The 144,179-nt window shown below is 35.3% G+C and overlaps 13 protein-coding genes and 2 long non-coding RNA genes across 25 annotated transcripts; 7 read left to right on the forward strand and 8 right to left on the reverse strand.

Moving 5' to 3' along the window:
- Window positions 1-17,459: 17,459 nt before the first annotated feature.
- Window positions 17,460-19,658, reverse strand: LOC109179395 (thioredoxin H4-1-like). The gene is made up of 5 exons (XM_019328890.1): window positions 19,632-19,658; window positions 19,112-19,196; window positions 18,548-18,676; window positions 18,333-18,455; window positions 17,460-17,622 (listed from the first exon to the last, which is right to left on the reverse strand). The coding sequence occupies exons 2-5, from the start codon at window positions 19,130-19,132 to the stop codon at window positions 17,476-17,478; spliced, it is 420 nt and encodes a 139-aa protein (XP_019184435.1). The 5' UTR covers window positions 19,133-19,196; window positions 19,632-19,658; the 3' UTR covers window positions 17,460-17,475.
- A 3,361-nt stretch (window positions 19,659-23,019) lies between these two features.
- On the reverse strand, window positions 23,020-26,593 carry LOC109179392 (probable inactive receptor kinase At5g58300). Its single transcript, XM_019328887.1, has 3 exons — window positions 26,330-26,593; window positions 24,811-26,102; window positions 23,020-23,844 (listed from the first exon to the last, which is right to left on the reverse strand). The coding sequence occupies exons 2-3, from the start codon at window positions 26,063-26,065 to the stop codon at window positions 23,213-23,215; spliced, it is 1,887 nt and encodes a 628-aa protein (XP_019184432.1). The 5' UTR covers window positions 26,066-26,102; window positions 26,330-26,593; the 3' UTR covers window positions 23,020-23,212.
- Window positions 26,594-30,310: 3,717 nt separating this feature from the next.
- Window positions 30,311-33,627, reverse strand: LOC109179394 (autophagy-related protein 18c-like). The gene is made up of 5 exons (XM_019328889.1): window positions 33,423-33,627; window positions 31,819-32,626; window positions 31,276-31,537; window positions 30,858-30,981; window positions 30,311-30,673 (listed from the first exon to the last, which is right to left on the reverse strand). Exons 2-5 carry the CDS (start codon window positions 32,596-32,598, stop codon window positions 30,580-30,582), a joined length of 1,260 nt encoding a protein of 419 aa, XP_019184434.1. The 5' UTR covers window positions 32,599-32,626; window positions 33,423-33,627; the 3' UTR covers window positions 30,311-30,579.
- A 4,507-nt stretch (window positions 33,628-38,134) lies between these two features.
- On the reverse strand, window positions 38,135-42,396 carry LOC109179329. The gene is made up of 5 exons (XM_019328834.1): window positions 42,215-42,396; window positions 41,203-42,128; window positions 40,379-41,107; window positions 38,443-39,795; window positions 38,135-38,250 (listed from the first exon to the last, which is right to left on the reverse strand). The coding sequence occupies exons 1-5, from the start codon at window positions 42,394-42,396 to the stop codon at window positions 38,135-38,137; spliced, it is 3,306 nt and encodes a 1,101-aa protein (XP_019184379.1).
- Window positions 42,397-44,360: 1,964 nt separating this feature from the next.
- On the forward strand, window positions 44,361-48,321 carry LOC109179412. Of its 5 annotated transcripts, none has more exons than XR_002053895.1 (7): window positions 44,361-44,614; window positions 45,466-45,639; window positions 45,791-46,098; window positions 46,224-46,311; window positions 47,832-47,943; window positions 48,044-48,127; window positions 48,249-48,321. It is a non-coding gene; the product is annotated as an uncharacterized LOC109179412 (long non-coding RNA). The 5 variants fall into 5 exon arrangements; XR_002053893.1 differs by having other exon boundaries at window positions 47,848-47,943; XR_002053897.1 differs by having other exon boundaries at window positions 47,848-47,919.
- Window positions 48,322-48,578: 257 nt separating this feature from the next.
- LOC109179413 lies at window positions 48,579-50,428 on the forward strand. Its single transcript, XR_002053898.1, has 2 exons — window positions 48,579-48,670; window positions 50,070-50,428. It is a non-coding gene; the product is annotated as an uncharacterized LOC109179413 (long non-coding RNA).
- A 5,904-nt stretch (window positions 50,429-56,332) lies between these two features.
- On the forward strand, window positions 56,333-60,206 carry LOC109179411. The gene is made up of 8 exons (XM_019328906.1): window positions 56,333-56,970; window positions 57,632-57,779; window positions 57,918-58,068; window positions 58,159-58,284; window positions 58,384-58,464; window positions 58,849-59,041; window positions 59,126-59,396; window positions 59,560-60,206. Exons 1-8 carry the CDS (start codon window positions 56,773-56,775, stop codon window positions 59,820-59,822), a joined length of 1,431 nt encoding a protein of 476 aa, XP_019184451.1. The 5' UTR covers window positions 56,333-56,772; the 3' UTR covers window positions 59,823-60,206.
- Window positions 60,207-65,229: 5,023 nt separating this feature from the next.
- LOC109179410 (proteoglycan 4-like) lies at window positions 65,230-70,719 on the forward strand. Of its 6 annotated transcripts, XM_019328905.1 has the most exons (10): window positions 65,230-65,482; window positions 66,088-66,239; window positions 66,816-67,001; window positions 67,085-67,196; window positions 67,280-67,314; window positions 67,388-67,531; window positions 68,100-68,932; window positions 68,999-70,171; window positions 70,246-70,311; window positions 70,440-70,719. In XM_019328905.1, the coding sequence occupies exons 2-10, from the start codon at window positions 66,196-66,198 to the stop codon at window positions 70,505-70,507; spliced, it is 2,661 nt and encodes an 886-aa protein (XP_019184450.1). In that variant the 5' UTR covers window positions 65,230-65,482; window positions 66,088-66,195; the 3' UTR covers window positions 70,508-70,719. The 6 variants fall into 6 exon arrangements, with proteins under 6 accessions (XP_019184450.1, XP_019184445.1, XP_019184449.1 ...); XM_019328900.1 differs by having other exon boundaries at window positions 68,100-70,171; XM_019328904.1 differs by having other exon boundaries at window positions 68,100-70,171; window positions 70,467-70,719.
- A 1,333-nt stretch (window positions 70,720-72,052) lies between these two features.
- LOC109179396 (pentatricopeptide repeat-containing protein At1g02060, chloroplastic) lies at window positions 72,053-77,086 on the reverse strand. Of its 2 annotated transcripts, XM_019328892.1 has the most exons (4): window positions 76,797-77,086; window positions 74,217-76,760; window positions 73,405-73,579; window positions 72,053-72,966 (listed from the first exon to the last, which is right to left on the reverse strand). In XM_019328892.1, the coding sequence occupies exons 1-2, from the start codon at window positions 76,956-76,958 to the stop codon at window positions 74,664-74,666; spliced, it is 2,259 nt and encodes a 752-aa protein (XP_019184437.1). In that variant the 5' UTR covers window positions 76,959-77,086; the 3' UTR covers window positions 72,053-72,966; window positions 73,405-73,579; window positions 74,217-74,663. The 2 variants fall into 2 exon arrangements, with proteins under 2 accessions (XP_019184437.1, XP_019184436.1); XM_019328891.1 differs by having other exon boundaries at window positions 74,217-77,086.
- Window positions 72,497-74,640, forward strand: LOC109179330 (cell division cycle 20.5, cofactor of APC complex-like). Its single transcript, XM_019328835.1, has 7 exons — window positions 72,497-72,620; window positions 72,717-72,908; window positions 73,294-73,566; window positions 73,646-73,748; window positions 73,830-74,146; window positions 74,247-74,411; window positions 74,497-74,640. Exons 1-7 carry the CDS (start codon window positions 72,516-72,518, stop codon window positions 74,638-74,640), a joined length of 1,299 nt encoding a protein of 432 aa, XP_019184380.1. The 5' UTR covers window positions 72,497-72,515.
- Window positions 77,087-77,748: 662 nt separating the features above from the next.
- LOC109179331 (zinc finger BED domain-containing protein RICESLEEPER 2-like) lies at window positions 77,749-79,733 on the reverse strand. The gene is made up of 5 exons (XM_019328836.1): window positions 79,254-79,733; window positions 78,466-79,159; window positions 78,326-78,376; window positions 77,963-78,020; window positions 77,749-77,785 (listed from the first exon to the last, which is right to left on the reverse strand). Exons 1-5 carry the CDS (start codon window positions 79,731-79,733, stop codon window positions 77,749-77,751), a joined length of 1,320 nt encoding a protein of 439 aa, XP_019184381.1.
- Window positions 79,734-87,002: 7,269 nt separating this feature from the next.
- LOC109179399 (ATP synthase subunit delta', mitochondrial) lies at window positions 87,003-89,820 on the forward strand. The gene is made up of 2 exons (XM_019328895.1): window positions 87,003-87,373; window positions 89,246-89,820. The coding sequence occupies exons 1-2, from the start codon at window positions 87,116-87,118 to the stop codon at window positions 89,588-89,590; spliced, it is 603 nt and encodes a 200-aa protein (XP_019184440.1). The 5' UTR covers window positions 87,003-87,115; the 3' UTR covers window positions 89,591-89,820.
- Window positions 89,821-101,273: 11,453 nt separating this feature from the next.
- LOC109179398 (superoxide dismutase [Fe], chloroplastic-like) lies at window positions 101,274-104,932 on the reverse strand. Its single transcript, XM_019328894.1, has 9 exons — window positions 104,742-104,932; window positions 104,595-104,641; window positions 104,447-104,485; window positions 102,618-102,806; window positions 102,366-102,537; window positions 102,145-102,245; window positions 102,022-102,048; window positions 101,886-101,909; window positions 101,274-101,766 (listed from the first exon to the last, which is right to left on the reverse strand). Exons 2-9 carry the CDS (start codon window positions 104,598-104,600, stop codon window positions 101,656-101,658), a joined length of 669 nt encoding a protein of 222 aa, XP_019184439.1. The 5' UTR covers window positions 104,601-104,641; window positions 104,742-104,932; the 3' UTR covers window positions 101,274-101,655.
- Window positions 104,933-119,804: 14,872 nt separating this feature from the next.
- On the reverse strand, window positions 119,805-122,281 carry LOC109179397 (superoxide dismutase [Fe], chloroplastic-like). Its single transcript, XM_019328893.1, has 9 exons — window positions 122,104-122,281; window positions 121,971-122,017; window positions 121,698-121,769; window positions 121,063-121,251; window positions 120,811-120,982; window positions 120,587-120,705; window positions 120,449-120,475; window positions 120,320-120,343; window positions 119,805-120,200 (listed from the first exon to the last, which is right to left on the reverse strand). Exons 1-9 carry the CDS (start codon window positions 122,159-122,161, stop codon window positions 119,985-119,987), a joined length of 924 nt encoding a protein of 307 aa, XP_019184438.1. The 5' UTR covers window positions 122,162-122,281; the 3' UTR covers window positions 119,805-119,984.
- A 4,622-nt stretch (window positions 122,282-126,903) lies between these two features.
- On the forward strand, window positions 126,904-128,136 carry LOC109179332 (pollen-specific leucine-rich repeat extensin-like protein 1). Its single transcript, XM_019328837.1, has 2 exons — window positions 126,904-127,530; window positions 127,639-128,136. The coding sequence occupies exons 1-2, from the start codon at window positions 126,904-126,906 to the stop codon at window positions 128,134-128,136; spliced, it is 1,125 nt and encodes a 374-aa protein (XP_019184382.1).
- The last annotated feature ends 16,043 nt before the right edge of the window (window positions 128,137-144,179 follow it).

Raw genomic sequence — 144,179 nt, forward strand, 5'->3', positions numbered from 1 at the left:
CATCATGTGTAGTTCGAGTATTATGTATGTCTTCCATTTGCTACTTGTTTAATGACAGTGCACACAAAATTTGCAGACTGTTGCGGAAATTTATGCCGAGAAGTCAGATGCGTTAGCCGTTGCATTGGAGGATATGGTTGCTTTCATTAAGCAGCACAATGATCACCCCAGCCGGAATGATGGTTTGTCTAGGGTCGTAGTGGAGGCTTGGAAATTGATACGGTTTTATTGGTGGTGTTGTGCATGGTGGTGTACACATTAGGAGCAGCACAATGATCACCCCAGATCGATTTGGATGCTCTCTTGAGGTGCCTCCCGTGGATGCTAGAGTGGCAGGTTCGCTGAGTGATGATGAGATGTGGTCCAACCCGGAGACCTTCAATGTGGTAGATGCGGTTGTTATTGCCGCACAGCAACAGAAAGCAGCCGAAGCAGTTCCCGCTTCCACCTCAGTTGTAGACCAACAGCAACCCAATATTCGGGTTGTAGATGCTGGAACTGTGGAGGGACAAACTGTGGAGGTGGATGCGGGTGCACCCCGGGATGGCGGTTCTACTGTTGCTAGTCCCGATGCTGTAAGTAAAGTAGTACGTAGGCGCAGAAAGGCCAGGTGTTTTTAGTCTGTATGTTGTGGTTTTTGGATGTACCCTTTTTGGTGTATCTAGCTCGTAGGGTTATTTTTTTGCTTTTGCAGTTCTTGATGACACGCAATGATGTGCGTGTATGTTAAGCAGGCTGTAAGTATGTATATGTTGTTATGCACTAGTTGGTATCCTAGTGCAGGGAGTCATGATACTGTATGTATCAGTATGGAGTTTGCTATGATGTTTCTCATTGATTGTTATTTAGATGGGTATGCACTTTATAATTACATGTGTTTGTGTCTGTGATGGTGTTTGTGTGACTGTTTATTTTCATTCCTTAGGGTGTTGCAGATATTCCTTCATTCAGTCTTGGGTTGACTCAGGTTGTATCTTCGGTTGGTGTTGGGTTGACCCAGGATCTACCCACCCAATGTTGGGAGGAGGTTGATGCGATTGTTCGTGCATATGACGCACGAACACCGAACGTCATGCGTGTGGGCTATTCATCCGCCCCATCTGTTGCAGTAAGTATGCTTGTGTAGTCTCCGCTCAATATCCGACATGGGAAAATTTGCGTCCATTAATACGATTTGGTTCATGCGTGTAAACAATAGTATTGCATATTATGCTCAGACTTCGTGGTATGTGCATATAATAGTTGTGGGCATATTATGCACAGACTACTTGCATACTGGTGTGCATATTATGCATAGACTTCGTGGTCTGTGCGTTGCACTACTGTGCGTGTGCGACGGGTATGTGAGTTTCATATCTTTTTTGAATTCCGGGTGTAGGTTGGTGGGCCTTTCAATAGAGGTAATGCTCCTCGCTCTACTAGCTCTCTAGACCATGATGTACAGGGTCGGGCAAGTCTTAAACGGGGTCGCCAGGATGTTGCTAACGTTGATGCTGCTCCCTTTGTTACTCCATCTCAAGTATATTGTTCCCTTGCTCTATAATTTTACCCATGTAACAAAGCTTTTATTCTTTCCCATGTTTTTTACAGCGGGTTGGGTTTGTTTTGTTTTGTTATGTAGCGACTACTGCCATTAGTGCCTCAAGCTAGCCCGATAACAAATCCACCTCAGTGTCTAGCACCATCCAAGCACTCACGCCAGATGGTTAATAATGTACGCGCGTTGAGAACGCTTGACTTGAATTCATATGAACATCGGACACGTGCGCGCGCTTGACACATGCATCCTGTGCCACAACCTGATGCCCAAGCGGTTTATGATTGGGTTGCTGCCTCCAGACAGTCTGATATGTATATCCATGCTTTTCCTGCTGAATTTGTTTGCTACGTTATTCGTGTTTTGGTGTCTTATTGTTTATTTTTTGTTTATGTAGGGATGAGGAGTTGTTTCGTTATGGGGGTCGTTCTGCATGCAGGGCAGAATTTATCTCTCTGTTGGACGGTAATGAGGTGTTGGTATGTATATTCTATGTCTGGACATGTGTATTGACTGTTAAGGAAAGGATGAAGGTCGTTGGCTCACCGTCCAGATTCTTCGCCTCACCGACGACTATGGTTTCGATCTATTCCTCATTAGTATGTCTTATTTTACATTCGTTATTTATTATTCTTTCTTATTTCGTGATTATGTTGTAGTTGTTCACCGTGGTTGATATTTCGGCGTCACGCGCACGACGGTTGCAGTGGTTTACCGACAGTATGGAGGAGTTGGACTTGTCTTCGTATACCGCATGGGATCAAATTGACATGGTTAGTGTCTCCTCTATGATGTTAGATATAATGTGGAGATCTCATCACTCATTTGTTTAACTCTGGTTTTATTTATCCTTTATTGTAGTTCCTTTTTCCTATTCTTCAAAAAGGTCACTACTATCTTATTGTAGTGGATATCAGACGCATGCGGTTTGACTTTATTGATAATTCATCGGCTGGTGATTTGTCGCTAGCCAAATATGGGCATGTCCCCACGGTGCTGGTATGTTGGTAGACTACATTTCATTTTCGTTTGTTGCTCTTGGGTTACAATTTAAGGATGTAGCTCTGTATGTGCATCACCGGTTTAATTAATTCCATTTTTGTAGCATGATTTGTTGTCCGTGTTCTTCGAGGATGTGGGGGTAACCGAGTTATTTTTTATGGTCTCACGGTTCATTCCTCGTAGGGTCCGACTACCATGGCGTGATGCAACGAACAAAATTGATTGTGGCGTGTTTGCGATGCGTCACATGGAATGTTATGTTGGCCATTCATACGCATCATGGAAGTGTGGGCTCCGTAGGGGTGATGCGCGTGCGTTGTTGGGTTTACGTGTTCGTTTCGTCTATGATATGTTGATGTTTCAAAGCAACACTCATCGCCTCTCCAATGTCGGATGTGTTACGCGTTCCGGTGTGGCGGCTTGCACCAGGCCCTAAGTTTATAGCCGAAATGGGACACTAGGTGTTTCTTCCCATTAAAACTGTTTTTTGTGTGATTGTTTTTTGCTCCTAGATGTTTGTTTGGTTTACGGTTTACAATGTCAACATTCCCAACTTCTAGATGTTTCCTGTTTTTCTATTATACGGCGTGGTTGCTTTTTATTTCCACCTTCGTGTTTTAAAACAGCTTGTGCAATAATGGTATTCGGGGGGTAAGTGATACAAAGCAGATGTCTGTATCTAGAACTCAATTAATTTACACACGTATCTAGTACTCAATTAATTTTTTGGTCATCTATTTTTATTTAAACCTTCCTGCTCATGATTCGCTTGGTGCACACACCAACCAAACAACAGACACGCATCACCCAAACAACAGAAACACACCAACCAAACAACAAACACGCATCACCCAAAATATAAATAATTGTGCCGATTAGCAACTAAACCACACCCTATCTTGCAAACGGTAAAACACTGCTACGCACAAACCACCACACCTAACAAGGCAAACCCCCAAAAATCGCATCAACTCAAAAACAGTGGTGCACCCACCTAAAAAAGAAGAAAAAATAACAAAACAAGCAGTGGCAATTCCCCAAGGAACTTAAGGGATGTTATGGAGTAATCATGAGAAAGAAAATAGTTTGTTCACGTGAAGGTTATAAGTAAATGAAGGCGCACCGACCCAACCACAAAAACGCACCAAACCTAAATGAAGAAGACAGGAAAATATAATTAATAGTGCCAATTATCAACTAAACCACACCCTAACTTGCAAACGGTAATACACGCGGACCTAACCGGCGCGTGCAGTGCACAGACACCCCCCTTCAAAACCCAATTTCGGATTAAGCGAGATGCAATGTCATTGTACACATTAAGTGTATTTTACGATGTCCAAGACGAGATATGTGGCAGGTATATATATATATATATATATATATATATATATATATATATATATATATACATATATGTATATGTGTGTGTATATATATACACACACACACACATATATATATATACAAGCAACACATACTAGAATTATGTGCAAAAGACTATGCTATTATAAGTCAATCAAAAGAGAATACAAGTAGATATTTGGAGACCAATTGTAAATGGTTTCAAAGTTGGAAATAGCATAGTCTGAATGCATTTCAAAATGCTTACTACCAACTATTATAAGTTAAACTGTTTTTTTTTTTCATCATGTGAATGTACTTCAAAATGCTTACTACCTACTGAAACATTTTTTCTCCTGTAAACAATTTTTTATCATTAAAACTAATAAGGTAGTATGGATTATGAATACAATGCAGGAACTCTGAAGAGATGGAAAGCATACAGTAACCTTTACATTTGGAACAAACTAGTGGCAGAATGATTCAATTACTTTAAAATGAACTTTTTAATGTTGCAAAAGAACTTTTTTTGTCCCCCCCCCTCCCCTTTTTTTTAAAAAATAAAAGAACAATGAACAAAGTTGGTTTTAATGTGATATGATTACTACACATAAATGCCCCAGTGGCATTTTTTTTTTCTGGTGTCAAATAATCATATGTATATTTTGATTATGAATATTTGTTGGACCTGTTTTCAAATAGATTGACACTAGGTATGACCATGAAACAATTCCAATCTATTTGAAAACTGTAAATTTCAGCATACTTAATGCCCACATATGAAATTTTTAACTAAGTTAATATGTTAGAATTGTTAGAAAACAATCTTCTGTTCAGACAATGAATAGATTTACTTAAATAAATCAAGTATACATGTTGCCTGTTTTGAAAAATTCACAAACTTAAAGATTTAAATTCATTCTGGATTTTGACGAATTTAACAGTCTCCAAATTGCAGTCAAAATCCAGGCAAATGAAGAAACTGATCAGATATACAATAATGGGAAATGAACGGAAGCCTAGGGGTCAACACAGGGAAATAATTTCATATTTTTTAAGACAATTTTCACCACTCATAAAAATAGTATACATACAAAATTAAGAGAGATTAGTTGTATCGACAAAGTGAGATAGGCTTATCTTTTATGAATTAAGATAACAATTGTTCCATTATCTTCAATTCTGCCTGCAATCCAAAAGTCCATAAGACCGGCATGTCCTACATATATATATATATATATATATATATATATATATATATATATATATATATGAAGGTTCAAGTGCGGTAATGTTGTTAAGTGCAGCGGTGTGGTCAATTACAAGCCATTAGATTAGATCAATTCCTTTTTTTTAAAAAAAAAAAAAATTATTTTTAATTTTTATTATTTTTTAATAATTGAATAGGCAACCGATTATTAACTTGAAAAAAAAAAAAAAGTCAATTGAACAAATTTAGTTGGTAAGTGTGACTGATTAAATGTTAATTTAGTTCGTGGTAGAAATTGAGTAGTAGATAGACGTATTTGACACTTCTATCAATTTTTTAATATATATATTTTTTATTTAGTTATTTGAATTTCAATTTAGATATATGTCCAACTTAAATTTTGTCAAAGGTATGTACAAGCATTGGAAGAAGCAATGGATCAAATGAGACAGGAGAGAGCTGCGCTTAAAGATTGGAGTGGAAAATGAGGAAGGCGAATTGTTTTGTGGCTCTTATACTTAGGTTTAGGGACAGACATATGGGTTGGGCTTTAATCTCATGTTTGGTTGGACTTTATTTAAACTTTATATTAGGCCCAAAATATTTATATGTTTTGAGTTGGATCATACTATAAAATGGAAATAGGTTGGAAAACTTTATTATTATTATTAGTGATGTTACTATTGTATTATTTTTATTTTTATTTTTATTATTATTAGTATTAACCTGTACTGTATTATTCATATTAATAATATTATTAGTATATATTATTTGATATTTATACATTTCTGTTAATATTGTTTAGTTTATTCAAACTGTAATTAATGTTTTTAATATTATAAAATTTGTTAGAAAATCATAGTAATTGCAATAAACAAGAAGAAGAATTATACAGAGAATAGAGAGGGAAAAACCCAGGATCTTCTCATTCATCCGTCTTTCTTATACAAAGATATCTATCTGTACAAGGCAATAATAAGTGCATATAAATGGTAATAAGTATATCAGTTACAACTGTTACAAAATGAATAATAATGTCCACAATAATGTTTTCTTTATAACACTCCCCCTTGGACATTATTTGACATGATCTTGCCTCGTAAAAATTTGCTAGGAAAACCCTGTGGGAAAAACCTAGACAAAAGGGGTATAAATATATATTCAAATATATCCATGCCTCGTTAAAAACTTCACTAGGAAAACCACGTGGGAAAAAACCTAGTTGAAGAAAAGAGTACATGATATATGTAAAAACGTATATTGTATTGGTCGCCTCATTAAAAACCTTAACTTAAGAAAACCCTGTGGGAAAAACTTAGTTAAGGGAAAAAGAGTACAACCATAAGCCTTCAGGGCGCAAACTGCATAATCTTCAGGATTTTGGGGTTTGTCCATTTAAGCAATTATTTTGCAACTTTTCCCCATTGTCATTACTATATCATACTCATGCCTCGTTAAAAACCACACTAGAAAACCCAATGGGAGAAAACTAGTGAGGAAAAGTGTACATAATATTTATGTATTTGTGTGTTACAAATAGTGCGCAACTGTTAGTCTTTTACGACTTAATCTTCAGGATCTTACGTTCAATCTTCCGGATTGATTCAAGTAAATGTACTTCCCGTTGTGTTGCAAATAGTCCGCAACTGTTAGTCTTTTATGACTTAATCTTCAGGATTTTACGTTCAATCTTTTGGATTGATTCAAGTAAATGTACTTCCCGATGTGTTGCAAATAGTGCGCAACTGTTAGTCTTTTATGACTCAATCTTCAGGATTTTACGTTCAATCTTCCGGATTGATTCAAGTAAATGTACTTCCCGTCTCCCCCTGAAGATAACAATCTTCAAGTTCTACATTTATTTCAAAATCTGAAGAGATGGATTGGACAAATCTTCTGGATTGTCACTAGAGTAGTGTACAATAATCTTATGGCTCTTCTAGAGTTCATATAACATTTGTGCAACACAAGTGTTATTGTCCTCATTTTGAACATTTAGAGAAATTCATTGTATAACCAGTTTGGACTTGGCATTGCCGGGATCAAACAAAACAGCCAGTACCCAAGTAGCCAATTAAAACCGTATCATGGTTTCTTACATAAATGTCATGTCTTTGTATCTCGAAGATACCGGAGGATATGTTAATCATTATTCAAGTACTTCATTTGTAGGGGGAGCACTAAATTTTGCTAGCAATTCCTTATGGAACTTCTGGTTCTATAATGGTGCTCCATCGATAATGAAGTAAGGGACTTCGAGTCCAAAAAGGTTCCTTATCTGCTTCAAGAGATTATTAGGCAGTCTTTAGTTTGATAAAAACATGACATTTATGCATATAGACATGTGAAAAAGTATTTTTAGATGTAGGCTGACTGGCGTATATAAACAAAATTCTTCAAAGAAAAACTCGATCTTCAAGTCGAGATAATACTTATAGCTTTCACAAGCTTTTTATTTCAAAAGTCTCAGTCTTTAAACATGAACTGACATTATCAAGCTCTTTATATATTTCATTGATGTTTACACCATCAATCTTGACTGAGATAATAAATAATAAATAAGTTCATTATCAACCCTTTAGCGGGCACACAATGGTACATATTATTCCTTCAATGAGGATATTAACTCCATTCGCAACCCTTTAAAGAGTAAATAATGACACATAATAATACTTAAAAATCCTCATTTCGAGAATTATGAATCCATCAGGGATTTCTCAAGATAAATTTAACTGCATATCTAAATTTATTATTCTGCCAATTGTATTATGTAGCGGAACTTAATGCCATTTACCGTGGGAGAGTATATTTGATTAAAATCAATTAAGGGTCTCTGCGTGGACCCATATAATACAAACTCGCTTCATATTCTATCACCTCATTATTCTTATTTATCTTCCATGCACACACTCATTTGTAACCTTCAGGGTTAACGCTCAACGGTGTATTGTTATAAAGAGAATTATCCATTTTAGCGAGTCGAGCTATGCCTTAATTGCTCCTTTATACGTTAAATAGTCATGACACTTCCGGTGCCTAACTCTGGATCCAGATTATCATATAACGAGCAATTTGTAATGGCAATTGTGTTGTCGACAACTATAACCTTTTTGTAAAACTCCCATATTTGTAAAAGTAATGGAAATTTCTAAAACAACCAGATTCTAAACATTTCCCAAAGATATTTTGATCTGGTCGTTCCGCATCCCTAGTATTACGTTTGTTTGGTGAACCTATAAGTCTTACCAGGGTTTTTCATCATCTGGACGAACGTCTGCAGGACATAATTATTCAAGCTATTTCAAGAGTGACAATATTTCTTTACTAGATCTAGTATTATGATCCATATCTCTTTCACCGATAGATCACCTCCACTTCTAGTGTCAAGGAGTATCGATAGATATGTTTGGTCCAAGGATATAGGACCTAGTCACTTCTTTTATGATCATTATGATCGATAGATATATTTGGCAGATTATTTGCTAAAATCGCAAATAGATTATCTTTTGAACTTCCAGTTCAATCAAACTAGTACATGGATTTAAATAATGAAGATGTTTTTATTCTTATGAAATTTCTTGGCATTCCAAAAAGCTACGGAGTAATATATTATCTCCCCCTAATGCCGAGAAACAATCTTCATTAGAAATGCAGTCAACGTACCCAATTATATGTATTGATCCCCTATCATGGCCTTTCGGTATCTAATCAATAGACGGAGGTTTCTTTGGTAGCCCTTTTAGAGGTACGTTGTTGTGGTGATATAAAATAGACTGCGCAAATAAAATAACGCAGATAGGGAAATGTTACTTCTGAAACCACGTACTAGGTGAAAAAGGGGGTATAGCAATCCTTGAGGGATTGACTTGTGATATGTATTGAGTTAGACTTGGGTAAAAAGAACTTGACTCATAGTAACGTAATAGCAATCCTTCAGGGATTGGTGGATAGGTGGACCATTTTTGTCAAGAATTCATTGTCACGTTTCATCCTAAAGGGTGACTTAGAGAATTAAAGTCCTTAATCTACCTTCTGGGCAAATAAATATACAAAAAAATGAGGGCTATAAATTTAAATATCATATGCCCAAATCTCATGTCAAAGAGCTTCTATAGCAGAGACTAGCACTGTAAACATGTCATAGCCTTTCATTGTTATCACATGCAAGCTAAGGTTTAGCAACGACAGGTGCAACCTAACCATATTGAGAATTCATGCTATTTTCTCACTTATAAGTTGGGTGATGAATCTCAATAGCTATGGTCTATAGCAAATAATTAATTGCCAACAAGAAATAACAAAAGCTCTTATATGAGCCTAATAATCAAGAGATTATATGCTAAAAGTTGTCAATTAAAGAGAAGTATGCAACGGCATGTGATATAATTGTTCCTTATGTCTTGGACACCAAACTCTCAATTGAGTCATTCATGCACATCGATTAAATAAAGCGTATCATTTTTGGTACACAAAAGGCATGGCATGACATGACAAGAGATATTGTTATTAATTCATAAATTAGAAAAATGAGAGAAGTACCGTTCGTCGAAGAATAATGAGCACATATTCGCTGTCGCGCCCATTCATTCTTATTTCAGGGAGTCAAAAACAGTACTTTTCCAAGAAAGCTCTCATTTTATATCATAGTTTCATACAAGCATGAAAACATCACAAAATAGCAAGATATACAAGCTGAAAACGGCAAAAAAATTTTAGAATTTTGACCGGGATTGCAGAATTTTCTGGGGAAAACGGTAACACATTTTGACACAAAATTTTGCAGGTATGTAGTTCAGTAAGTCTAGAACATACATAAAAATTTTCATGTCAATCCAAGGTGTGGAAGTATTTTTTCCAAAATTTTTCCCAACATTGCTCCAGGCAGAAAAATAATTGGCAGCACACTGCCAAAACTTTACAAATTTTTCTGGAATAACCAAAGCATATTTTTAATAAAATATTTTCACAGAGATAAATATCACGGGTCTAGATTCTCCAGAAAAAATTTCATGCCAAAAGGAGTTCAAGAAGTATTTTTCACAAATTTAATTTTCAAATTGCGCCGGTCAGAATTTTCAACAGTGATTACTGTGTAAAAAAAATCACAATTTGTTTGCTTCAGGCAAACCAACATGATGTGAGTCAATTTTGACTTTTGTATATAGCATTAGAAATAGAAAATGCAAACTTCACTCATGAGTCATTAGTCACCGTAAAGATCAATCCACATTCAGGGTCTTCCAGACCTTATTAAAAAAAATAGCCCAATGACCAAACACTTAGCATAATTTTGTCATGTACTTTTACTAGAGTACAATGTGACAATCATAACTGATGGGCAAGATAACGAGTGACAGATAAATTAGTGCTTTTGGTTTACCTTCTGGGCAAAACTATATTAAAAAACAGCCTATAGCTTCATGTATAAGGTGTGAGATACATCTTAATATTCATGACACAACAAATAACCGACAATTGACATCATGTCAAATACATGTTCAACAAATAGCATATATTTGAAATTATAAAAATGAATACCTAGCCATGTGCCTTTGATATGCTGTGTTGGTAGCTCGTATCTCAATGAACTAGTAATTATTGTGTTTGATGCTAAAAATCTACTGCATCACCAATACCCTATGTTATTCACGAATCAGACTGGCAATATTTCAATTCAGCAATTCTTCTGTTCAGTAGAAGTCTCCTTAGCATTAATCACATTTGTATTCAAAAGTCGTGATTGTCCTGATGCTACAGCCCCGAGGGTGACCCTCTCCACCCACATGTAAAAGGTCGGTACTTTGCAATTGTTCATAATGAATTAAAGCATAATTGTTTTGGGCATTAACAGGCAATCTAGCATTATAAATAACATTTGAATAATCATTAGTTTAACTACCAAGATTGATGAGTCAAACCTCCAGTGAATTGCTATTCAATTGACGCGTTTTGCGAACAGGTCTAAACTGAGTACATCAGTTCTGAAATCTTCTAGGCTGGGATGTCTTCACCGCCAACCTTCAACTGGAACACATCAGGGAGCTTACTCCAAGTATGATTATTTGATGCAGATAGTTTTTTTTTTTTTTTTTTATCTATATTGTTGAAACAGTCTAGCTATCTGCTCAGAAGCATTAAAGTTACGAAATGCATTTATGTTGGCTTGCTTTTTTAGAGATCTAGAGGCTGAACCGGAAACAATTCGAATCCGCCTTGTTGGTTCACAGTTCTGAGATATCAAAGCAGCATTTCAAGTATGCTCAACTGAGCATGCAGTAATCAAGTATGCTCATATGTGGTAAGCTAATCACATTTAGGGTAATGGATTCATATTATACATGCATATATATTATATTTTCGAAGGCAGTACCAAAAATCCATATGTATATCACGCAAGAATTAAATATAGGTACTTAGCTTTTTAGTGCGTAGCCGGCCTGCGCTTAACGATTAGGTGCATGTACGAGTGATGAATCTGCATCCCATTAGCGCAGCTTTGTAATCTGATTGTCAATATCCATCTGCAGGCTTGTTCTAGACCAGAAACTCAAACTGGTTGTACTCATATTGCTCCATCACAAAAAAATTCTTTGGCTTCCCTTGACTTTCTGGGATGTCATAAAAGGAAAATCACAGCTCCTTCATTGCAGCCGTTTGGTGGCCTTAGATCGAGACCTTGATGAACGCCGGCGAGCTTCATAGAGGGCTCGTTTTGGTTTATCCTTCTGCCATGCTCTCTCTGTCCGCCGCAGATCAATTCCCTCCGCAACGGAGACATCATTGCTGATGAAAAGGTAATGGGACGAGTGAAATAGTATAGGGATCAAGGAGAAGACAGTTTTGATCAATCGTCTATGGAGAATCCATAGTTCTCTTCCTCTTGATTTGTTCGCGCGGGTTACACTGTCTCACCGGAGGCCATCTCAAGCCTCAACCTCAAAGGCCCTTCCGATCATTCATCCGGCGTTCGTAGACTCTCCTAGTTTTCGTCGGCGGATACTTTTCCGGCAATCCAGCCGGTTGATAAACGATCAGAGAACAGTGTTGGAGTCAGTGCAGCGCCCCGATCCTCAGAGGCTGGTCTGATCAGTGATCGGTTTCCAGCGAGTTCTTCGGAACACTGGCCGCCTCGCGAACTGTCGAGGAAATTCAGAATTGCTATATAATTGAACGCAACAAATTGTTGAACACAAATGAATCAAACTCAAGCCATAACAATTTCAACAAAAACTCAGGCCATAACATTTAGGATGTAGAGCAAAGCGCTGATAACGTGTTAGAAAATCATAGTAATTGCAATAAACAAGAAGAAGAATTATACAGAGAATAGAGAGGGAAAAACCCAGGATCTTCTCATTCATCCGTCTTTCTTATACAAAGATATCTATCTGTACAAGGCAATAATAAGTGCATATAAATGGTAATAAGTATATCAGTTACAACTGTTACAAAATGAATAATAATGTCCACAATAATGTTTTCTTTATAATTAATGTATAATTTTGAGGATTAATTCACAATGAATTTTGAGGATTAATGTTTAATTAATCATTTTATTAACACATGATCAACAATAAAATTATTTAAGTTTTATGCGGTGTATCTTACGGATGGGATGCTATAATTGATATAATATCATAATAATTTAAATTTGGGCAAAATTTGTATTGAGCAAGATTTTAATATTAGAATAGTAAACTTTATAACATGTTGGTTTGTTATTGAAGAATTTTGATGGCTCAACTAAAAACTACAAGAAACATAATAAGCAATTCTTTAATAATATTTGATTTTATAGTTTTTTTTTTTTTTTTTTTTGGAAAAATCAGGTGTAAATGGTTGGAGATGGTTTTAGGGTTAGGAGAAAACATTTTATATATGGTTTTATTAGGTTCGGGTTATAGGCTGCATTATTGGGTTAGTATTTGGACAGATTATTATTATTATTTTTAAAGAAAGAAATAAAGTTTGGATCTAAGAATTTATTATATTAAGTAGTATATTTGTTTATTAAATAATATAAAATAACGTAACATTTATATTGATTTGCTTTTTTATTTTGTAATTTCAAATACACACACACACACACACACACACCCACACACACACACACACACACACACACACATATATATATATATATATATATATATATATATATATATATATATATATATAATTTATTTTTATATTTATTGGTTAAGGTTTTTTTTTTTAAAAAAAAAAAACTCAATCATTTAATCATAAGCTGAAGCAATTACAAATAGAATCGATGAAACGGTATACCATTCCTTACAGTCAGATATAGAATGCTACGAAAAACTTGATTTGCAGACTGTTTCACAAATTTGAAGCTGGATTTGTTAGTATTTGTTAAGTTTTTGCTAACTTGAAAAATAATATGAATTAAATTCATATATTTTTATACTGTATTTAGTATTATTTTACAAACTTTCTTGAATGAAATTCATATAATTTTTATATTATATTTAGCATTTTTTATATCGCATGTGGGTTTGTTTTTGAGAAAGTCAGTCTTTAATCATGTTCAAATGTATATAGCAGTCTCAAGAGTAAGTAATCTAAGGGTATTAAACATTTTGATTTGTGAGGATAATGTACCATGCACCATCTGTGAGTACGACTGAAAATGTCGTATACAAAAAAGTTTTCAATAATGTGTAATGCAACTTCAATATTAATTGTTATTTAATAATTAAGTCATATAATATTATACTCTTCTTCTTCTTTTTTCACTACTGATACTCTTTGTACTACATCATAGGGCTATTTTGGCTCCAACATTGGATGTGGTAGATAACATTAATCAATACATGAATGATTATAATCAACTGAAGGTAGGACTTATTTGAGCTATGACTCTGTTTGTAAGTCCAATTCAAATGTAGATATGTTACCGGATTTGCACACCCTAGAATTCTTGAATGGTTTGCGATGCTTTGGCGGACCGAACCATGTTTTGACTTTGAAAGTGGGTTCACCTATTATGTTTTTGAGAAATATTGATCACACTCTAGAACTATGTAATGGTATGGGGTTCATTGTTACAAGATTGGCTGATCACGTGTTGGAAGCCTAGATCAAGTGTGGTACAAATGTAGGAACAAGAGTCTTAATTCCCAGAATGTCACTAATACCGTTAGATCCAAGAATACCTTTCAAATTCCAACGAAAACAGTTTTTTTCTCATGCTATCTTATGTTATGACAATAAACAAAAGCCAAGGAAAATGACAATAAATAAAAGGACAAACACTCTCAAAAGTGAGATTATTTTTTAAAAGGTCCGTCTTTAACCATTGCCAAATGTAGGTAGTTGTTTCGAGAGTTAGTAACCCAAGGGGTTTAAAAATTTTAATTTGTGGCGAAAATGTACAATGTCTAAGTACGACTAAAAATGTTGTGTAAGTCTTCAATAATGTGTAATAAAATTACAAAGTTTATCATTTCAAATTTATTACGTTTTAAAACTTTATATTTTTCCATCTTATTATATTATACTGTATATTCTATATACTATATATATAGTCGTGCATCGCACGGGTGCAATTACTAGTTATAATTAAAGAGTGTAATTTCATCTATTGATAAGGCTGGTAAGAATATGCATAATCTAGCCTTTGTCTATGATGAGAATTACCCGTCCCTGCCTGCCTCCTTTAATCTTTATTTTTGGCTCTCTGGTCTAATCCTCATGTGACCGCCACAAATACTTCTACCTTGGTTTTGTCTAGTCCTCGGGTGGCTCAGGTTAAATTGAGGATTGGAGATCGCCATTATAAGTTCAAGTTCCAGGATCCAACTATGAAGACTCTGAGAGAAAAAGGCATTGAAAACTCTTGAATTCAAGTATAAAGATCAAGATGGTGGGGTAGTGGTGGTAAATTCTGACACATACCTACTTTATTGCTCAGAGTACTTCAAATTGAACATCGCGCTTCAATCAATTTAGCCCTCTGTTGTAAATGAACGATTTATAGAAATTTATGATATCAGGTTTTCCCTTTTAGTATTTTTATGTATAGGTATGGTGTGTTTTCAGATCAAGCAAAGGACGAGATCTGTAACATTTGCTTAAAATCCACTTTATTGTTCCTTTCTACATTATAAATTGAGTTAATTCCAGCAAGGGTCCTCCGACTATTGTGATTTTCCAAAATTGGTCCTCGTCTTTTAATTTGGACGAAAAAGGCCCTTGACTATCACATTTGTTCCCGTATTGGTCCTTCTGTTAACCTTCCGTTTGTTAGGCGTTAGTGTAGGGGCTAAAATGGTCACCAACAGTTCAAACTGGATCCGGAACCGTGAACCGGCAGTCCAAAATCAAAACCAAATCGCGGTCATATATACTTATATGTGAGAATCAGAATAAATGTAAAAAAGAACATACACTATTTGTAATATTATAATTCTAATTTTAAGCTAATCTAGTAGTTGTTCCGATTCGAACTGCCGGTTCACGGTTCAGGATCCAGTGTTTTCGATTCATGATTTTAATAAATTGAAACCCAAATATTGGGTTCTGGATCTGAATCATAACCAGAAATTTTTGATTCGATTGCTATAGTTTCCAGTTCAGTGCCAACCAAACCGTGGTCATCCCTACATATAAACAATAATTTGTTAGATAAAGCCCGTATGGGTAGCTCAACTGGTCATAGAGGTGAAACTTTGGAAGAATGACCAGGGATCGAGTCTCACCAGCGGTAGTGTGGGAGCAACCTCTCAAAGTGAGGGTAGCCTCTGTGGTTCATGTTCAGTTGAGTCATCATGATTTACATCCTCCTAAATTCTCTGTCGGGCCGGGGGGGGGGGCCTAGGGGGGGGGGGGCCTTAGGGTTGGGGTTCTTCCTTTGGAAGAATAATTTGTTGGATAAAAAAATAAATAAAATGTTTACTTTAAGGGTAGAAATGTCACCAAGAAGTGGGCAAATTATTGTGTCGATCATGATCCACATAGTGTTGTATGAATCATAACAAAAAGTGCATTTTTTTAAAACCAAACTCAAGTTTCATTAAATCAAAGCTGAAATATAATGAGGCGGGACAACGTTCCAAACACCACCTAGGACAGATTCAGAATCAGTCACCCGTGCTAATAACACGTGTATGAGCTACATGATTCACTGACTTTAGAATATGGCGGATAGACACATCCCCAATATCCCTGGCAATATCAACACGTTGCCTGATAACCACACTAACATAGGACAAGCAAAGGTTCGAAGAATAAAAGCTATTACAGAAATTTAGACAATCCGTTTCAATAATAATCTGAATAATCCACGAGCCTTGATCCATGTTAAAGCTTCCTTTATAACTAATGCTTCGGCCAAGTAAGGATCTCGACCACAGGGTAAACGAGTTGCATAAGCTGCTACAAACTACAAAGGCACCAAGATGATCGCAAATAACCACACCATGTTCTCATGCATGTCCTCCTTGTTGCCACTGAAAAACCAGCTGCGTAAGATTCTCTCTTAGCATTGAAGGTGACCAAGTTTTATCATTCCGTAAGAAGTGCTATAATAAGGCCAATAACACAAATTATAGTGAATTATTTAAAGAATCATATCGTTAATTATATAGTTTCTTGAAGTGAAAGTTACTCTAGAGAACTTCTTATTGGTCTATAAAAATTAATGTGATTAAGAAGATCTTCGAGATTAATGAGCTAGCACGTCAAGGAGCGCGTTAAGTGTCTATATAAGGATCTTAGTCACTGACACAAATATCATGAAGTTTTGAATGTATTGTTACACTGCAAAAATTTGTTTCCTATGAAGTCTTCCTACTTTATTCCATTAAATTGTGACTTATGAACCCAACTACTTTCAACTTTATATGGGCAATTATAACAATTCATGCAAAGAGAATAATGAGATTTAATTTTGTATGAAAAAGAGAGTTCTATTGAATAAGAGAATATCCCCATACTCTTCCAAAGTTTTCTAATTTAATAACCCAACATTCTTGTACTGATCTTTATCCAAAATTAGTCCAAAACCAAAAAAAAAAAAAAAACAAAAAACAAAAAAACAAAAAACAAAAAAAAAAAAAAAAAACAAAACAAAACAAAACAAAAAAATCCCAAAACAAAAAAAAAATACAAAACAAAAAAAAAATACAGAACAAAAAAAAAAAGTATATATACCTTTGGCTCTAACTAATACAGTACAAAGTAAATTTGATTTGATTTCTTCTCAAAAAACATGCCAATTCTATAGAGAATACAAAAAGTAGGTAGTTAGACAACCATAAATTTGCCAAAACTACACATCCAAAAAGGTGACAAAAATCCAAAGATAGATTTTCAGAAAACTAGAAGTGATCGAGTATGTATGCTCTCAAATCTCAACCAATCAATCTTTGTGCTCTGCCGCAACTGCTTTTAACTTCTTTTGAAGCTCTTTCTCTTCATCACCAACCAGTGAGTCGTCCAGTTGTCTTCCATCTTTGAGGAAGAAGAAAGTGGGAGTGGCTTTTATATCCCATGATGAGCTAAACTCCTGCACCCAAAGTTTTCATACATACAATGTGATTAAGCTTTAGAAACGTGGTCCCTAGCGGGCGTACGTACACCAGGTAAATCCCGTCTTGTGACCGATTCAAACTAAAAAGACCAATAGACCTCTCTTGTTGGTCATAGAATTTGTAACACACTAGCATGGTGGCATGGTGGGGTTGGCCCGAATCGCGGTCCCCTCGTGTTCTAAGCAGGCCCTAATTGTAGGAGGCATCTTTAAGCGCGTACCATACTCAGAATAATCCCGATTCACACAGGGCCAACCCAATTAAGGGACAAATTAAAGTGCTGGCCAGATTGATTTATCCATACGAGAAGGGTTCGAACTCCCGACCTCTCTTAAGGGATAAGAGTGTACGGCCACTCACGTCAACCAAACTGGTTACGGTCCCTTTTGTTTACGTGTTAGAATAATCCCGGCCCCTTTTGGGTGTTGAGGGAAACCCAAAATCACTATTCGAGAGTGTGGGGCAATTAAATCTCGCTTTGTGACCCTAACCGATAAAGGACCAGCCTAGCTGCCTAGATTGTTCATTGCTGACGGGCTCAAACCAAAATGACTAATATGTCTCTCCAGTTAGAATTGAAGTCAAACTTGTAACCTTATGATTACAATCTGACCTACTTAACTAAAGTTGTTTCTGAATTTTTATTGAACTCGATCTTAAATAAGAGTTTAAGTTGCATGCTCACCCCTAGCTCATCAATGTCCACGGTTATGAACATGAACGAGGTGTGCTTATCAGCAAGTTGGCGATAAATTGGTGCTGCTTTTCTAGAATGGTTGCACCACGATGCACTGAAATTTACAATCACCTGCACGACCAATAATACAATATTGTGAGTAGAGCATGCTACGAAGTAGTCATTTTGATCCTTCAATTGTCTACAAAGTGCGGGGAACTTACTATCTTGTCATCTTTGTTAGACTCAGAAATCTTTTCGTCCCAGTCCTCTATGGTAGTCACGAGGTGGACATTTCCACCTCCAAGCTCTCCCGAACCACTTGTATGCTCCTCGTTGCCTTGTCCGCATAACTATACACAAATTAAGTGTTAAAACGGTACAAAATATTTATTCTCATCTATACTCTCGGTAAAAACTGATCAAACTCATCCCAATCTGGATAATCTTCATTTCTATTTTGGATTCATGACAAACAAGGTAAATCACAAGATATACTAGCCAAACCGACCTCTTCTTATTCGAATTCATCAAACTAATTGAGCTATACTCCTAAAAATATCCTATACAACACTTCTCGTATTCTAAATTATAATATCGTATTTTCTTTGTATAACATACTCCCTCTGTCTTATTTTGTATCTGATTCGATTAACGAGACTTAAAAGAAAAAAATTAATTTAACCAATAAACAATAAATTAAACAACACAAATAAAATAGGACATGATAAAGCATATATTTTGAAAGGTGATATAACAAAAGTACTATTTTATAATAGGCACCATACCCTAGCCCAGCACTGTCCCATGGAAAAGGATGGACTATGTTACCGAACCGGGCCCGGTGAAATAGGGTGCGCCAATGACCCCTACCTAAAATGTAAAATAAACAATAAAAGTTTCCATTATAATAGAATATAATCAGACAAAAAATGCAATTATATATATATATATATATATATATATATATATATATATATATATATATATAAGAGAGCTCATATGTGGTCATGTCATTAAGTGTGGCGGTGCATGTGGTCGTATTGGATCGTTGAATCAGGGTAATCTAACGGCAGTGGCTAATTACTGAGGTTTTGAGGTTTTAAGCGTGTTTTGGTAAGTAGGGGTGTTATGGTAATTACAGTGACCACTTATAGCGGTCGGGTTCCAGAAATACACCAACAATGTTGACAACATGCACCAATAGTGCAATAAAACACACCACAGTGAAACACACCAATGGTGTATTCCCGAACACTGTATGGTGTATTTATTCATATCTAATGGCGCGTTTTTGGTGATGCGTACCTAATTTGTGTATGTCTTTTGCTGTGCATTTCATAACATGGATGGTGTATATTTGTATAACAATTGGTGCGGCTGCATTGACCACACGAGAAGGCGTTGCCGCACCTGAACTTGGCACCAATGGGAATCTACAAATACACCAGAGTAAGGCTAATAATGCACCAATTACACAAATAAAACACACAACAATATGATTTTCCCTATTTCGATGCCTTATGACGAGTTTACCCTTGCAGTTCGCTGGGTAGGAGAACGTGCGCAAAAATACTAGAAGAATCTTGATTAATGTGATTCATTGGATCTATCTAATCTAATGGCATGTAATTGACCATATGACCACACCTAACAGCATGGCTGCACTTGATCTCCCATATATATATATATATATATATATATATATATATATATATATATATATATATATATATATAGTCTCATTCAGGTGCAAACCAGCCTTAAGGTGCGAACCCGGAAACTATTGAAAGATTGTACCGCAACTACTTGCACCGGGCACAATTGCACGGTAAAATTTTCTAGCTGGTATATTTGGGAGCCGTTGCGGTGCAAGGAGTAATTCGCATGTTAAGACCAATTCGCATTTGGACGCTAATATGTGTGTGCGTGTATGACAACACATGATCCATACACAAAAGCATTGCAATATATACAACACAAGTTATGAAAAACACATAATTATTAACTACTTTTTCGATCATTTAAGGAACGTATGTCAAAAGTGATCAAAAACATGTTTTCAATCATTTTGAATAGTCGAAAAATTACAAGATTTTTAGCAATGTATATACATAAACAACATGGGAATAATCCAAACCTAGAAACATGAAACCATGGAGATATTGGTGTCTGCATACAAGCTAGCATGGCGCCATGAATTCCATTATTCAACAAATTGGTGTAAAATTTGCATGCAATTCCATGAAAAGTATGAATGAATATAATTGAAGAATGTGGATGAGAATGGGAAACAAAAACCAGAAAACTTTTGGGGAAATTATGAAGATCGAGTTTGATTCCGTACCTTTCAATAGGGAAACCAAAAAAGGGTCAGAGGTGAGGAGAAAAAAGCATTCTGAAAAATGGCTCTGATTTAATCAATTTTAATTTGTTACAATTCCTCCGTATAATGTGATTATTGAAAATTTTATGTCATATTATTAAAAACAAAAATAAAATGTAAAATCATTAAATAACATCAAATGAATTTTTTGTCCAAATTTAGATAACCTGAACCAAACGCCCCCTAAATGAATTTTTTGTCCAAATTTAAATAACCCAAACCAAACGCCCCCTAAATGTTTTAACTATTTTTTGAACTCATTCAAAAAAAAAAAAAAAAAAAAAAAAAAAAAAAAAAAAAAAAAAAACTATTTTTTGAACTATCCTATTGTGTAGTGTATGTGCGACATAGTAAAAATTCTCATAAATAAAGCAAATTAAAGGGTATGGTTGGGGTTAATATTGATCACCAATTCACTTTTATAAATAATTATTACTAGTATTTTTTTATGCCCGTGCGCAAAAAAATAGGTGCCCAATATTAATACATTATATTAAAATTTTAAATTTATTTAAATTTTAGATATTTAAATTATTCTAAATAATAATAATAATAATAATGTAAATCATTTTTATAAATTTGATATTTATATTTTATGTAATAATTGACATATAACTCAAATATATAATGTTTATATATTATTAATAATGAATAAGATAAGAAAATATATGGTGGATGCATGTGCATGGTAACAATAGCGGAAAATATAACGGAGTTATAACGGTAGGGGTATGTTTGTTCAAAATATTTTAATGTACAACCTTTATAGCATAATGTACAAAAAAATGACATAAATCAGGGGTATAACTATCATTCACACATATTATGTTTTTTTTTTTGTTTTATTATAAAGAAGGGGATACCCTATATATAGGGTCTACTTACCTCAACCGAGGTTTGAACCCAACCTCCTACCTAGAGGAGCAACTCAATATCAGTAGACTACAAGCCACTTACCCTACTTATTATGTTTTTAAATTTAGATTATTCTACTTACAAAAATGACGCCACTATTTTTATTTCTAAGACGTACTAAACACAATATTGGCCCAGTTTGGTAAGATACTAATATAGCAATTATTATACCATGGATCAGGGTTCATATTGTATTGTGAATCCTGATACAAAAATTATGTACATTCAGTTAACAAATTTTGTACCTACAATTAACAGTTTCTGTACATGTAAACAAATAACTTGATAATTGCTGACACATAATATGATAGCTACATGTACAGAAACTATCAACTGCATGTACAGAATGTGTCAACTATAGATACAAAATCTGAAAGTTATTTTTGGACCAGGGTCTACAATGAAAGGTAGACCCTGGTCCATGGTATAATTTGCCGGTAACATAGTTAGTTTATCAGTCAATTTTTGCTTGTTTAACCACTATTAGCTGTTTGACTTGGTTAAACATTTAATATAGACCATGTTTGGTAACTAATTAGCTTATAAACCAATTTTGACTTGTTTGACCACTATTAGCTGTTTGACTTGGTTAAGCAGCCAATATGAGTGTTTGATTAATTAACTTTTTGTAACAACATTGCTTCAAAACGCTAAAATTCAAAAAGGTAATCAAAGTAACTTTTTCGATTAGCTTTTTGAAAAAGTCATTTTGTATGTATTCAGCTATCAACTAACAGTTAATTTACCAAACACTTTTCTACAATCAACTAATGCTATCAACTAGTTGAACTCACTAACTCAATCAACTAACAGGTATTTACCAAACACTCCCATAAGTGTTTGATTAATTAGTTTTTTGGAACAACTTATTGCTCCAAAACGTTAAAGTTAAAAACGTTGCTCAAATCAGTTTTTTCGATCAGCTTTTTGAGAAAGTCATTTTACATGTATTCATTTATCAGCTAACAGCTAATTTACCAAACATCTTTCTACAATAAGCTAATGCTATCAACTACTTAAACCCACTAACACAATCAACTAACAACTATTTACCAAACACATCCAGTACCTTTTTTGACATTGTAGAATTTTTTAAAAAAATTATTCATACTCGATGCTACCTAAATAAGAATAAGGGATATGATAGCATGACTATGTAACATCAAATGTAAAATTGGTTCTCTCTAAGGAATTACTAGTTTGGATTAGAGAGTTAAGTCTATGTAGGCTATGCCCGACTATACGGCAAGTTTTGGTTGGACAGTTAGTTAGGTAATTATAAGGCTTCAAGTTAGACTCCAACAAGAGTTATTTATTGATTTAGGTTTGTATACTTCTTGAGTCACAAGGCGGACTTTACCCAATAACTTTCAAGTAGGGGTTGCAGACTTTTTGGTAAATCAAAGGAAGAGAGAAATTTCTCATTTATGTCAGCTGATTGATCAAACAATCTACAAATGGCACAATAGGGAATTGCATAAAGATATGCAAACATGAAAGAACATCTAATGGAAACATTAAACAACATTATAATCTAAGGAAGCATTAAGGAAAGTGTGCAACTGGTCATTGCAGATTCATGGCAAATTCACTCAGGGGTGCCTCCATTGTTATCATCTGAGGATGGCTGTGGCTCTGTCTCTGTCTCTGCGGGCCCGCGAATTCCCTCGATAGCTCGAACAACCTCTGCCATCGTCGGCCGCATGTCGGGCGCCTTTGCAACGCACGACAGAGCGATCTGAAGCATCTGCACCATCTCCTCTTCGATGTTCTGATACTTCATCAGCTCGACGTCGAACACCTCGGCTGTCCACTCCTCCCGAACCACGGACCTCACCCACCTCGGCAGATCAACAACGTCGTCGTGCCCCGCCACTGGCACGGCCGACTTGCCCGTCAGCATCTCGAGGACCACCACCCCGAAGCTGTACACGTCTGACTTCTGTGTGACTCTCCTCGTTTCGACGAACACCTCGGGTGCCCGGTAGCCAGGGCGTCGCGGGCTGGTTGTAGCGGCATTGTTCATCAGAGGGCATAAGCCGATATCAGAAATGCAGCCATCCATGCTTGTTGTCAGAAGTACATTTGAGGATTTGATGTTGCCATGAGTGAACTTAGCTCCACCTTCTGAATGAACATGAGCAATACCCTTTGCTACTCCAATCGCAATCTTCAATCTTGATTCCCAATCCAGTTGATTTCGACCAGTACCCGGATTACCTGTTACAGTAAACTATGTTAGGATCAAACGCTTATCACTACGTCTAGTGTTGTAAAATTTGGCCTAGGTGGCCCTAGGTCGAGGCAATTTCATCCCAATTGTTATATCATGGACCAGGTTTTATATTGCATTGTGAACCCTAATACAAAAATTATGTACCTTCAGTAACACATCATATACCAACAAGTTAACCATCTGTACATGTAAAAAAAATAACTTATAATTGCTGACACATAATATGATAGCTATAGAGAAACTAACAACTGCTAGTACAAAAACTATAGATACACAATTTGAAGGTTATTTTTGGATCAGGGTTTACAATGCAAGGCAGACCCTGGTCAATGGTATAATTTGCCATTTCAGCCCAAGGTGGCTTTTAGTCCACCGGTACAGAAACTATAGATACATAATTTGAAGGTTATTTTTGGATCAGGGTCTACAATGCAAGGCAGACCCTGGTCAATGGTATAATTTGCCATTTCAGCCCAAGGTGGCTTTTAGTCTACCGACCGACTAGGCACCAAACTCGACCAAGTTGGCACCTAACTCAACCAAGTCAACACCCAACTGCTTGCTATTCCTCTTCTATCTTCCTCCAACCATGTACTCCATTAATAGTCTAACATATGTAGTTGACTATTTAGGGAGTTATAATAACCTAACAACTCACCGCCTTGAGTGCAAAAAGTGGAGACCCTATACTCAAATAACTCGGCCGCCTAGGCACCTGACCAGCAAAGGTGCAATTTTATTTCCTTATAGTTGCATAGCAGTCAACAAAAAGACAGGATGTTGGATTCGACTCTCCAAGCCACAGTCCAACAACATCATATAAGATTGGATCCAAAAACAAATCATCAATTGATTAGGTTGATGCATATAATGTAGTCCCGGTTCGATTAAAACCAAGAAAGATGGCTAATGAAATCAAGATTGAACTGGAGTTAAGGAAAGATGCATACTTTGCAAGGCTGCAGACAAGCTGCCAGCAGGCATGTAATCACAGACGAGAAGCTTCTCGTCCTTGGAGAAGTAATATGCCCGGGGTGGAACTACGTTAGGGTGCTGTGCAATCCTGCCTATGGTCTCCATATGTTGCTCGAATTCCCTCTTCCCGACGCACACTTCCCTCAGCCGTTTCACCACCACCATCATGGCCTCGTCCAAGACAGCCTTATAAGTTGTTCCATAGCTCCCCTTCCCGAGAACTTCAGCCGAAGCCCTCAGCAAGTCCTCCAGATCGAAGCTGTGAGAGCAGCCTTGAAAGAACACCAATTTGTTCTTCTCTGCATCTTGTACCCCGCTCCCAAAGTCCTCGGGCTTCTCACTCTTTCCACCATAACCAACTTTCTCCTTAACTTCCCCGCTGCCATCCGAGATTTTCCTCTTCAAGCAGAAGAAGACAATGACAAGTGCTAAAAGAAACAGCACCGAACAAGCCCCGACTGTGATTATAATGGTAGCTGCTATGCTAGGCTTTTTCGTCGAGCCAATGGATGTTTGTTTTTCAGGTATTGGGAGAGAAGATGGCGGGGGAGATTCCAAGCACTGAGCCAGAGGCTCCCCGCAGAGACGAGAGTTCCCCATAAATGAAGAAAGTGGGAATTTCTTGAGGGAATCTGGGATCGAGCCATTTAGCATGTTGTGACTCAAATTTAAGTTCTTTAGCCTCGAAGACTCGAGATCAGGAACCGCACCAGATAACAAGTTATATTGCAGGTTCAGAACAGATAATCGCGACAAATTCTTGATTGCAAGTGGAATTTCGCCAGTAAAAGAGTTAAAGGAAAGATTTAACACACCTAGCTGGGGAGAAAGCGAGGTGGGGATATTCCCAGTGAAGTTATTGTGCTGAAGGTAGACCGATTGGAGAGACGGGATGGAGAGGATATCAGAAGGAAGATTCCCATTCAAACGGTTGCCCCGAAGGCTTAGAACCCGAAGACCATCCAGCTTTCCAATAGTGTTGGGCGGGATAGAACCATAAAGACCAACACCAGGGAGATGGAGAGCTACAACTCTGGTCCCGTCTTTACTGCATTTGATGCCAGTCCAAGACCCGCAGATTGGGAGAGTAGAATTCCAGTTGAGCTTTCGTCGATGAGGAACAGATGCAGAAAACTCGAGCAAGGCCTTTCCATCGGAGTCAAGATCAGCAACAATCCCCGGAAGAAAGAAAACAGAAGCAACAGCTGCTAGTAAGAGATGAATTCTCATCGCGATTTTCTTAATGGCTGCTAGTAAGCGAGGCTGCCTGTTTTGACATTTTAAGATGAAAAAAGGCAATCAGTTTAAGCGCAAATATGGAGGAAGTGCAAAAGAGAACTGCAGAAAACAATGAAAATCCTTTAATTCTAAAAATGTTCTTTCGTTATAAACGAAAAATAGCCCTCCATTCTAATCAACCTTCACCAAACTGCTTATTCAAAAGCAAGGCTAAACACGTTTTGGAACTCTTTAAAGGCAGACGAGAAAACTCACCATATAATAATGCTCGAGAAATGGAGTCTGAGCAGCTATATATGGCGAGAATGCGAGACCTTATACATCATGCATCAATGATTGGACCGCCTTTTCTCTGCATATTTAAATTTTGCAGGCACAGTGAATCTTAGCAAAGAAGGCATGCTACACACAAAGGAGCTCATCAAAGCTAAAGAGTGCAAAAAAAAGGTGATCCATTTAAGAGAAAAGCCAAAGTTGGAGATAAAAAAGAATGCAGACCAGAAAGAGAAAAAGATTCACAATAAAGAAAAAGCAAAAGTTGGGCTGTATGTTTTGTTTGCCAGTGATAAATGATGGGTATGGAATTCAATGTTGAAAAGTGAAACTTAACAACATTTTTATTCTCAAATCTCCAGCATTAGGTGTCAACAACTTGTTTTAAAACAGTATTTAATTTTGTCTTGGGGGGTGGGTCATTTGACAATGTGGTTTTTCTAATCAATCATTGAACCCCATGATTGTATAACCATTCAAAACAAATTAGCATACCAAGTCCTTTCTAGGTTCAAGAAAATAGAGATTAATGGGAGGCAACCTCAACCAATTAAGTTGGTCATGTTTAGGTTGTTACTAGTTCGACTCTCGACGAGAGTGGTCTATCGGTCTTCTTGATTTGAGTCAGTCAACTATGGGCAACTTAGGCTGGTTTACTTCCTCGTGATCCTTGGTTAGCTAGGGTCACAAGGCAGGGGTTTATCCAAGGCATACCATCGGTTAGTGACTGCCGGTTTTGCTTGGTCACCCTTGCCTCAACCAAGTTGGTCATGTTTAGGTTGTTGACTAGTTCGATTCTCGACAAGAGTGGCATATCAGTCTTCTTGATTTGAGTCGGTCAACTATGGGCAACCTAGGCCGGTTTACTTCCCCGTGATCCTTGGTCAGCCAGGGTCACAAGGCAGAGTTTATTCAAGTCACACATCAGATAGTGACTGCAGATTTTGCTCGTCACCCAAAAAAAAATTAGAGATTATAGTGTTTTTTTCAACTTGTCTAGATTATACTGGCAGTGTAAAAGCAGATTAAAAAATTCAAGTAGCCCAAACTGACTTTACATTATAAAATGGAAAATTTGAACAATACAAGTTGAAAGGTGGATGAAAGGAGTGAAAACCTGTATTTACCACCATGGTGGTTCCAATTTGCATCTTAACTACTGTGAAGTAAAAAAGAAAGTACTAATCAACTGAACTAACCCTCACCTTACCAAATTTTGTGGGGCTGTAAAAAGAGAGAGCAGAACGAAACTGCCCAGCCATTGACAGGTAAAAATCCATACACAGTAAGTTTATTTATACATGTATGGTAAACAGTGTGTGTGTGTGTGTGTGAACAGAGCTAAAGAGAGACTTACAGATTAAAGGGCAGTGCAAAGATTGAATCTTGGGCAGAAAGCTTGAAATTCAACAAAGAAATTAAAGAAGCCTCACTGTGTATGTATGTATGTATATATGTATGTGCATATATATCTTGAAAACAGTTGTTGAGTTTAATGGCACTCTTCAGAGAAAAGATATTTTCTTGACTTCTTGAGGTGTCAATTATGAAATTTAGCTTATTTTGATATCACCCCTCATGAAAACACAAAACACAGATTTCTTTATTTTATATATATATATATATATATATATATATATATATATATATATATATATACTCCATATGTCTCATTTTATCTGCCATACTCACTATTCATTAGTCAAACCAACTATTTCTTCTTAGCTTATTTCTATTATCACTCTCTTATAATTTTAAAATTTGATTGTTTTTATGTTTAATAGTATTTTTTTTTTTTTTTGAGAAATTTAATAGTACTTTTAATATAGGTTCTAAATATATAAAATTTACATACTAATTCTAAATTTAATATTATAAAAAATAAATTGTAAACAACTCCCGTCAAACCTCGTTAACCAAACTCGACACATAAAACAAGACAGTGGAAATAAAATTCTGATAAAACTCTAATTAAGTTGATCAAATTGTTGACTGAGTACGATAAGATATTTTGCTGACCAGAATTATAAAGTGTAATTTTTTAATGCACATTTTCATATAGTGACTATATTACTCAACAAAGAATTTTAAGGGAAAAAAAAATCCATTTTTTTATTGTTTCATTTCTTTAGCGGCCATTTCGGCAACGGCATTGAGGATTTGAGGAGCGTTAAACACGTAGAGACAGTGACACAATACATAGTAATTAAACAATGTTCAATGCCATACAGCCTAGCTAATGTTTTATTCTAAATTTAGAAAAATTATATATGACACTGTTTGCCATTTTAGTCATTATTTCCTTTTTTTTAGAGCTTACTACATTGTACAAATATTTGGTACACGACGAAACAAAAATGTTTTTGTTTCTATTTTAATTCAGAGTACCAAGTGCATTACAACTAGCATATGTATCAGTACATATGTTTTTTTTCAACGTTACAAAAATCGCTAGGCGTTCTTCGGGCGTTCTTTTTTTAAATATTTTTAAAATTTTTTATTTATTTAAAATTTGATTTATAAATTATTTAATACTTTAATAGTTAATACTAAAATATTAAGTATTAACTTAAAAAACAACTAGAATTATAAATTGTATAAAGAATTAAAGATTTAAAGATTTAAAGAATTAAAACACAATTCCACAAAATCACAACTCACAAAGTATCAATATTAGCAAAATTGATTTTGATTTTTTTTACATTTTTTAGATTTGCGGCCAATTTGAACAATTTAGAACTATTTCGCTCAAAATGACGTCTTTTTAAGCAAAATAACTTATTTAAGAAAAAATGGAACAATAGCTAATCATCGGCCGCCTAGTCCCCCTTGACCTAGTCGGCGCCAAGGCCGCCTAGGTGGCCGACTGTATAAATCACCGATTTCGGTGATTTTCTAGGCGATAGGCCACCGCCTAGCGCCGCGATTTTTGTAACATTGTGTTTTTTTAGATAACAAAACAAAATATGATTTATAATTTAAGATATTATTTTTAAAAAATAAAATACATTATTTGTTTGCATTTATAATGATTGAGAATGAGTAATAATAAGATAATGATGTGTGATAAATGAATTGTTGTTAATTACACACATTCAAGTGATTCAAATAAACTATGTTGTTATGAGGGTGAAATAGTGATGAGTAAAGTTCTGGAGGGTCGAGTCTACTAATTTAACATTCTATCAACAAAATATGACGATGATTGTTACGCAAGTAAAAACAAAATAAAGTCATATTTTTACTATGCTGAACTTTTGAACTTTTGACGGACAGTGATACACAACTATGAAGTTAAAGACTTTCTTGTAATTTCAAGAATTTGCATTATTATTGCCTGCATTTTTATAACTTACATTTTCAACCTGTTTGTTAGAGGTAGTTAAGTGATCCCCATTGCTTGTTGATGTGGGAGCACCAGAGAGAAGATTATGGAGAAGAAAATCTTATCAGTTATCACTTCAATTTCAATAATACTGAAATCCATTTGCTTCATTTTTTTCAATTATGTATTGATACAGTAAGTTCTTCAAATTTCAACAAAATCTCAAAATGCAACAATCATTACAAAAAATAATTCCATGTATGAATTTGTAGCTAACATGTTATATGTCTTAAATCTATTAACTACAAGTACAAAATATATGAACTGCATAAACAAAATTTTTGAATCAAAATCTACAATGCAAGATGGACACTGATACATGATATAACTGTATGAAGGCAATATGGTACAGAATCTTCCAAATTAAGAATACTATTTTTTTTTTAATGCAAGAATACTATTTAATCTGTGCAACCTAAAAATATAATTTTTATTTTGTATAAAAAAAAATAGAAATACAAATCTATAATGTTTAACTCCTCCCCCGATCACAGCTGCAAGCCTGCAACCAAGTTGCCAGACTCGCATGCTAGATGATTACAGTATAACACCAAATGAAAGTCATTCTAATTTTATGATTAGTCAGAGATGAAGGCATGCACCCAAGTAACTATTTACATTTAAGAGGAATCGATATTTCAAGATTTCTTATAGAGAGAGTCTCACACCTACTACACACTTTGGATCTTTGAAAAACTGAAAGAATTATGTACACTTATTAAAGTATATATCAGCAGCCAATAACATCTGACCTTTTTTCCTTTTTCTACATCCAAAGTAATAGGCAATGATGTATATACAGAGGAAGGATATGATAAGCATATTTCCATATGACTGAAGTTGGGCACTATCTAGGTCTACTCTCTGTTTTCAGAAAGCAAACATATTCTTGCTGCACCATAGCCCCTCCATTCACAGGGTCAAAGCTACACCTGTAGAAACTAGTGACACAAAAGAAAGGAGATTAGAGGGCAAATATGATGAGAGTTTTTGACTGACAAAATTGTGGAATGAACAAAGTGAATATACAATTATACACACATAAAAAGCAAGTGTAGTGATTTTTGCGCCAAGTGTTGCGGATGTGTATATCTTAATGACAAATTAGAGAATAGTGCCTCATACCTCCCGTCCATGCCAGCGATAATAACAGTGTTCTGAGAACCAAATGCAGAGATGAATTGGGTACACTCTGGCAAGTGAAACTGAGCAAATGACCACTCCGAGCTAAAATACCTTGGTAAAACCCCTGTAAAAATGAGAATGCTTGATTAGAAGAAGTTGAAAATGAAGCATCAGCAATCAGCAGCATAACTAAGAATACATTCTCACGGGGGTAACCCCAGCCAAGATGGCAAGAGATCCACACTTGTAACCACATGGGAATCCTTACCCCCTTGGTTTGAGCCAGTCAGCTATGGGTAACCTAGGCTGGTTTACTTCCTTGTGGGCCTTTGCAAGCTAGGGCCACAAAGCGGGGTTTACCTACACCCGAAAGGGTTGTGGGGTTTCCCTCGTCATCCAAAAAAGAATACATTCTCACCTCTCATGAAAGACAATGATGAGCCAGGGTTGGCACCGGTGCTCGGAGAAATAAGAGCATCAAGTGCAGTTGATGAATGCTGTTGATACAACAGCGCTTGATTTCCAACAGTGCTGCTATCAGTTGCAACATCCTCCCCAACAATTCGCACTCTTAGGCTGTATACATGAATAGTACCTTTGTCACTAGAAACCGACAACCACTGAACATTTGGTGACAGTGCTATACTGTAGATATCGGCTTTGTCTACACCTCTGCGTACCTATCAGGAAGTGAATGTAGTAGAATCAGCATGCTGTAAAGAAGTATCCGTAATAACATGTTAAAATACACCTCTTGAAGCAATGAAGCAATGGACAGGTTAAGTTCAAAGGAGAAGGTACAACTGCAAAACATCTAAAGCTATTTTTAAGCAGGAGACCTTGTTAAGGCAATTTCATCATGAAAATTATTCCTTGAAATCCTAAAGGGTATATTACAATTTTTAGCATATGCCTTCATATAATCATGTTACCAGTTTAACATATTGAGGGAAGAAAGTACCTCTTGCAACTGAGTCCCATCCATTGTATTGAAAATTCTTATCAAAGTGCCCTTGGTGCTAGCCGTGGCAAGAAGAAGCCCATCCATTGTCAAGGTTAAGCATGCTACCTGAGAATCATGAGCCTTGATTAATTTTGTCATGTTCAGGCCAAAATGCTCAACACGAACTTGTCCTCGTCGAAGGCCTGGACAAGCCAATACTGATGTATTTGAGTAGTGTGACAGGCAGCAAAGCCCCCTAGGATTCTCAAAAGTCTCTATCTGATGAAGAAGTTTTAGATCCATAAAATTGTAGACATATATCTTGTACTCAAGAACAACAACAACGCGATCCCGTCGTAGTTTCACAGCACGAACCTCAGACCTAAACGAAAACTCACCAATGCACCTGCTTTGATGATCATCCCAAATAATAACTTTGTTTGGAGGATATTGAGAATTGGTTCTAGCACCAACGAGTGCTAAAATATTGCAACGGAATAGCATTTCAACAATCCCAAAGCCTCCACTTTTGATATCACGTCTGAAAGTCTCCTTGAAGGGATCACAGTTATATATACGAAAACCTCGACTTGTGCCAGCAGCAAAGCAACTGTAATCCTGGTTCCATGATACAGAATGCAACTCAGTTTCATCAGTGTCACTAGACTCTGATTGAGTATTGCCAAAAGGTCCAGGAGCCGCACTCATTGAATCTTCATATGCACCAAAGCCAGCTGGGGGAATTATCCCTCGAGACGTTGACAAAGTTGAACTCGTTGGAGAAGACAGAGTAGACATTTAGAATGCCACCAGAAGATATAGAAATCTAGAGGGTCAACATTTGAAAATGTTAAACATGCAAAAGTAATGGATGAACCATCCACATAATACTTTGAAGACATTTTGACCAAGGCTGCTCCATATCATTACAATGTATTAGCAAAACAAGGAGAATAGAACCCAGAATTATGCCCTAAACAACATGAGTAGATGACAGTGTTTCATAAAAGAAAAAAGTATATATCCATTCATGGAAAACATTAATGAGCAATGATTTTTCAAGCTCAAAATTGTTATCAATTTCACTACTGTTAATATCGGCATTACACAAACGCATTAACTACTTAGCAGACTCATCATGTTAAAGAAATCTTCACCCATCATCATAACATTACAATCCAAACTAGTGAGATTTAAATGATCAGCATGGTTTAAGCCATTAATCAAGTCTCAACTTAGGAGCAATTAAGCAGTTCAACTGACTCTTCTAGAAGCATAATATACAACATAAACTTTGAAAAACTAGGCTAGATAATCAATCAAGAAACGAAGAACTGAGCAATAATTTCATCAATGAGATAATACATCTCTAATCATCCACAACGACCGCTCTCTCATTCTTCGCGTTAGACTACTCACTTAACGTCGAATATTGAATTCCCACCAATAATGTTGTAATCAACAGCATCAGGCGCACAAACTAACCAGGAAATACACTCACGATTTCGAAATTGAAATAAAGAAACCCTAATTGAAATGAACAGCCTGTCTGGCCGAGTATATACGAATTTGCGCAGAATACATAGGCTCGTTCATGTCAAAACGTATTTGAGTTGGTTTACCTTGAACAGCTGAAGTTGAAGGTCCGCGATGGGACTGAGATTTCACAGTGAATAGTCGTCGCCAGATCTCTGCGACGATGATCGGTTGAAACGAAGAGCGAATGCGAAGCCTTCTAGGAGAGAGAGAGTACCCGAATTGGAGGGAGGGATGCGAGGTCTTTCCGTCTCTGATTGTGGACACGTTTGAGGAATGATTATAATCCGACGGCGTGTGATTATTCAGCGGTACATTAATACATATTTCGTTACGTAAATGATAATTTCCGGTTTTTATCCCTTAATTATTGCATCACTTTTATATTTGAATTTGAATAATTTTCACTCACTATTATACATTATTATACATAAATAAATAAATCAAATTTGATATTTGAGTATTAAAATGTTCTAATTAGATATATAATTATGTTATTTATATCACATTTAGTCATATATCATCTAATTTCCTTGTCAACTATTTTCAGAATTGCTTATTCCAAAAGAAGCAAATGCAGTGTTCTCCCATAAGTGTTCCTTCAGGAAGAAGCAAATGTAGTACTCCTTCTGAAAAAAACAATCTTACAATAATTAACTAAAAATTATACAACATGACAAAATGTGATACAAATTACATAGTTATGTATATGATTAGAAAATTTTAATAATCAATAACAAAATGTGATTATGTATAATATCAAATGACAAAAAGGTGAAATTTTCCCTTTGAATTTGAAGCATTGTACTTGGACTATGGATATGACTCACTGTTAAGGTGAAGCTATATTATTTTTAATGGAGTGAATTATATTATCTCATTTTGTATGTTCCGCTTACTATTTATTGGTCAAATTAATTTTTTCTTCGTTATTTATTTTCTTTAGTAAATTTTAATTATTCTTAATCTGATTTTTGTGTTTAATAGTACTTTCAATGTAGTTTTTAAATATATAAATTTCGTTTGGGAAGAATATATAAATTTTATGTACGGTAGTTTTTCACGCGCATTGCGCGATTGGAATAATATCCCATGTTTATTTTCAAATAAGTACTTTAAAATATATCAAAGCAAAATTATATTGCAGAAAATTTATTAAAAACAACTCAGCGAGTGAATATTCACTTATTAATTCTGATTATAGAGTTCTTTAATTGTGAATATATAGTTATGAAATTGTGAATATAGAGTTTTGTAATTGTAAATATAGAGTTCAAAAATTATGAATAATCAGTTAAAAATTGTGAATATAGAGTTAAAAAATTGTGAATATTGAGTTCTGTAAGTTTGTATATTAAAATCTAAAATTGTGAATATAAAATTTTAAAATTGTGAATATAACCGTGTCCACGTCATAATTTGCTGCTCTTTACTTGGTAGGCCAAGGGGCAACATAGTTCGATATTAGGGCTAAATAATTAAATTTGAAAAAAAAATGGAGAAAATATGAGTATCAAAGCAATGGATTGATATAATTTGGCTTTCAACTCGTTGAATTTGACTTTTGACAAGTCAAATACATGCAGTATGCATTTCAGTAATTTTGCATGACAACTTCAAACATCTAAGTAGATTTTGACTCTCACTCGTAACTTCAAATTTTGACTTTGTGACCTTTACAAGAATTGTATCCTTTCAGTTGATTTTTCAATAATGTTGAAATTTTCTCAATTACACCTCCCTACATCGAGTTATAATCAAAATAGTAAGTAGAGAATATTATTTTGAACAAAAATATATATAATTTTGTAATATTTTGTTCTGCATTTGCATTGGCTTTCCAGCTTCAAAAGGACCATCTAAAACACATTAGAAGTCTTTTAAGACTTTTTTAAAAAAAATTTAAATGTAAGAAATTTAATAATTTAAACTCCAAAATAATTAAGAGAAGTAAAAAATCTATGAATACGCATAAAGTCTCAGTGTTTTTTGCCCATGACATTTTAAGACGACTTTTTTTATACTCTATGCTTTAATAGTTGGACCTTATTACATGAAATTTTTCATTTGCACTTCTGGTGGCAATATAAAATTCCTCATCTGCCCTTCTGATGCATCGTCCGTTCAAAATCCGGATGTGTCCGGCTTGTGAAGTACAAAGAGATTGTTAGCTTTTTACTGTAATCATGTGCTGATCTGACAACCCATCTCTTACCTATTGTACTTCTCTTTCTGACAACCCATGCTTGCATTTAATGTGAATGTTTCTTTTTTCACGCCATTGACCGTGTTCACTGCAATTTTTTTTTTTTTTTGAGAACATCTACACACATCCCTTTGTACTTATTTCAACTTTTTATCATTTTATGTCCGTTTCTTGACACTTTAGTTTTTTTTTTTTTTTTTTTTTTAGTTTTTAATTGAACTTTTTTATCCAATTTGTTAAATTTCCAATACATATTATTTTTAATTTTAAAGGGAAACATCCTAATTCAAGTGGGGATAAAAATGATAATCCCTAACAAGCATGAAGCAGGGGACGCTAACACAATATAATGTATCGTTCATATGCAAGATTTATGAAAATTCAAAAGTGACGAGTTCGAATGCTATTTGTTATCAGTGTAATTATATTCATTATGAAAAATGAAAAATGAAAAATACAATATTTCAAAGTACTCTAATTGCTTTTTAGGGTCATATAATGGTTGGAGTAAAATCCATATCTGCACAAATGTATTTTTCAAGACCTTAGCATGCCTCCCATATTTGATGCCTCTTCACCTGACATGGTATTTCGCTGCAGAATCATAATATATATCCGGTTGCTCCCTTACGTGGGACGTCTAAAGTTTGAGCCTCGATGTAGGCGTATATTGTGTATGTGGGTATCTCTTTCCTCTATAATTAAAAAAAAAAAAAAAGGGAAAATGACACTTTTTCCCCCTAAGTTATATATTTATAGCACTTTTTCCCCCTCAATTATTTATGTAAGCACATTAGCCCCCTCAATTATTTTAAAAGTGGTGATTTTCCCCCTAATATATTAAATTGACATTTCTACCCTTAAAGTAAACATTTTATTTATTTTACTTCTCCAACAAATTATTGTGTATATGTAGCGATTATCACGGTTCGGTTCGAACTGAACCAGACACTATAGCAATCGAATTAAAAGTTTTCGATTATAATTCATATCTAGAACTCAATATTTAGATTTCAATTTATTAAATTTAAGAATAAAAAAAATTGGATCATGAACTGTGAACCGGCGATTCCGGATCCGGTTCGCGATTTTGAACCGTCTTTATTTTAAAATAGTCTAAATTCAACAATAAATGTATTTTATTTTTTCAATTCGGAACATGAACCAACCATTCCAGTTCGCGATTTTAATAAACTCTAAATATCACATTTTGATTATAAATTGTATTTGGAATATTTTGGTTTGGTGCTATAGTATCTGTTTGGTTTGAACCAAATGATAGTAATAATTTGTTGGAGAAGAAAAATAAATGAAATATTTATTTTAAGGGTAAATATGTCCATTTAACATTTCAGGGGGAAAGAACCACTTAAATAATTCAGGGGGAAAAATGCTATAAGTATATAACTCAGGGGGAAAAATGTCATTTTTCCTAAAAAAAAATTATAATTGAGGTTTAAATGAATATATATATATATATATATATATATATATATATATATATATATATATATGCAAATCTCCTATACTAATAAGAGCCCAAGAGAGTTAGGCCTATAATGGGTAGAAAAAATGGCGGTCAAATTTTTTAATCAAATGAATGTCTCAGATTGATAGTTTTTAATTTTTCTTTGAGATTTCCTAATTTATCCCTAATGAATATGATTATCTGTTAACTTTTCCGTTAAATATTATCTTTTCCGCTAATTTCTGTTAGCTCACTTACTCATTGATTTCAATAAGAAAGGTTTTAGGTTCGAACCCCATCCCAATCAAAGTTGGCATAATTAGTACTCTATTTTACTCTTATTAAATTAAAAATTAAATAATAATTTAGTAGCTACAACAAAAAATAATACATATGCATTTCATTAATTTAGAATTATGTGTCTACAATGCATTTATTCAAAAAAAAAAAAAATTATTCACTATCAATAAATTAAATAAGAGAAATAATTTCATTAGTTATATTGTCTTTATTTTTCTCCAATGTAAAAATTCTTTACATTCAAATTCATCAATTGATTATATTCACTAGATTGCCTATTATCTTTTTTTTTTTTGCACTATTTTTTAATTAAATATCAAAGTTATAATACAAAATAATGCTATATTTATTTACCAAGTATTTTATTAATACCATGAAAAAATTTAAAAATTTTAAATTAATAAAGCCAAATCATATTAACTACTTGAGGGACTTGTTGACAAAGAGAGTATTCAAATCACACAACAAATTGAAGTGAGAAACTACCTCTCAATGTCCTTGTTTGACAATCAGCAGTTAGCGGTTAGCGTTAGCGGATTATATTAGCAGATTTGACCAGCGAATTATATCAACGGTTAGTAAAAAGATATTTGAAAAAATTAGCTGTTTAAATTAACATTTAAAATGACCTAAGGTATAATAATAATAATAACTAGTATTTGACCCGTGCGATGCACGGGATGTTATTTAAGTATTTTTAGTTGTGCGTGTTTTATGTTAAGATTTGTGTTATATATTGGGAAATACAATTTCGACACGTAATCAAATTGTGTCTTACTAATAGTTCAAAGATGTTGGCAATATAAAAACAATATATTACAAAATTACAAATTATTGAAAACTTCATGATATACAACATTAGTGGTTGATGTAGTAGTTGCACTTGAATCTTTTCCAATAAGTATTTTCAAACCGTCTGGATTATTAACGCGAGATGCAGCTACGTACAACTAACCATGTACAAAAACCGGTTTCTTTAGTATTAACCCTACATGTTTCAAGGTTTGGCCTTGACTTTTGTTTATTGTCATTGCATATGAAAGCATCAACGGGAATTGCCTTCGTTGGAACTTGAACGGCAATCTGGGATCCGAGGGTGACATTGACATTCGGGGTATTAACACTTTCGTACCTTTGTTGGGCCCAGTTAGAAGCTCGCCTTCAATAACATGGTCTGCTAACTTTGTGATTATCAACCGAGTTCCATTGCACAACCCAATAGAATGATCAATATTCCTCATTAGCATTACTGGTGATCCAATTTTCAAATTCAGTGTATGGTTTGGTAGACCCGACACACGGATGCTGTTTAGGAATTCCGGGGTGTGTACATCTCCAAGTATCCCATTATCACCGTCGGCTTTGCATACTGCGTCTGAACTATAGTAGAACCTACTTTCGGCATCATGCAGCTCAGTCATATATTCATTAACTGCATGGACAACGTCCAGCGTTGGTGCAAGTATAGCACGACCTATCAAATACTCTGGGTCAGTATTTCCAACTGCAAACATTGGAAATGTACTTTCAACAATTGCTTTAATGTCGTCGGTCCCGGGGGATACTAACATGTGGTTAGGTATTTGGACTTCTGCCATCCCGTCATTCCTGCCTCCAATCTTCCCATCTCCGATATTGGCAATCCAGTTAGCGAACTCTGTCAATGACTGCCTATTACCAGAACTGCTAGCCGAACTTAGCCGTAGGTTTTTCGTCAATCTCAAAACTTTGCAACTATCCCATAAATATGATGCATTTATAGCGGATGAAACAATGTCTTGACGTGAACCTTTTGGAACAACTGGGAGAATTTGCCGGAAATCTCCACCCAGTACCACGGTTTTACCACCAAACGTCTTCATCTCACTGTTACTGTCAGCAAAACGCAGTAAATCTCGCATGGTTCGATCTAACGCTTCAAAGCAATGTTTGTGCATCATTGGAGCTTCGTCCCAAATTATCAAACTCGTTTTTATCAACAATTCAGCCAAGTCGCCACCCTGTTTAATGTTACACGTAGAGTCCTCATTTATTGAAATAGGTATTGCAAATCTAGAGTGAGCTGTTCGGCCACCTGGTAACAACAAAGAAGCTATGCCACTTGATGCGACATTTAAAACGATCTGTCCTTTGGAACGAATTGAAGCAGACAATGCTCTCCATAAAAAAGTCTTTCTGGTACCACCATATCCATATACAAAAAATAATCCACCTTTATTGCTTTCAATATCTTGCGTAACAGTATTGAAAATGAGCCTTTGTTCTTCTGTTAGTTTGGAAAACATCATTTCAGAATCTGCCTTCAATTGTTCTGAATTGTAATTCAGTTCTTCAAACACCAGTCGATTTTGAAACAACCTTGTATTATCGGTACTTGGTGTGGGCATCGGAGGAAAATCATTTAAGGATTTGTTCTGTTGACCCAAAAGGTGTTCCAATTCCAATAATCCAAAGTTCTTTTTCTCCTCTACTGTTAAAACCAAATCTGTTACAATACCAAGACCAAAATTGTTATAATTTGTTGACTTAATAAACTTCCGGAATAGTATATTGTAAAGAAACATAAGAAAACTGACCTTGTTGTTTTAATAATCTTCTTTGCTGGTGCTGAGCATCTTCACAAAGATGTTCTCAAACTTGATTCCAAACATTTTCGGGTCTAATAATTGAGGATGATGTTAGTAAAACAACAAATAGCTTCCTCAATGAGTGTGCAGTTGACCAATAGCTTGCCTCATTTATAGCATCAACATACTCCTTATCGTCATCTAGCAGTCCATGCGCATAACATGCATCCCTAAACGTCAAGTACTCAACACCGTTAACTGTCCTGATATCCTTGAAACTTTTTGGACCACGTACTATGTTCAATAGACATCTCAAATAATAAATTTCTCCTGAAGCTGGAGGTACATAGAATATTCTACCAATTGAGGATCTATTTGACTTTCTTGGATGCCATTCACGGATGTCTTTTTTCCACACAAATTTGGTAGGCATCTCAATGTAAGTCAACAAACACGCTTCTTTGAAAGTCTGATTCGCTAAAAACCAACCATTAAACATACTTTGACCAACTGTTTCTCTATTTAGTACATTATCAATGCTATCATCGTCTTGGAAAACAACTGATTGACAATCAGGTAAGTGGAAGCTTAATCGCTCAACAGGGGGTGTCCTATACTGTATTTCAAAACTAAACAATCGCCAAGCTGCTTCACATGCAGATACATATCTGCAATCATAGTACATGTTTATCTCATCCACAATCTCATTACCCGCTTCGTCCATCGAAGTCTTATAGAACTCAGCAGTTACACGGTCATTGCCCTTGTTGACGTACTTGAAGAGATACTTGATTGACCGAGATTGGTTACACCACTCTACATTAATGTGAGCTTTGTATTTCAAAAGCAAGTACCTATTATGTGGTACAACATATCTATTATCCAACTCTATTCCATTCTTTTTTATTGTCTTCTTATCATCCCTTCTTCGGTACAACGGGTAACCATCTTGGTCAAAATGTGATGCATCAATGTATCTTTTTGGAAAATGCTTTGAACACTTCCCATTTGCCATGCACGGGGATTTAATTCTTGCAACACCGCATGGGCCGTGCAACATGAATTCTTCGACAGCTTGGTAATACTCAATGTCTGAATGCTTGTCGGGAATCTCGGCTGAAATGATCGTGTCCATAAAAGCCGGATCGGCAAAGTCGATGGTCGCTTGAAGGAACAATAATATATGCGCATGCGGCAGACCACGCTTTTGAAATTCAATCGTGTATATTACTGTCATAAAGGCAAAAATATTGTAAGATATAACCTTCATATAATAATATCTATTATTTTTAAAACTGCCAATTATATGCAATTGAAAGACGCACCTGCCTTTACACGACCAAATAGTTTCCCATTTTTTATTTCTTTGATTAAACAGTCTAGCTTAAGTTTGAAAACACGGCAGACAATGTCGGGACGATCTTCCGCTTTCAAGTTTCTTTTCTCCACGAATCGTTGTATCTCGGGCCATTTAGGATTACATGTAAATGTAATAAAAAGATTTGGATAACCTATGAATCTGCAAATTGCCATGGCGTCTTGATAGTTCTGTATCATGTATCTTGCTCCTCCGGTGAAACTTGATGGTAATATTATTCTTTTCCCTGTCGAGCTGGGTTGAACTTCACCGCGCGTAAGCGCATCAGACAGCCCTTTGTACGCCTCACACCTCAAAGCTTTTTGATTTGACCTAATATAGAGCAACCTCGAAGACTCGACCATAGTATACGCATCAACCAAGAATTGTTGGAATAACCTTTTAGCATACATTATTGTTGAGACCTCATTTGATCTTTCGTGGATACGGAACGCGAAGTACTCTCTTTGTGAAACACTCTTTCTGGCAAAATCTTGTTTTGTACCAAGTGTTGCAAAATGTATATCTTCTCGAAAACCATCCTCCCCGTATGGAAATAAGATTGGGTATTGCAATGGTAAATATGCCGGGTTTAATTCATTTATTCGTTTAAGCGCTCCAGACCTACACTCGACAACAATATCCCGTTGACCCATGTACGGGTCTATATCCCCAACAATCAGTGCAGCAACCTCGGAAGTAGTCGGTAACGCATAAGTCCTGGCATCTTTAGTCCTCTTCCCTATTAATCTCATTCTAATTTGCGTTTGAGGATTAGACTCCAGAAACGACTTGGCCATTCGGAATGACTTAACCAACACATTGTGTTCATCAAGCACTTGTTTAATGTCATTTACTACCTCACTATGCAATGCAGAACCATTGTTTTCGGCCCTAAACAAAGATGAATATATAATATAAGATTCTCTGAATTAACCAACTATTTGGAAAAGAAATTGCAGTACAACAAAAGAGTATACCTCAGAGAGTTTAATCGATTTTCTATCTCATTCTCTGTATCGTGAATGTATAATTGGGCAAACTTCGGTTGAATGCCATCTGAAGGTAATAAGCTTCCAATCCGATGAAAATTTTGACCATTTATACGGAATATAGGCGGCGATGTTCCGTTGTTAATAGTTCTGTCAATTTTCCCACCCATCGACGTAAAGCAAAACATACTGTTATATGACCTTATATTCTTTAAAAAACAATTGTTTTTGTCATGTGGCCTAAAGAATAAGTCATATAGCTTTTGAGGAGGCTTTGTCATAAATGGCAACTTTATTTTCCCATTGACGCAACACGCTGAGTATTTTGGACTTTCACGTGACTTTGATATGCTAGACCGTTCATTGTACCAAAACAATGAATTACAATGCTCGCAAAGATACTCTGGATCACCAAGATCAAAATAATAATCTAAAAAAAAAATATTAGTTACCATGATACTGTATTTTAGTGTAGTACATGTTTAATACCCTTTTATTGTAACACATTTCATATGAACTCACCAGTAATTGAGGGACTATTGTCATGTAAGGGTTCAACAACGTTTTGGAAATCTGTCAACAAATTCCGGTAATGCGGAATGGTTTCAATATCCGGCTCAACCGGGACTGGTCTTATATTGTTGTCACTTGTAAGGCAACAATTACTGTACATCCCTAAAAGAAAAGTATCCCATTATAATTACATTGATTAAATATTTATATAAGCATGTTAACTGCGTGACAACTACATATATAATATTAAATAATATGAATATATATTTATACCTATCTGCGACTCTGGTGATATATTTAAGTCGAAACCCAAATTTTGACGGTTAGATATAAGTGGATTGCCGGCGACAACATGGACTTGACCGCAAGTTGCTATAATAAAAAAGATATGTTAATAAGTATTAAATTTGTATATATATATATATATATATATATATATATATATAATATATATATATATATATATTAATTCATTACTAATCTTATTACAATATATTTGTTGAACTTCATACCAGTTGATATGTTGCTAAATGGCATCCTGCAACTCATTTCTTGCGGTGGTGTATTATGTATGATCATACGTAACGGAGATGAAATTGTGCATTCTAACAACATCGATTATTATTAATCATTAGAACATGTAAATGACACCAGGGTCCTAAATTCCAAAAAAAGGTATCATTGGATACTATTTTTATACCTAGTTCTGAGTCTGGGGTTTTATTTAAGTCGAATGAATGATTGTGGCGCTTGGTAATAGGTGCTCTTTCACGCTCATGGTCAAACCTTGCGGAATTTCCTTTAATTATATAAGAGTCGTACATAACACTTGTTAGAATGTTAATTATCACATTTTTTAAAATATGGTACAATAAAAATGTGTGTTTAGGTTCGTACTATTGGATATGTTGCTTAATGGTGTTCTGCTACCCGAATCTTGCAAAGGGGAATTAGGAATTGTTGTCCGAATTGCGCTTGAAGCTGTCAATTTCACATTAAAAACATGTTAGCAACAATTAATTATAATCTTGCACAATCGTATAGAACACTCTTACCATTTGTCACAATACTTAAAGGCGTACTTAACGAACTTTGGAAAACACCACGTAGGGGTGTACGATTGTGTGTATTGTTGCTGAATTCAACGGACGACATGTACGATTCATCACTGACCCCTCGATTTTCATTCTCTGTAAAAAAAAAACAATGATATAATTATATATTGTATATTTGGTATCACAATTTTTTTGATTCATACAGATTCCGAATTTACTCCTTAAATGATAGTTTGTAAAGGATGGATTTACTTTAAATGTCTAGAGTTTATAAACATTTGATGGACACAAATCGCAATAATAACAAATTAATATAATAACATACTATTATAAAAATTGCACTAATATTAAAAACCTAATAATATTTATAATTTATAATATTAATAATAACAATTAGAAAATCCACAATTTCTGGGCAGTGTTAACTATACTGCCTAATTAATATTAATATTAATTATAATAATAATAATAATATTCAGATTAATAATAATAATATTAATACAAACATACGGACACCACCACCGCACTACCGGTTCTAAGCACCCGCATTTCCACCAACATCACTACTCTCTCGGTCTCTCATTGCGTAGATGCACTCCCATTGCTCATGTTCTTCACTCTGGAGTTGTTTGAACAACATCTCCAGAAACTCTACCCGAAGACCATGCGAAATTAAAGATTTACCTGGGCTTTACGTTAATATCTCAGCGTTGATGTTGGTATCCTCTGTCAATTTTTGATTTCTACAAACCCCAGTCCGTGGGGATCTATACGATCTAGCGCAAACTACTACAAATTCTTAGATGAATTTCCTATTCCGGTAAGTTATCTACAATATCGCTCAGTTAATTCCATTTCTATGAAACAATTATGCACAATTAGAGTAGATACCGTGAAACCTAACTGTTGAGGCTTTGTTTAACTACTAAGTCCCATTAAAGTGTAGATATGATGAAATCCTTCATTGTTAATCGCATGCATCTGTAATCTGAGAAAAAAATGGATTTTAAACAAAGTATCTATCTATCTTGGGGGATTCGAAGTTTTAACCTGTATTTTTGTGTGTGTATTTTTTCTTTGAATTTGTTGTTTGCATATTTATTTTAAAAGATACTATAATATTTGTCAGGTGAATGTTGGGATGAAGAAAAAGTGGGTTTTGATTTCTAAACCTAATTCTTTTCAGCTTCCTTAATCGTTTTTAATATCTGTAGTATTGTTTACAAAAATCGTATAGTTTTTGTATAAACTAAGACAGAATAGTATAACTGCAAAAAGAGTGCTTAGATTTACCTTGGTTGTTGCTTGGATGCTTGCGCTTCGAACCAATGGTGGTTGAAGATGTAAGTTTCCTCATGTATTCTAGGGGAGATGAATTGCCAAGTTAGGGATTTCTGTAGATGTGGTTTTAACAGAGGTTTATAATATGTGGTTGTTAAATATATAGCTGCAACTTAGTCCATTAATATTTGCAGACAACCTTGGAAAATGTCAATTATAATTGCTTTTGGAATACTAAAAGGTTTTGATCAGATAGTTACTGTAATGTGCCATTAATATATTAGCTGATTGATATTCTTACTACTTGTTTTTCCCTACTAAACTGTATTTCTGAACTTTTTTTGGATTCGAATAATGAACCTTATTTATCTAATATATGTTGTTTTGCAGGTCACAATCACTGTAGAATCTTGGGATTAAGAGACTAAAATTTGGATGAAAATAAGTTGCTTGGAGTTTGATATCAAAAGCAACTCTTAACTGTATGAACCTCTGTTGAATAGAGCACAGAAAAAATAGATGTTGGATCTGTTTCTAGAACATAATGGGAATTGTACAAAAGAGGTTGCTACGCTTGTATCTAAGATAAGTTTTACATTTATAAAATTGGTTTAATCTAATTAGGCTTACTATGATTAGAATATTGTCTATCTATTCGTAAATAATCTGATGTTTATATGATTTGAATACAATTAATAAAATTCTACAATTGCAGGGAATGAAAGACATTCAGTACTACACTATAGGTGTTTTAGTATCGTATAAAAAAGAGGATGTAAAGAATATCATAGGAACGGTTAATACGCACAGCTGACAGATAAGTTTTTTTCGGGTTACCAATGTCTGATATTATGTTATTACCAACTTGCAGATCCTTTTGTGTGTTCATTCATTAGACACTGTTTATAAAGAGTTACCCAGCTAATTCTGTTTTTGGCAAATCCAGCTAATCGGTTACATCAACGTTACCAGCTAACATTAATTAAGGAAGCGTTGTAATATCAAAGTCTGTGAAATGAAAGGGTAATCCACTAATCAGCACCAAGTCCATAACTATCTTTCCAATATAAATCCATTTGTTAGAATTTGACTACTGATTTAGCAATCCATTGCTATTTTTAATCAACAACTTGTTTTTTAAAGTGCAGTTAGGATGGTATCAAGCAAATGTTGAATAAAGGGCCGGGAAGTTTTCATCAAAGGACTTTGAAGTGAGCTTAAAGATGACAGAGGCTGGTAAGTACATAATCAGAACTATTTATACGCAATTGGATTGCCAATTTATGTATTCATTAACAGAATAAGTTTAAGCCTTGCTTTAAACATCTTCTAATGACTTATATTTTACCAAACCTCTAAAGGTGTTGAGTAGCAACCAAGGATTGATAGTGATATGTTTTAATTCTACATTAAAATTTTCAACTTAGAGTACTAATTACTTTTGATGGTTTATATAGAATATTACAATGGTATAAGCTGTTTACATTATTAGTGGATTTAATTTTGGGTGACAATGAGAACTTGCTTGACATACTCTTTAATGTAGGTGAATTTATAATTTGGCATAGAAAATGTATGATTAGAATTATTAGTTGGAGCTTAGAATAGATCTTATAAAATCTCTAGTAACAAAAAAAATGACATTACATTAATCTACGATAAATAACATCCCGTTCACTTATTACATTAAAAAGTAGTCCTTCAAACATCCCTTTCAAGTAATTATTTCAATGGTGTGTTTGCTAGATGTTATCTTCATCTTCCTCCTCTTTTGTCTTATCTATGCCATATTCTTCATCTTGTTCTTCCGCGACAGCCATCTCTTCAGATATTTTTTCCACCATCTCTAAACTTGTTCCTTCGTTGTAGCATCTCTCACTGCCAAAAAAAATCTGCAAAAGGACTATAACAAATCCAGTACACATAACATGACCTAGTAACAAATTGTGAGCATTCATAAAAAACAATTATTTAGGAATATAATCCTAAATGATTGAAAGTTTCAGTCTAGCTGTTTGAGTGTAACCCAAAAACTGTCAACATAAAATCCATTGTGAAAAAAAAGAGACCAATAGAGCACATTGTCAATCATTAAAGTCATTACAAATCTGAGTCCTTCTCAATCTTGACCACACATTCCTTGGTTTTTTTTGAACTTTGAGTGCTTGAAAATTCATCGATTAGTGATCTCTTGACTGTTCCATTCTCAACACCATTCTCTGCATCCAGCCTCTGTGCAACAACTTGGAGTGGACTTTCAGCTTCATTTGCTTGGTCTGCTTCCTAAAAAATAAGAAGTTCAAAGTGTATGGACATACTCAATAGTAATAAATTCTACAGTAATTCGTACAAAATGTTACACTTGAACCCCAGGTATACCTCTAGATCCCATAGGTCCTCATCTGTCAGCTCCACCTCGAGCTTTGAACTGAGATCCCTATCCCTAACTCCTATTAGTTCGGGTGCATGCTTCTGTACAATCTTTTCATCAGTGATGATCCTCATAACAGGGAAAGCATTGAGATAATTCTGGAACTGTTCCTTGCGAACAGCAATTCTAAATAAGATATTCAGTCCAATGAGAGTCTCGAGCTCCTTAGGCAGCCCCTTCCTTCCCTACATCAAGAGTTAGTATAGATTTTAATTATACTATATACCATATAATGTTTAGTTTCTATTCATCTTGATGGAATATATAATTTTAAAACAAAACTTCTCTGTTTCAATAATCTTATAGTTTTGTATTTGTACCTTAGTATGGTTATCCTTCAGATCATCTGCGCTGATTCCAAGTAGATCGAGGCACTCCCGGTCCCATAGAAGGAAAGGAGCATTGCCATCCAAGTCCACAACCCTAACCTTAATTCTGTACCTGAGTGTCCCGTCACCCCAATTTCGATCACATGTACTACACCATAGCCACTTTCCTTTGAGTTTCAGTTTTTTGTTGCACCCCTTTGTTCTACAGGAAGCATAGTACCACTCTGGATCATCAATGAATACAATCCTAGCTGCCACCCAAAAATCGCCAAACTGCATCATATGAAAGAATGTTAGTCCACTTTAAAACATTAACCAAATCAGTATATGAGTACTTATTTTTTTAGTATCCAGGTGAAGACCATTTTGTCTATAACACTAATTAACCCATGAATATGTGTTTGATTGTGCAGGTATGTGGACAAAAACACAAGACCTGAAAGCAAATTAGTGGACTGCTCACTGGTGGAATATCAACAATTAGTGTTAATATTTATGCATTAAAGCTATAATGTTATAGACCACATTGTCTTACTATTATTCCATACAATTCTTATGGTAAAATACAGGTTAAAAAGCCAAGAAGATGGACCTAGTCTACAACTTTGAGCAGAACTGAAAGGCTGATTGAAATGAAAAGAGTCCACATAGGTATTGTTTTAAAATCCTAATTGAGTTAATATCACAACATAATACAGATTAGGTATACCCTAGGCAGTTTCTGACTATTGAATAAATTTCTAAGACAGGTATATATCCCAGGAAGTGGGATACAGTGTGCACCATGTCAGCAGAACTTCAAAAGGGACTGAAATCATATTCAGTGCATATAAAGGTATAACACAGCAGTATACAGTTGCTCACAACTCTATTATATTTCCATATGAATTATATTTTTAAGTGCATAATGCTATGATCTGTCAACCTTAGAAGGAATTGTATGGTAAAATAAAATGAATAGGATCTATGTTGGTTAAACCCAGTATTACCTCCTTATCCCTGTAAATGTCATTGATAGTACGAACTTCCATATCAGCTCCTAGGGAAACAGAATATGAGCTACATTCTTGAAAACTTGACTGGGAAATTATACTGCGCATGGGAGTCTGTTCTTGGCAAATACTGGAAAAACATAACCTAAAATGAGCAACAATAATAGTTGTAAAACTTCATGTAGAACAAAAAAATTTCAGGGTACCTTTTCCTGAACTCTTCAAATGGGGGAGATTCTTGGTTGAATAGCAGCTGTGTTACATCATAGGAGCTACAAATCTTTACATCACCACCTTTAAGAAGAACATTGTATATAGAGATTAGAAAAGCTTCTTGGTTAATAAGATAGTAGATAGTCGATAGAAGTTATACGATTTACTGTACTTACTTTTTAGGCACACCCTTGCCCTGCAAAACTGGATCAGGACCAACAGTGGTTCTTGTGTAGTAGAATTGTAGAATGCCTCAATCTTGCTCACATGCTCATCCCACAAAGTACACATTAGTTGTATTCCACTGAAAATGATTAGAAACATATTAGAAACAAAGCCAAGTGTAAAATATATTCAAAATCATAGGCATTGGATCACAGTATTACTCAGTATCTTCAATGGTGAAGTCAATAAGCCTGGAGTTCTTGCCATTGATTAGCTTATCCTGTGGGCAGTGTATTTCGATCACTCGACCAATGACATCTACAAAATAAATATTTAGAATATAGAATAGTATCCATAATAGAATATAATTAGAAACCACATATTGATAGAAAATACTGATTACCAAATAAGCTTTTCTCATCCAGGCCTTCGTTAGACTTGATCTCTCTGAAGGTCTTGAGCCGATACATTTTCATAGGAAACTTAACATGCTTTAAATCCTTAACAACAGTCTGATAGTTAAATTTGATCATGTACTTCTGTGGGCTAGTTTTGTAGGAGTAAAAATTTGTGATAACACAAAAATTTTTGATAGCACACACTGAACCTTCCACAAAACTGTTAAGGTACTTATCCACGTACTCTTTGGGTATATGAGCGTGCAAGAAGGACCCCTATGTATGTGTAAATAACAAAGAAAGGGACTATAAAATATGGGAATATGTAGAAAAATATGTACTGGGTCTAAATTTGTAGTAAAAAAACGAACCGTAGAATTGAAAAAACTGTATATCTAGATTTAAAGAATACATACCTCTTCATCATGGAAAACAACCTCTTTTGACCTAAACTTCGAAGTATCAGTTCTTTCAGGGATCTTATATGCTCGCACCACCCGAAGCTTAAGAGCCTGCCTGGTATTCATGGGAGATATCTGGCTAGCAAGAACAAACATTTTTTGCTATTCAAGAAGAATCAGAGAGGCTTTGTAGAGGGAGATTGTATTTTGTATTAATAGTTGTACATGCGTTGTATATATAAGGTCTGATGACCTTCGTTATTGATCGTAACCATCCTGATCAATAAATACCTAGAGAATAGGTATGGGTTAGTGGGCTCAATGTCCGATATGAACAATTGATTACCTTAAATACATTCTCTAATCCCATTGGATGAGAGAATGATTTGGGTAGATATATTGAAAAAATTAGGTTTCCTATATACATGGAGCTAGTATAGTGCGCAGTCGTTTGGTTTTCCGAAACAAAAATAATAAATTCATAGTGATTACCTTAAATACATTCTCTAATCCCATTGGATGGGAGAATGATTTGGGTAGATATATTGAACAAATTAGGTTTCCTATATACATGGAGCTAGTATACTGCGCAGTCCTTTGGTTTTCCGAAGCAAAAATAATAAATTCATAGTGTTTGCCCAAAACGGCGTCGTTCATGTTGGGCGGGAACTTTTTGCTCCTATTGTTTTGCTTTAATAATATATATATAGAGATAGAGATAATAATAATAATAATAATAATAATAATAATAATAATAATAATAATAATAATCCTATATATAATAAAGCTATATGGTCTTGTGAAAATTAAATGTTGATATTAATGATTAAATGTTGGTATTAACAACATTTAATTTTCACAAGACCATGTGGCTTTAAAAATCATGCATGCAACCCTAAAGTCAATAAGTTTGAAATTAATATATAGCATAGCTAGGCGGCCTAACATTTCAGATTATTGATGTGCATATTGAGGACTACGGAGACAAAGATGCGTTATTCGTGGATTCATCAGATACTATCCAACAACACTCTCCAACTTAATTGACGTGAAGTAGGCTTAGTAACATTAAGATTATATTCTCGAATTATTAGTTCTCATCTTTTATTGATTACACACTTAATTCGATAGTATTTGGAAGAAAAAATCAATGTTCGAACTAAGATTGTGATTTTGGTCTTTAAAGGTCAATTGTATGTTGCTACATCTAGAGTTAAAAATCTCAAAGGTCTAAAAATTTTGATCCGTAGTGACTCTAAAATTGTAATTCAACTACTATTGTAGTTTTCTAAGTTCTTGAAAAATTGTAATATTAAATACTATGTACTAAATTTTTAATATAGTTTAAGATTTGTAGTAATCACCCACCTTAAATATTATTTTAATTGTAAATATATTTATGTTCACACATAATAATTATTAAATAACAAAAATTTTATATATGCTCATATAGGGTATATTTTTATAACATATTTTCCGTGCATCGCACGGGACAAATACTAGTAATAATAATAATAATAATAATAATAATAATAATAATAATAATAATAATAATAATAATAATAATAATAATAATAATAATAATAATAATTGTTTTAATAATAATTACTTAAAAAATATAGATGTGTTTTGGGAAAATCATTTTCAAAAATGCTAAGTGAAAATATTGTAAATTGCAATGTTTGTATTTTCTGTGGTTTGGAACAAATTGTTGCTTCAAACTGTTGAATAACTAAAACACTTTCTTTAGCATTTTGATCTTTGGGTTACATCATATTTTCCAATCGTCCAATATCTTTGGGTTACATTATAATTAAAATGTTTAAATTTTTACTACATTCTAAATTCCTTAAATTAGAATTTCTTTATCCATAATAATTTATTCAACAAGGTTGAACTAAACGAACACTAAGCAAAACACCTAAAAGACGGGTACCGTTGATTCATTCATTGGTCTTGTATATATGTGCATTCATTAAATATATTAGAACCCTTTGCAACAAAAATAATTGGTTACTATTTAAAAAAAAAATTAATAACAATTATAATGAATCTCATATATTACATTGTATTCATATATACTATAAATTACATATTTAAATAAACAAATTATACATTAAATTACTTATGTTGAACTTCTCATATATAATCTTGTATTGATATACTTTCAAATATTTATTTAATTATAAACATTGGGTATAAAAAGTGACCGTCAAATTATTAAATCAAATGAATAGTTCAGGTTGTTCAGATTTTAATTTTTCCTAAAGGAGCAATCGGATACCATTGGACCACAAAGTCCTTGGTATTTGGTTTCAACCATACCCATACAATTATTTTATTGACAATTATAATCAATCTTGACTATATTATCTTGCATTTTGTAAACTTAGAATTACCAATTTAAATATGCAAATTCAACATTCAATTATCTATGCATGAACAATTCCAATATAATCTTGTCTTGATATACTTTAGAATACTTATTTAATAAAAATATTGGACATTATCACAATCGCGCAATGCGCGTAAAAAACTAGTTATATATTAAATAAATATGAAACTTTACCAATAAATTTGAACACAATAAATTTTTTTCTATACTTCATTATGCTTTAATATATAGAGAGATAAAGCTATAATAATAAAATATAATTTATAAAATATAAATACACATAATAACTTTAAAAAATATATGTATAAACATCTACCCACAGAATTAATGCATTCATCTTGTTTCTATTAAAATGCATTCACACTTTGGAGTAAAAATTTTGTGGCTAGATTTGCTAAAGATAAAGAAAAGATTATATATAATATAAAGATATATATATATATATATATATATATATATATATATAGTGAAAAGTTCCCGTGCGGTTGTGCGGTTATTAATGTGCGTGAGATTTGTACTCAATGTGCGTGAGTGTTGTGTCTAATGTGCCTGAGATTTGTACTTAATGTGCGTGAATGTGTAAAATGCAGCAGAAAATAAGCTTCTTCCACATCCCCAGCACTGCTTCCCAAAGTGAATAGTGTATTGCTCTGCTTTACTGATGTTTACAATGAAATAAAAGCTTCCCAAAGTCATGAATACACAAATTCTATCCTTATCAATGGTCTATGCAGACCAATCTTGGTGCGAGAATCTGGAACTTCTGTTGTTTGCTTCAATTTCATCATGTCAGATTTGTTTATTTATTTATTTATTAATTGATTTATTCTGCTATGGTGAAGGTGAGTATGGAGGACATAGAAAAACTAGTGGAAAGAAACAGAGAATTTTGATCTACTGGTGATTGGTCTGCAAGAAGTTCCTCGGATTAATATTACCAGATTGTTGAAAATTCTCTTATTAATCACGCACATTAAGCACAAATCTCACGCATATTAAGCACAATACTCTGGCACATTAAGTACAAAACTCACGCATATTAACATGATGCACATTAAGTACAAATCTCAAGCATATTGAGCATAACACTCACGCACATTAAGTATAAACCTCACGCACATTAATTCACCGCACAACCGCACGGGAAGCAACTAATGTACCTGATCCCTTCCATATATATATATATATATATATATATATATATATATATATATATATATATATATATATATATATATATATATACATCTACAATTCTAATAAGAGCCAATAATGTTAGGCCCTTAACTGGAACAAAAAAATGTCGGTCCTATTGTTTCTTAAAATGAATGGTTTATATTATTTTTATTTTAGTATTTTTTATTGATTTTCCTTATTTGCCTTCTATTATATTATTTTCTTCCCTTAAATAACCTAAATTCCGTTAACATAAACTTTAATAACGGAATATTCCGTTAAGTATTTATTATTTTAACTTACACATTAATTTCTATAAGAAAAGTCTTAGTTTCGAACCACATCCCAATTAGAGTTGGCATAATTGTTAAACATATACTACGAATATGTTAAAATATATTTAAAATATATATAATATAAAATTTAACATAAACTTTGTTCAAATAATTAGTCTGACTAAATACATAACATTCAAAGTTAAGCATAAAAGATTATAAATCAAGAACTTTAAAAATCATTTGATCAGAAAAAAACTTAATATTCTTTTGATTATTTAGATAAAAAAAAACTTAATATTTCAATTATACTTTTGCATTAATATTTTTTGTATGCATTTTTCAAAAAAAAAAAAATCAATGATTGCATTATTGTTGATGAAAAGTATATACGCCACTTTATTACTCTTATTAAACTAAATAAACTAGTAGCTACAACAAAAAATAATACATATGCATTTAATTAATTTAGAATTAGATGTCTATAATGCCTTTATTTTAAAAAAAATTATTCATTATAAAAAATTTAAAAATAGATATAATTTCATTAATTATACTATCTTTATTTTCTACCATTCAAAGATTCATTACCTTCAAATTTATCAATTTATTATATTCACTGCATTGTCTATTGTTTGTTTGTTTGTTTTTTTTTTTTTACATTATTTTGTAATTAAATATCAAAGTTATAATACAAAATACATTATATATATATATATATATATATATATATATATATATATTTATTTACCAAGTATTTTATACAAATATAATAAATATTAATATTTTGTTCAATACTTTCACATGATAACTTACGACACACATCTCACAATGCATGAAACATGTAGGGGAAAACTACCACTACCAAATATCGATTAGAAAATTCAATAAATATTATCTTGCATTTATATATTTTGAATTACCGATTTAAATAAACAAATTCAATATTTATTTACATATGTATGAACATCTCCGATATAATATTGCGTTGATATACTTTGAAATATTTATTTAAAAATAATCATTGAGCATTATCCCATTCGCGCAAAACGCGTAAAAAAAACTAGTATATATATATGCATTGGGAATTGGTAATGTAATAATAATGTCTTGAAGACATTAAATTTGTGTTGGAAATTGATTATGTAATAATAATGGTTACTTTTTTGAGTAAAAAAAATTGAACAACCAATTAAGTCAAAATATTATTTCACAAGCAATGAATTAAAAATATTTTCACTTTTCTTTTCACACTTTTGCATACAAGACTTCAAAACTATGTAAGTAGTATTGAGTGGTAAAATTTATTTTTTCATTTATTCAACAAATGCTTTTGTTTAAATGTATAGATGTATAGAAAATAGATAGATAAATAGGTTGTTTCATACTATCTATTTGTTTTAATCTTATCTATTACTCTATTAATTAGATATTCTAAATCGGTTCTTAGCTTAAATTATTTTGTGTGAACAAGTTAACACGATAATATTAACATGTTAAACAAGTTCTTAATATGTTTAACGAGTTAGTCTGTTAAAATACAAAACATAACTCGCACGAGTTTAGCTCAATGGTTTAGTGGGCAGTATTTGGGGTAAGAGGCCAAGGTTCGAATCACGCAGTGTGGGAATTATATCCAAAGTGGGCAGATTCCTTATGCGTACTGGCATTTGACCATGCCTACTAGCCCAGTGTGGGAATTATGTCCAAAGTGGGCAGATTCCTTGTGCGCACCGGCATTGAGTCACCGTGATTTACATGCTCTGGGCAGATTCCTTGTGCGCACCGGCATACTAGCCCAGTGTGGGAATTATGTCCAAAGTGGGGGCAGATTCCTTGTGCGCACCGGCATACTAGCCCAGTGTGGGAATTATGTCCAAAGTGGGCAGATTCCTTGTGCGCACCGGCATTTGGCCCTGCCTACTAGCCCATTGAGTCACCGTGATTTACATGCTCTGGGCAGATTCCTTGTGCGCACCGGCATTTGGCCCTGCCTACTAGCCCATTGAGTCACCGTGATTTACATGCTCTGGGCAGATTCCTTGTGCGCACTGGCATATGCTCTGTGGGGACTAGGACCCAGGAATACACCGGCATTTACATACTAGGAGATTCCTTGTGCGCACCGACACCGGCATTTACATGCTCTGGTGGGGACTAGGAGATTCCTTGTGCGCACCGACACCGGCATTTACATGCTCTGGTGGGGACTAGGAGATTCCTTGTGCGCACCGACATGCTCTGGTGGGGACTAGGACCCAATTTTTGTGTTCGATTCATTGTGTTATCATTACTCTTTGTATAAAACCCTAGCAACTACTAATCAAATATGCATACAATTTTATTTATACGAAAATCATGTCTCTACTCACGCGAGTATTCTATTTATACGGAGCATTATTCATTGTTATTTTACTAGAGTAGCATGAAAATGCAACGTTAAAATTGATTTTGAAATCAAATTTGATTTCAAAAATTTTCTTTGAATGTTACCCCAAATTGACATAAATACACCCTACGGTCCCTTTGTGTCGCCGGCCCCTCTTGCCCCTCGCGCGGCTCCTTCCTGTCTCCTCTGAAACACAGTTTCACTGCCTTTCAAATTCCTGGTTGATTACGTATCTATAGACTATACGGGGACAAATTGGCGTATACATTTGGAGAAATTGTTTCTTTTCCCTTTTCCGAAGGGTGGGCTAGAAAGCCCTAATTTTCCATATCTGGCTATTGGGATTTAGGGTTCTTGAGCACTTGGAAAACTATATAGAAGACGGGTTTTAGTGTTTTTAGTCTCCAGGGCCCGGGAAGGATAGTTTCGGAGCTGATAAGTGTATGCGCATGTCAAATTTTCTGCACTTGCAGGCGTGTTAGGGTGTAGATTCTGGGAATTTGGCGTGCAGGGCAGCTGTGGTGGATTTTGCGATGGACGGGAGGAGAATAACGGCGAGTCCGAGGCCGTGCAGCGGGCGGCGAGTGGTGGCTAAGAAGCGGCCGCGTAATGGCATGGATGGGTTCGTGAATAGCGTCAAGAAGCTTCAAAGGCGGGAGATCTCTTCGAAGCGTGACCGGGCTTTTAGTATGAGCGATGCCCAAGAGCGATTTCGGAACATTCGATTGCAGGTTCGCTTTATTATTTTCTCTTAAATTTTCAAATTCAGTTCATTTCCTTGCTCATCTGTTAAGGCCGGGACTGAATCTTTTGAGTGATAGTCAGATTAGACTGAGCTAAATAATGGGTTTAGCTTGATAAGGAGGAAATTATTAAAAAGAAGGGGTTTTTTTCCCCTTTAGATGACCTCAAATTTTAGTGGTGTTCCAGGAAACCCTTGTTTAAAGTATAGAGGTGTTCCAGAAAACTTTGAACAATATCCTGAGAAAGGACTGTGAATCTAAGGTGCATGAATAATCTTGAAATTGTTTTCATAGTTTCAGAGTTTGAAGAGAATCAATTGAACTTGACTATGAATGAGTAGATTTTACTGTTATGTGGATAAGCTTTCTTATTTTTATTTTATTTTTGTGTGGTGGGTGTAGGGCAAGATTTAAAGGGTGGGTTCAGTAAGTCGTCTGGTTCTGTTTGGATTTTCTTTCAAATGCTATGATACTTAGATATATATATTATTAGTTCCCTGTTCTTACTTAGGTGCATGCATCGTCACTGTTTTTGTATTGTATACATCATAGTATCTTACTACTACATTATGTTCCATAACAGACAGACCCATATACCCTTGTCGGTGGTAGTTTAATTCAATTCTTGTAAATTGTGTATGTGCTCCAGGAGGAATATGATACTCATGATCCTAAAGGACATTGTTCCATGGTACTTCCATTTCTGAAGAAAAGATCCAAGATTATTGAAATAGTTGCTGCACGTGATATTGTCTTTGCTCTTGCACATTCTGGTGTCTGTGCAGCATTTAGCCGTGGTAAGACAATGCTACTTGATCTTTGTTTAACGTTCCTGTTTCATTTTTCTTTAAATTCTTTTGGGCAAACATGTTTTCGGTTTTCCCAAATGTTTACACTGTATTGGGGCTTATATGCTTTTATTATTGTTGATGCAGAGACCAATAAGAGGATATGTTTTCTGAATGTCAGCCCGGATGAAGTGATACGGAGTTTGTTCTATAATAAAAACAATGATTCTCTCATCACTGTTTCAGTTTATGCTTCAGATAATTTTAGCTCTTTGAAGTGCCGGACCACGAGAATTGAGTATGCACTTTCATTTGTCATCGCTTAGTCGTATCACGTACATAGTATATTGTTCCTTTTACTGATATGTTGCATTCTTGAAAATGTTAGATACATAAGAAGAGGTAAACCGGATGCTGGATTTGCTCTTTTTGAGTCCGAGTCGTTAAAATGGCCTGGTTTTGTGGAGTTTGATGATGTAAATGGGAAAGTACTCACTTACTCTGCCCAGGATAGGTAGATGCTTAGTTAAAGAATCCCATCTATCTGCTACTTGAGACCTATATATACAAAATATACTTGGTTGCTTATTAGTTTAATTTTATATTTGATCAGCATATACAAGGTGTTTGACCTGAAGAATTATACGATGTTATACTCTATATCGGATAAAAATGTTGAAGAGATTAAAATCAGGTATGTAACTTTCAGTTCTCCAAGCATGTATATATAAATATTGTGTCTTTTTTTTTGTTAGACCACGAGGTGTCCTGAGTAGGCCCTAACTATAAGAGGTATCTTTAAGCCCGTACCATACTCGGACTAATCCCGGTTTGCACTTGGTCGGCCCAATTAAGGGGCAAAGTGCTGGCCAGATTGGTTTTTCCATAAGATAGGGGGTTCGAACTCCTGACCTCTCTTAAGGGATGAGAGTGCACGGCCACTCACGCCAACCAAACTGGTTGTTGTGTTGTATTTGTGAATCGGTCTTTAAGACGTCTATGTTACTGTTACATCCTAAGTTCACAACTGGTGGTGTTCTCGCCTATTTAATGTCCTATCTGTGCTTTTGAATAATAGTCCAGGAATTATGCTGTTGATATTTACCAAAGCTAGTGCCTATGTTCCCCTAAAGATTCTTTCTATTGAGGATGGGACTGTTCTCAAATCGTTCAACCATCTGCTTCATCGTAATAAGAAGGTCGACTTCATTGAACAGTTCAATGAAAAGCTACTTGTCAAGCAAGAAAACGAGAATCTTCAGATTCTTGACGTGAGTGATTTACTGCAATGCCCTTCCCCCCTTCCCCTCTCCAACCCACAAGTATTGTGAAAAACTAACAACTTTTAAATTTAGGTCCGCAATTCTGAACTGACGGAAGTCAGTAGGACCGAGTTCATGACACCATCGGCTTTCATATTTCTGTACGAGAACCAGCTATTCTTGACGTTCAGAAACAGAACAGTTGCCGTTTGGAACTTCCGTGGGGAGCTCGTAACTTCATTTGAGGATCACCTTTTGTGGCATCCAGACTGCAATACTAACAACATTTACATTACTAGTGACCAGGACCTAATCATCTCCTACTGCAAAGCTGATTCTGATGATCCTCTGTCAGAAGGAAATGGTAAGTTCGGGAAGACAGGCTGATTATTAGCACATATTTATTGACAACATTTAGGCATTTATGGAACATATCCTGAACAAAACAAGAATAGATTATGATCGTTCCTGTTGTCCCAGATTACTTTATCTTAGTTTCTAACATAGGTTTCTTTCTGTTTGAGCAGCTGGTTCTATCAATATCAGCAATATTTTGACGGGGAAATGCCTAGCCAAAATAAAAGCAACCAATGCTATTACCACAAGTAATTGCAATTGCAGTGCCGATTGTGGTGGCAGAAGTTGCAGATCTAAGCGAGTCCAAGTATCTAGAATTAGGAGCAGCGTAGCGGAAGCCCTGGATGATATCACAGCTCTCTACTACGATGAAGAGCGCAATGAGATCTATACCGGAAATAGGCTTGGACTGGTCCATGTGTGGTCTAACTAAAACTCGTTTCACCTCTGCTTTGACTGATGAATTCAAAATGCTTCCTTGTCACGAGAGGACATGTACCATTACACATTGAAACACCGAAGTGGAAGTGGCTACCCCCATATTTCGGCTTTCGGGTATACAAGACAAACGACCTATGTTTTCATTTGCATCATCTATATTTATATTTTAGGTTTATGTCTGTAGATAATTTGGTTTCTTGGGGGTATATGCCCCCTTCACTCCAAAATGAGACATAGATGATTTCTGGTGTTGTTAGATGTGTTGCTTCTGTAACTTTTAGTCTATGGACATTATTATGTGTAATGTGTTGTAGTGAAACTGAAATTTCAGTGTATTCAAATGGTTTTAAGCCTATAAAATTCATTTCTTGTGCCATGTTTATTGCTTTGCTCATGTTTTGGATCATTTAAAGCATTTATATATAATTATTATAATGGGTAGTAAGGTGGGTTGATGTTATGAGCTCTAAATTGGTGGGTGTGTTTGGTCAATTTTGTTAGACAATTACAATGACCTAACTAGTGTTATGCCACGTAATTACAACGACCTAACTAGTGTTATGCCTTGCAATTACAACGACCTAATTAGTGTTATGTCCTGCAATGTGGTAGTTCTGTTAGACAGTTACGATAACCTAACTAGTCCTACAATGTGGTAGGTAGTTCTGTTAGACAGCTATGACAATCTAACTAGTCTTACAATGTGGAAGGCTTAGTTAGGGATAGCTATGACAACCTAACTAGTCTTTCAGACAGCTACGACAACTTATTTAGAGACAGCTATGACAACCTAACTAGTCTTACAATGTGGAAGGTAGTTCTGTCAGACAGCTACGACAACTTAGTTAGAGACAGCTATGACAACCTAACTAGTCTTACAATGTGGAAGGTAGTTCTGTCAGACATTTACGACAACCTAGTTAGTTTTACAGTGTGGTAGGTATAAGTCAGACATCTACGACATCTTAGTTAGTCTTATAGTGTGGCATGTATAGGTTAGGCTAGTCCTATAACGTGACATACTAGCATCTACATGTTAATTTTGTCGATAGCTTCGATGACCTAGCTAGCCTAGTAGCCTTATAGAGTTATAGTGTGGTAGATGTAGGTCAATCTAATTTTGATCCACTTAATATAAGTGTGTTTAAATGAACAACATAAAAGATAATATTAATGGATGTCAAACGAATTTAAAAGGCAATTACTTAATATTTGTTAATCGTTATAGCTACGAGTTACGACATTTATTAATAGTACTAGTTTTTTACGCGCATTGCGCGATTGGGATAATGCCCAATGTTTTTTTTTTTTTTTTTTTTTTTTTTTTAAATAAGTACTTTAAAGTATTTTTTTTGAAAGGCAGAATTATATTGAAATTGTTCATTTTCAAAAAAATATTGAAATTGTTCATGCATAGATAATTGAAGGTTGAATTTGCGTTTTAAATAGGTAATTCTTCTCCCAAAGGTTGAGTCCTCAACTCCAAGGGCCCCCCAGACTCCGGCCCGACAGAGCATTGTGGGAAGTTGTAAATCACGGTGACTCAATGGTTCAGTAGACAGGGCCCCAGACTCCGGCCCGACAGAGCATTGTGGGAAGTTGTAAATCACGGTGACTCAATGGTTCAGTAGACAGGGCCAAATGCTGATACGCACAAGGAATCTGCCCACTTTGGACATAATTCTCGCACTGCCGCCGCCGAGGTTCAAACATTGGTCTCTTCTCCCAAATACTACCCACTAAACCATTGAGCTAAGCCCGTGCGGGTTAAGTTCGGGTAATTCTCAGTTTACAAATGCAAGATAATATAATCAAGATTGATTATAATTGTCAATAAAATAATTGTATATGTATAGTTAAAACCAAATACGGGACATAAGGGAGAACACATAAAAATTAGGGCATAAAATATTAAATATATACTAATATTGTTTGAGGAGATTCCGACATTAAGATTTGTGGTTAAGTTCTATTAATACTTTAATATTAGAATTAGATTAATGGTGTAGTTATAATTCTATATTAGACTTTAATATTAGAATTAGACTAACGGTGAATTAACGGAAAAGTTAAATGGATAATCATATAATTAAGGATAAATTAGAAAATCTTAAAAGAAAAAAATTATAACCTGAACAATATGAACCATTCATTTGATTTAATAATTTGGCGGTCATTTTTTTCTACCCAATGTTAATAATTAAATAAATTCGCTGGTCAAATCCGCTAGTATAATCCGCTAACTGCTGATTGTCAAACAAGGACATTGCGAGGTAGTTCTCACTTCAATTTGTTGTGTGATTTGAATACTCTCTTTGTCACAAAATCTCTCAAAGTAGTTAATATGGTTGACTTTATTAATTATATATTTTTTAATTTTTTCATGGTATTAATAAAATACTTGGTAAATAAATATATAACATTATTTTGTATTATAACTTTGATATTTAATTAGAAAAATAGTGCACAAAAAACATAATAGATAATGTAGTGAATATAATCAATTGATGAATTTGAATGTAAAAATTTTTACATTTGAGAAAAATAAAGACAATTTAACTAATGAAAATATTTCTTTTAATTAATTTATTGATAATTAATAATTTTTTTTCACTGAATAAAGACATTGTAAGGACAATGTAGCGAATATAATCAATTAATAAATTTGAATATAAAGAATTTTTATATTGAAGAAAAATAAAGACAATATAACTAATAAAATTATTTCTCTTATTTAATTTATTGATAATGAATAATTTTTTTTTTTTGAATAAAGGCATTGTGGACACATAATTCTAAATTAAAGAAATGCATATATATTATTTTTTGTTGTAACTACTAAATTATTATTTATATAATTTAATAAGAGTAAAATAGAGTACTAATTATGCCAACTTTGATTGGGATGAGGTTCGAACCTAAGACCTTTTTTTTTTTTTTATTGAAATCAATGAGTAAGTTAACGGTGAACTAACGGCAATTCTTAAAATTTTAACGGAATTAGTAACGGTGTGTGGGTATTTTAGGAAATTTAGTGTAAAATTTAAATCTGATCAATCTTTTAATCAATCTGAGCCATTCATTTGATTAAAATCTGTGACCGCCATTTTTTCTACCAATTATAGGCCTAACTCTATTGGGCTCTTATTAGTATATATATATATATATATATATATATATATATATATATAGTAGATAGTAGACATTTGTATAAAAGCCCTTGTTCAATTCAATGATGTAAATTGTGAACTAAGAATGCCTGGCACCAAGACATAACAGCTATTTGACACAATTTGAAGTCAAGAAAATAATAATTAATGTTTTGAAGAAATAGTCATTATCAACCTTAATTTTTTCAAAGACCAACTTTGAGTAATCTAATGTAGGATGTTAGCAAGTCATCAAAGTAATCAACGGCGTTCTTGTCGGTGAAGATGAGAGTGAGAGCATAGTTGTTGAATGTCAAGTCATTTTGAAACGAGAAACCTCGAATCAAGTTGGTTCGACATTTAATTTGATAACTGTAAGGTTTTACATTTTATTTTCTGTTGGAGTTATTTATTGATCTTCTTAGTTTGGGTTGATCAAAGTTATAAGGTGAGCTTTACTTAGAATACACCTGGGAGTAAATTATGCTGTGGAATCGTGTTCACCTTGCAAGGTGAACACAGTTCTAAAACTGTTCATTATTATGAATATATAGTTCAAAAGTTATGAACATATAATTCTATAATTATGAACATAGAGTTGTGAACTCTGTAATTATGAATATAGAGATTCAATAATTGTAAATATGAAGTTCAAAAATTATGAATATATAACTTTATATTATGAACATATAGTGCAGTAATTATGAACATAGATTTCTGTAATTGTGAATATAGAATTCAATAATTATGAATATGAAGTTCAAAAATTATGAATATATAGCTTTATAATTATGAATATATAGTTCAGTAATTATGAACATAGAACCATGTCCACCTTGCAAGGTGGACACGGTTCCACAACATAATGGGGTTGGAGTATCTTGTGGTCCTTTATCAACTAGGGTTACAAAGCGGGTTTCACCTAGAATGCACCTGAGTGCACCTTGTGATCATTTATCAGCTAGGATTATAAGACAGACTTCACCCAAATATATTTGAGCGCACCTCCAAATAGCGTTGTGAATTTTCTCGTAAACCAAAGTCATTTTCAAACCTTGAGGATATTTTCTTCAATTATTCATTGTCTCTTTCATACAAATTAATTTTCTTCTAATTTCAAGTAACACATTAATGTTACATTTTTCATTCTCTTTAATGTTTTTAATGAATTTGGTCCAAGACTCAATAATGAAGCTATGCAATTAATATTCGTGTAGCTGATTGATATTGAAGAGATTTAAGAAAGATGTTTAAAATCATAAATTGTTAGTTATTTCAAGAGTCTGACTTAAAATTTATATTTTAATTTTTCATTAGTTGATTTACGTTGGTTAAGATCGAAATGAATATTTTTTCTAATACTTACATGTGAAATTAATCAATATAACAAGATTATACATCTAATGGCTTACACGGGCTTAACTTAATGGTTCAGTAAACAGTATTTGAGAGAATAAACCAAGGTTCAACGACAGTAGTGTGGGGATTATGCACAAAGCGGGCAGATCTTGTGCCCAACGACATTTGACCATATCTGTTGAACCATTAAGTTATCGTGATTTACATCCACATAAATGCTCTATCGAGTCTTGGGGTTGAAGATTTAACCTTTTGAGAAAGGATTATACATCTAATGTGTCATTCTTTTTCTTAGTAAGGAAACTTGGAGCACCAACTTTATAAAATTGTTGAGGATGAAATAAAAATGTTGTAGTGTCACTTTCTTGATTTGTTTAGGGGACGTAGTACTCTGATGGCTGATGATAACTATTGAGAAGGACCACACAATTTAACTAAAGCTGAAAAAAAAGATTGCACATAAGGTATGGTCCTCAAGTTATAAGATAATAATGAATTGAGACGATCAGACAATTAATTTGACATTATAATATTTCAAGTTTGACTTTTTATGAGTTGTCTATTAACTTAATTGGATTGAACTAATTAACTATCGACAATTTAGATTAATTTATCTCTTTGTAGTTCTGTTATCGATTAAGATCAGAATGTTTGCTTCACATTGAGCTCACCCTTAAATAACGATAACGTGTTTTTCTGTAAATCAAGGATAATAACAAATTTAGCACTTAAATGAGAATCTTGTTGTTGTGTTAAAATTATTATTTTGAAAATCTGTATAATGCTGTTTAAAAAAAACAATTAAAATTTTGAAACCATAATAAAAAAGTGTTAGGTGCAATAATAAACTCATCATATCATATCTATCCTCTCATCCTCAGATTTCTCTCTCATGTTTTGTCCTTTTCTTCTCCTTCACACTCCAAAGGCCTAAGCTTTTCTCTGTGCTTTCCATCTTCAGGCTCCATAATAGGGAGCAATAACAAAATTTTATTAAATAAAAAAAAAAAAGGAAGAAAACAAAAATAGTAGAAAATAAAGAGAGAGAAAAAATGACACTTTTATTTTGGGGTTTTAGCTCCAAATTCCATTTGAATTCTCACCAAAGCCTCCCTCTCTGAGCTTTCTTCAGCTCCATTATTGAGTAAGCTCACCCTCTCTCAAACTTCTTGCAATGCTTTCTCACACACACACACACATATATATGTTGAATGTATCTGCATGTATTATCCAATACCCATATATTAGATCCAAGGAGTAGGAGGGGGGACTCATGGGTGATATAATTCTTGAAATTTTTTTGAATTTTGGTGATGGGTATGAACAGTTTAGGAAAACTGTGCTGTCTTTGTCGGTAGGCTTGGAGTCTTGTTGTTTTCTTGCAAAGTTTGGATTTTTTTTCTTTCTTAGGTTAGAATCCTGAATTTGGTGTTTTGTTTTGTTTTGTTTTCCTTTTTGTTGGCATGTTGCCCTGTTGGTAGTTGGATTTGTGGATCTTATTGCTGTTTGGTTGGTTGTTCATAGCCATTTTGAAGGCAGAGTGGTTCTTATCTTTATCTCCTGAAATTGGTAATTTCTTCCAACATGACAAAATCTTTTGAGGACCACAAGTTTTGATTAAGCACTTAAGCAGTGCTGTGATTTGATTAGCTTTAAATGATAATCTAATGTAGTTATGTAGCCATGTCCATCTTCACATGGTCTTCAATGAATGAAATTGCATGCCTGATCAGGTCTTCTTGAATGCAGTGAGATGAGATTTTGGGGGTGCTGCTAAGAGAGAGCTTAAGAATTCTCATTCTGTGATTGCACATTCAAAGTCTGCAGTTGTTAGGATTCTTGTATTGAGGGAACAGGATGGTGGACTATATCGAATTTCGGGTTTTTCCAAGCCAGAATAGGTAATGGTTGTCTTCTTAAACTCTTTCACTGATTCATCTAGTGGGATCCATCATGAATCTTGTTGGGCGGAGGCCTGAAGGGTCAAGTCTAGCATCAGGTGGCTAGGGGATTGTTGGGCAGAGACCTGAAGGACCAAGTACAGCACCAGGTGGTTAGGTGATTGTTAGGCGGAGGCTTGAAGGGCCAAGTCCAGCACAAGGTGGCTAGGGGGATTGCCGGGCGGAGGCCTGAAGGGCCAAGTCCATCACCAGGTGGCTAGGGGATTGTTGGCGGAGGTTTGAAGGGCCAAGTCCACCACCAGGTGGCTAGGGGAATTGTTGGGCGGACGCCTAAAAGGCAAGTCCAGTACCCTGCCTTTCGAAATGTGGCGCTAGCTGCTACGCAGGTATAAGGAAATAAAGTTGCGTCTTTGCCACTAGCTATAACTTTTGGCGTAGTGGTAAGCGTTTGATCCTAACAAATCTCTCAGAAGCAATTTTCAGTAAGTTCTTGAGTTCAGATGTATGCTGATTCTGGGCTTTGCTAGAATGAAATTTTTTTGTGTTCTTTTGAATCATGAGTGTTCATGTTGGTAGATATGAGGCTTGCATTTGTTACCACAACAAGATAGAGACTGTTGCTTCTGGAGTTCTGGAGCCACTGGCTATGCAGTCTCCCAAAATCAAAGCTTTATGCTCAAGAGGATCAGATGAAACCTTCAAACTTCAACCACCAGAGAATCTTGATGATGCTAAGTGGTTTACAAGATCTGCTTTAATGAGGTTTCTTTTACCCTCACTTTTTTTCATAACGCTGTTTGTGGGCGACGAATTGTTTCATAACACTGAATCCCTATTCTTGTCAGATTTGTTCATATTATCAGTTCATCAGAAGTTCAGGATAAGGTCAAGGCTATGGAAAATGAGATATCTCAGCTGGAAGAATCCTTAAAATTTCATGCTTCTATATATGAAAAGGTGATCCATTTTCCCCCTTCAAACTGATTTCCAGATTTTAGACAAAAGGAAGAGACTGAAATTTGAGTATGTTACCTTAACAGGCTGATGATACTTACGTCGCACCAGATTCTTCCAAGTATGTCTAAGAACTCGTTGGCTTTGATTACGGATACCTTGCTAGAATCTTCGGTAATCTTTATGATGAACAGGAACGAATTACTTCGGGCGATGGAGTTGAGACTCACAACATTAAGAGGAGAGTTGGAGAGTGCTTGGTACCAAGCTGCTGGTTCTTCTGAGGAAATTACTGCCATTCTGAAGTTCTGTCATCATTTTGGAGCTCTCGACTTGAGGTAAGTCTAGGCACGGTTAGGGGTCCCCGGGGGACATCTGGTAGATGTGTTTCAATATCAGTTTAAACTTTTAGTCGAGACAGAACGATGAATACGACTCTAATAGTTCTATCAGAGTTGACTTGAGGTAAGTCTAGGCACGGTTAGGGTCCCCGGGAGGCATGTGGTAGATGATGTTTCAGTATCAGTTTAAACTTTTAGTTGAGACAGAACGATGAATACAACTTGACTTGAGGTAAGTCTAGGCACGGTTAGGGTTCCCCGGGGGCATCTGGTAGATGATGTTTCAGTATCAGTTTAAACTTTTAGTTGAGACAGAACGATGAATACAACTTGACTTGAGGTAAATCTAGGCATGGTTAGGGTTCCCCCGGGGGTATCTGGTAGATGATGTTTCAGTATCAGTTTAAACTTTTAGTTGAGACAGAACGATGAATACAACTCGACTTGAGGTAAGTCTAGGCACGGTTAGGGTTCCCCGGGGGCATCTGGTAGACGATGTTTCAGTATCAGTTTAAACTTTTAGTTGAGATAGAACGATGAATACGTTCTTCTATCTTTGTGTCAGCAACTCCCTGCAGAAGGTTCTTGGGTTGAGCCAAGAGGACATGCCTGCAAATGTAGCAGATGTTAAGGATTCTGTCCCGGAAACCGGTCCAACACAATCAGAAACACCTGTTATATATGGTGCCTCTCCTGCAAAAGCTGCCCAGATTGAGAGGCAAAGCTCATCAGAAGGGGAGGAGTCTTCATGCATCAGTGAGGAGGATCAACCGTCAGTGGAACGAAGCCGGCCCCTAACGCGATCTGCCTCGCCACGACGGTCTGCTTCTCCAATGCGACGAATCCAGATAGGGCGGTCTGGCACCCGAAGGTCCACCGCTTTAACCATCAAGAGCTTGAGCTACTTCCCCGCCAGCAGAGAAAAGCTAGCCTTTCAAGAGAAAAGCGACGAGGAAGAATCCGAGCAAGCCTCGAGAATGAGTGTGCAGGACAGGATCAGTCTCTTCGAGGGCAAACAGAAAGCTCAAACCGAGAAGACGAAATCAGTAGTACTAAATGCTGCTCCTGTGATGGCTGCAAATAAAGCTGTTCTGAGAAGATGGAGTTCAGGGATAATGGGTGATTCTAACTCTTCTGATAATCCTCCTTCCATCGAGTCGGGACAAGAAATTCTGAGAGTCCTTCCCCCCGATTCGTGTACTAGTGGCCTTCCCCCCGAGAAACCTGATATGGAGGAAGATGATCTCCCGGTCCCGAGAGAAGAAGGTAACGAAATGGAAGCTGCATTAACCGAGAGGACTTGCCAGAACGACGAGGAGGTAAGCCCGCCTCAGATTGCCATAACGAACACCCAGCCTGCAGAAAGTGAAGGTCTTAATGATGGCAAAGACACAAGCTTTCCCAGTGAGCAGGCCGTTCGTCCTTCCAATCATCATTACAACCAAAAGAGGAACGAGCAGAAGCTTCGAGGTGAGACTGATAGAAAGCAAGTAGAGAGGAAAAATCCCAGAAGTAATCTTGATGAAGGAATAGCTGGAAATTCAAAGAAAACCCAAAGAACACTGAAGAATTCGCCTCAGTCTGCAAATCCAAAAACCGAAACTTCAAAACCGAGTGTTGTGAAGAAAGTTTCGAGTGCAAAAGCTTCACCTTTGCCTGCCACACGTAAATCATGGCCATCAACACCATCACCGAGAGCTACCGGGGCATCACAAGTTAAAACTCCATCACCGAGAGCGATTCCAGCCACCAGAAGATCAAAGCCGACACCATCAGTTCCTCAATCAAGCCAAAAACTCGAAAGATCACAACAGCCACACCCGACGTCTGTGAAAGCATCCCCAAGTGATACTAGGAAGAGTGTGAAAAGCTTGATAAGCCAACAAACAAAAACCAAAGTTAAGGCTAACGAGGTAACCAAGAAAAGCAGCATGGCTCCTCTCAAACCAAACGAACCAGCTAAGAAACCAAGGCCTTTTCTCCATAAGGACTCAAGGACTGGAGCCAAAGCAAAAAATTCTCCACCATTAGATCCTTTGAGGGACTCAGTGGATTCGGGTAGAGCTAAAGAGAACGAGATGGCTTCTGTTGTTTATGAACAGGTGCATCAACAAGAGGATACCAATCTTGAAACAGAAACACAGCTAAATAGCCCACAGAAACACGAAGAAACAGGAAGTTCTAATCCAGTTACTTCCAACAACGAAGTTGATTTCCAAAGTTCTGCAGTAAAAGACGAATCTGAAGATGAACCTAACATTTCCCCCGAAGCTTGGACAAAAATAGAAGAGCACGAAGATGAACAGATTCCATCCAATACGACTGCTAGCCAAAGTGAATCTCTCCCAACTGAACCCGAAAGTGCTGCAATTCCTCATCCCGAGAGTGATGTAGCCTGGGGGAATGAAGAGAATCCTCCTACAATGGTCTATCAAAAGGACGCGCCCAAAGGACTGAAAAAGCTTCTAAAGTTTGCTAGGAAGAGTAAAACCGATGCAAACACAACACGTTTGTCAAGCCAGTCTGTCATAGAGGAAACCATAGCTCTTAGTAAGAAGGACGGTGACAAGAAGGCCACATCTCATACAAAGAACTACGGGAATAAAAATGCTTTATCAAGTGAATCTCGGGTTTCTGGTATGCCCTTTACATTCCCTACATTTAAGTTTCGATTCTTGAATGCTGATAGTAGAAAGCAACAACATTTGCAGCTCAAGCAACTAAAGGCAAACTAGTTTCCCAAACCAAATCTCAGAAACTGCCAGAGGGCACAAAAGGTCACTGCTTATTTCTCCTTTACTCTTCTTTCCAAATATCGGTTTCCCTAAAACTCCAACCTTGTATATATACTGTATCCTAGGATGCATCTCTGTTTCTTTAATATTCTCAATGTTTTGCTTTTCAGCAACAAGATCATTTTTCTCTCTTTCAGCATTCAAGGGGACCAAGCAGAATGATCCACTGGTTCATTGACAACCAAGTTCAGAATGCTCGAGTGCTCGCTAAGGTGGTTGGGATGTTGGATAGTGTAGCGTGCAGTGTACATAGTGTGCTTCTATGTATTTAACATATCAACTTTGTAACCAAATATTTCATCCATGGAACAGTATTGTCTCTATATGTATCAAGAATTCAAGACAACCTTAGCCTTTTTGCTGCAGCAATATATCATTTGTCTATCAAAATATAGTCTTAGGTAGTCATTTCATAGAATTCAAGACAACAAATCATCTGCACTTGCCCTATCTAGCATTCTGTTTGTGTGTTAGATCATCTTCTCCAAATATGATTCAGATTGGAGTTGTTTACATGCTGGTTTGAGTCAAATGTTATTGCCAAAATAAGTACACCAAAATGTAGCTTTTAAAATCTTTGCTTTCTTTTCTTTTTATTTTATGCTTTTAAAAGGGAATACATATAGCCAAGCCTCGGTCGGGAACAACTTTTTCAAGAATGTTGTTGCATACAGGGACAATTCTAGCCAAGCTAGTTAAGTTGTTGACTTGGTAATTACAAAGTTATAAATTTAACTTCAACTTTTTAAAGAATGTTGTTGCATACGGGGACAACCCAAGCAAGTTAGTCAAGTTGTTGACTTGGTAATTACAAAGTTACAAATTTAGCTTTTAGCAGAAGCGGCTTATTAACTTTCTTGGTTTGAGCCGATTAACTATGGACAACTTAGGCTCGTTGTGGTCCTTTTTCCATTTGTCGTCTAGGGTCACAACATGGGATTTACCAGTCACTGATTTTCCTTGTCACTCAAAAAAAAAAAAAAAAAAAAAAAAGCAAAAACTTGTGTGAGACGGGTCAGGTCAAGATGAAAATGTAATACTTATACGCACATATGTTATACTTATATGCTAAAATGTAATACTAATCAAGAATAAAAAATTTATTACTTATAAGGGTAAATGTAATACTTTTATATTTCGATTTAAAAATATTACATTTTTCCTCAAAAATATTATATTTTCCCTAAGTAAGGGGTACGTGCCAACATTACTTATTATGAAAACTATAATACTTTTGATGGAAAATATAATATTTTTACATCAAAATACAAAAGTATTACATTTTTCTTATAAATAACAAAATTTTTTTTATTCATGATTAATATTACATTTGAGCATATAAGTATGACTCGACCTGACATGTCTCACGAATAAAGATTTGTGAGACGGTCTCACACAAGTATGTACAAATTATATCGTGCATCAGGGTGCACAATGCATTATGCGCTCTAAGAGTTTATGTGTATTATGTTAAGAGTTTATGTGTATTATATGAACAGTTCATGTGTATTATGTTAAGAGTTTATGTGTATTATGTTAGATTATGTGTATTATGTTAGAAATTTATGTATATTCTACTATACAATTATGTATATACGAACATCGGATTTTTGCATTGTGCGCCCTGGTGCACGATATAACAATTGACAAGTATGACCCAAAAAAGAATGTTGTTGCGTACATATATGTTTCACTTATATGCATACGTGGCAAATACTGGAAAGAAAAAAAAAGTGAACACAATCTTCTTCAATGACCTTAAGATAATCCAGTGTCTCCTTGGACAAGAGAGTCAAAATTTTCATCAAGAATTGTAATTTTAAAGATTTTGGCTCGAAATAAGCATCGAGTATAAGAGTGCAAGAAGCCGTGTCTTCATTCTTCTTTTTTTGAAAAGTTTCTTCATTCTTCTTCATCTTCTTCTTCTGCTCCTGTGAAGGCAATTGCTCTCTTTCTCAAAGAACATTTCAAGAATGGATCAGAAATCTCTTGAAAGACTGCAATCCCATTGGTACTATCCCACCCGTCTCCTCAGCACTCCCACAGAATACGATTTTCCTGTACTCAACACTCTCTTTCTCCATTTTCTTACACAGTTTGTCTGTTTGACATCAAAGTTCTTGCTTTTCTGATGATTTTTTTGGGGTCATGAATTGCCAAGTGCCAATGGGTTTTGATTTTCTTTGATGAAGGGAGACAGATTCATACCAAATCGAAGTCTAATGGATCTTGATCGAGCCCACACTCTGTTGACTAACCCATCAAAAGAACTGGGCAAATCAAAGTACAATGTGAGTATGTCTTTCTTGATTAGTTTGAATGAATGCTTTTGGTTTCTGCCCATTTCTGGAAATTGGGAATTATGGGTTTCCCCCTTTTGTATGAAGGGTGAATACAGAAGGAGACTGGAAGCAGCTTTGAAGTTGGATGAAGAAGGAAGGCCATTCAGAATGTTGGTGTTCAGGGGGAGTCCTAAGGGCAGCAGAAAATCAATTCGAGAAATTGATGAAATGCGTCGCAGTGATGAGGAAAGCTTTTCATGTACCGATGTCAATAAACAATCCCGAGCTTTCCCCAAGGTAAACATTCTTGCTGTTTTGCTATTCAGAATCATCTGAGGCTTCTGAGATGAGCAACCTGTTCAAAAATGTTAGTTTCAAGAATCAAAATCATGCCTGAAATTCTTAAGAATCAGCTGTAGCTACAAAAGGAATCTTGCCCCTAAAGGTTGAATCCCCACACCCCGGCCCGACAGAGAATTTGGGAATCAGCTGTAAATCACTCGGTGGCTCAGCAGACATGGCCAAATGCCGGTGCACAAATACTGCCTATTGAACTAGTGAGCTAAGCCCGTGAGGGCAGCTACAGAAGGAATATGTTTTCAGAAGATCTGGTGCGAGATGATAATATGAATGGTGTTTTATGGATTCTGTGATAATGATATGTATATGGTTGGATATGCAGAATGCGAGTAGGATTCTGGATGCACCCAACTTAAGGGATGATTACTATTTGAACATCATAGATTGGGGGAGAACAAATGTTCTTGCCGTGGCTTTGGGCTCAGTGACATACCTGTGGAATGCCACCAACCATGGAATTCAGCAGTTGGAAGAGGAAGAGGATAATCAAGACGATTATCCGAGCAGTATTGCATGGTCTACTGATGCAAAAACATTAGGAGTTGGATGCGCAAGCTCCAAGATTCAGCTTTGGGATGCCGAGACTTCAAAGATTGTAAGACCTATCTCTGAAAAAACATTATGAATATAAGAGAACCCTTCCACATAACCTTATTGGTGATTTTCTGAAACAGGTAAGATGCCTGAAAGGCCATGAGGGGAGGGTTGGATCTATAGCATGGAATGGTCATGTTCTAACATCAGGAAGCTACGACAGATCCATTATTCATCATGATGGTAATTGGTAAATGGTTTTCAACATCTTTTATTGCTTATGACAACAAATTAACTAACTTGTTTCACCTCTACTATTGGCAGTGAGAGTGAGCAACAGCTTGATATCTCTTCTAAAAGCACACACACGAGAAGTCTGTGGCTTGAAGTGGTCTGGAACGGGCAATTTTCTCGTGAGTGGTGGGAATGACAATCTTGTTTATATATGGGATACTTTCAAGATGAGCTCGAGGGATTATTTGCATAGATTCAATGATCATTCTGCAGCAGTGAAGGCCCTTGCATGGTGTCCATATAACTACGATGTGTTAGCTTCTGGAGGAGGGACGTTTGATGGGTGCATTAAGATGTGGAGCATTAGAAAGGGAGCATGCATTAGCAGCACTGAAACCAGAGCACAGGCAAGTTCTTGCATAAATATTTTCACCGTTAAAATATACAGATGAAGTAAAAAATAACTAAACTGTTTACCTTTCTCGAAAAACTTGGTGAGGTGACCAGATCTGTGGGTTGCAATGGAACAAGCATCATAAGGAGCTACTAAGCGGCCATGGCTTTGGAGAGAGGGGCGATGGAACAGGGAAGTTATGCTTATGGAGGTATCCTTCCATGTCCAAAATATGCGATTCATGGAATCATGCCTCGAGAGCTCTACATCTCTCACAGGTTTGTGTGTGTGTGTGTGTGACTATGTTCTTTTGAATGGAATGAGAACTATAGTCTGAAAATAACAAAGCGTATTACATTGCAGAGCCCTGATGGATTGACTGTGGTGTCAGCCGGAGCAGATGAAACTCTTCGCTTCTGGGAGATTTTTGGCCCGCCTCAAGCTGACAAGTCAAGGACGTCGGATTTCGATAATCTTCTATCTCTGAAGACATCACCAATACGATGATATGTAAATCTGCAAAAAACTTTTTACGTGATCCTTGGACCAATGTAATCCAAAGCTCCCTCGAGTCTCGGCATTCTCTTGGCAACAAATTCAGCTTCTTTAGACCTTCCTTCTACCTCAAGTCTAAGCCTTAAATCCTCTAAGCAGTTCAGAGGTAGTTCAATTTGTCTCTCCACTAATTCATAGTAAAGCTCAAATGCTTCTTGAGCTCTGCAGGCTTTACAGAGTGCAGACAGAACAGTGCTGCATATTTCTATACAAACGCTCTGAGAATTCTTTAGGCTAAACAGTAACAAGTCACGTGCTTCCGATAACTTTTTCCCCTGGGAAAGAAACACAATCAATTCTTGCATATTTACCAAATACCCATTATCATAAAGACACCCAAGAATCTCGAATGCCCTCTCCTTCAAACCCGCTTTGAAAAGTATCCTTACAGTATCTGTTGAGAGATTGATATTTTGTCTTATTTTTTTAACCAACATTAACACCACTAGGTCAGCACACTCGAGAGCGCAATTCTGTTTGACAAGCTCCGTAAGGATGCTATGGAAAACAAATGTTCTAGGAAGATGTGAGCTCTTCAGCATTCTCTCCAGAGTATCATAGGCAAGTCTGGGTTTGCCCTCTTGCAGCAGGCCCTCGAGCAGAGACTCATACGTCTCAAAATCAGGCACGAAATTTCTCCTCAACATCCAAACCAAGAGTTCATGTCCATCTTCAGACATGCCCTCGTTGCGATTTCCCATGATCAAAGTCTTGAAAGTCAAAGGATCTTGAACTCCCATTCTCATTAGCTGTCTAAAAACTTTCTCGGCCTTCTTTGTCTTCCCATTCTCGCACAAATATTTGAACATCGGGTTGTATGCTGCAACAACGGGCCTGCATCCAGCATCAGATAACAAAGTTCCTGTCTTGAATAACTCATCAAAGAACTTCTCGGCCATCTCAAAATCTCCTTTCTGGCATAAGCACCGTATCAAGATACTGTATGTAGCTGAATCGGGAGCAGCGTTTAGGATTGACATCTTCTCAAAAGCTTCTAACGCGGCCTTCAAATTCCCATCACTGCAATGCGTGTGGATCAATGTGTTGAATGTACATGTATCAGGAACAAATCTTCCATCCTCTCCAGCTCCCTTGAATAACTCCTTTACCTTATCAAACTTCCGAGCCTCAAGAAGCCCTTGTATAAGAGTGTTATAAGTAACGCTATTCGGTTCTGGGCCCCGATCAACCATCTCTTTGAAAACATTCAAAGCTTCTTCAACTTTTTGCTTCTCACAATACCCTCTGACCAACGTGGTGTATGTAACAACATTAGGACTCAAATCTGAGCCCTTTTTGAGCATACCTTTGACAACATTATGTGCAATTTCTACTTTCCCAGCCCTACACAACCCATCAACGATCGTATTATACGTGATCACATCAGGCTCACACTCATGCTTCTCCATTTCTTTAAAGAACCTAAACCCTTGATCCACCATAGAATTCATACAGCACCCTCTAATCAAAATATTAAAGGTATACAAATCGGGCTTCACACCAAATGTCTTGAGCATTTCATCAAACAGTTCATAGACCATACCAGTTCGACCCCTTTTCATCAAAATTGAGAACAAAGTATTGAATGTAACTACTGATGGGGAAATCCCAATTACCTTCATAGAGGTGAAAAGCTTCAATGATTCCTGAAAGAGCCCAGCTACGGCGTAATTCTTGATCAGGCTGTTAAAGAACCTGGCTTCGAGCGGCACCGCGCCATTAGACCTCTTGGGGATGGAGAAGAGGAAGTTCCGGGCGGTGTTGAGGTTCCTCTCGGTTCCGAGGAGCTCCAGCATGCGGAAATAGCATTGGGATGTGAGTGCGAAGCCTTTTTGCTCGGCCCAGACGAAGAATTTCAAGGCTTTCCGGGGAGTTTTGAGGAGGCGGATGGAGTGGATAACGGTGGTCTCGGAGAGAGAGGGGCCGGCGAGAGCGGAGAGAGAGGACTCGGTTTGAGGTGACCATGGCTGGAACTTAATGAGCTCAGCCAAGGCTAGAGCCTTCTTTCGAGAGCTCAATTTGGGCTTCGCAGCGTCAGGGAGTTTCGCGTCATTGTCGTCTGCGGCAGCGGCAGCGGCGGCGTTGGAAGGACCGGAAAAGAGCTGGGAGGCGGCGGCGGCGGTGGAAGGAGGGGAAAAGAGCTGGCTGAGAGTGGAAAGGCAATGTGAAAATGGGTGTTGGGCGTTTCTGCCATTGGCGTTTGGGTTGAAAAGCAGATGCCTTTGAAGATTGGGAATCATCGCCATATCCCCCGCAAATCTGCTATTCATCTTTTCTTGGAATGATACATCGACAGTGAAACCGCGACGAGAACGGAACCTCAATCACCCCTCTACTACGGAGTTTCATAAAAATGTCTTGTAAATTGTAAAGCTTGTTTCTTCATATTCTTTTTTTCTTTTTATTATCTAACTTTTCAATCATTCTTCTACTAAATATTGTGGCAAACCTTTTAAATATATATATATATATATATATATATATATATATATATATATATATATATATATATATATATATATTGTGGCAAATTATTACGTGAAGGTGAACCTGATTAAAAAACACATAATTTATATACTGAATGTTCACAATTCAAATTCTGAACATTCAGTTAGGCTTGTGCACGGGTCGGGTTCGGACGGTTCGGGTGTCGGACTAGTCCGCCCGATCGGATTTCGGTTTTCTAAAACAATATCCTATCCGACTTTTTTTTATACTATACTCCATTCGGGTTTAGTGGGTTCGGATTTCGGACGGTTCGGGTGTTAGTTCGGGTTTATTCGGATTTCATATTCAACAATTTTTTTTTAAAAAAAAAAACTAAGTAAAATTTCATATCATGGAATTCAAACTGTCAAACAGTCAAAGTACTTAGTTAGTTAGTTACAACTACTTAGTACTTACAAATGACAAAAATACAAAATGCTTTACAAAAATACAAAGTCATTGAATCATCAATCTGATGACAAAAAATAAAAAACATCAGCAATTGAGCATTCAGCAAACTGCACCAATCAACATCTTCCTGTGAACAAAAATACCATAATCATAATGTATTGTCTATTCAGCCTTCAGCAGTTCAGCTTTCATGATCTTCCTGTACAAGTTAAATATAACATATTAAATACTTTGGGGATTGGGGCTGTTGGGCAGAAAAATTTAACTATGGAAGGCTCAGATTGCTATGTTTTCATGTCAAAGTAAGATTGGGGGCAAATTGCTACTTTTAGTATTGGAATGCAATTATGCAAACCAAAACTAATGAGCAACATACCAACCCAAAACCATTTCAGACAATGGTGGAAGCATCATCATAGCCAAATCAGTAAAGACTAAAGAGAAATAACATACTGATTACTGAGCACTTGAGAATAAGGGACTAAGGTAGAGTGACTGTTATTACCAGATGAGAATCATGAGATGACATTCTCACATTCATATAGGCAGTAGGCTGATACTGCTGGGGTCATACACTCATACTTATCATAGGCAGCAACAAATCCAACAATTGAATTGTTAGTTAGTTACCAAGCCATTAATCCATAGGCAACAACAAATCCAACAAATCCAACAATTGAAAATAAAATCAAAATTAAGTGTAAATAAAACATTACAGAAATGGTAGGAAGGGGAAAACCAGCAGCACCAGATCCTGTGGTACCAAATCGACTTACTCCAGTAGCCAAGTCTGCAAAGTGCAAAGTGCAAAGTTAGAATTTGAATTTGAAATGCAAAGTTAAAGATTTAAAAACAGAATGAAACATTTAAAGAAATTACCTTGTTCAAGCTTTTCAACATCATCAATATTTTCCTCAACCTTAACTGGTTGATTTGGTAACCTCATCCAGTCTTGTGCACATACTAAGGCCTCCACAATTTTAGGAGTTAAAGAACTCCTAAATGCATCTAATACCCTCCCACTAGTGCTAAATGTACTTTCTGAGGCAACCGTGGAAATAGGAACTGCTAGGATATCCCTTGCCATTTTGGAGAGAGTAGGAAACCTCTCACTATTTAGCTTCCACCACCTAAGGATATCAAAGTCAGGAGTGTCCTCCACAATTTTTTCACTTAAATAAACCTGAAGTTCTGTTTCTTTATAGCTTCCACTAGCCTCAAATTTTTGCCTTTTTAGTTTGTTCTTTAACATATTTTGAGGTCTACCAATTGTGGCATGAGACTGGACAGGAGGCACATCTGGTTGGCTACCAGAAGATGAATCAGAAGATGATTGTTGCACATTGACAGAGTAGGTTGCTGCATAGTCACCAAACAATTCTACCATGGCAGCTTGGACATTCTCTAAACACTTCTTCCCATTCTCTTTACCATACAGTTCATCAAACTGGTATGGCATATATTCCAACTTATCTCTTGGGTCCAAGATATTTGCAAAGAAGATCAAGGAATTCATTTTTTCAGGATCTCCCCAATACTTTTCAAATTTACTTTTCATTTGGGATCCCATAACCTAAGAAAACAATGAATTAAATACAAACAGCCATACACAAATTCATAGATAATCAGATTAACCACTGAAAATGATAAAAATATAAAATCATTACCTCTGTAGCACTACCAGCAACAATCATGCTACTCAACATGCAACTCAAATCAGATATCTCACTGAAGAAACTGTTAGGGGTGACATATAGAGAACTAGAGATTCTAATTGTCATCTCATAAAACCCTTTCAACAGAACTACCAAGCATTCAACAGAAGTCCAGTCAAGAAAAGAAGGGACAGAATCACCCAGATCAGCAACAAATGAGGGCTCACTCAATGAATATGCATCAAACACAGCCTTGTATTGTATGGCAGTGCTAAGCATCATGTTGGTGTTGTTCCATCTTGTTGGAACATCTAGTTGTAAAGAACTTTTGGCTTCCACCCCAAGCAGTTCTGCAAGATCTCTGAATTTTTTGAGTCTTGTAGGTGAGTTCCTCATCCATCTAACAAAATCCCTCACCTTCTTAACAGAACTATCTGCAAACCTTAACCCATCCTGGACCACCAAGTTTAAAATGTGGGCTATGCACCTCATGTGAATGTACTTACTCCTAACAGTGGTTGCACCCCATGGCAACAATTTGGACTTAAAAAAAACTCATAGCAGTATCATTGGAAGAAGCATTATCAACAGTGACAGAAAAAACATCCCTAATCCCCCAGTCAATCAAACAACTCTCCAATGCCTTGGCTATATGCTCACCCTTGTGAGAAGAAATAGGGACAAAGGATATGATTTTCTTATTCAGCTTCCACTGATCATCTATGAAATGGGCTGTAATGCACATATAATTGATCCTCTGCACAGAGGTCCAGGTATCAGTAGTCAAACTGACCCTTTCAGTGTTAAGTCTAAACAGCTTCTTAAGGTTTAATCTTTCATCAAGGTAAATTTGGTAAATGTCCCTTGAAATTGTCCACCTAGAAGGTATACAAAATCTAGGGCAAGCAACCAAAATAAACCTTTTAAAACCTTGCCCCTCCACAAACCTAAATGGAAGCTCATCAATAATTATCATCTCACATAATGCCCTCCTAATGGCTTCCTGATTGAAAACCCAAGTCCCTAACTCCCCAACAACCCCTTTAGAACCCCCACCCCCTTGAGTATCAAATGTTGTCACAGCAGTGAAAGTAAGCAGTGACTGCCTAGTCTCCTTAGAATGTGGATTTTTTAGACAAGCCAACATATGATTTCTTAAAGAGATAGTACCATGCTTTTTACTCTCACAGTGATAGACTTTAGCACAGTATATACATTTCCCCTTTACTACTTTGTTTTCAGAATCATATATCTTTTCAAAATGTTCCCAGACCTTAGATCTAGACTCCACATTATTCCTCTTCTGTGCAGGAACAACAGGATTAACCTCAGGCTGCTGAGGAGCATTTGTCTCAGTGCCTTGGGTTACTCCTCCAGGCCCCTCCTCAGTTGAGGGTGGAAGTCTAGATTGAGTCATTTGAGTGGCACTTTCCATCTACAAAGATGGGTACCAGTTTTAACTTTTTAGTTTGTGTGAGTGTGACATAACACATTAACACTAAAACTACCACATAATAAACAATTAAACATACAAAGATATCCAGAATCAGACACAGTCACACAGTAGTTTGTGTCATCATTTTTCCAGATTTAACAATTAGCAATTAAGGGTCATACATCCATAAACTGATAGACATAATAACATATACAATTATACAAACAAATTCAGATTCAGGAACTCAGTCCAGATCATCATTATCTGGATTTGAGTTAAGGGTTTCCACCAATAAATGGAAATTCCCACACTGGAGATTTCACATTTTAGCCTTTAACTCGGATTGGTAGATTACAACTTTACATGGCATAAAATCCAGATTTTACAAAATCAACACTTAGAAATCAGTTTGTAAAAGGCTTCCACCAACAAATGGCATAATATATGAATATATCACCAAATATTCATCACAGATTCATTGTAGAAAAGACAGAACATAATACATCTCAGTATCTCACATAAATGAAGATATATAAAACTAGGGTTTTCGATTTCACACTGCTTTCTCAAAATATTCACCACATATCATCATAATAATATAATATAACACAAAGTCACAAACATTTTCTTAATATAAACTAGGGTTTACGATTTACTTGATTTCTCCAAAATAATCCCCGGAGAACAAGGGCTTCTAATCACCAGTTCACCACGGCTTCCACCACTTAGACTCCCAGAGACAGAGAGTAAGAGATTAGAGATTAGAGATTGCAACGCTTCGATTCTGAGAACCCTGAGATTAGACAATAGAGATTAAGAGATTAGAGATTTAGAGATTACAGATTAGAGAGTAAGACTGTAAGAGATTAGATATTAGAGAAATAGAGACTAAGATATTAGAGATTAAAATAGAGATTAAGAGATTAGAGATTTAGCTTACGGATTTGTCTCATCAGAGATGAGTCTTGAGAGAACTGAGAGTCTGAGATACTGAGACCACTGAGACTTTGAGAGAATGAGAGTCTGAGAGAGTTGAGAGTCTGAGAGAGTGAGACTGTGAGAGTCTGAGAGAGTGAGAGTCTGAGAGAGTTGAGAGGCGAGAGATGAGATCTCAGATCTCAAACCCTAGGTCAGCTGCGCAGATGAGATAATGAAGACTAAGTGGTGGAAGACATGTATATATACATTGATGGAACGACGCCGTTTAATACAAAGCCTTAGGGAACCCTAGGGTAGTTTGGGTATTCGGACGGGTCGGTTGGCAAAATTGGATACCCCACCCGAACCATCTAAACCGACGCCGTATTGCATAGCGGATCGGGTAAGGAGAGTCGGGTTCGGGTAATGCCGGGTTGGTCTCTCTCGGTCGTCGGGTCGGTCGGTTTGATCGGGTGGGTCGGGTTGTGCACATCCCTACATTCAGTATGTAAATTGTGAATATTTAATATATAATTTGTGTATTTTAGACTTGAAATTACCTTGCAATGTAGTCTCAAGTCCATTATATAATTGTTGAAATATTGTCTATTAAATATATTAATTTTCCAATCCTTATATCATGAATTAAGATTTATAGTTTGCATGTGTATGTAACTTATGAGTTTTCGTATATTGTATTATAAAATTCTGTACTTGAAATAAATTAGTAATTGTGTTTTATGTTATAAATTTCTGTATATTGTGTTGTGAAATTTTGTGTCGTGTGTTATGATTTTTTGTATTTGTTTTAGTAATTGTGTATGTTTTCAAAAATAAGTATAGGTGAAAGTATGTTTGTATCTGGTGCGAATGGCGCGCCCAGGAGAGAAATGCGAATAATTCATCCCGCGCCACATGTTCAGATTTAGGTGCACCTAGGTGAAAGTATGTGCACTTGATCAATGAATGTTAACAATGCAAAATTACATGCACTTATAGGTGAAAGTAGGTGCACCCAATCAATGAATGTTGACACGTGGCGTGCGCTGATTGGTTCGTATTTCACACCTGGGCGCCCATTCGCACGAGATCGCGCCCATATATATATATATATATATATATATATATATATATATATATATATATATATATATATATATATATATATATATCTGTGTGTGTGTGTGTGTGTGTGATTTTTTATATCTTGTGTTATAATATTTTGTATCGTACGAGTATAAATTTTGTACATCGTCATTTTAATTCAGTGTACATAATGCTATGTAAACTTTAATCTATGATATAAATTGTCCTAATTTTTGCAACTTCAAGTCTTCAATGATTTTTTGGACCTTATAAACTTGTGGTTTGTTAGTTTGTGCATTTCTAAACGCAAAATTAAACGTTGATTGAGCCATCACTTGAATTACCTTGCAAGACTATTCTATAATTTTATAATTGCATTAAACAAGTCTAATATCTGGTTTATATTCAACTATATTTATAGTTACTAGTATTTTTTATGCGCGATGCGCAAAAAATAGGTGCCCAACATTAATACATTATATTAAAATTTTAAATTTATTTATATTTTAGATATTTAAATTATTCTAAATAATAATAATAATAATGTAAATCATTTTTATAAATTTGATATTTATATTTATGAAATAATTAACATATAACTCAAATATTTAATGTGTATATCTACTATACTAATAAGAGCCCAAGAGAGTTAGGCCTATAATGGGTAGAAAAAATGGCGGTCAAATTTTTTAATCAAATGAATGACTCAGATTGATCAAATTTTATTTTTTCCTTAAGATTACCTAATTTATCCTTAATGAATGTAATTATCCGTTAACTTTTCCGTTAAATATTATCTTTTCCGTTAATTTCTGTTAGTTCACCGTTAACTTACTCATTGATTTCAATAACAAAGGTCTTAGGTTCGAACCCCATCCCAATCAAAGTTGGCATAATTAGTACTCTATTTTACTCTTATTATATTAATTAATAATTCAGTAGCTACAACAAAAAATAATACATATACATTTCTTTAATTTAGAATTATGTGTCTACAATGTCTTTATTCAAAAATAAAATATTCATTAACAATAAATTAAATAAGAGAAATAATTTCATTAGTTATATTGTCTTTATTTTCACAATATAAAAATTCTTTATACTAAAATTCATCAATTAATTATATTCGATACATTGTCCCTACAGTGTCTTTATTAAAAACAAATTATTCATTATCAATAAATTAATTAAGAGAAATAATTTCATTAGTTATATTGTCTTTATTTTTCTCCAATGTAAAAATTCTTTACATTCAAATTCATCAATTATTTATATTCAGTACATTGTCTATTATTTTTTTGTGCACTATTTTTTATTTAAATATCAAAGTTATAATACAAAATAATGCTATATATTTATTTACCAACTATTTTATTAATACCATGAAAAATTAAAAAATATATAATTAATAAAATCAATCATATTAACTACTTGAGGGATTTGTTGACAAAGAGAGTATTCAAATCACACAACAAATTAAAGTGAGAACTACCTCGCAATGTCCTTGTTTGATAATCAGCAGTTAGCGGATTTGACCAATGAATTATATCAAAGGTTGGTAAAAAGATATTTGAAAAAATTAACTGTTTAGATTAACATGTAAAATGACCTAAGGATAATAATAATAATAATAATAATAATAATAATAATAATAATAATAATAATAATAATAATAATAATAATAATTATAATTATAATAATATTATTATTATTATTATTATTATTATTAATTGTTATAAAAAATAATATATATATATATATATATATATATATATATATAATTAAGCCAATCATATTAACTACTTGGGGGATTCGTTGACAAAGGGGTATTCAAATCACACAATAAATTAAAGTGAGAACTACCTCGCAATGTCCTTGTTTGATAATCAACTGTTAGCGGATTTGACCAGTGAATTATATCAACGGTTGGTAAAAAGATATTTGAAAAAATTAACCGTTTAGATTAACATGTAAAATGACCTAAGGGTAATAATAATAATAATAATAATAATAATAATAATAATAATAATAATAATAATAATAATATTATTATTATTATTATTATTATTATTATTATTATTATTATTAATTATTATAAAAAAATAAAAAAAAAATATATAATTAAGCCAATCATATTAACTACTCGGGGGATTTATCGACAAAAAGAGTATTCAAATCACACAACAAATTGAAGTGAGAAACTATCTTACAATGTCATTGTTTGGCAATCAGCAGTTAGCTCTTCACTATTAGTATATATTTAATGTTTATGTCCTAATTTTTATTTGCTCTCCCTTATGTCCCGTATTTTGTTTCAACCATACACATACAATTATTTTATTGACAATTATAATCAATCTTGACTATATTATCTTGCATTTGTAAACTTAGAATTACCTATTTAAATACACAAATTCAACATTCAATTATCTATGCATGAATAGTTCCAATATAATCTTGTCTTGATATATTTTAAAGTACTTATTTTAAAAATTTTTTAAAAAAACATTATGCATTATCTCAATCGCGCAATGCGCGCAAAAAACTAGTATTATTATTAATGAAGAAGATAAGAAAATATATGGTGGATGCATGTGCATGGTAACAATAGTGGAAAAGATAACGGAAGTTATAACGGTAAGGGTATGTTTGTCCAAAATCTTTTAATGTACAATCTTTATAGCATAATGTACAAAAATACTTAACGGAAAAAACAGACATAAATCAGGGGGTATAACTTTCATTCACACTTATTATGTTTTTAGATTTTAGATATATATAGCTTTTTCCTCATAATTGTATGTAGGTCTTTTTTTTTTTTTTTTTTTTTTGAAAGTAGGTCTTTTTTAAAAAAATAAATAGATAGTGGTAAATTTTTCTCTCTATATGTAGCATATTTAATTTGGATCATCATATTTGAATCATTGAATGAACTTCCCAGTGAGTATTAATTTCATTTTTAGATTTTAGATATATATAGTTTTTTCCTCATAATTGTATGTAGGTCTTTTTTTTTTTTTTTTTTTTTGAAAGTAGGTCATTTTAAAAAAATAAATAGATAGTGGTAACTTTTTCTCTCTATATGTAGCATATTTAATTTGGATCATCATATTTGAATCATTGAATGAACTTCCCAGTGAGTATTAATTTCAAGGATGATTGGTATTGGAAGGGGATATTAGGGGGACAATATACTGTTAAGGATGACTATAAATGCCTGGGGGAGTTGATCAGCACCCCTGATGCAGTCTGGAATAACATTTCGAAGCTCCAGGTCCCTCCCAAATGGAGGATTTTTCTTTAGAAAGCCCTTTCTAATATTTTGCCAACTATTGCTAACTTGGTTAGAAGAAGAGTAGAGATTCCTAATATTTGCCCGGCTTGTGGTGTTTGTGAGGAGGATATTATGCATATTTTATGTACTTGTACTTATGCTAGACGTGTGTGGAATGTTTCACGTCTTCTTATCCCTAACGTTGATGGTTATGATTTTATGCAATGGGTGGAGGTTTGGTTGGGAAGCTCAGTAATATCTGCTGGGTTTCTAAAAGAACAGATATGTGGAATACTCTACGAAATTTGGAGAGCTCGAAATATGGCTGTTTGGGATTTTGTTCTATCGACCCCCTTGCATTTATGTCACGGTTTTCAGAGCACTTGGGCTGCTTGGGCATCGAGCAACACACCGGCTGCCTCCCCTATCCCAGCTGCCCCCATACCGCCAACTGCACCGGTATGCTCGGACTCGCTGCCGCCGGATGCGGCTCGCTGCTACACGGACGCCGGCTTCATTGGCGCGTCTCCGGTGTACGGTTTTTATGTGTGTAACAGAGAGGGCGGTTTTGTTGCGGTTGCTAACGGTCCTCTTGTATGTCCGTATGCTCCGCTCCTAGCTGAAGCCATGGCGATACGAGAAGCCCTATCATGGTTGCAAGAACACAATTACCACAACATTGTGATTTATTCGGATTGTGCGGTCCTTGTTTCTAGCTTTCACGAAGCGAGTTCCTATCGTTCGTACCTCGGTGTTATTTTAGATTCATGTTTGCGTTTATTTCGTTCTTTTCATTCATGTTCCATTAAATTTGTACGCAGAGATGCCAACACGGTAGCTCATGCCTTAGCTAAGCATGTTAGTGCGATTGATACTCGTAATGTCTGGAGGGATATTCTACCTCCCTTTGTTTCTTCTACAATTTAATGCAATTCGGTTTCCTTGACTTTCAAAAAAAAAAAAAAATCATTGAATGAACTGCAATGAGCTATTGGGCCGGGCCCATTATATTGGCAGGCCCATTTGATACAGTAAGAGTGCGGCAGCTGAGCAGAGAAGAGAAGAGCATAGATTCATAGAAACATCTCTCGCCCTCTCAATCTTCCTCTCTCTAAAAGCTCCGACAAATCGCAACCTTCATCGCCGCCGGTCTCCGCCGCCATGTTCAGGCACTCTTCTAGACTCCTAGGTCGCGCCGCCACAATGAGGTGGCGTCGCCCCTTCTCCACAGATCTGCCCGCCGAGCCTGCCGCGGATTCTACTTTCCTGGAGGCCTGGAAGAAAGTAATCCCCAACGTTGACCCGCCCAAGACCCCATCGGCGTACATGTCCCCTCGCCCCGCCACCCCATCCTCCATCCCCTCCAAGCTCACCGTCAATTTCGTCCTTCCTTATTCATCCGAACTCGCCGGCAAAGAGGTATATATATAGATATATGTGGGGCTTTCATTTCCCTTTAGTTTCCGGAGTATCGTATTTAGTCGTCTATGGACATTTTAGATTGGAGCTTTTTAGGTGTTAGTGAAATGCGGTTAAAGTTTATGGCCAAAAACATTTTTTTTAATGTAAAATTTGAGCGTAATATGTTTTAGGATATCTATATTTTTATAATGTATGTTCATTATTTTTGAGAACTCTGTTCATTTCTTTGTGTTGCTGCGGATTATATAAACAGATTAATATTTATGAAGTTTGAATTGTAAAGATTTGATCTTAACCCTAAAACCTAAACAATTAAAGAAAAAAGTAAAATTTGAGGGTAATATGTTTTAGGATATCTATATTTTTATACTGTATTTTCAATTTTTTTTTTTTCATTCTTTTTGAGAACTCTGATCATTTCTTTGTGTTGCTGCGGATTATATAAACAGATTAATATTTATGAAGTTTGAATTACCAAGATTTGATCTTGATCTTGGTCCTCAGATTCAGAGTTCATGGGCTTCATTGGAATACTGGTTCCCCTTATTAGAGACAGTTTTAAAACTGTTTTTTTTTTTTTAAATTGAAATACTTGAAATTAGTATAATTTATACTAGTAGTAATTTATTGGAGATTGAAAAAAGTGCTTTTGCTGGTCCTTTTTATCTTAATTGCATTGGTACCAAGGTATTCAACAACTCTTGTTGATCCTAAATATCCTTCTCTAATGTCTATAATAAAGTTGCTGATGCGGAGTCCTTGTTTCAGTTATGGATTTACTTCTTAAAGTATTTCAGGTAGATAAGTATCTGTAAATGCCTAGGATGTCTCGCTCAAGAGTTACTATATTTTTTATTTTTGACAAAACCATCTAAATGTGCATGGGTGAATATGCTAGGATTCTAGATTTCATGTAGCGTCATTATATATCAACTGGTGTTTAACACCCTGGAGAAACACTTTTGCTTTTGTGGATGACAAAGTTCATCATAAGTTTGGACTAAATTTGGAAGAGAGATTTTGTATCTGAAGTAGGTTTCTAGAGAAAAGACATTGCTTGTTAACATTTCTCCTTGGTCACAAATACTTCAACTAAGTTCCACTCATCGGAGGAAATGTGTTCTAGGACATCGGTTCTCCGAAGTTTATTCTCCTTGGTTGAATCGTTTGGTTAAGTTTCCTGCAGCAATCTCTAAAAATTCTTGTTATGATGGATCTCTTGTACTTCCTTCACTCACTAGCTCTTGATATTCTACTAAAAAAGATGGCTGTTTACCTCCTAATAGTTTCCTATCAAAGGGAAAATGTGTTTGTTTACTTTGTGCATAGATCTTTACTTATTCGGCCACACATATGGTAAGATATGCTACAGTTAAATAAAACTATAAGATCCCTAGTCACTATGTGATGCTGCATTTGTACGGGTTTGATTTAATTAAAGTAGGAGAGTGAAATCACCATAAGCTCAAGGCTGTTTCTTACTGTTACTGTGGCATCATCAACTAGCTTTCCTGTAGAGCCCTTGTGTTACCTATGCCGCACCGATTTATATGGATACGTTAGGCTGGTTTAGTTGGAAAATAAACTCGGTTACTATCAATTAAGTAAATATACATTGTTGCGGGTTCTGACTGTCCCTCGGCCATGATCTGTTTACGTGTGTCTATGTGTGTGCTTGAAAACAACATGATAGTCCTATTTTGATGGTGGATGGCAAAGGACACACCAGAAGGGCAATGGCTACTTGGCTAGAATTAAAAATAGGCTTTTACAATGAATGAAATAAATTGTATTCTGCTCAACCTATGCTGGGGGCCAAGGGGCCAAGGATTATTTGAATATGAAGAACTGATTCCTCCCCTTTTTCAGGTTGACATGGTCATAATCCCTGCAACTACAGGACAGATGGGTGTTCTACCTGGCCATGTGGCCACGATTGCTGAGCTGAAGCCTGGTGTCATGTCAGTTCACGAAGGTAATGACGTGAATAAATACTTTGTGAGTGGCGGCTTCGCTTTCATCCATGCAAATTCTTTCGCGGATATAATTGCTGTTGAAGCTGTGCCACTTGACCGATTTGATGCAAATCTTGTGCAAAAGGGCCTCGCTGAGTTCACACAGAAGCTAAACTCCGCTTCAACTGATATTGAGAAAGCCGAAGCCCAGATTGGTGTGGATGTACACAGCGCCCTTAACGCTGCTCTTACTGGTTAAGCTAGTGGCGATTCTCATGTCCACCTTAATTTTTTCTCGAAAGATTTCCTTTTGTACTCATCTTCATATGCTCGTCCCCGATGGATTATCTTTTGTACAACTATGCAGAACATTTCAGGCATGTTGCTTCACTTGAATAAATTTACAGGACTAGCTATGAACCATCTCATTTGTATTCCTGAACTGCAGTCGTGACAAGTACAGTTTCTAAATTGAAATAATTTTGTTTGTCAGACTGTGGCATCTTTTAGCACATTTGAACCTTTAAATTTGGTGAAACAGGCAAAAAAAAGCATTACATCTGTTATTGAAAGAGAACAAAAATTCATTCAGATTCAGCTTCAGAATCTGGCTTGTTAGTCCACCCTCTTCTTTTTCCTTACGCCTTCTTATCTCTTCTACTACTTCTCACGATACAATGTCCTGTGAAATTGAAATTCCCTTATTTTTTTGGAATTAGAATTCTATGCTCCCTTAGTATTTCAATTCCATAAATTTTAGGAATAAAAAATATAACTTTGAAACAAAATTACCCATATCTTGTTTAACCTAAAATTCAATTTCATGAATTTATAATGTGTCCCTTATTTATTTTATTTCTTTCGTTATGCAATAAGTGATGGATTGTGAGTATAGTGCATGGCATATTAGAATGTTTGGTGAATGGCAAATTAGTTAAATTGTAATAAAGAGAGTAGAAGTGGACCCGATGTGTGCCATGGGTGGGATCGCTCATGAAAATATTTTACATGCATTAGTATCGTGTGATTATGCAAGATCCATTTGGAGCCAATCTAACCTCCCACTCCCCAACATTGTGACAAATATTTTCCCTGAATAGTTTAGTGCACTATTAAATGTTCTAGTTATATAACATAACCAAGGGAATGTGACATTCCAGAACTCATATTCCCATGTTTGGTTCATATTATCTTAGGGAATATAAGATTCCCAAGGAATGTCACATTCCCTCCACATAGGATTTTGAAGGGAATGTGATTCCCTTCAATTTTTTAGGTTATGTAAGATAACCTTGGTTATGTTATATATATATATATATATATATATATATATATATGTAATTATATATTTTTTATTTTTATTATGTTATGTTAGCATATAAAATAATTTTTTTTCTTAAGTTCAAGATTTTAGTTAATATTTTAAAATCATGTAATTATATATGATACCATTATCTTATTTATTTATTTTAATTTTTAAATTTATTAAAATATATGAAAATATATTAAGGATATTATAGTGTGTATAAAAGATAACCCTAAACCAAACATGATTATATTACATACCCAATTTTAACCAAACACGGGAATCTAACATTCCCAGTAATCTAACATTCCCAGCAATCTAACATTCCCTAAGGTAATCTAACATTCCGTGAACCAAACGGCCCCTAATGGAATATTGTATGCACTTCTATTTTATATCATATATGGAGAGCAAGAAACAGAGCTGTGGGATGCCTATCTACCATTGCCAAAGAAGGTGCTTGTGGCAGCTATGGCCACTATGCAAGCATGGAACACGCTACACCACCGAACGCCCACACCAACCACAAGGGACCACCGCACGACCGATGGAGCCAGTCATGCTGTACAGCAGTTTGGCCCCCAAACGGTGGCCTCCGTTGTGGCCGAAGGCATGCAGCAACCGCCGCTGCCACGATCCGGCCACGCCGCGAAAACATCAACACCCAGGAGATGCTACATGGATGCAAGTTATCACCAGGATACCAGCTCAGCAGCGGTGGGGGCGGTACTACTAGATGCCGACAATCACTATGTCTCGGCTTTCAGCGCCCCACTACTGGATTGTTTTTCCCCACTCATGGCTGAGGCATACGCATGTAAAGGGGTTTTATCATGGTTAAGAGGACGTGGCGAAGATTCAATACAACTACATACTGACTGCCAGACGCTACAACGTTACCTATGCGCACCGAATACCCCGTCCAGGTCATATGTTGGATATGCTATCGATAGTTGCAGGAATTTTATGTCTACTTTAAGTTTTTGCTCAGTCAATTTTGTTCCTAGACTACAGAATTTATTAGCACATACTTTAGCTACTTTAGCTTTAAATTCGACTACAGCTATGTACTGGGACGATGTCCCACCAGATTCTGTTTCAGTTTATCTATAAATACAACCACATTGGTTGACCTTCAAAAAAAGTTAAATTGTAATAATAATAAATTGCGAATTACGTACATTAACAAATTGCAATCAAAATGCTAAAAATAATAACTCTTAAGTTAGAAGATTACGTTTATTTAATTTAAAATACTATTTTTCCTACTAATAATGCATTGTTTTTTTTTTTTTGTTGCTCAACCTATTCATTGCTAAGTTCTATTACATTTACTCTCAAATTTTACTCATATATTATCCTTTGAATTTTACTCACGAATATTAAGCATTTAAATCCCAAGAACCACTACAGAGTTGGCTTTGGCAATTGGCAATTGGGATGCAATTTCACAATTGGGGAAATACGAGTTGGCTTTGGCAATTGGCAATTGGGATGCAATTTCACAATTGGGGAAATACTAGTCTAAACTAGTATGGGATTAAATTGAAGAATATTAAGCATTTAAATCCCAAGAACTACTACAGTTCTACATAAAACACCAGAACACAATTCAAAAATGAGAACACCGTCTGCCGTTCTACATAAAACACCAGAACACAATTCAAAAATTAGATACATCTGCCGTTCTACATAAAACACCAGAACACAATTCAAAAATGAGATACATCTGCCGTTAATGAGATACATCTGCCGTTCTACATAAAACACCAGAACACAATTCAAAAATGAGATACATCTGCCGTTCTACATAAAACACCAGAACACAATTCAAAAATGAGATACATCTGTTCTACATAAAACACCAGAACACAATTCAAAAATGAGATACATGAGAAAAATGAGAACACCAGAAGAAAGTTCGACTAGATTATCTTTCTGACACTTTGCCAGAAGATAAGATAAGATCTCTGACAAAAGATACAAGAATTCAAAAATGAGATCGTCTCTTTTCAACGGGCAGATTCTCATTATCAGCTAGATCGTCTCTTTTCAACGGGCAGATTCTCATTATCAGCTATATAAGGATGAAGATATGAAGACTTGAAGAACATGGAAGAACAAGAAAACGAACTCACGAACAAAGAGCAGAGAGCAAAAGAGCTATATTTGAAAATCTTCAAGTGAGAAAAGAAAAAGAACTCAGAGAGCTTAGAAAGAAATATCTACAGAGTTCTAAAAATAGAGCTAAATATAGCATAAAAGTCAAGTGCTATACTTGATCAGTCAGAGAGAGAAAGACACTCAGATACAGAGCTATCAGGAGAAATCATTCAAGAGTGTTATATCTTCATCAACAAGAGACTTGCAGTACATTGAAGATCATCTACAGAGTCTCAGAAGTTGGAAGCAAGAAGAAAACTTGTTTTTGAACAAGTGATATTCATACGGGAGTGTAGGAAGGGAGGAAAGTAACACTGTGACATCCCGTAAATCTAAATGCTAATTGGGATTAATTAAGGAATTAATCATAGTCTTCCTTGGTAACTTCTTCCTAAAATCCTGAAATTTCATAGTCGAAGGACTAGAAATTGACTAGTCTTCTTGGTGTACCTTGTGCCTTGTGTGTTGTACCTCAATCCCTTATTCATCCAAACCTTAGTAAGGGTAACTTGGTCTTTTCACTAGTGAGAGGTGCTCATGTTGCCCTAGCATGACCTCTTGTCTTCATTCCATGCTAGCCAAAGTTCTAAAAACTCTCCAACCTCTCTCTAAAAGAATCCTAGCTTGCTCTCCAAGTCAAAAAGGGAACTTCCGAGCTTTGCATAGTCTTCCACCAAGATTTCAACTTTCCAACACTACAAGGCTAGGAATGGTAAGATCTTTCCTTCCCTACCTTTTCCTTACAAGATTCATCCATCTTTTCTCTAAATCTTTCTTCTACCTTGTGGGTTTTGGGAGTTTTTAGAAGATCTAGTGGTGGGTGAAGTGCTAGGTTGATCTAGAGGAGCTTTGGTCTTGCTTTGAGGTTGAAGAAGGTGTTCTTGGTCTACAAGAGGTAACCCATGCTACACAAAACCTATTTTCACTTGATAATAATGATTGTTGGCTTCTATGTGACATTCTTGATGTGTTTGAGTGATTGATGCATGATCTTGTGATAATGCATGTTTAGAGCTTGTATTTTAGGGTTCTTGGATGCTATTGTATGAGCTATTCATAGGTTCAAGTCATATCTTTGTTGTGTGGAAGATTTGGGGTCATTTGGACTTGAACTTGAACTTGGCCTAAAAAGTGATTTTTCGCGAATGCTGAATTTTGGACCTTGATGTACCCCGCGGGTACTACCACGGGTGGTGTAACACCCCGTGTTATGGCCTTCAATCCCTAATTATTTATTTAATTAATTCCGTTAATAATAATTAAAAAGGACTTAATTTGGTTAGGATTCCCTTTAATTAATTAATGTGGTCCACCATGGATCGTGGACCCTTGCCTAAAATAGAGTCTTAAGCCTATTAGGAATAGAGAGAGTAAACCTTTTACTAGTCAGATTCTAATTAGGAATCCTAGACTTATATATCTATTGAGAATAAAGAAAGTAGGCCTTTATTATTCAGATTATGATTAGGATTCCTGATTCTATAAATAGAGGATTAGAAAACATTTAGAACTCACACCACCCATAGTTATATTACACGAAAACACTCCCGGAAGATTCCCCCACCACCAAGCCTAGAGAGATCAATCGGATGGAAATCTTAGAGAAGAACCTTAGTAGCCAAGGATTCTGATTAAGGCTAAGAGGTAACCCATGTCTCAACAAAACCTATTTTCTTTGCTATAATCTTCTTCTTTGGCTTCTTCTCTATGCTTGTGTCTTGATAAATCTTTTATGATGATGATGATATGGTCTTGATAATTGATGAGATGATCTTATGTGTTGATCTTGATAATCTTGATGATTATAAGAGGATCTTGATAATTGTGTGATGTTCTTGATAAATCTTGATGTTCTTGATTTTAAAGATAAATAATGATTTTGATTATTTGAATATGATTAGAGCCCTAGGTTGAATTGGGAATTTCGTATTGTGATATTCTTGGTATATTTGGGTGGGATTTCGCATGTTCGGGTGTTATTTATGTTTAGAAGTCATGTTAGGATGTGTTCGATATGATTCTTGGTTTTGATCCATTATTTGACTACGTGGTGTCGTCGTTTATGTTTAAGAGTGTCTAAACATGGTTTCGGGTTCCGCAAAAGATCCCGGGACCCGAATATTGAAAAGGAGTCAGTGGGGGGTAGGGGACCCGCTACCTACCCGCTGCCCAAATTGGCGTCGCCGGCAACGGGCAGCCCCCCGCCGGCGGGTGGTCCTCCACCCGCCGGCCACCCGCTGGATTTTCCCCCACTTCGGTACGTTGGCTTCCCGGTTTGATGTTTTCCCGACCCTCGTGGCGTCCCAACGGACTCCGTTTATCGTGCTTGAGTCTAGTTTGATGTTTCGGGCACCGTTCGTAGGATAAAAGAGTCTTGTGTATTGTATGCTAGTTGAATTGGTACCCCGTAACCTAGGTGAAAGATGTATGAACCCCTTAGGACTATTCCTAGTATGTGGATGACCACGCATAGGTTTCATTATACGTTTTCTTGCCTCTCCCAATGTGTTAATATGGATTGCATGTGCTTGCTACGTGTTATATGTGCATGACTCCCCAATATTGGTTGCGGTCAAATTGGCTTTACATGGGCTGCAATCCACCGATTGAGCTCGTCAACGGTGTGTAGGGTTGTAGTCCACCAAAGGGCCACGGTCCACCGATTGAGCTCGTCAACGGTGTGTAGGGCCGTGGTCCGCCAACAGTTTTACAGGGGCTGCAGTCCACCGATTGAGCTCGTCAACGGTGTGTAGGGCTGCAGTCCACAAAAGGGCCACGACCCACCGATTGAGCTCGTCAACGGTGTGTAGGGTTGTGGTCCGCTGTTGAGCTCATCAACGGTTTAATGGACTACGGTTCATCGGTTGACTGCGGTCAACCCCTTCATGTTGCGTGGCCGTGTTAGCGCTATATGCGCTAACCCTCATGTATGCAGGGACGGAGCCAGGACGGAATAGTGCGGGGGGCCAACTATAATTGAAGTACTAAATCAAATACATTGATATCCCGTTAACATATATCAAAATAATCATTACATTACAAATTCAATAAAGTTTAGAATAAATCATTTATAATTGAATCTATATTAAATTATTTTGGAATATGCTTTTCAATGCACATTGCTTTGTACGGTTGAAAGAATGAAAACATTCACGCATGTTTTAAAAGACTATTGATTATTTCTTGAAAAACCATCTTCACAACATAACATAATAGCAATTGTTACATTATTATGCAATTTAAATTAAATACAAAATTTATCACACAACACAAATTTACATAATTAACCAAACAAATGCACCTTGATATCCATGATTTAGAATCAAACAAATCAATTATTTAAGATAAACAATAGAATATGAAACAAAAATTAACCAAACAAGTAGTTAGATACAAAAATTAACTTGAAAAATATGCATAGATTTTGTTAATGACAAATTATCTTATTATAATGTATATGCCGCATAGGTGCATGGTTCTAGAGAGAGAAACTAGTAAGTAGGTTAAATGAGGTTTAATTTGAATGTGAGTCAACAATATAGGGAATACATAATTCGAAATAGGAGAAAACTGAAAAAGTTGAGAAGATGAAGAAATTTATAACTTTACTTGTAAGATTAATTAAGTGGAGGGGGGCCAAATATTTTTAAAAAACAACAAAATTTTAAAATTCTATATAATATTTTTAAAAAATTTTTAATACATATATAATATTAAAAAAATTTGGGGTGGGGGAGGGGGCCAAGGCCCCCCTAAGTATACACTTGCCTCCATCCCTGCATGTATGGGCATGCGATTGGTCCCGTGGCGCCACCAAAGTGTGCCTATGTGATAAAGATATTGATTGAAAGATGATATGAATGACATGAAAGTAACCTGTGACCTTAGGATATATATATGTGATGATGTCTTTACATGCTTGATTATGACTGTTGAATGTGTTTGTCTCTACTTGTCGAGTCTATTCCTGGTTTTAAAACTAGAGTCTCCTAAGTATATATCTCCCTGCTTCAAAATGGTTTCCTATATATATATATATATATATATATATATATATATATATATATATATATATACCTATACTGTATTTAAACGCGTTGGAGTGGCTTACCAGCATTATTCGCTGAACAGATATATTTAGCTTTCATGCACAGATGAGTAGCTCCGGAACGCGCTAGATGACCGAGGCTAAGATAAATAGTTTTTCTTTCGGCCTGCGTGCCATGATGATGTATTGACATTGCTTTGAGGATTTCTAATATTTAGATAGTCTAGCCTGTGCATCTGAGTTCTCCAGCTCAGATGTGGCATAGCACCCCGACAATTATGTTTAGTTCATGCTCTGTTTGGGAATCAATAAGAGATTACCTTTATTATATAAGTTTTAAAAGTTTCGAAAATCTGGGGTGTTACAGGTGGAGCCCTACCCGTGGTTCCACCCGCGGGGAACATATATTTGGGTTGCGAGGATTTGTTCCCTGTGATCCTTTCTTCTTGGTATTTGATGTTTTGACCTCCAATTGTTGAATTATTGATCTTTTGTGAGTCTTCTTGATGTTTCGTATGTCTAGAACGATGAGTTAGGAATCCATGTTAGGATTTGGTGTCTTGAATCGTGCTTGTAGCCCAACCTTGTGATTCGTTGGACTAATATGAGTCTTGAAGGTTCGTTGGAACCATTTTGGTTTACCCGTTTAATATGCATGCTAGTCTTGGTGTCATTGATGCTAGTATGTGTTGTTTGTCCCTTTCTATTGAGGATTGGCAACTCGTGTTGCCAATCGTGTTGGTATTGGATTGAGGTCCATTGTTGTTGTGTATCGTTTCATGTCCTTTATTGAAACCCCTTGATTGAATCCCTTGATGTGATCCCGTGTGTATGATTATTCCTTGATTAAGCTATTGTTGAGCTTATCCCTTGTTGTACACACTTTGTGTGGAATCTATGTGTTGTTGTATCTCTAGATTCTGTGTGTATTAACTCTTGTTGAGATGATGGATTGATGTGATGAGATGATTGAGCTGGTAAAGTGGACAGTGTGGGGACTTATGTGTGAACGGACCGGTAGTGGGTTTAAAGCTCTGGATGGCCGTTTGGTTACTTGTGACTTGTGGGCAACATGGGAAACTTATCCCCGTTGCCAGAGATGGTAACTAACCCGTTGAGCTTGGAATCTCATTAGGGGGTGTATACACTTAAAGTTGCTAGCTCTGTTTTCATTGGGGTGCGGTCCTTGTCATTGCGATGACACTATGCATGTGATCCGGGTCATTGCAATGGAGCCATCCACACTGATCCACTATGAATCGAGCCGTGGTGCTGACTCCATGGTATGTGACTTGGTGTGATGGTGTCCTATGTGGACTTGGAACCATTGCTTAAGAACATGTCTATTGTGAATCCTTCGTTGTGTGTCGCATGCTGTACCTTGTTGTTGAGCTTGTTGCTTGTGGTTCTATTGTCTTGTTGAGTATGTTGGTCTTTGACCTTTGTTGTGAGTGATTGATGAGTCTAATAATGTTTCCTCTCCCGGCTTAAAATGATATATACTGTATTCCCAGCTTCAAACGCTTTTGATTATATCTATGTATATTATGATACTTAACACGTGTTGATGGGTTACCAGCATTATTCGCTGACCGGGTGTTATCCCTTATCTTTTACAGGTTGAGTAGCTTTGGAGTGTGCGCTAGTAGCCTGTAGATAGATTAGATTTCTTCCTTTATTAGTTGTTGAGGCCTGTGAGCCTAAGTAGTTGAACTATTAGACTGCTTAGTAGTTAGCGTTTGCCTGTGCACCTAATGTTGTGTAGGTGTGGCATAACATCTCCCGTACTTGTTTATGAGCTTCCGCTTTAATTTAATCTTAATGAGTAGACTTTATCTCTTCGTTAAGCTTTAAATTGGTTTTAAAAGATGTTGAAATTCGGGGGTGTTACAAACCCGGAGTTGTGAAATCCTGGATTGTCACACGGAGCTGTGAGATCCGAAGCAGCAGTGTCGGAGACACTGGACGTGATTAGTGCGGGCTTTGTGATCAAAGCACTAGATCACGGAAGAACATTTCTACCGGAGCGTAGAAGACTGGGGGAAAGTAACGCGGAGTCGTGAAATCCTGGGAAAGTAGCGCGGCGACGTGAAACCTGAAGCAGCAGTGTTGGTGGCACTGTGCGTGATTAGTGCGGGCTTGGTGATCAAAGCACTAGATCACGGAATTCATTGTATCTAGGAACCAAGAAGTGGTGGATATAGTGAATTGCTCTTGGAGATAAGAGCAAGTGGAGTAAGAGGATTACACCACCTCCAAACCACTATAATTGTCTTGTGTTCTTTACTGCTTTCTTTACTTACTGCTTCATTCTTGCTTCTCACGAGATATACTTGACACAATCTCTACACACACTTGATTTATTTATTTCCGCTGCGTACCAAACTCTAACAATCTAGTTAAAAGTTTTGGTTTCTCTGTGCCTTAGCAATTGTTGTGCTATGCGAAAAAGTTTAAAAGTTTATTCACCCTCCCCCCCCCCCCCCCCTCTCTAGACTTTTACCTTACCTCTTTTGGGACCAACAGTATGTAGCTTGTGCAGTCACCGTGAGTAGTGGCTGTGGCGGTAGCACCTGTACTTGTTGGATTGATGGCTTTAAGTTATTTAATTTAATCTTATTTAATTATCTTATTTAAGTATAGTATTTGAGATTTAGATATTAGAAAAGTGGGGTGTTACGCCACTGAACTCAATTGCTTCCTTGAATTCACGCATAAGCCACTGAGGTTGACGAACTGCACCTATTTTCTCCTCCGGAAGAAGGATATCGTTGAAATCCCCAATTAAAATCCAAGGTAGGGAAGAGGTAAGAGAGAGTTGCTTGAGGAGATTTCAAGACAGCTTCTGACGATATCTTTCTGGGTTACCATAAAAACCCGTAAAACGCCAGGTAGAGGAGAACGTACGCAACAGCTTTGACGGTGGCGTCGATGTGATTATTGGAAGAGTCAACAATGTTAATCTCTAAATCTTTTTTTTCAAATGAGAGCCAGGCCCCCACTAGCACCAACACTATCCACAGAGAATAAAAAGTCAAAGCCCAATTTTTTTCCTTATGCCTTCCATCTTGTCTGAGCCGAGCTTTGTTTCCATCAAGCTAAGAAAATTATGACAGGCCTGTTTGAGTGGACAACATCCACTAAGACTTGAACCATCGTAGGGTAACCAAACCCCCGACAGTTCCAAGATATAAAACTCATTGGTCTAAGTGGGTCTGCGATGCAGAGCCCGCCTTTAGCAAGTTTTTTGAAAGACTCGGTGGAGAACCAACATAGATCATATCCAAATCCTGGGCCTGTTCAACAATATCCAAGCCCTTCTTCTTCTTTCTGTGATCCGATCCAATAAGTGACTCAATATTGAGCCCATAAGCCAATGGGCTTTGCAAGTTGGGTTGAAAAGATGGTAAGTGATTTGCTAGAGTATGCCTGGTAACTAGGTCCAATGAGGATGAGTTAAAAGCCATTTGCCCCACGGTAATAAGAGCAACCCCAATAGGGGGTTGTGCACAGGTTTTGAGGGAAAAATGGCAAGGTGAAAGAGAGAGGAGAGAGGAGAGGGAGGGGATGGGGTTGTCCTGTAAAAATGGAGATTTTGCAGAGGGTGAGACCCACATGTGAAGATGGAGAGTTGTGCCTCACGTGCGTGAGGCGCAACTCTCGCGCCCACTGCACGCGCCCGCCTGGGCACATAATTCTAATTTTTTTTTTTTGTTTTGTTTTGTTTTGTTTTTTTAATTTTTAATTTTAATTTTTTTTTCTTTTTCCCCATCCTATTTTCTCTTTCCTAATCACACTTGTAAAATCTCATCAAAATCTTCACACTATTGAGGATGCCTTAAGCGAACCCACAAAGGTATGAGCTGGAATCATTGAATGCGCTTTGTCGCTGCCCATATTAATGTTGACAGACTCCTCATTAATGCCACCAGCTTTCTCATACCGACTAACATCGGACTGCATGGCTATATTATGAGGGTTACTCTATGAGTTCTGAACGTTGATTTCCTCATAAGGAATATCAGCATGGGTTGTGTTGTTGCCAGAGGTAAAGGTGGGTTTTTTTGTTTCCTCATTGATTTGCCAGCGAGGTAACTCTGAGAGCTTCCAACGTTGACCTGCGCTTGGCTGGGATCTTCGACCAGTTGCTCGGAGTTCCGGTCCATATAGTTCCTTGCGGGTATTTCCGAACTACCTTCAAAGAGCTTGTCACAATCTCTTTCGTTGTGCCCGGATCATGCCACAGATGAAACAATAGATAACTAACCTCTCGTACTTGAACTCTATGTAAAAAGGATCACCCGTCAGAGGTTTGACCTTCATTTTCCTCTTAAGAGGCTTTTCAATGTCTAATCGCACTCTTATACGCATAAAGCTTTTCCAGAGGCCATCCCGGTTGAATATTCATTTTCAACTTTAGGCACATTTTTTTTAAACAAACGAAAACGATTTTTATTCATATCATCAATCAGAACATTACAAACAACAAGAGGGGAAGAGACTCACTCCTTAAGTAGAAACAGACTCTCTAGCTGCTAACAAATGAACAGCCTTATTCACTGAACGTTTAATAAAAGATATACCAATCTGAGTAAACCTACTCATCAGATATATGACAAAAGCAAAGAAAAACCATAGTTTGAGACAAAGCCTTGCACAACCACCTTGGCATCAGATTCCAAAAAAAAAACAAAACAGAAAAAGCATTATATCTGTTACTGAAAGAGAACAAAAAATCATTCAGATTCAGCTTCAGAATTTTGTTTCACTTTCAGCATACACCTCACTAGGGTCAGTGCTTCTTTGTTCACCCTCTTCTTATCTCTTCTGAAGCCTTTGCTGCCTCTAAGCGAGCGCTGACTGCTTCCCACGATACAAGGTTCTCCATAAAAATAGAAATGTAGTCGGGGCGTCGATTCTAGGAACAATGTAATGCTAGAGTTAGAGTGATACTCAGATAATCCAATCCACTCTAGAGTTCAAGGGCATGAGAATTCACAAAGGGAAAAGAAGTTTGCTTCATTTGATTCAACTTACCTGGTAGTCTAGGTAGTAAGCATGCTGCAATAAGAAACCAAAACAAAATCACAGTTCAGTAAGTCAATTCACAACATCATCATGGGAATTAAGGATTCAATCTAACATATGCATAAAATAGAATGTTTCTCCTTACCTCCCAAACATCTATTGTTAGGAGTGGCTGCACAAAAATTTAAAAATATTTAAGGGGCTTGAAGACTGAAGCCTATAATACAAGTATACAACCAAAGTAACACAACTAGGTAATGGTACTTACAGAGTAATCCAAGACAAGAGGGTTTACAGCATTGGGAGTTTTAACAATTACAAGCTTCTTGTCTTCGTCGGGATTTCCCACATTAAGTTTGTTGGCCTTGTCTGTGGACATGAATGAAAGATAAATCAATCCTCATAACCGGGTAAACTGAAACTCGAAAGGTAAAGAAATATACAGAGAACTGAGAGAAGATATGCTTAAAACTTAAAAGCTGCTCTCACATGCAAGCCATGCCCAGCCAGAGCCAAATTGTGTTGCCGCAGCAGCCTTGAACTCCTTCATAAATGTCTCAAACGAACCGAAATCTCTATTGATTAGCTCGAGAAGTTCACCTGATGGCTCCCCTCCCCCACCCGGTTTCATAGACTCCCAGAAGAAAGTATGATTCCAAGCCTGTAAGCACATAAACATAAAATGTTTAATGACTGCACATTTTGCCAAGACTAGTTCAATAATCAAGGAACTGGGCTCACCTGTGCAGCATTGTTGAATGCAGGAAGAAAATCACCATTGTTGTATGTGGCCAATACAATGTCTTCTAATGATACCCCATCCAGTTCGGTTCCTACGATCTGCTTGTTTAAGTTGTCGACATAAGCCCTGTGATGTTTTCCCCAGTGGTATTCAAATGTTTGGCGACTCATATGAGGCTCCAGTGCATCCTATCCAATCCAGAAGTATGCCAAAGAGCAATACAATCAAAACAATATCTATTCAGTGGGGGATCCAGTAAATCATGTGGGGGCACGTTAAAATATCAAACAACCATAATAAGGTTAAAATACAAAATACATTATAAATTACAATATATTTACGAGAAAATATGAAACCTAATCAATTAGATAAAATAATTTGAATAACAATATATTCATAAATACTTTTAAATTTAAATTTCTTTTAGTTAGATTGATTTTTCTAAATTAATTCGAATACAATAAAGTATATTATAAACCCGTATACTACATTAATTAAATGATTTATAAAAACTAGACTAAAAGATCAGAGCATTTAATTTGTTAATTAAATGATTCATAAAAAGTAGATTAAAAATATGTAATTTATCTTGTGAAGAAATGAAAGAGAGAAGATAATTAAAAATGTTGCTAATGAAATTTGAACCCATGACATAAGCCTTTTATAACATAAAATTTAAAGTTCAACCAACTAAGCTACTCAAATTATTGATATTTTCAACATAAATATAGATTTTATATAATATTTCATGCTATATATGTATACATATACATACATATATATAAAGGGTGGGGTGGGGGAGGGGGGGGGGGGGGGACAGCTGCCCCCACACTGGGTCCATCCTTGTATCTATTTGATGGATTTAATTAACCCGGGGTAGCCCGAATTATTAAACCCGATAACAATAGGACTAGGACAATGCGGTAATTAAGATGATAAATGTGTGTCGCGAGGACAACTTTTGTATTAATAATGTTTTGTAGGAGAATTACACAAGTTGAATGTAGTATTAAGACCAAGAAGTAGTAGATGTCCTAACAAGACAAGAGCATGCCCTTTTATACTAGCTATAACTCCCCAACCGTCTCCATAAGAATAGGAGTTCTACTGCATGAACTCCCAAATTCTACTCCCTCATTTGTACTCTCTGATGTGGCAAGTCAGGATTGGTTATTTTCAACATGTGGATCCACAGAAAAATGTCTACATCAAGAACATGTGAGAAGGAGTACAAGTTGGGAGTATAAAATAGAAGTACACCAAGTATTTTCCTAAGAATAGGGTAGGCGATTAGATCACGATTTGACCGAGTCCATGGGCGCGCCCGAGGCCTAAGACGACCACCCTCGTGGCTATCAGTCTTGGGTCGCGGCCACCCTAACCGAGGCCGACTTGAACCGGGGTCGACCCCAACCGAGACCGGCCAACCCTGACCGAGGCCGAGGTCGACCACGACCACCTCAGATCGGTTTGCCCCGAACCCTTCTCCTAATATATCCATCATTATTAGTACCCAATTTTCAGCACATGTAAAACCAAAGAAACTCCTACCAATCAAGTTTCATATTCAGAATACATGAAGCAAATCTCAATTACAGCTCTCTACTTCACAAAATACTTCTTTCCCATCTAAACATAAAGCGTATGCCTTTATCTTTTATGAGTCACCAGGAAAATCCGCACCTACTATCTAAAGTTGTACACTGAGTAAACTCCACAACTCTAACAAGTCTAGATTGTCCTTGCGAGTCAAACTTACAACTTTTTAGTTACTAACTCAATAATTTGACAACTAGACAGGGATTGTCCCGAAATTCCATAATCTTACCAGTGGATATGGTGGAGGCTTTAGCTCAAGTGCTACTTTCTGCAATCAATAAAAGACCAATTACAAAAAAAAAGGGTTTAAGAGAGCTGCGTAATCATACACAATATCTTTCCCTAATATGATATCGACACAAAACACATAAACATACCTCCATCTTTCCAGATTCGAAGTTATGGCTTGAGCTCACCGGAAAACCTGCGAAACGGACAGAACCCATCAGCTATGCTGCATATATAATATTTCATTAATACAGAAAAGAGAGAGAGAGAGAGAGAGAGAGAGAGAGGGAGGAGACTTTGGCGAGAAAAGAAGGCAGACGAAAGAGAATTTGCAGAAACTGTAATCTGATGTTTGTCTTTGCGAATGAGTAAAAATGGTGTGGGGAACGGATCGTCGGATTGTGATTCGGTGAGCAGTGGAGTTTGGTTTACAAGCTGCGGCAGTACGATGAGAGTAGTACACCAAAGGAGAGTACTCAGAGTAGTACATGCAATACAAGATGTCTGTACTACACTACTACGTCATATGAACGACTTTAAAGATTAATTTGGAATATATATATAATTGGAAAATATTACATGTATTCTCGCATTTTACTCTTAGGGGGCGTTTGGTTCACGGAATCTTGGATTACCCTAGGTAATAAGATTACCTTCAGGAAGGTAATGTGAGATTACCGGAATGTAAGATTACCTTATGTGTTTGGTTTAGATTGTGGAATATAATATTACCGTGTTTGGTTAAGGGTTATATTTTAGGTTATATGAATCAATTTACAATAATGTCCTCAATAATATATATATATATATATATATATATATATATATATATATATATTATTTATGTGCGTGTATTTATTTTATTTATTTATATGTATGAATGTATATCAATGTTCAAATATAAAAAAACTAAATATATAATAATAATAATAATAATAATATATTATTATTATTATTATTATTATTATTATTATTATTATTATAAGGATTAGTTAACAAGGACAAAGTTGGAATAATTCAAGGTAATCTAAGATTACCTAAAAAAAATGGGGGTAATCACATTACCTTGAAACATTACCGCCACATCAGCTTTCAGGTAATATAACATTACCAGGTAATCTCATAATTTGAACCAAACAAGGTAATATAACATTACCAGACTCAGATTACCTAGGTAATCAAAGATGACCTGAACCAAACGCCCCCTTAAGGTTGACCTTATCCCTGCAAACACTCTCAAAAATAGGTCCCACTTCCACATCATCCCATTTACAAATCATATACTATTCACACTACATCCTTGCAAATCCAATCAACCTTCAAAAGTGGGCCCTAATTTCACATCACTTTAAAAAATTAATATTTTTTTCTTAATAAATATTATTTTGTCTTCAACATTATTTTTTTATATCAATATATAAATTATATTTAAATATTAAATATAACAAATTTGAAAATAACTAATTACGTATGTATTAATGGAAAACCTAAATGTATGTATTAATGAATTAATTTACATATAGTAATGAATGTATGTATATCAATCAATCTTACAAAAAAAAAATGTATGTATATCAACATAAATTTTAGACACGTAATTTTAATGAATTTATTTTAAAAAATAATTTAAGAAATTATTTGTATTATGTATGGTATATAACTGAATGCATATTATACCACGATTTGAATTTTTAAACTAAACCTCAAATGAACCTTACAAATTCAAAGTAATTGAAATCATAAAAATTAACCCAAGTACAAATTACAACTACGACAACACTAAAATGAAACAAATTACAACTACGAAAGCACTCAAAGCATTAAAAATTAAGACATTACAACTATTTATGTTATGTACTCTTTTAACATATTATTTTATTAAAAAAAATTAGATATTAAATATAAAAAAATTAATATGGCAAAATACAAAACAAACTAAACAAATAAAATAAAAAGAAGTGATACAAAATTAAATAAACTAAATAAAAAAAAAAAAAAAAAAAAGAGTACAAAAAGCTGCCGCAACGCGGCAGCTTTTTGCGGCAGCTTTTTGTACGGATGCAAGTTTGCAAGCAGTGCAAACTTGCAATCCTAATCATCATTTAAACAAAAAAAAAAAAGAAAAAGAAAAAAGCATACATGGCAAACTCCATGTCATCTTGCAAAGGTTGGGATTGCAGGGGTAATATCAGCCTAACTTCTACTCTTTCATAAATTTTTTATGTGGACACTTTTCTGGGACCCGCATGATAAAAATATTCAATCCTTGTTTGCCACATCATAGAGTATAAGTGAGGGATTAGAATTTGAAAATACATGTAATAGAATTCTATATATATAATTATAAATGGGAAAAAGGTCAAATAGATCCCTAAAGGAAAGTGCAATTAAATCTCTAAACTTTTTTTTTAAAGGAAAAACTCAAGATTTATTAATGCAAATGTTCAATACAAGCTGGTAAGAAAGAAAACCAACTTAAAAAGACCAGACGAGTCTCTCGTGCTAACACATGAGCCAACTTGTTCACTGATCTAAGAATAAACTTAAAAGACACAACTTCAAAGTATCTACAAAAATTACTGCAATCTTTAATAGCACACCCTACATAAGAATAATCTGGTAACGCATGATTGATTAAATTGTAAACCATATGACAATCGGAATGAACCAGAATTTTGGTTAAGCCTCTTTCTATTGTCCATGATAATGCCTTCTTCACTCTAAGTGCCTCCGTCAAATATGGACCATTCAAGCATCACATTGGTCCATTCTTTGTCGCAATAAACTCACCATTCCGATCTTTAATTATAATTCCAAAATATGCATGTCTGGACTCAGGAAAAACTGTTGGGTCAACATAATTAAATTAAACTAAAGTCAAACCTTTAGTTACTAATTCTTCACCTACTGGAGAATTTACAGTCACAGTACTATTATTGCCACCCTGCAAATTATCAAGCCATTCATGAAACAATCGTATGGCTTCATATATACCTTATTCTATCCAACATTGAGGTTTAGATACAAGGTTCTGTTGAGTTAGGGAGCAAGGATGATACATTAGTGGTCCGACCATTTCCAATTCGTTTCCTTTACGCAGAGTTTCTTAGCCAGCCATAATCAACCTCCAACAGTAGCTAGGGTTTGCACCCATATTCGCAGATAGAAACTCTCCATGCGGGAAGTACCGAGCCTTGTAAAGTCTTGCTGCTAAGGAAGAAGGATTTGTCAACAATCTCCATCCTTGTTCGACAAGGAGGGCAACATTGAATTTATTCAACTCTTTAAAACCTATGTCTCCCTCAGTTTTATGACCGCATAACCGTGGCCATGCCATCCAACGTATTCCACCTCCACCCCTATTCCCGGACTCCCACCTGTACTTGTTCATGATTCTCTCAAGTTGCTCACAGAAAGTAACCTGGAGGTAATATAAACTCATAGTATAAATTGGTAGCGCCTGGGCTACACTTTTAATCAAGATCTCCAAACTTTAAAAATGTTCAATTAAGCACATAAATTTATCATTTTGATGCATCTAGATCTAACGGTCGGACACCTACTGGTAATACTTGATAATTAAACTTCAGATGGTTAAATCGGTTGTCGACGATCGTTTTTTGGATTCTCATTCGCCTTTTTCCTCAGTCGAAGAAGGCAGCCAACGCCGTCTTCTTCTCAGTTGAAGAAGGCAACTCTTAACTGATGGTGACCAAGCATCGTCTCTTCCTCCAGGAAGTAGGCGACCAGGGTTCGCCTTCTTCCTCAGTTGAAGAAGGCGACACTTGGTCGCCATCTTCTTGGAGAATAGGGTGAACAGTCGCCTTTTCCATTGGATAAGATGACCTTCGACCGGTCCGATCGTCTTCTCCAATTGAAAAGGTCACCAGATTTTTTTTTTTTTAATGGTGTTGAACAGTGGTTAGCAGTGGTCAACGACCATAGTTTTACCAGTAACTTGTTAGTTATCGGTAAAGTTTAAGAGTCTAATTGCATTTTTTTAAAAGTGCATTAGATGATGTGTAAAACTGCACTCAAGATGGTTACACATTTACATATTATGGGGTGCACTTTGTAATAATAATTACTCGGTGCACTTTTAGAATTTAGCTTTTAAAAAGGTTGAAATAATACTTACTAAAGTATTACTGCATTTTTCCTTGCTATAGAGTTGTTTATCATTCCAAATCAACGGCTACCATTGATTCTCTCTCTCTCTCCCCCCCCCCCTCCCCCCTCCCCCTCTTCTCTCTCACACATCCCTCCCAATGCCTAATATGTATACACACGTTTTTAATATCATATTAATTAATCTCATCCATTTTTTTTTGAATGTTACTGGCTCTATTACATTGTAGTATCTGTTCATATACTTTCTCAACCTATTGAAACACAAAGAACCAATAATTAATCTCATCCATAATCTATTATTTTAATTTATAAGATTGGTTCTCATGGACTCATGAGGAAGTTGGTTGATACCAGTAAAATACATATCTCTATGAATAAAAATGACGACAATATTTATATAGATAATAAAAGTAAAATACTAATAGGATAATAAGTATATCATAATGTTCTAATTCTACAATAGTTAAAATATAGGCCTCCATATGAGCATTCACTATTAGGACTAGTATTAGGACTCTTTGTATTTAAGTCACATTATGACTCCCTATCCTAGTTTTCATATGATTCTCTCTCGTATATATTTCCTTAATCTGTACAGTTGTAATTGCTGTTAATCTAATATAGTTTATACAGTTCTCATCTGGTATCAGTAGTCTCAGGTTCCTTTCATATTTTCTCTCAATGGAACCCAGGGCAGTAATATTGGCGGATCTGCTAACTCCTATGAGCGGACCGTTTCTGTTGCTGTCGTTACTTCCTCCGGTTCTATGGCTGTCAATTCGCTTTCTACTGCTCATCACTTTATCAGTATTAAGCTTACCCACAAAAATTTATTGTTTTGAAGGACACACGTAGTTCCCTTTTTAGAGGGACACAGGCTCATGGGGTTTATTGATGGGATTAACCCATGCCCGTCGGCCTTCCTACCGGTTGTCGCCGACAGCGAACCACAACCAAACCCGACCCATGTCGTGTGGTATCGCCATGACAAAGCATTGATGTTAATGTTGATTTCATCACTCTCCTAAGAAGTCAAGCACCTCGCCGTTGGATGTTGTACATCACATGAGGTTTGGTTGTCCATAGAGCAGTCTCTAGCTTCTTCATCTTGTGCCCGGTCACTTAATCTCCTCGGTCAGCTTCAGTCTCTCAGGCAGGGTGACTCCTCTATTGTTGATTATTATTGGTCGTGCACGTGTTGTTGCGGAAGACCTAGCCTTGGTCGGTCGGCCGATTGGTTTAGACGAGATGAACTTGTATGTATTTCGTGGGTTACGACCAGAGTATCAAAACCTAACTACATCGCTTTCGGTTCGCGGGCAGCCCGTCACTCTTACAGAGCTCGCACACTTTCTCGGAGCTTAGGAATTTATTCGAGGAGCCGCCAACAATGGAGCGCCGGCGGCCTTCACTGCCCAGCGTAGCGGGCAAAATCGCCGCGGCTGTCACGGCAACAATCGAGGTGGCGTCGGCCGATCGCAAGGAAGACGTAGTGGATATTGCCGCGGCGGTAACAATGGTGGTCAAAATAAGTGTCAGATTTGTGGGCTCAATGGTCACACAACTCTTGCATGTTACAACCGTTTTGATAATAAAAAATATCCTCCTCCTCAAGCCAATCTTACATATCAAGATAATGGTTCAGACACTAGTGGTTCTCAGGTATGGATTCCAAACACGGGAGCAACCAATCATGTGACCCCAGACATCACAGCCCTATCAACGTCTGAGGAGTATGTTGGTAATGACACGTTGTGTGTTGGTAATGGTAAAGGGTTCATCTATTAGTCATGTTGGTCATGCTTCCTTTAATACCCCATCTAGGTCTTTTCAATTATCAAATATCTTTCATGTTCCCAGTTTGTTTACATCTTTATTATATGTTCAAAAATTTGCTTCAGATAATAATGTGTTTTTTGAGTTTCACCCATCTTTTTTTGTTGTGAAGGATATCAATTCCAAGGAAATTCTGCTACGGGGCAATAGCTTTGGGGGGGGGGGGGGGGGAGAGTGTATACAAGCTTCATATCACTAATTTGTCTCCTTCAGCTTTTCTTTCTGCTCGCGCATCCGAGTCAGTGTGGCATGATCGCTTAGGACATCCACATCCTCGAGTCTTACATCGTATTTTTCAGTCTTGTTCGGTTAGTAGGTCTCGTAGCTATTTGGAATTGCAACCTATCCTTAAACTCCTTAATACCCAAGGTTGCCCAATCAAGAACACAAAGCATAAATTCTCCTTAATACCCGAAAATTCTCGTATTGGGCATTAAGTGTGTGAATGTGTAGCTAGTGTACAAGCTCTACTCTCGTAGCAACAAACACACTCCAAATAAAGCATATGATTGGGATTCAACAATTGTGCACAATTTCACAACAAACCCAATTCACACAACTAATTAACTCTAGAACACCCGAATAATCCCCTTTATGCAATATAACTCAAATAGGCATCAATAGCAAAAAATCAAACCAAATCCTAGTCCAAAAGCACTTAGCTACTCATAATATAACAATAGATACACAATATTAAAAGATTAATTGAAAGCATAGATGAAAAGTAAAGAAAATAGATAATAAGAAAACTTCTCTATTGAAGACTTGAAATCCAAGATTTGCAATGTTCTTGAGCTTGAAAATGGAAAGGAACAAGTAATCTACACTAATCTAAGCTATTCTAGAGCTAAACCTAACTAGAGAATGAAAGATGTGTTTTTAGGGTGAAAAAAATCCTCTTTTAAAGGGTAAAATCGGGGCTATCAAGCATTGCAGAGGCTGACCACGGGTGTGGCCAGAAATGTAGGGAACACTGCCCAGTGGCCACGGGCGTGGCCACACCCATGGCCACCAGGCAGTGTACACTGCCTGGTTGCCACAAACGAAAATATGTGCACTTGCTTCGACTTCTAGGCTATTTTTCACCCTCAAACCTTTGAATTAGCATTTGTGGTCTTCATCAAAGTTTTAGCCCTTCAAGTTAGCTTTCCAATGACATAAATTCATTTGATTTGGACATTTCTACGCAGAGATATGATCAAAATACTGAGCAGTGGACGATTTGTGCGTGAATTTCAACTTCTTGCTCTTTTGCTCCACTTTTACCTTTGTTTGTCAAATGACCAAGACCACTAAACACATCATAATTTGGCTCTCTAAAAGGTGTTTCTCCCATCTTCATAGCTTCTCATTAGCTCCCATTGGCTCTACATGCATCCGAAATGCCCCAAAAATCACTCAATTCATCTAAATCATCAAGAATTACACATAAACACACGAATGAATCAAATGAAGGACACTTTGTGTAAAATTATAGCAAATAACAAGGAAAATAAGCTTAAACGTAAGGTGAAAACATTAACATTTTGGCACTTATCACACACACCCAGATCTATCATTCGCAGTCAATCAATTGTGTCAACACATGCATGCTCCTACAATATTACATTGGGAACACCTAAAGCGAGTCTTGAGGTATGTAAAGGGAACAGTTAATTTTGGTTTACATATAAGAAAGTCAACATCAAGAGAACTCTATGCATTTTCTGATTCTGACTGGGCTGGTTGTCCTGAGGACCATAAGTCCATGAGTGGTTTTGCTGTGTTTCTTGGATCCAACCTTATTCTTGGGTCTGTAAGAAACAAAGAACTGTTGCTAGATCTTCTACTGAGGCAGAATACAAAGCTCTAGCAGATGTCTGTGCCAAAGTTACATGGATAGTCTCCTTGCTGCGTGAGATTAAAGTGTCAGGTATATCTGTTCTAAAATTATGGTGTGACAATCTTGGTGCTACTTAAATGTGTGGAAATCTCATCTTCCATGCTCGTACCAAGCACGTGGAAATTGATTATCACTTCGTTCGAGATAAAGTTGCTTTTGGAGATATTCAAGTTAATTTGATCTCCACAAAAAATCAACTTGCAGACATATTTACTAAAGCTTTACGTAGTCCTAGATTCTCTTTTCCTAGAGACAAGCTACAAGTTACTAGTATACCATGTGCTTGAGAGGAAGTATTAGGACTAGTATTAGCACTCTTTGTATTTGAGTCATATTATGACTCCATATCATAGTCTTCCTATGATTCTCTCTTGTATATATTCCCTCAATCTGTACAGTTATAATTACTGTTCATCTAATATAGTTTATACAGTTCTCATGTTCACATCTTCACAACCCCTGCCCCCTTATCTTCGCATTTTGTGGGTCCCAACTCTTACACATCATCATATAATATTTTCTCATATTTTCTCTCATTTTTGTGTGACCTACTCTTCCATACTTCTACACACAATCTATTATTTTATTCAATTTTCAATAATTAATAATTTTTAGCCAACTATTATGTAGTGTGATGGGTTGATGGCATATCTGTTACCAACAAGTATAAACAGATACTACATTGCAATGAATAAAATTCTATAAGGGCATCCACAACCATTCATCCCTTATCTTCCCATTTTGTGGCCCCAACTCCTCCGCGTTGCCGTATTCTCCCTTTTTTCTATATGTTTTGTGGCCCCTATGGCAGGGTTGTCGAAATCCTACAAATTTAATACTGGCTCACTCCACTAATTCGTAGTAGTGGCAAGACCAGGTCGAATCCCAATAGAACTAATGTTTTTCGTTTCTTAAATTAAAAGGACTCAAAGTAGGGAAATTTAGGAGGTTTAAGAGGAATAAATAAAATAAACAATAATTGTAAACAAGTTCAAGGATATTGAATTCTGATTCAAGGAAGAATGAATGTTAAAATTGTGACTTAGATCATTGGCTCCTACAAATACAGTTTAGATTCAAGTACTTAGCCAAAGACTAAGTAGGATAGCCATAACTAGCCTTTGATCTCCCTAAATTAATTGATTCAAATTAAGCTTTCAAATCAAGAATTGTTATTGAATAAACTGGGGACGATAGCGTTCCATATTCACCCAATAACATCATTACACTTAATGGAAAATAACTAAGCCCTAAATTACAAATTGAGATAGCTACAATTTGCAACTTAGTCTTCCTAACATTTATGTACTAATTACAACAATATAATTAATAAAAGTCACTGGGTCTAATCATCTATGAAAATTACAGATCATAAACTCATAAGATAGCAATAGGAAAACAATAACAAAGTAAGTTGTCAATTTAATTCATTATTAATCTTCCTGAAAAATTAACTCTAAAGCATAGGAAGTACATGAATCCAACAAACTAATTGAAATTGAACCTCCCTAAATTCACAACTGAAACTTCAAACCCTTGAATCAGATTAAGAAAACTAGCTAGACATAGAGCAAACTGTTCTAAAATACTCCCTCCGTCCCATTTTACCTGTCTTACTTTCCTTTTTAATCCGTCCCAAATTTTGTCCACTTTCCTAAAATAAACACTACTAACTCTATATTTTCCCCAAAGTACCCTTGTGACTTTATCAGTATGCTTTTTGATTTTTTTTTGAAAAATGTGTACTGAAAGACTTTTTCACATCTTTACTTTTTCAAACAAATCATCTCTTTCATCTTTCATATAAAAAATTGTGCAGACCCATTTCAACTTTCTCAAGCTTTTTATTTTTCAAACCCAAATTTCTTTCCTATCATCCTCTTCCTCTCATCTAAAAAATGAGTTTCAATACACCCAAAATCCATTTCTCCACATCGACTCACTCTGTTCCTATGCGGCGACCATGAGAAGCGAGCTGCTAAAGCACTTGAGAGTGGAAGTCATGGCACTGCAGAACCCTTCCCCTAACCCTAGGGGCCCATTTTTTCGGCTGATCGAACTGAGCCGTCATTTCTGCGAGGAAGCGAGAGGCTCCTTCCTTGATAAATTCGAAGTTAGACCAATGCTCATTTTCAAAAAGGTTTCGGTTTAGATAGTTTGGATGGAGATTGTAATGGACTTTGAAGAAGAGTTTGGGTTTTGGGTTTGAGATTCCCGACAACGAAGCAACAAGATCAATTCAATCAATCTTGCTATTGAATGCAGATATGGTATTTTTAGAAGTATTAAGTTCATGTATTTTTTTTTTTTTTGGTATATTTACTAGATCTATAGAGAAGAATAGAAAACAAAGAAATTATGAAGTATTTGTTTAATAAAGATGAAGAAACGCCTGCAAATGAGATGAAGAAATGTACCGTGTAGCAAAGTACTCAAAAGAGATGAAGAAAGAAGAAGAACAGTAGCAAAGAAGTCAGAGTGTACAAGAGTATAATTGTAAAGAGAGTCCAATTTTTTTCTTTTCTTAAAATGCGTGCCAAAAGCAAATCAGACATGCATTTCAGGATTGAGGGAGTACTAAGAAATAGAAAGGAACAATCTGCCAAAATACATCAGAATAGTTCTCCTTTTATAGGGTTCCAAATCAATAATCTTCCCTAAAATTACTGCTCTTACCGCATCTTTCTCTACTAACTTCATCTTCAAAAAGCTTTGTTTAATTTCCTCCAGAAATCTTTCGCGAATGAATTGTTCGAAGTCGCCGTTCGAAGCCTTCCTGCGTTTTCAGCCTCTCCTTCTCTTTCGTTGCTTACTGAAACTATTATGGCCATTGGATTCGCTGCTTGGTGTTTGTAAACAAACAAATAAAAACATAATATAAAGTACTAAATATTATGTACAGCAAACAAATGAAATAAAGAAAAGAAAATAAAGTATAATTAGGGCATCCTCAATAATTGGGAATTTTACCCTATATTTTTGTGGACCCCAACATCCAACTCATTATCCACTATCCCATTCAATCATAAAATCTCATTCTTCCCATTAGTTTTAAGTTTCTTCACAACTTTTTGTGGACCCACCATTTTATCTCCATATTTTATTTATTTATTTGATTTATAATTGTAAAATAAACATAAATAATTAACATACATAACATACATACATACATACATATATATATATATATATATATATATATATATATATATATATACTTAAAATTGCAAGCTTCCATTTGTTGGAAACTTAATTAAAATAATATTATAAAAATTATTATTACATTTTTTAGCAAAATTAAAATAAATTTATAATTATAAACTTTTTAATTTTTTAAATTATAATTTTATCATATACAAATTTAATATTAGAATTTAACAAAACAAAACAAAAAAAAAAAAATAGAACAAAGAGGCTGGCCTGGCCGTTGGTTGGCCAGCTTTAAAAACAAAACAAAAAAAGTACACGCTTGTCTGACATGAACTTGCAAATAGCAGGAGAAAATTTTTGTTAAAGTCTTGCCTTCCCATTTGTCAAAATCCAACCCAAAGAGATTTTACTATTCTAAAATGTGGTGTTAAACCCCTTATTGGGGATGCCCTAAGGATTACTACTTAAACAAGTGGGACCCTAGTCCATTTATTTATTTTATTAACTATTAAGATTAATTAGACTTAAAATTTATTAACTAAGTTATCTAATCCTAATATAATAAAATATACTAAAAATAATAAAATATAAAATATTAATTATAAAACTAACCTATAAAAACTTATTTAAATCAAGGCATAAAATATGCTCATCAAAATTCCCCCACACTAAAATTATGTTTGCACTCAAGCATATCCTCATCCTTCTAACATAAACTTCTCCAACTCCTTTCAAAGCTACCTAGAAATATCTCAAAAATTATTATATATTTACAGGGCGTTTGGTTGGAGAGAAGGGGGGGGGGGGGCAATTATGTGGGAAAAGAATTGTAATTCCATGGGAGTTGAATTACTGGGAATAAAGTGAGAATTTAAATTCCAGTGTTTGGTTGACAGGAATAGAATTACTGGGAATTTCAATTCCAATGTTTGGTATACATGGGAATTGAAAGGGAATAAGTAGTATAAAGTAAAAAATGTCCATTATTGTTGTTAGACATTAATTTTAGGTTAAAAAAGGAAGGGGTAATTTTGATTCATCACTATCTTTTTTTCTCAGGAATTAAAATCCCAAGGGAGGACATGGGATTTTAATTCCATGAAAATGGGGGAATTGCAATTCCATGGAATTGCAATTACCTCCAACCAAACTACGGAATTTAATGGCCTTTGGAATTAGGTGGGAATTAAGTGGGAAGGGAATTTAAAATCCCTCCAACCAAACGCCCTGTTAAGGGCTAGAAGTGAAACACATTTAAGAGAACAAGCATGGTTTATTGATAACACTTGAAAATAAATAAATAAAATAAAATAACTCACTAGTTTTATCAAAATTCAATGAACAAGACTTAACACCCTCACAAGGATTGAAAATTCACACATTGCTCTCATAGTGTTTAAGGTAGAGTATATCAAACTCTCCAATCAAAACATAGCAAGGAAAATTGAGCAAAGTGTTGCTCCTTATGCTCAAAAGCTCACCAAAAGGGTCAAATTGCATCAAGTCTTGCACATTTTTATTCAATAAAACTAACAAGGATTTAAAAATATAGATTTTTTTGTATAAAAGAAAAAGAAAAATTAAATAAAATCATGCTAGCTTGGTTCTCTCATGTGTCAATTAAAACTCTAAACCAAAAATATATCCTAAATTAAGACATATCCCTAAATAACAAAAAAGTAATCAAAACAAGTCATCAAGTTTTATACCACCAAGGTTTACCAATCACCAATGTGTAACACCCTCCCCCACATAAAACTCATGCATTGTCCTCAATGTATGCACACATAAAAACTTCACATATTCACAAAGAAATTGAGCGTATTCTAAGAAGACTTATTTGAAAAATAAAAATAAGTAAACAAATACAAGAAAAAAAAAACGGATTATTGAATTGGGTTGCCTCCCAAGAGCGCATTTGTTTAACGTTGTTATGTCCAGCGCAACCCTGAATAGCTCAAAAACATCTTCAAAAACATCATGCACTAGTGAATCCACATGATAAAGAGAATGATAATCATCAGGGTACTTCATTGCATCAGAAGTATTAAATTTAGTAATTTCTCAATTAAACTCAACAGAAAGAATACCCTTATCAACATCTATCTTTATTTTAGCAGTTTTCATAAATGGTCTACCTAACAAAATTGGAGTTGATTGATCTATTGCATCATCATTCATTTTCGAAACATAGAAATCAACAGAAAAATCAACCCATTAACTATTATTTATGATTCACATTTCTACAACTACTACACATCATCTATTATTTTATTCACATTTGTACAACTACTAATTTTAATTTTATGACTATTAACTTAAAATTCAATTATAAATAAAAATTAATTTAATTAGTGAAATAAAATATTTTTTGAATTAGAGAATATAATTTTATAAACTAATTAAGATATAATTTCAGAAATTTAATCTAATACAAAATTTAAATACTAAATATATCAAAACAATTAATATAATTAAAAAATTTTAAAATATAAATTAAAATTTCGAATAACAAATAAAAACAAAAAAATATCAAGACGTTCAATAATGGCTTGATATTTTAAACAAAAAAAAAAAAAAACATTATTATAAAACAAAGGGTGGGGATAGTTGTCCACTTGTCCCCCACCCTCTTCAAGTTAATATGACATGTGTCGGCTACATGACATGCGCAAAGTACACAACCTCCGAAGATGAGAGTTTCTTTGGAGGTTGCATGCTTTCTCTCCATATCCCCCCTCCCCACCTCGATACACCCACCCCTTCTTCCATCAAAATCGAGCATTGGAGATACCCTAAGTAGAAATAAATATTTAAATATTTTATTAATTTCTTTTGAAAAAATATTCATTAATGGAAATGTTATTCTCCCTCATATAATATTAATTTACGCCATGAATATTTTACACTCTTTGATAATGAATCAAATTGTTAAATTTAATTAATTGAATACTAGCTAGGCGATGTGAAAATTTTGAGACATACCATTATTTCTCGATATACTTAGAGCATAGATGGTAAAATCCTATTTCAAAGATACTATAAATATAAAATATACGGAGTAGTATTTATACTAGTAGTAATTTAATGGAGATTGAAAAAAAAAAAAAAAGTGCTTTTGCTGGTCCTTTTTATGTTAATTGCATTGATACCAAGGTTTTCAAGAACTCTTGTTGATCACTTGATCCTAAATATCTTTTTCAAGAAGCTAAGCTCCACTTCAACTGATATAGAGAAAGCCGAGGCCCAGATTGGTGTGGATCAGTCGTTATATCGTAGATCGCAGTGCATGTGTACCGCGGTAAAAAATTGGCACAATTTCTTTAAGTAAAGAAACGGTCCATCATTACCGTTAATGAAGTCTGCATGTTTGGTGTATTAAACACCAACAAACACTACATCACATCTAAATCGACACTGTCTTACGTATTATTTTTATATTATCAAATAAAATTGCAGTTATATCAAAATGATACTGTAGTTGTGGTAAAATGAAACTGCGGTGTATATAAAATGAAACTGAATAACATTTCACATATTTGAGTATATATTGTACAATGAAGTTGTAATTATATCAAAATGATCATGTAGTTGTGTTTTAATAAACCTATAGTGTATATAAAATAAAATTAAATAACATTTTCACATATTTAAGTCTATAAATATTGAATGAAACTGTAGTTGTGTTGAACTGAAATTGCAGTGTATACAAAATGAAACTGAATAACAATGTTACTTTTTGTGGAAGGGTGCGGAACGACGGAAAAAAATGCCGTTTCTTTTCATTTAACAAAACGGCGTCGTTTTGATGCGCGGTGCATAATCGATTATGCACCGCGGTGCACAACATAATTTGCCGGTGTGGATGGCACATTTTGCTCTGCAACTGTGTGCACCATGCATGATGCACACTGTTCTATGTTCATAATTATTGAACTATATGTTCATAATTATAAAGTTATATGTTCATAATTTTTGAACTTTATATTCATAACTATTGAACTCTATATTCACAATTACAGGACTTTATAAAGTTATATATTCATAATTTTTAAATTTCATATTCATAATTATTGAACTCTATATTCACAATTACAGAATTCTATATTGACAATTATGAACCATCTCATTTGTATTCTTGAACTGCAGTCATGACAAGTACCTTTTCTAAATTGAAATAATTTTGTTTGCCAGACTGTGGCCTCATTTAGCACTTTTTTTTTTTTTTGAAACCAATGAAAACGATTTTTATTCATATCATCAGTCAGAACATTACAGAGAACATGAGGGGAAGAGACTCACTCCTCAAGTTCAGACCTAGAAACAGACTCTCTAACTAACAAATGGGCGGCCTGATTCATTGATCGTTTAACAAAAGAGATATCAAATCTGATTAAACCTACTCATCATATACTCAATATCTGACAAAAGCAGATCAAGAGAAGAAAAACCATAGTTTGAGACAAAGCCTTGCACAACCACCTTGGCATCAGATTCCAAAAAAAGCATTACATCTGTGTTACTGAAATAGAACAAAAAATCATTCAGATTCAGCTTCAGAATCTGTTTCACTTTCAACAAAAACCTCACTAGGGTCAGTGCTTGTTAGTCCACCCTCTTCTTCTTCCTTCTGCCTTCTTATCTCTTCTTGCTCGCGCTCAACAGCCCGAGCCTTTGCTGCCTCTAACCGACTGCTGACTGCTTCCCACGATACAAGGTTCTCCATAAAAATAGAAATGTAGTCTGGGCGTCGATTCTAGAAACAATGTAATGCTAGAGTTAGAGTGATACTCAGATAATCCAATCCACTCTAGAGTTCAAGGGCATGAGAATTCACAAAGGGAAAAGAAGTTTGCTTCATTTGATTCAACTTACCTGGTAGTCTAGGTAGTAAGCATGCTGCAATAAGAAACCAAAACAAAATCACAGTTCAGTTTCACAACATCATCATGGGAATTAAGGATTCAATCTAATAGATGCATAAAATAGAATGTTTTTCCTTACCTCCCAAACATCTATTGTTAGGAGTGGCTGCACAAAAATTTAAAAGGAAAAGATAATCAAATATTTAAGGGGCTTGAAGACTGAAGCCTATAATACAAGTATACAACCAAAGTAACACAACTAGGTAGTGGTGCTTACAGAGTAATCCCAGACAAGAGGGTTTACAGCATTGGGAGTTTTAACAATTACAAGCTTCTTGTCTTCGTCTGATGGAACGGGATTTACTGCATTTCCCACATTAAGTTTATTGGCCTTGTCTGCAGACATGAATGAAAGATAAATCAATCCTCACAACCGGGTAAAAATTGAAACTTGAAAGGTAAAGAATATACAGAGATGATATGTTTAAAAGCTGCTCTCACATGCAAGCCATGCCCAGCCAGAACCAAATTGTGTTGCCGCAGCAGCCTTGAACTCCTTTACAAATGTCTCAAAGGAACCGAAATCTCTATTGATTAGCTCTAGAAGTTCACCTGATGGCTCCCCTCCTCCACCTGGTTTCATAGACTCCCAGAAGAAAGCGTGATTCCAAGCCTGTAAGCGCATAGAATGTTTAACATATTGACTGCACATTTTGACCCAGACTAGTTCAATAATCAAGGAACAGGGCTCACCTGTGCAGCATTGTTGAATGCAGGAAGCAAATCACCATTGTTGTATGTGGCCAATACAATGTCTTCTAATGATACCCCATCCAGTTCGGTTCCTACGATCTGCTTGTTTAAGTTGTCGACATAAGCCCTGTGATGTTTTCCCCAGTGGTATTCAAATGTTTGGCGACTCATATGAGGCTCTAATGCATTCTATCCAATCCAGAAGTATGCCAAAGAGCAATACAATCAAAAGAAAATCTATTAGTGCCCAATTTTCAGCACATGTAAAACCAAAGAAACTTCCTACAAACTACCAATCAAAGTTTCATATTCAGAATACATGAAGCAAATCTCAATTACAGCTCTCTACTTCACATCTAAACATAAATTGAGTATGACTCTGAAATTCCATAATCACGGTGACTCAGTGGCTCATTAGGTGGGAGGACCAGTGCCTGGTTCCAAGAAGCCCACCACATTAGGTGTAACTCCCACACTGATTAGTTCCAAGGAGTCCACCACATTGGGCATAACTCCCACAGTGCGGCTACCAGAACTTGATCCTATGTCCTTGCCTGCAATCCGATCCTATGTCCTACAATCTACCCCAGGAACTAACTGAGTTGCCCGTGTGGGCTGAAATTACATAATCTTACCATTGGATATGGTGGAGGCTTTAGCTCAAGTGCTGCTCTTATTTTTGGGAACCCACCTCTTGTGAACTTTTTCTGCAATCAATAAAAGACCAATTACAAAAAGGGGTTTAAGAGAGCTGCGTAACCATACACAATATCACTACCGCGTTAGTCACAATTCACAGAAGCATTTTGTCAAACACATGCGGACTCTTACGTAGCTAGACAAAAAACCACCCATTTCTAACTGAATCTTTCCCTAATATGCCATCGACACAAAACACATAAAGTTACCTCTATCTTTCCACATTTGAAGTTATGGTTTGAGCTCACCGGAAAACCTGCGAAACGGACAGAACCCATCAGCGTATGATGCATATATAATATTTCATTAATTCGGAAAAAGCGAGAGAGAGAGAGAGGAGACTTTGGCGAGAAAAGAAGGCAGACGAAAGGGAATTTGCAGAAGCTGTAGCCGCCATCATCTGGGTGTTTGTCGAGAGAATGGAAAAATGGTGTCTTGTCTGCTAAACGGAACGGGATTCGGTGAGCAGTGGAGTGTGGTTTACATGCGCCAGTACGATGACAGTACTACACCCAAGGAGATTAGTACATGCGAGATAAAATGTCTGTACTACACTACTACGTGGAATGATATATATATATATATATATATATATATATATATATATATATATATATATATATATATATATATATATACTCCCTCCGTCTCATTTTATATGTTTCTTGTTAACGGTGACTGAAATTATTTTTAATTCAATTTTTTTATAATATTTAAGTTTAATATTTTTATACAAAATTTGTATATTTAGAAACTATACTAAAAGTACTATTAAACACAAAAAAATTAAATTTAAAAATAAGTAAATAATACTAAAGAAAATAAACAAAATAGAAAGAATTGGTTTAACCAATAAATAGTAAGTACGACAGATAAAATGGAACATAGAGTATATATATATATATATATAAACGGATGATCAAATGAGGCATCCACTCCACATGAGTCCGTCTGGATAGATTTGATTTGTTTAAAACTTGAGATTAATGGTATGTAAAAATAGATTTTTTTTAAAATTATTATTTTTTATTTATTAATTGTGAGCGTGAATTTGGGTAAAGTAATTAAGATAGGGGTAATGTTGGGTTTTTAACAGTAAAGGGAAAATGGTCAAATAAACATAGCTTTAAATTTTACCTGAAAAGTTAATTAGGTCTCTAAATTTTGAAAAAGTACAATTACACCCGTTAAGATGTTAAATTGAGTCAATGAAGCTCAAGAACAAGTAAATGACCTGCTATTACAGGTTGTTTCAATTCAGGTATCAATTTTGGCAAATTTTTGGCAATTAAATGAATATGATGTCCGAAGTCGCGCATACAAGGGAGAAATACGAAGAATTATACATTAGGCAGATGAAATGACTATTTTACTCTTTCATTTAAAGTCTAATTTACTTTAATCTTACGAAAGGACCTCAATTGGAAAAAAATTGAAAGCCAAGGGACGTAAAGTGTCCAAATTAAAAATTGATGACTAATTTTGAAAAATCAATATAGTCAGAAGACCATTACTGGAATTAACTCATTTTGAATACAACAAGTGAATTAAAAAAAAAAAAAAAAAAAAAAAAAAAAACAATTCCATCCATCCTTATTTGATTGTTTTTATTTACCTTTTTTTTTTTTTTTTTTTTTTTTTTTTTTTTTTTTTTGTCGTTGAGCATTTGACACCACAATCCCAAACTCACTTTATACCTTCTAATTTTGTACAGGCGTATGTGGATGCTGCTGTTTTTCCAACCACTCATGAAGCAAGCTTTGGAATTATTATTAAGGAGGTGAGTGGTGATTTCATTGCGGCAAAACATGGCCCCCTCCATCGTCTTGATGATGTTCATTTGGCTGAAGCAATGGCGGTCAAAGAAACTTTATCATGAGTTAAGGAGTTGAATTTTACGAAAGTGAAGATGTTTTCTGATTGTCAGACGGTGTGTAATTTGTTTAAGGATTCTTTGTCGGACTATACGTATACAGGATGTATTCTCAATGAGTGCTGGGAGCTTCAACGAGACTATGATTCAATGTCTCTTCAGTTCATTTCACGATCAGTGAATACAGTTGCTCATGCTATGGCTAGGGCGGCTCGTTCTTGTTCTGGTCCGATTTGCTTTGTTGATTCTGTTCCTCAATGTATTGAATGTTTGATTTAATGAAGTTTGTTTCTTTGGTTTTCAAAAAAAAAAAAAAGAAATCATATTAAGAAAAAAAAAATTACACATTCTACTATTGACCACATTACATGTAGTATCTAGGGGTGTAAACGAGCCGAGCCGAGCTTGAGCCTGGGTATGCTCAAGCTCGAGCTCGAGCTCAGTAATTTTCGGGCTGCTCGAGCTCGGCTCGCGATTTTGACATTGAATTTGACCTATTTAATACTTTTGATGTAAAATTAAAACTACTTCGTTTTATCCATACATAAATAATAGAATTTTTTTTTAGGTATTTTGAGTTTAAAATTTTAATTTCTAATTGTTATTTTTATATATTAGTATTATATTATATTATATTGTATTGTATTATGTATTATGTATTATATATATATATATATATATATATATATATATATATATTATATTATATTATAATGGCTCGTGAGCGGCTCGACGAGCCACGAGCCTAGAATATCTAGGCTCGGCTCGAGCTCGATTACTAAACGAGCAGCTCGAGCTCGACTCGAGCTTGATTTTGACTGAGCTCGAGTCGAACTTTGACCGAGCCGCTCGCAAGAGGCTCGCGAGCTGCTTGGCTCATTTACACCCCTAGTAGTATCTGAGTATTATTGACCATATTACATGTAATATCTGTTCATATATATTTTCTCAACCTACTGAAACCAAATGAAAAAAACTACACATTTAAATTTACTCAGTCTGAGGATCTTGTTTTCAAAATTTTAAAAATTATTTAAAACAACATTACATAAAAGGTTTATTGATGAAAGAACTCAGATGCTTATGCCGTGAGATAATATAATTATATGCAAAATGTAAATTTTGAAGTAATTTAATATTAAAATTTTATATCAAATTATAGACAACAATTATATAAAAATCTTTAAGATTTTTCAAATTCAACACCCTACTTTCGTACGTTATAAAAATTATATCCAATTACAATATTTGATCCAAGAAAAAAGACCTAACTGATTACATACAAATTATACATTTCAAAATCATTGCTTAAATGTAGGTGTGTAGTAAATGACTATTAACTGATTGAATTAGTGAGTTTGACGAGTTGACATCATTAGTTGATTGTAGAAAAGTGTTTGACAAATTAGTTGATAACTTATTGCATAAAAAATGAGTTTCTCAATATATAAGATCGAAAAGCAACATTGAACATCTTTTTGAATTTTAGCATTTTAGAACAATAAGTTGTTACAAAAAGCTAATTAATTAAATACTCGTATAGATTGTTTAATCAAGAGTAAATACCCAAAATAGTCTCTCGGCTATAACTAAACTCACAAATTGGTCCTCGACTATTGATTTCAACCAATTAAGTCCTTAACTTTTCAATTTTGACCCAATTAAGTCCTCCGTCCATTTGACCGTTTGTTGACCGTTATCTATGAGGATATTTATGTAATTGCAGAGCTCCTTCTCCCTTTTTAGCAATATGGTCGTTTCTTTTAGCTCCAGCAATGCCTGCTGTTCTCTAAACGCGCCTTCCAACGTGCTTCTGACGAAGAACGAGAATAGCGTCGGAAAAAGGTTCCGCCGCAGATCTTGCACCTCCTTTTCCGGCTTGCCGTTAAGCCTGTTGGATAATGGGATCATGTCTTTCATAAGCGGGAACTCAACTACGTCATCCGATTTGGGACATCCAATGTGGTGCTTCTCAGAGAAGGACGACGCCGAGCAGCGGAGCGAACTGAGGCTGCGCCGCCGCTGGCGGTGGCAACGGAGGGGGTAGGAAGCAGCGAAAGACTTGTTAAAGTCGAGCGTAGGGGTTAAAGATAACGGTCAACAAACGGTCAAATAGATGGAGGACTTAATTGGGTCAAAACTAAAAAGTTAAGGACTTAATTGGTTAAAATCAATAGTCAAGGATCAATTTGTGAATTTAGCTATAGTCGAGGGACCATTTTGGGTATTTACTCTTTACTCAAGTCAAGCAACTAATAGTGGTCAAATAAATCAAAAATGACTAATAGAGTAACTATTTTATGAAATTGGGCCAAAATATTCACTTCATATAACTAAAAGTTGAAAAATTAAAATCTTAAAAAAATAAATAAAAAATTCCACACACTGCACACAAAAAAATTAAGATCAAATATGAAATTACCAACAAACTATAGCTAGCTTACTCAACAGATTTGAAGTTTTTGAGTGTCAAATAATATAATTAAATATAAAGTTGACATGATGATATAATGTTTAAGGCTCTCAGAGTGTCTCACGGATCCTTATATGTGAGACTGTGGGGTCAGGTCATCATACAAATGTCGTAATTATATGCTCAAATGCCATACTTATATTATGCTCAAATGTAATACTAGTTAGGAATAAATTATTTGTCACTCATAAAGGACAATGTAATACTTTTGAGAAAAAATATAATATTTTTACATTTTGATGTAAAAGTATTATATTTTTTCCATAAAAAAAAATTACATTTTTCTTAATAAGTAACGTTGGTAAGTGTTTGTTACTTATAAGCTAAGGAAAAATATAATATTTTTTAAGAAAAAAAGTAATATTTTTAAATCATACATTTTACCTTAAACGTATTGCATTTGCCCTTACTTTATTTCTAATTAGTGTTACATTTTCATCTTGACCAAACTTGTTTCACGTTGAGATGGTCTCGCACAAATTTTTTATAATGTTTGGTAATTATTTTATTGTAAAATATTTTTTTAAAAATTTAGATATAATTCATAATTGTCACAAAAAATTAGAAATTTTCGCCAATAATAATTATTTATTTTGACCGTTGTCAATTAAAATGGGATAAAATTGAATTTGAAGACCTAAAACTCCCGCCGGATGAGAACAAATACATCCCTCGGAACCAATACGTCTGTATGTCTGTCTCTCTCCGCTGCCACCCAACTTTTCTCCCTCTTTATAATCGCACCATTTTCTTGCTTTTTTCCGGCAAGAGTTTTGAGAGAAAAAAAATTTAAAAAATGATGCATAGGGCGTCTCTGAACATGCTCGCTTCTTCTAACGGTGGCCGCAAGAGGAAGGCGCCGGAAGGTCATCGTGAAATGACGCACTCGCCGCCGCCACAAGGGTTCCCCATTACGCGGAATCAGAGGGCGGGGGCGGGAGCGTGTTTCGGGGCGCCGGCACCGCGGTTCCCCACTCCGCAGCGGCAGATGCCATCTCCGCCGCGGCGGTTCTCCACTCCGCAGCGGCAGATGCCATCTCCGCCGCGGCGGTTCTCGACTCCGCAGCGGCAGATGCCATCTCCGCCGCGGCGGTTCCCCACTCCGCCTCAGCAGATGATGGCTCCGCCGCCACTGCCGCCGTTGAACCTGCAGTTGCATCTTGAACAACCAGAAGCGTCGTCTTCCAGGGCGCCGGCACCGCTGTTACCCACTCCGCCGCCGTTGAACCTGCACTTCCGTCTTGATCAGCCAGAAGAAGCGTCGTCGTCCAGGGCGCCGCCGCCCTATTTTGACACCGTCCTTCGATTAAGCGTCACGCCGCACGCGCAGCCCCAGACGGAGCAAGGCTTCAAGGAGGACGCTCCTCCGCCGGCTAACCCCAATCTCCATAAAGATTTCATCGATCAAGCTCTCAAGCGTAATGTAATAACTCAACCCCATCCTATTCTTTTGTAATGGCTACTTTCATGATATTCATGGTGTAATTAACATTCTGATTCTCTCTATATATAATAAACATGAATAATGTAGAACGATGGCGTAAGGGAAATGCTAGAAGAAATGTGCAAGCGGCAATACGCGGCGGTGGTGACAGCGGCGGAGGAAAAAGCGGCGAAGAAGCTGAAGGAGATGGACGAAGAAATAGTGGAAGTGAGGACGAAGAACGGCGAACTGGAAGCCATGCTTGCCAGTTATAGAACTCAAGCTATGGACATGGCGGAGAGGCTCACGGCTCTTAAGGAAACCAACGCGGCTCTCAATGCTGCCCTGCACGAGGCCACGCATCGGAGGGGCAGCGGCGGCGGCGATGGGGCGGCGGCGGCGGAGGAGGCACAGTCGTCGTCATTGGACCCGGATCAAATGGTGGTGGTTAGAATCAGTTGCAAAGTATGCTGGAGAGGGCCTGCAACGATGATGGCATGGCCGTGCCGCCATCTTTGCATGTGCAATAACTGTGCGAGAACAACCAATTGCTGCCCCATTTGCAATGCTACGTTCCAAGACGGCATAGAAATCAAATTTTACTAATTATTTATTTATTATATTATTTTTCAACTAATATTATTGTTGTTGCGTTTGTGACTCAATTTGTTAATTATACCATTGTTGAAATAGAATTTTAGGAAATATTAATTAGCTTATTAGTATTTTGTTATTGTTGAAATAGAATTTTACCATATTTGTATTAAGCACACTAGTAATTCACCCGCGCGATGCACGGGAAAAAATTATGTTATTATAAATATAAATAAAAAATAGAAAAACTAAAATATTTTAAATTATTTAATATAATAATATTTTTGAGCTTCTATTGGTCAAGTATTTATTATTTTTATAGAATACAAAATTAAAATTAAAATTAAAATTAAGATTAAAATTTTTTATGATTAATATAATCTCTAATTATGTGCATATTCAAATAAACTTATAGAGAGAATTTACATAATTACATTGATTTATTCTTAATTGTATTTCATCTATATTATAATTTCCACAATACGAATAATAACTAAGATAATTACATTTGGAAAACAAATTTCAAATTTTGTATGTGTAAATTTAAAGTCTAATTGAACACATCTTTTATATGATTATATAATATATAGCTATTTTATTTTTCAAAAGTAAATTTTTTTATATGATTATATAATATATAGCTATTTTATTTTTTAAATGTTGTGCTTTTTTTTTTTTTTTTTTTTTTTTTTTTTGTATAATAAAGGATGTTGTGGCATTAATTGTAATATTAATAATTTCCCAAACCATATAGCTTTATTATATAAAGGATGTATTAATTTTATTCATTTCCGTAAAGATCATGGCCTAAATAAAAATTAAAATGGGGAGGGAAAAAAACATTAAAATAAATGAATTGTCTTAGAAAAAATTAATAAAATGCTTAAATTTTGTTTTAATTTTTCCCTCCTTTATCTAAATGTTCATTTCTATTTATGGAGATTTATACTTTTACCATTGTTGAGATATAATTTTAGGATATATGTTTATTAGCCTACTAGTATTTGCTCCCGTGCGATGCACGGAATATATTTGTTAAAATATTATAAGAATATTTGGATCGATATATAATTATATAATGAAATTGATGAATTGAGTTGGATCGATTGTATTTTCTAATGTTATCATTGCTTGAATTCGATCAAATAATTGCCCAAAATTAATAGTCAATGCGTAGATGTACGCATCAAGTGTCCAAAATTATTAATTTTCATACCGATTAAAATATTATTTCCATCTCGGCTAAACCTTACAGGCCGTTTGGTTGGAGAGAATTTAAATTCCCTTCCCACTTAATTCCCACCTAATTTCAAATGCCATAAAATTCCTTAGTTTGGTTAGAAGGAATTGCAATTCCCGCATTTTCATGGAATTAAAATCTCATGTCCCCCTCTAGATTTTAATTCCTGGGATTTTAGGAAGAAAAAAAAAAAAGCTAGTGATGAGACAAAATTACCCCTCTTTTTTTTAATCTAAAATTAATACCACAACAACAATGGACATTTTGGACTTTATACTACTTATTTCCTTTCAATTCCCATGTATACCAAACATTTGAATTGAAATTTCCAGTAATTCTATTTCTGTTTGCAATTCATTTCCCACGTAATTCCCCCCCCCCCCCCCTCCCTCCCTCCCTCCCTCCAACCAAACGCCCTGTTATATTTCCATCTCGTATTGCAAAACATTTTTCATATTTAATTACAAAATTTTCCTTATAAATTGTGGATACTAAATGATTATATTCCATTTTCAATTTTTAAATATATATCTTTACATAACTATATGAGTCAGTTTGGAAGTATTTTTCATTTTCAGCCAATTATTAATAGTCATTTCCTATTTCATTATTAATAGTCATTTCCTATTTCAATTGCCCTAAATTTTGTGTCATTTTTATTCTTAGTCAATTATTCTTTTTAATACATATTAATTAATTAATTAATTATTAATAACAGTTTTTTTTATATATATTTCCACTAACTTTACATTTTATAAAATATATAACCAAGATTAATATTTCTTTCCATCTCGGTTAAAAGTTGAGATGCAAACTTCATTTTACATTTTTATTAATACATTTTATACCAATAATTTTTATATTTTTAATAATTTATTAATATTGAAGTATTAATATTCATTTCCTTTTCCAATTCGCCTTATTTTCATAAAAAAAAATTCCAGTAATTTATTAATATTCAAGTATTAATATTCATTTTAAGTATGGACATAGATTGGTTTCAATAATAATAAATAAATTATTATTTCCTTATAAAATTACATAGAATTTCAAATGGATTTTCTCATTTATTATGCAGAATTTGTTTCTGTTATTCTCACAATTATAATGATTTAATTATTCTCAGAATTTGATAACTATTTTCCATTTTTAAGTACATATTAACTTCAATTTGTGATAAAAATTCATTAAATATTAGTTAATTTTCATACAAAATTTTGTTACCAATTAAGCTTTATTAATTTTTTTATCAATTAATTAATATTCATATTAATTTGGACAGGAATGTGGAAGATGAGGATTTTTACTTTTATTAATAGTATAAATATAAATTGGTGTAAATAATAATTAATAAATTATTATTTCTTTATAAAATTATGCAGAATTTCAAACAAATTTTCTCATTTGTTACGCAGAATTTGTATCCATTATTTTCACAATTATAATAATTTAATTATTTTCAGAATTTGGTAATCATTTTCCATTTTTATGTACATATTGACTTTAATATGTGGTAACAATTCATTAGATATTAGTTAATTTTTATATAAAATTTTGTTACCAATTAAGCTTTATTATTTTTTAGTAATTAATTAACATTCATATTAATTTGGGCTAGAATATTGTAAAGGAGGATTTTACTTTTATTAAAGTTATTTCACTAAGAACTTGGAAGGTGTGGTTGACTGTAAGGGACTTAAACCAAAGGTTAAATGTTTAATCCTTGCCTTCGTGAATGGAGCAACTTTAAATTTCCAGGCCAATCATGGAGCATAAATGATATTGCAATAATTAATTTATTTATGATCATTGGTTCACATATTTGATTTTTTTTAATTATTCTCGTTGTAAACATAAATGATATTGCAATAATTAATTTATGATATTTATCAAATTGTATTTTTTTAAATATAAAATTTTCTCATGTTTAGGGATTAAAAAATATTTTAAAATTATTTTTTATTAGTAAGTATTTTTATATTTAAAATATTTTCCAGCAATCTAAACACTCCCTTAGGGAAAATTATGTTGTGCATCCGTATGCACCATGCATGGTGCATACGGATGCAAAAACGACGTCGTTTTGTATCAAAACGCGCGTCCGGCCTACTTAAAAAAAATCAGTTTCGATTCCTAGCAACAACATTATGTTATTCTAGTTCATTCATTCTGAATTTTTAGTTATGAAATTCTGGATGTATAGTTATGCAATTCTGGATGTATAGTTATGCAATTCTGGTTGTGTAGTTATGAAGTTATGGATGTGTAGTTATACAATTCTGGATATATAGTTATGAAGTTATGCAATTCTGGATGTATAGTTATGAAGTTATGGATGTGTAGTTATGTAATTCTGGATTTATAGTTATGAAATTATGGATGTGTAGTTATGCAATTCTGGATTTATAGTTATGAAATTATGAATGTGATGAAATTATGGATGTGCAGTTATGCAATTTTGAATTATTATTATTTTTTTAAAGTTAGACGTCAAAACGACGCTATTTTTGCATCCGAATGCACCATGCATGGTGCATACTATTTATTTATTTATTATATTATTTTTCAACTAATATTATTGTTGTTGCGTTTGTGACTCAATTTGTTAATTATACCATTGTTGAAATAGAATTTTAGGATATATTTATTACCTTATTAGTATTTTGTTATTATTGAAATAGAATTTTACCATACTTGTATTAAGCACACAGGGCGGACCCAACATGGGGGCAGTTTCCCCCACTCACCCCACCCCCACCCCAACTCCATATATGTATATATAGTACAAGTTTTAGTATAAGTATAATAAAATAAATAAATGATAACAATAGATTAGTAGATTAGGTGGCAAGGCGTATAGCTTGTCTTTGCAGGTGGCCAGGGTTCAAAACTTCAGTATTTGTGCAAGGAATTTACTCCCTTATATTGCCTACTACTTATTAAGTGCCATCCAACAATACAACAATATTTATGGCTGTACTTTTAAGTGTTTTATTTTTTATCAAAATATCTATTTTGTTTTAATGTGTTTCGCCCCCCACTGAAAAAGTTTTCTGAGTCCGCCACTGTAAGCACATCCAGAAATAATGGTATGTCTAAAAATTCCACGTCACTTAGTATCCAATTAATCGATCATATTTATTAATTTTATTCATTTCCGTAAAGAGAAAAGTATTCATGGCCTAAATAAATATTAAATGAGGAGGGAAAAAAACATTAAAATAAATGAAAGTTTATAAAAATATTAATAAAATGCTTAAATTTTGTTTTAATTTTTCCCTCCTTTATCTAATGAAAAATAGGGATAATGGCACTTTTTACCCCTGAGTTATATACTTATAGCACTTTTTCCCCCTCAATTATTTAGGTAAGCACATTAGCCCCCTCAATTATTCTAAAAGTGGTGCTTTCCCCCCCCCCCCCCCCCCCGATATATTAAATTGACATTTATACCCTTAAAATAAACATTTTATTTATTTTACTACTCCAACAAATTATTGCGTATACGTAGGGATGACCACGGTTCGGTTTGAATTGAACCGGATATTAAAGCAATCGAATCTTGAACCGTGAACCGGCGGTTCCGGATCTGATTCGCGATTTTGAACCGTCTTTATTTTAAAATTGTATTTTTTATTTTAAAATAGTCTAAATTCAACAATAAATGTATTTTATTTTTTCAGTTCGGAACATGAACCGTCCGTTTCGGTTCATGATTTTAACAAACTCTAAATATCGAATTTCGATTCTAAATTGTAATTGGAATATTTCGGTTTGGTTGCTATAGTGTTTGTTTAGTTTGAACCAAATTATGGTCATAATTTGTTGGAGAAAAAAAATAAATTAAATATTTAGTTTAAGGGTAAATATGTCCAATTAACATTTCAGGAAAAAAAACAGCCACTTCAATCATTTAGGGGAAAAAAATGCTATAAGTATATAACTCAGGGAGAAAAAGTGCCATTTTCCCTGAAAAATATATATGTATAAATATCATTGTTCCCATTGTTGAGATAGAATTTTAGGATATATTTTTATTAGCCTATTAGTATTTTACTTTTATTATTGATCTAAATATTGTTGCTATGGTCGAAATAGAAATGGCATTATTCATTTTCTATTTATGAAGATCTATATTTTTACTATTGTTGAAATAGAATTTTATGATATATTTATTAGCATATTAGTAATTTACATTTTTTTTTATATAAATATCATTGTTATTTATATACATACTAGTATTTTTTATGCGCGATGCGCAAAAAATAGGTGCTCAATATTAATACATTATATTAAAATTTTAAATTTGTTTAGATTTTAGATATTTAAATTATTCTAAATAATAATAATAATAATGTAAATCATTTTTATAAATTTTATATTTATATTTTGAGTAATAATTAACATATAACTTAAATATATAATGTGTATATATTATTATTAATGAAGAAGATAAGAAAATATATGGTGGATGCATGTGCATGGTAATAATAATGGAAAAGATAACGGAAGTTATAACGGTAGGGGTATGTACACAAAAACTTAACGGAAAAAACGGACATAAATGAGGGGTATAACTTTCATTCACACTTATTATGTTTTTAGATATAGGGATGTATTTTACACTACAAGAAAAATGCACATAGACAACACTAGAAAGACAACAGTTTTTAAGAAAAGTGTTGTCTTTTGTATAAAAGACAACAGTTTGGTCCAAAACCGTTGTCTTTGATGCAACACTTTTGTCAAAGACAACGGTTTTTAATTAACCGTTGTTATAAGTGTGTTGTCTTTGTGCATTTTATGAAAAGACAACACCACAACAACAACGGTTTTATAAAACCGTTGTCTATGTGCATTTTTTTTAAAAAGACAATGGTTTTTTTAACCGTTGTCGTTGGTGTGTTGTCTTTAAGCGCACTGGAATACACAACACTAGAAAGACAACGGTTGTTTAAAACCGTTGTCTTTGTGCGCTCTTTTTTTTTTTTTTTTAAAAAAAGACAACGGTTTTATTTAACCGTTGTTGTTGGTGTGTTGTCTTTAAGCGCAATAGAATACACAACACTACAAAGACAACGGTTTTTTAAAACCGTTGTCTTTGCGCATTATTATTTTTTAAAAGACAACGGTTTTATTTAATCGTTGTCATTTATGTGTTGTCTTTAATAGCACTTGAATACACAATACTACAACGACAACGTTTTATATAACCGTTGTCATTGCACGTTCTTTATTTGTTTAAGACAACGGTTTTATTTAACCGTTGTCTTTGGTATGTTGTCTTTAAGCGTATTTGAATAAAAAACCGTTGTCTTTGCGCATCATTATTTTATAAAAGACAACAGTTGTATAAAATAAAAACAAAGAAAACAAAGACATCAACAACAAGAGTCGAACCTATAACCTCAAACATAACAAATAAGGTTTAACCAACTAAGCCACACAAACTCTTATGTACCAAAGTGCAACATCTGGTATATTATATATAACTGGGTTGCTTATATATAAAATATGCTAAGGATGTCCTTATGAAGAATAGAACCCAAAATTTCTTACATAACAAACTAAGCTAAACCCACCAAGCCACACCAACACTTATCTTTTCAAGTGCAACATCTATGATATTTGTGTTGTTGAGAACCAAGACAATGATTGTATAAAATATAGGTTAAAGATGCCACCAAGAAAGATAGAACCTAAGACCTCTAACATAACAAACAAAGCTAAACCCACCAAACCACATCAACTCTTGTTTATTAAAGTGTTACACCTTTTCTTGTAGCTATAATTTGGACCTTCATTGTTTTTGTTACGAGATGAAAATAGATATTTAGAAGATCTAGAACAAAAATAAAAATGTAATTAAATTTTTTTGTCCAAATATAATGCATAAAAATTTAATAAAGAAAGAATACAATTCAAAAGTTAATTTAATAGTTCTATTTTCGTTCATATTTAAATATAAAATTATTCGCCAAAATTTCAATGTCAATTCATTAAAATTTTATTTTACAATTCATTAAAGTTTTATTTTCAATTCATTAAATTACATGGCATAGAACGGCCTTGTGCGGTGCGCTGTGGTGTTCAGAATGGTGCGGTATGGTGTGGAGGAGTTAAGGGCGGTATGATAGGGGCCGGGGTTGGTAATCGACCCTTCCGGCATGCATGGGACACGTGGAGAATGGATATGAAAGAGTAGTTAATGTCGTACAGTTAGCTATAGCCCATTTCTTTTGCCGCGATCTTTGTAATAATTGGGCCGCCAGCTGTCTGGGTAATAAACCTCCGGGTAATAAAGGGCAAATTATGCTGTGCAATCGTGTGCACCATGCATGATGCACACTGTTCTATGTTCATAATTACCGAACTATATATTCATAATTTTTGAAATTCATAATATTCATAATAATTGAACTCTATATTCACAATTACAGAACTCTATGTTCATAATTTTTGATGTTCATATTCCCAATTGTTGAACTTTGTATTCACAAATCACAAAACTATATGTTCACAATTTGATAACTATACAGTTTAGAAATTATGAATCAACAATACAGAAATTATGAATCTGCAGTATAGAAATTATGAATCTACTGTATAGAAATTATGAATCTACTGTATTTAAATTATGAATCTACGATTTAGAAATTATGAATCCAGAGTAAAGATTTTATAAATATACAGTATAGAATTTATGAATCTACAGTATAAAAATCTATGAATCTCGCGTTCTGTACCTATATACCTGGTACTATTTTGGGTCTAGCGACACGGGTAATAAAGCTACTATTTTCTTACTCCCGTTCTATACCTATATACCCGGTCCCTATAAAATCATGAATATACTTATTTAATTTGGAAAAAAAATGAAGGCTTATTATAAAATAAAAATAAAATTTTGTTATTTTCCTTATTATATTAGATATATATGTTATCACTACAAGAAAAACAGTTTTAGTGACAAAAAATTAGTGACAGGTGGAAAAACCCCTCACTAAATGTATTATTTGCATAATTTTTGTGAGGGTTAAAAATTACTCTAGCTAAAGATTTATGATTTAGTGTTGAAATTTTAATTTAATACTTATTTAAAAATATAATCTCGCTATTGGTACGAAAGATGTTGTTACTCTCAATATTGGTATTTGAAAATTATTTCACTAAAATCTAATTCCCAGCAAAATCTAAAATCTAATTCCCACCAAATTTTTTTACAACCACACATCTTTCTCTCTTCTCTTTCCAACTCTCCTAAATCCCTAAAGGCTAAAACATTACTCCGTAGTTCTCTTCTCCAGACCGCCATCGCCACCTCCAATTGCCCAATTGGCCGAAAAAATGGCGCCTCTCACTGGCCAAAAGAAAAACAAAGTAGAACTTAGAGGTGTACCCCAATTACCTAATCGTCTACCCTTATATCGCTTCTCCAGTTCCCCCAACTCCCCAAGCCCTAACTCAGCCAACAGCAAGACTCCGCCTCCGCCCTTGCCGAGTCCCGACCACAAAGCTGCTGTCGACGACACCGGAGGACTCTGCATCTCCTCTCCGGTCTCCGCCTTCGCCCAAGCTGCGGCCTGGTCTCCGCCTCAGCCCCTGTCGACGAGGAAGCTACTACCCGGTCTCCGCCTCCGCCCCTGTCGACGACGAAACTGCTGCATGTTCTCTGCCTTAGCCTCACCTGTGAACCAAGGTAACGCCTCCTGCAATGAAATTCATAATGTGTGCTAGACTGTAATTTGTGAAAGAGTAAATACCCAAAATGGTCCCTCGACTATAGTTAAATTCACAAATTGGTCCTCGACTTTCAATTTCAACCAATTAAGTCCTTAACTTTGTAATTCTAACACAATTTAGTCCTCTGTCTATTTGACCGTTTGTTGACTGTGATTTTTGAGGATATATATGTAATTTCATGGTCCATCGTCGATTTTTTAAGGTTCTGGTTGCATTTCCAGACCGCATTGTTACATTTTAATCCACTGTCGAAAGCAATCTACCAAATCCGGTCGCCTTTCTTCATCCTCCCTTTGGATTCAATGTAGTTGAGTTCATACCAGAGCGAAGAAGACGACGTTTTTTTGAACCAGTGCAACGTCATCCTGGAGGCCTCCACGTGCTCCGATTAGAGCTGAATGTTCTTATGGAGATCGTCGATCACGGTCAACAAACGGTCAAATAGATGGAGGACCAAATTGTGTCAAAATTACAAAGTTAAGGACTTAATTGGTTGAAATTGAAAGTCGATGACCAATTTGTGAATTTAGCTATAGTCGAAGGACCATTTTGGATATTTACGATTTGTGAAATATGATTTGCAATTGATTTGTGTTGGACTGTATTACTCAACTATGTTTTTATTTATTTATTTATTTATTTATTTATTTTTGCTTATTACTCAACTATATCAATCTAGTTTGCAATTGACTAAGGCTTTAAGCAAGGTGTTATTTTTGCTTATTCCCTTTATTGATAGGACAATAAAACACATGCTTTTCATGAAAAATGTTACTGATCAGGCTAATAAGATGAGGCAACAGGTTAAAAAAGAGCTTAGTTGATATTTACTTTTTGCAGCATAGTGATTCAATGTAGGAGTCGTTTCTACTTTATTTTGGGTAATAGGAATCATATAGTTTACATTTTTACAGATAATACTTATCTTTTCACATCTTGTAGTTGATACTTTACTACCAAAATAATGCATATGTGATGGCTAATTGCTATGACTACTGGATTTGTCTGAACCTGCTTAATGCAATAAATAAAGATCCTATGTATTACATTTTGGGACATTATATATCCCATGTTACCCAAGGAATAGGACAAGTGCTCTCTCTTCTGAATTCTCCGCTCTTCAATCTCAGCAATCCCAACTCAACTCCTCTCTCGATCAACGCCTCTCCGAACTTGCTCAACTCCAAGCCGACACTGCTTGCTGGTGTTTCTTACCCGTTCCCTGCTTTGATTCTTGATGCATTTATGAAATTCTTGAATTTCTGTTTTCACCCTTGATTCAAGCAGGAGAAGGAGCTAATTGAGAGGCATCACACATGGCTTAATGACGAGTTAACTACCAAAGTCAATGATCTCATAAACCTTCGTAAAACTCATTCCAAACTTTAGGCATACATGTCTGTTAAACTTTCTGATGTAAGTTGGTATTGAAGAGCATGTCATGCCTACTATTTATTCTTTGGTTCACCCACACAACATCACTGATATGAATGTATTGACAAATTCAGGTAGAGAGGAAGTTCAGTGAAAGTTCTAGCTCTTTGACATGGTACAAGAACAGAGTAAGGGAACTGGATTTGAAGTTGGCATCCTTGGAGCAGGTTATTAACCGTTGTCTATGTGCGTGACTTACAACAACACCGGCTTCAACAACACTTAATAGACAACGATTAAAAAACAGTTGTTGTTTCTAGAAAAGACAACAGTTAAAAAACCGTTGTCTATGCGCGGGACTTACAACAACACCGACTTCAACAACAGAAATTATACCCCTACGACAACGGTTATTAACCGTTGTCTACGTGCATTTTTCTTGTAGTGTTACTACCCATATTTGCTCTAAGCATATCAGGAAAGGATTGTATTGTCTAAAAAATTCACACCTCTTAGTATCCAACTAATCAAACTTAAAAAGTTTCATTCATTTTCAAAGAGGGAGCATTAAGATGGTGGAACAATTGGGCTTGCCCTAAAGGTTGGGCTCGAAGTGCTATCTTCTGGCCTGCTCGTTCCAAATGGTGAGTTGTGCTGTGGATTCTTTGCAAAAGCGGAGGTGGTGTACGGGAAAGAGATGGTGAGTAACGGGTGTAAATTGTCGTTCCGCAAGGAATTGGGATTATGACACGTACTTGAGTGACAACTAAAATTCTAGGCACCAAAGTATTAGAACCCACAAGAATCCAAGCAAATTCAAATTCATGGTTGGGTAAAGTTAATAATTAAAGGCTAAAAATCTAGTTAAGACAATGCAATTTAAACACAAGTAAACACAATGATAAAAGATGGGCTCAAATTAGGGGATGTTGCCTTCTAGATGCTTTAACAACTTAGGGATTAGGGGAGAACATCAACCAAGGGAACACAAGGGCAAAACACATAAAAATCCTAGCTTAAAGCCATTTTCATAAGCTAATAAACAAGGATTATAGCAAAGATTGCCCCACTTTCATGGTGTATCAAATCCTAGCTCTTGAAGCACATAAGCTTTTAGGCCCCCAATTCTTCCCTATTTTCATAGAAAGAAAATGGGTTTAGAGAAAGGAGAGGCTTAAATTCTTCCCCCAACTTTCATTGTGGAGAAAAACTATCCAAAAGCAAGTTTATAAGAGTTACGTACCAAATATTAACAAGATTCAACATATATCCTTCACAAACAAATGAACCCTAGGTTAGATATCTTCCCCCTTATGCAAAAATCACCTATTTAGCATCTAAGTTGACAATATCACCATAATCCGAGCCCAAAAACGGACTACTCACACTTCATAAGCATAAATAACAACAAAGCACAAGAAAATATCATAAACATTGCACAAGAGCTTTAAAAGAAGAGTAAGAAGCTTCTCTATTGAAGATGAAGAAATTGTGGTTGAATCCCACTCCAATCCGTGTTTACAAGCTTGCTAGATGAGTTAGAGATGTAATACTAGACTAGTCTAAGCTAAAGAAGTCTAAGGAAATGAAGAGAAATGAGTTCTAGCTATTTAGGGTTCTAACGTTTTCCAAAAATCTAAGAAATCGCATAAATATTTTACAGAGCACAGAGGTACTGCCTTAGGGATGGCCATCCCTGAGGCAGTACGATTTAATTTTGGTTCACTAGAAAGGGCGTACGGGCGTACGGCACCTGCTTCTTTTTTGAGATCTTGGACGCGCTGATGGAAGGGCGTACGCAAGGGGGTACGAGGCTGCTGAAAATTCCTAAATGCATTCCAAACTCTTTGATTGATCTCTTGGTCCCAAAATTGCTCGTATCTTCCCACAAATCATTGAATTCCTCACTTGTTGTGAATGATTGCACCTTGAAATAAAACCAACATAACTTAGTCACAATTCACACAAGTTTTTAGGCAATTCACAAATAAAAAGGGTTCAAGAAGGGGTAAAAATATAGACAAAAATGCACTTATCAACTCCCCCACACTTAAACTTTTGCTTGTCCTCAAGCAAAGACAAAAATAAATCACTATCCTAGCAAAGAAATTGATCACACTCCCACCTTGCTCAACTTGTCAATCCACAAGCCAACTTGCTACAACACAACTTGTTTCAAGAATCATTTTAGCATTCCACACAAGTTCCATTCTCAAGCCAATAACCAAGCACCAAAATTATTTAAGTGTGTGATGATCAAGTGTGCACAATACTAAGTTGAGATTATGCAAAACTTGGCTTTGAATGAGATCCCATAGGCTTGGCCTTCATACTCCCACTAGTTCAACTCTAAGATTGCATGCTAAGATCAAGTAGGACTTTTATTGGCTTGTAACGGGGCTAAGGGTGAAAGGTTAACAAAGAAGGGGTATGGAAATTAAACAAAAGAGAGAACTTCACATTTATTCACAATTAAAGCTAGAAGAGATATAACATCTATGGACTAAGGAGCAAACAAGACTCAAAGGACAAAACAAACCTCTAAAGTGGTGGGGGTTGAGTACAACTCTCAAAACAAATTTCAAACTTTTTTTCTTCTTCTTTTCTTCTCTTTTCATTTTTTCTCTTTTCATCACTTTTTCAATACTTTTCTCTTTTTTTTTTTTTTTTTTTTTTTTTTTTTTTTTAAATCATTTTTTTTTTACAAATCAACCAACAAACTTATTCAATGCATCAAGACCCCCACACTTAGGCAAAATTATCAAGAGGATTACTTACAAAACAAGCTCCAATAAAGATCTCTTCTAAGAAAAAGAACAAATGCTCTATTCTCTCAAGGGTGGAGGAAAATATTTTTGGCTAAGGGTTTGAAGGTTAAAAGATTAGGGTTAACACAAGTAAAAACAATCACAAAGAGTGGACAAGTGCTTAGCACTTATTAAACAAACAAAAGGCTCAACGAGGGCAACTAAGGATAAAAACATATGTAAGGGTAGGTTTAAAGGCTTGGGCTAAACAAAATGGCCTAAATCATTTCAAAGCATGCAAATCTTGGACTTCACTTGGGGAGTAATTAGGCAAGTTCTAGCAAAACAAACATGACCGGAATCTCACATAAGCCTTCACTAGCAAAGCATAACACACAAGATCAAAAATTTATTCATTTATTAAGTGGTTAACAAGGCAATTGGCAAGAGAATAGATCAATCACATGGTGTACCTCAAATCATCAATCACAAATTGCATTGCAACAAGCACCACCAATCAAACCACCAACCAACAAGTAGGGAGTAATCACAATTTCAAGCATAGATAAACAATTTATTCACACAAAACTCAATGAGTCATTCAAGCAAAAGTTTCAAAATTTTCATTTTTTTAGAAAGCACCCAAATTATTCCCTCCCCCACACTTAAAGGCTACATCGTCCCCGATGTAGAAGCAAAACAAGAATAAGAATCAAGAATAATATGCACAAAGGGGTAAGGGTCAAGCTCGGGGCATAAAAGAAGCATACTAGAAAACTACTAAGGCAAAATATCTAGACTAAGAAACAAGGAAAAGGAAACAAAAAAGCTGCTACAAAAGAAAAAAAAATTGATTGATTTTTTTTTTAAAAGATTACGTACTGGCCAAAGGATGGCCGTACGCCAGCCCGTCCGCTACCTGCTTCAACTTTATAGATACGGATGGCCTCAGGGATGGGCGTACGAGTAGCAATACCATTTTTTGAGGTGCCTTTCCAGTGAGCACTGGTTTTGGGCAGAAAAAAACGTACGCCCCATGGGATGGGCGTACCAGTAGCAGTACCAGCAAGCTCATATTTTGATAGCTTGCCATTCACTCAACAACTAAGGCTCTAAAAGATAAAAACTTAACTAAAAAATCACCATGCAAACTTAAACCATTCCTAACACCTTCCTAAACAATTAAGATTAATGCTCACACAATTACTCCTCAACTAAATCCACTTAAAACCAATAAATCCATCCCAGATATGCAAGCAAAATTGACACAATAAAGGATCAATGGACTCACAAAAACACAAGAGATGCACTTCTAACTCTAGTTAAAACACATAAAAAAAAACATATAAGGAAAATAAAGTAAGATTGCGATAAAGAAAAATGCAAGAATTTAAAAGATAACATGGGGTGCCTCCCATGAAGCGCTACGTTTAACGTCACTAGCTCGACTTGACCTTTGGTGTTCAAGTGTATGAGGGATAGAAGAGATCCCAAACCGCATTGGCCTCCTTTTCCTTGAATTCCGGCTCATTAAAGAGCTTCAACCTTTGCCCATTGACCATAAAAGGATCTCCCGATTTAGCCACAATTGAAACGGCGCCCGATGGGTAATGTTCCACTACTCGGAAAGGGCCCGACCATCTTGACTTGAGTTTACCGGGAAACAACTTGAGCCTTGAATTTAAAGTAACACTTGGTCCCCCAGTTCAAAGTTCCTTCTCAAAATTCTCTTATCATGAAAGTACTTGGTCCTTTCCTTGTAGATCCTTGCATTTTCATAGGCATCCATCCGGAACTCTTCAAGCTCATTCAATTGTAACAACCTCTTTTCTCTTGCCGAGTCCTCATCCAAATTCAATCTTGAAACCGCCCAATATGCCTTGTGTTCATACTCAACCGGCAAATGACATGACTTCCCGAACACAAGTTTAAACGGAGAAACACCAATAGGAGTCTTGAATGCGGTCCTTAGGGCCCATAGTGCATCATCTAGCTTCAAAGACCAATCCTTTCTTGTTGGACTCACCACCTTTTCAAGAATAGATTTGATTTCCCTATTGGACAACTCTACTTGCCCACATGTTTGTGAATGGTAGGGCGTAGAGAGCCGGTGATGAATACCATACTTGAGAAGAAATTTCTCCAAAAGCTTGTTGCAAAAATGTGTGCCATTGTCGGTTATGAAAGCTCTTGGCATGCCAAACTGGGAGAATATATTCTTCTTGACAAACTTGAGCACGGTCTTTGAGTCATTCCTCGGAGTTGCAATTGCTTCTACCCACTTTGACACATAATCCACCGCTACAAGGATATACTCATTCCCAAAAGAAGGAGGAAATGGACCCATGAAGTCCATCCCCCACACATCAAACAACTCCACTTCAAGTATACCCTTTTGAGGCATCTCATGTCTTCTTCCAATGTTGCCGGTCCTTTGGCAATTGTCACACTTACGCACAAATTCTCTAGCGGTAGCAAACAAAGTAGGCCAAAATAAACCGGATTGTAACACTTTAAGAGCCGTGCGGTCAGGACTCATGTGTCCTCCATATGGTGAAGAGTGGCAATGGCTCAAAACACTTAGAAATTCCTTCTCCGGTATGCACCTTCTCACAATTCCATCGGCACATCTCTTAGGGGCTCATCCCAAAAGTAATATTTCACATCATGCAAAAATCTCTTTTTCTTGTTGAAATTGAAGTCCTTTGGGATGTACCCGCTCACAAGGTAATTCACAATGTCCGCGAACCAAGGCACATAATTTCTTCCCAATTCACTCAAAATGAAAAGTGTTTCTCCCTTGAATGAGTCATTAATGGGCAACTCATTTTTCTTGTGGCCTTCAAGTCTTGAAAGGTGGTCCGCCACAACATTCTCGGACCCTTTTTTGTCTCTTATTTCCAAATCAAACTCTTGAAGAAGAAGAACCCAACGGATCAACCTCGGCTTGG

The sequence above is a fragment of the Ipomoea nil genome, unplaced genomic scaffold (assembly GCF_001879475.1).
Source record: "Ipomoea nil cultivar Tokyo-kokei standard unplaced genomic scaffold, Asagao_1.1 scaffold0900, whole genome shotgun sequence".
In the NCBI taxonomy this organism is placed as follows: Eukaryota; Viridiplantae; Streptophyta; class Magnoliopsida; order Solanales; family Convolvulaceae; genus Ipomoea; species Ipomoea nil.

Bases quoted from the DNA above. Each gene is read 5' to 3' on its own strand.
- LOC109179395 (XM_019328890.1), bottom strand. From the start codon at position 19,132: ATGGGACAGTGCTGGGCTAGG. The intron at 18,677-19,111 runs GTATGGTGCCTA...ATTTGTGTATAG, and splicing joins TGGGACAGTGCTGGGCTAGG to TTATGCGGACAAGGCAACGA. The intron at 17,623-18,332 runs GTGAGCATGCAA...CTTTGGGTGCAG, and splicing joins TGGACATTGATGAGCTAGGG to GAGTTTAGCTCATCATGGGA.
- LOC109179392 (XM_019328887.1), bottom strand. From the start codon at position 26,065: ATGAGAATTCATCTCTTACTAGCAGCTGTTGCTTCTGTTTTCTTTCTT. The intron at 23,845-24,810 runs GTATGCATCTTT...TTACTGTAACAG, and splicing joins CTTGTCTGCAGCCTTGCAAA to GTAATCCGGGTACTGGTCGA.
- LOC109179394 (XM_019328889.1), bottom strand. From the start codon at position 32,598: ATGTCTACTCTGTCTTCTCCAACGAGTTCAACTTTGTCAACGTCTCGA. The intron at 31,538-31,818 runs GTACTTTCTTCC...ACTTCCTGATAG, and splicing joins ATGGGACTCAGTTGCAAGAG to GTACGCAGAGGTGTAGACAA. The intron at 30,674-30,857 runs GTATGAGGCACT...TTGTGTCACTAG, and splicing joins ATCGCTGGCATGGACGGGAG to TTTCTACAGGTGTAGCTTTG.
- LOC109179329 (XM_019328834.1), bottom strand. From the start codon at position 42,396: ATGGGTGGGAAAATTGACAGAACTATTAACAACGGAACATCGCCGCCT. The intron at 41,108-41,202 runs GTGCGTCTTTCA...CCTTTATGACAG, and splicing joins ATTTGGTCGTGTAAAGGCAG to TAATATACACGATTGAATTT. The intron at 39,796-40,378 runs GTATGTTTAATG...GTATTGTAACAG, and splicing joins TAGAGAAACAGTTGGTCAAA to ATTTGGTTTTAACAGTAGAG.
- LOC109179411 (XM_019328906.1), top strand. From the start codon at position 56,773: ATGGACGGGAGGAGAATAACGGCGAGTCCGAGGCCGTGCAGCGGGCGG. The intron at 58,285-58,383 runs GTAGATGCTTAG...ATATTTGATCAG, and splicing joins ACTTACTCTGCCCAGGATAG to CATATACAAGGTGTTTGACC. The intron at 58,465-58,848 runs GTATGTAACTTT...TTTGAATAATAG, and splicing joins GTTGAAGAGATTAAAATCAG to TCCAGGAATTATGCTGTTGA.
- LOC109179410 (XM_019328900.1), top strand. From the start codon at position 66,196: ATGGTGGACTATATCGAATTTCGGGTTTTTCCAAGCCAGAATAG. The intron at 67,197-67,279 runs GTGATCCATTTT...TTACCTTAACAG, and splicing joins ATGCTTCTATATATGAAAAG to GCTGATGATACTTACGTCGC. The intron at 70,172-70,245 runs GTATGCCCTTTA...CAACATTTGCAG, and splicing joins AAGTGAATCTCGGGTTTCTG to CTCAAGCAACTAAAGGCAAA.
- LOC109179330 (XM_019328835.1), top strand. From the start codon at position 72,516: ATGAAGGGAGACAGATTCATACCAAATCGAAGTCTAATGGATCTTGAT. The intron at 73,567-73,645 runs GTAAGACCTATC...TTTCTGAAACAG, and splicing joins ATGCCGAGACTTCAAAGATT to GTAAGATGCCTGAAAGGCCA. The intron at 73,749-73,829 runs GTAATTGGTAAA...TACTATTGGCAG, and splicing joins ATCCATTATTCATCATGATG to TGAGAGTGAGCAACAGCTTG.
- LOC109179396 (XM_019328891.1), bottom strand. From the start codon at position 76,958: ATGAATAGCAGATTTGCGGGGGATATGGCGATGATTCCCAATCTTCAA.
- LOC109179331 (XM_019328836.1), bottom strand. From the start codon at position 79,733: ATGAGGTGCATAGCCCACATTTTAAACTTGGTGGTCCAGGATGGGTTA. The intron at 79,160-79,253 runs GTAATGATTTTA...TTGTTTTCTTAG, and splicing joins TTGCTGGTAGTGCTACAGAG to GTTATGGGATCCCAAATGAA. The intron at 78,377-78,465 runs GTAATTTCTTTA...TGCACTTTGCAG, and splicing joins TGTTGAAAAGCTTGAACAAG to ACTTGGCTACTGGAGTAAGT.
- LOC109179399 (XM_019328895.1), top strand. From the start codon at position 87,116: ATGTTCAGGCACTCTTCTAGACTCCTAGGTCGCGCCGCCACAATGAGG. The intron at 87,374-89,245 runs GTATATATATAG...CCCCTTTTTCAG, and splicing joins CCGAACTCGCCGGCAAAGAG to GTTGACATGGTCATAATCCC.
- LOC109179398 (XM_019328894.1), bottom strand. The intron at 102,807-104,446 runs GTAAGATTATGG...TGGATTGGATAG, and splicing joins AGCCTCCACCATATCCACTG to GATGCACTGGAGCCTCATAT. The intron at 102,538-102,617 runs GTGAGCCCAGTT...ATGTGCTTACAG, and splicing joins CATTCAACAATGCTGCACAG to GCTTGGAATCATACTTTCTT.
- LOC109179397 (XM_019328893.1), bottom strand. From the start codon at position 122,161: ATGATGGCGGCTACAGCTTCTGCAAATTCCCTTTCGTCTGCCTTCTTT. The intron at 120,344-120,448 runs GTAAGGAAAAAC...TTCTTATTGCAG, and splicing joins TAACAATAGATGTTTGGGAG to CATGCTTACTACCTAGACTA. The intron at 120,201-120,319 runs GTAAGTTGAATC...CATTGTTTCTAG, and splicing joins CTTACTACCTAGACTACCAG to AATCGACGCCCAGACTACAT.
- LOC109179332 (XM_019328837.1), top strand. From the start codon at position 126,904: ATGATGCATAGGGCGTCTCTGAACATGCTCGCTTCTTCTAACGGTGGC. The intron at 127,531-127,638 runs GTAATAACTCAA...TGAATAATGTAG, and splicing joins ATCAAGCTCTCAAGCGTAAT to AACGATGGCGTAAGGGAAAT.